Raw genomic sequence first — 133,385 nt, 5'->3', positions numbered from 1 at the left:
TATGAAGGAATGAATGTGTGTTCTGTTTTCTGGTAAACACAGTCCAAGTCGAAGGATGTCAATAATTGAGCATGTGGTGGTTTTCAGGGTGAAACCCGACGCTGCACCATCGGAGGTTGATTCCATGGTGGAGCGAGTCAACTCCTTGGTTTCACTGGAAGAACCCCTTCACCTTTCAATGGGTTCAATCGCTCGAGTTCAATCCTCGCCCACCTCCTCCTTCAATTTCACCCACATCCTCCATATCCGATTCAGCTCCAAGGAAGATCTTAACGCCTACGCGGTGCACCCCACCCACGTGGCAGCCGTCAAGGCCAACTCGCCCATTGTCGCCGACACCATGGCGCTTGACTGGGTCGCCGCCGAGGAGGAGGCTCAGGGTGGTGCTCTGGTTCCGCCGCCGGGGTCTGCCGTGAGAGTCACGTTCTTCAAGCTGAAGGAGGGTCTGGGAGATGAAGTTACAGATGAGGTCATGCGGGTTATAAAGGGACTTCAAGGTGAGTTGAAGTTGAAACAGAGTACCATTCAGTTCACTAGTGGGGAAAATTTCTCTCCTGGTAGAGCCAAAGGGTTCTCTTTTGCTTCACTTGCTGTTTTTCCTGGTTTAGCTGAATTGGAGGTAGTAGATTCTGATGGGGAAGTAGGGAAATATCATGAGAATGATAAGATTAAGGACCATCTGGATTGTGTGTTGGTCCTTGATTTTGTGGTACCATCACCCAAAGTGGAGTAGAAAGCAACTGAGTGAGGTTATGTAACATTTTTATGTAATCTGTTTCTGTTGGAAAACTTGTGCAGTTATTAGCTTAATAAGTGTATATATATGAAATACACAGCTTTGGTTGACAATTTTATAGTTGGTTTCAACTTGGGGGTTTTGATTGTTTTCCTTCGTTCTATTTGCTGTATATAGTGTTAGATTGTTAGCAAACTTTGTGGTGCTTTGAGTTCAAATCTGAACTTTTAGAAGCCTCTAGTCTAGAGTTAAATGATGTTGGACATGTGAGACATGGAACGAAGCAGCAGAGGAGTAAGATAAACCATTGAAATAAGTTTTGTTCATGAAGTGTAATAAGCAGAGACAAAGATCAGGACAATGGAAGGAGCTTAAACTTAATCTATGAATCAGTATAGAACTGAACACCCGTCCTCTCTTCAGGGGGACTTGAGCTTAATATCACTAAGTAGGGAACATTGCCTCACCCAGTAGCAACTTGGTTCTCCCCTTATGGCTAACATAGCCGCATCCTAATCTAACTCTACTACGTGTTGCCTATATTAGTCTCAGATTCATTCACACTTCATTAAAATTGAAATTGAGAAAAAAGAGAAATAAAAAGAAAAAAGAGAAAAAAGTAAGAGATATGATTAATGATATCATATTTGATTGAAAATGAATGTGGAAGTGAAGTATAAAATAAAATTATTGTGAATGAATCATAGGTCTAAACCATTACGCTCTCAATATCCTCCTCTTTTCATTCATGAGATAATGACATGATACCTCGTTAGATTCTCCTATTGTGGGGAGTATTGAAGAATCTAGTATAAGAGAAATTATATCTTTACCCTGATATGCTTAAAAAGTCTGAAAACTATATATTATGATTGAGATAATATAATCTTAATTAGATAGACATTGTATATTGATTACATATCTCTCATATATTTCATAATTTGATGTGAGAATTGTGTATGTGAGCAATTTGTAAGCACTTCTATAAACGACTTATGGTCCTGAAGTCCTGCCTTGCTGAGTGACTGAAGCTGAATCCACCCAAACATTTATTCAAATTTGAAGTTGTATGCTCAGTTAATAATTTGGTTTGTGCCAATGTTCTGTGGTGCTCGTCCTCTATATTCCCTACCATCTTTTGGGCCGGCCTACATATATTATTAATGGGCCTCAGATCCTACCTACGAAAAAAACGTGCGAAAGAAAGAAAGAAAAGATACAATTAGATTCGAATGAAGACAATTTCATATTCACCAGTCGCATTCCTGTGGTAAACGATGCAGTGTTTAAGACTGAAACCGCCGCTATCGTTTCCAGTCACATTCTCACCTTCCAAACACCTCCGACGAAATCACCTACCGGCGTGGTCCTCAACCCGATCTCCGATCAAGAGCATGTCAACCACCGTGGAGCACATCGTCCTCTTCAAGGTCAAAGACGACACCGACCCCTCCAAGGTCACCGCCATGGTCAACGGCCTCAGCTCCCTCATCTCCCTAGACCACGTCCTCCACCTCACGGTGGGCCCAATCCTCCGCAACCGCTCCACCTCCTTGACCTTCACCCACATGCTCCACAGCCGCTATAACTCCAAGGAAGATCTCGACGCCTACTCCGCTCACCCCAGCCACCTCGGCGTCGTCAGGGGGAATGTCCTCCCCATCATCGACGACCTCATGGCCGTCGATTGGGTCGCCGAAGATCTCCGCGGCGATATCGTCACGCCGCAGGGGTCGGCGATGCGACTTACCTTGTTGAAATTGAAGGAGAATGCGGATAGCGGTAAGGTTCTGGGGGTTATCAGAGAAATTCCGGAGAGCTTCAAGCAGATTAGTCAGCTGAGCTGCGGCGAGAATTTCTCCCCGGCGAGAGCTAAGGGCTTCTCGGTTGCTTCCCTGGCGGTTTTTCCTGGACAGGGGGAGTTGGAGGATGTGGATTCGAATGGGGAGGTGGTGAGTTATCATAAGGATAAGGTTAGGGATCTGCTAGAGAGTGTGGTTGTGGTTGATTATGTGGTGCCGCCGCCGCCTGCTCAGTCTGCTAGCCTTTGATAAGGTTATTGCTTCTCTTGCCATTGTAACTGTTCAATCATTGTTTTTGCTTTATCATCTTCATGTATTAAGCCTTCAATGCTTTGTTGTGATGTGCAATGTGGGGAATAAGGTTTGAGAGAGAATGCTTTCTTGTGGTGTGCAATGTGGGAAATAATGAAATGTTAATGGTTATCTTTTAGTTTCTACTTATTTGGTCTTTGGTAATTGGTGCTATTGCATCTGATTTTGGTACTTTAGTTAGTTTTATGTGTAGTAGATTCCACCTAAGGCCAGCATGGTCTATGCATGTTGTAGTTATATGATTCTTACTTTAGCAGCTCATGTAGAAGGAGCTAGTCATCCATCCTAGACATGGAATTAATCGGCACCGAACTTAAGAATGTCCATCAATGTTGATTTTAATTTATTGCTTGACTTCTTACTTCTTAGTGTGTGTTTGGATAACAGTTCGGTACGACATAAACACACTTTTAACTCAATCCATGAAAAGAGTGATGTTCACTTTTTGTATTGAAGTGTGTGCTAACATCCATTTACATTGGTGCCGAGGATATCCAAACATACTCTTAGTTAATATATAGTTGAAAACAGCATAATGATATGCTGCATACTAATTACACACTTCTTTAAACAAAATAATTTACCAGCAAAGAGCATCCTCAGTCCTCACCCATAGCTTCACACTTTACCCGCCCCCTTTCCAAAATTGCTTACACTCCTCATCATTATGGCCTCTCTTTTCTCGTTCTGTATTCAATCTGGCACATTCATTCTCCACCATTACTATCCCAAATCACCTTTGAACATTCTCTGCAACCTTAAAATACATATGTGGCCTAATTCTCATTCATACCTACACAAAAGGAAGCCTAGCGTGTTCCCACAAGAAAGCATGCATATCCTGTTGACTATTGAGAGGTTTCCGCTTCCCTTGGATGTAGGGCATTGGATCTTAGAAGCTGTTCCACCTATTTCTCTGCTTTGGATTCTTTGCTTTTTCTCTCTATAGCCCAAGGCTAGATCATCACTTATATATATGTCTCGTCGGTGTATAATAACCCACAAAATCCACTCTAAAACAGTAATTTTATATCATACTCAAGGCCAGCTTAACCCATATCGGCCTTTCTGTTCCCCAGGTGAAGATCTGGTAATACAAATCTAGAAATTCACCACTATGTGTTAGGTGACAGGTTTATATATTTTTTGGTGTATCCACTGATTACTGACCTGATGTTTTCCTTACCCAAAAGCTCATTAACCCTAGTGTCTCTCATCTTGATAACTTTAATAAATTTCTGATATCTGATAAACTTGATGCTTGCTGTATTATAGGCCCTTATATAGTTATATTGTGTGCTTGTAGCTGTTAATTTGTTTGAACTTCCCCCTTGTTTTTTTTTTATCGAAAACTGTAACTGCATATGTAAACTTTTTATCAATGTTGTCAAAATGGAGATTTTACCCTGGGTTGGGACTTGGGAGCGGGGTGAAAGATTGTAAATGGTTGGATTATAACATGGATTGTAAGTTCCTACAAAAAATGTGATATTATAATTAAACATGACAATAGCTCTTATTTTGTTGCTAAGCTCCAGATGTTGATCAGTTTTGTACATATGATGTGCTCTAGATGTTACTCATGTTTCAAACTTTAAATGCTTGTTATTGTGAGCGCGGTGAGGGTAGTTTGATAGTTAGTGTGAGTCTGAACGGGGGTGTCCAGTGTGGATGGCTGAAGTTGCAGACAATGTGACTTGAGGATGGAGTTACTGATAGTAGGAAGAGTGCTGGAGTTTGAGGTTTACAATGGAGGTTCAAGAAGATCATGAGGCCATGAGGGTAGTAAGTTTCGGTGGCTAGAAATATGGCCGTCATGGATTCTTGGTCACGAATATGTGATCGGAGCTCCAGTAACATGACAAGATAGCAGTGGGGAATGGAAAATGGTAGAGTGAGGATTAAAGATTATATGACGATTCTTGGTCGCCGTCATGGTAGTTTAAACTTTCGCTGACCCACTACGCCCAAATTATATAAGTGTGGTACTAAACCAAAAAAAAAAAACAAATGGTATGAACTAAACCAAATTTAAGTATATATTAGTAACTAAACTTGTTTTAGCCTTTATTTATTATTTCTTAATGAAATGGACGAGACATCTCAATCCTTATCATCTTTTTTTTGGGTACATCGGAATGATAAATGGTACCCGCCAGGAATCGATTCCTGGACCTCATACTACCCAACTCATATGTTCCTCAGCTCCTACCACTTGAGCTATCCTACGGGGGACCAATCCTTATCACCTGACACGAGGTAACTTATTTCAACTATAAACTTCAACTTCAAAGTATTAGGAATCATTATTAATCAGCCATTATAATCACAAGCTGCGCATATGAAGTGCACAAAATCTTTGACCAAATTGCAATGCAACAGCAAAGAATCTAACTTTCAACATCAACAATGAACGGCAGTTGATCGATGTAACTCACACTCTTTGCTTTGATTTGAGTTGGATTCAGCGGACAGAAACAGAAAGGAAACGTGGGATCCACACATTTTTTTTTAGTCTTCTCATCTAGAAATGAGAAAAGCAGGTGTCTATATAAACATATGAAAAGGAAGTGGAGGAAAAAAGTGAAGCAGCTCTCTTATTTTAATCAAGATATGAATTCAGTTCTGGCGGGTAAGGGCGTTGGCTTGACTGTGTTATTCTCTTCTGGTCGGGTTGGAGGTGAAGATTGGCAAAGTTCATCATTCAATGGTGGGAAGTGGAGGAAAAAAGTGAAGCAACTCTCTTATTTTAATCGAGATATGAATTCAATTCAGGCGGGTAAGAGCGTTGGCTTGACTTTGTGTTCTCTCTTGGTCGGGTTGGAGGTGAAGATCAGCAAAGTTCATCATTCAGTGGTGGAGTGTTTATAGAAAAGAGGGTGTCGCCCGTAGGAATAAAAATGTTTATGGTCTCTTAAAATAGTGAATTATTGATTTTAGGGGAAATTACATTCACCTCCCTTGGCTTAACATTATTCACACGTAGTTTACAAAATGCATTGATCTCCCCCCTTCATATACTACTTTGAATAATAGAGAGGTGTTGTGTGTTGTAATGATAAATTTTAGAGGAAGTCAGTCTAATAATTATAAAGCTCGGGAGAGGATAGGGCAATGTTCTCAATAAAACAAGAGTGTAAGTGTCTTGTTAAAATATAGAGGGATGTCAATGCAACACCGGTAAACATCAAAGGGAGGTGAGTGCAATTTGACATTTATTTTAATCCCCTTTAATTTTTTTTTGTTGATTTTGATCATCACAAAATAACGAATTATTAATTTTGGCCCTGTATTCATTTTTGTAGAATTTTATAGCAATTTAAAATGTCACTAAACATTTAGTGGCAGTTTGTGCATTAGCGACGGTTTTTAAACAGCCACAAATTATGTTAGTGGCGGTTTAATTAACTGCCACAAAATACTACAGAAGTGAATATTTTAAAGGGACGAAATTCATCAAAAATTAATAGGGAACCCAATTTAATAATTCGGTTTTAAGGCGAAAAAACACATTTAATCATTTAATCTATCACTAGAGCCAAATCGGAATTTAAATGAGTCTTTCCATTAATCGCATCCACTTTCCATAAGGATGCTGAGAAAGTTTTCTCCTCGTGCAAGCTTCAAACCCTTTTAGATGTCAATTACTTTTGCAAATTCAGGTCCGGATCAACTACATTTGTGGATACCGCTGCAACTACCACATCACCATCTTGATCTCTGATTAAAGCCCCATTCCCTCATCCTACACGATCCTTTACTGCATTTGTATTGAATTTCAGATATTCAGCAGCTGGAGCTTTCCACTATTTCGCCAGGTCTGGTTCTGAACGTGCAACAGCTCCATGTAACGATATACTAAACTACTCCTTTCAATATTCATTATAAAAATCAAATAAATATTTATCGTTCATAAAATATAACTTCACATTGTTACTTCAATCAAAATTACTACTATCTGATTTAATTGACTTGACTAGGTGAAAGTTTTCTTTTTGAAATGGACTAGCCAGGTGAAAGTGAGAAAAGTCTAATTTACTTTACTCCGTTGTTCCTAATTATAAGATCTTTTTAAAAAATATATTCGATGTTCCTTCATTTAATACTCTATAAGATTTTATAGGCTATATAAGACTCTAAATTTTTTTTATTATCTTTTTTCAAATATACCCGGCTGTACCTCCTATATTTGTTATACTTTTGTAATTCTAAAATTTTAATTACCATGTCAAATAATATGTTAATTAAAGGAAAATATGAAAGATTAAATAATTTTTTAAAACCAATATATTGATTAACATTATTTCAAATTTAATTGTCCCTTTTGCTCAATGTCAATGTCTATGGTTTGAAATGCAACATCATCCTTTTTAGTTTTCACTGTTCCCCTGTGAAGTCTAATCACGTGTCTTTTTCGGCACGTATGTGCGATACTATATTATATGCACCACATTTTGGATCTCTTTCCACTGAGTTTATTATTATTTTATTTTTGCTTTATGACTATGCTTTTTTTTATGAATCTTGATAACTATGCTATCTTACGTCATGTCTGACTTTTAAATTTCGATAATTTAAAATATATATGTGATTTAGCTTGCTAATTGATCATAAAAAAGAGTACTCACTCGGTCTATTATAAATTTATAATAGAAGACAGAGGGCCGTATTTAATAAAATTAGTTGTTTTTTTACGTTAATAAAATTAGTTGTTAAACAAGCTAATTTGTAAGGTGACAAAAAAAAACTTCATTATATATGAATATTCTTCCATTTAACGCTATTTTATTTACATATCATTATTATTATAATAATAATTTTAAAATAATTATCACTTTAAATATTTAAATTTATTTCAAAAATCTAACATTTCTCATCTTCTTTTCATTTTTTTAAATTTCAGTATATTAATAAAATAATAAAAATTACATTATATTTTAATCAATAAATTAATAAACATATTTGCATTTATCTAAATTAATAAAATACTTAAAATTGGTGCAGTGAGGACAACTTCATGAAAGATGAATATTATTAGTGTTTAGTATGTTTTTTTTAGATGGTGTTTAGTGTATAGTTTAAAGTATACAAGAATAATAATAAAATTTTAGTAAATGATAAAGATAAAAATAAAACAAATATGCTTTAAGTTAAAAGATACCTCAAATAGCTTATTTAAAAAAGGTATGAGTTATTGAAATAATTCATTTACCAAACACTTTTAAAATATCTTACGAGATAAAGTTAGGAAAATAAACTTTATGTTAATCAAATAATTTTTAAACTAACTGAAATATCTTACCAAATGAATTTTAGAATGCAGGCTTTTTTTTCTGAATGGCGTAAAAAAAAACTTTAATTTGAAAAAGAGAGTGAAAAAAAAAAGAATATTTAGCTGTTTGGGGTAGTTTTTGATTTGGACTTTTAGGCATTCGGAAGATTCCTTGCGAATGCTAATAAGACAAATTACTTTTCCAGTTGTTTTTTCAGGGAATAGTAGGCATTCGTAAGATTTCTTACGAATGCTAATAAGACAAGAAGGAATCTTGACTTTTTTTTCGTGTGCCATTCGCAAGCATTCCTTCTTGTCTTATTAGCATTCGCAAGGAATCTTGCGAATGACTACTGTTCATGCTGCAAAAGGTACGTTCCTGTCATTCAGTTCTGAAAAAGTCATTTGTCCTGTTACCATTCGCGTTCATGCTGCAAAAGGTACGTTCCTGTCATTCAGTTTTGAAAAAGTCATTTGTCCTATTACCATTCGCAGGGATGCTTCCGAATGCCTTAAATTCCATGTCAGAATCTACCCCAGACAACTAATTAATTTTTTTTTCACCCCATGTTCCAATTAATATTATTTTTTACGCCATTTAGAAAAAAAAGCCGCAGAACAACAAGGGCAAACAAACACAAATTTGCATGCATTCAAATTTCAAATGATTTGTTGAAGGTCATCAAGATTTAGCGACGTGCAACATAAAATGGAGTCAATCACATCAGGTGGGTTCCATCTATATATAGGTGAAGAAGTGCAGCATCAAAATTCAACATTTAATATACTATTATTATTTTTTAAACGGTTGAGTGACTTTTATAACATTTCTACACTTTTTTTTTTCAAAAGCCAATGAAAAGATGAGATACTAGGGGAGATACTAGGGTATCTCAACCCAAAGGTTCGATTTTCATGTGCACCTATTGTTATATTTTGTGCTTTCTAATTTTTGTTTCCATCATACAAATTTCTTAACCAATTGTAAGATTTAATTTAATCTTAATTTATATGTAGATCACCTGATATTTTTTAATTATTGGAGTTGAGTTGACTTTCCTTATTTCATTGCTTTTACCTTTTAATGTGATCTCATATTTAAGTATTATAAATGGAAAAACTTTCATATTCAGTGGAAATACGACTTGTTATAACGTAGTAAAAAATTGCACTCTTTAAAGTTCAACTGTATTTTGGGAAATTTTGGCACCACAAACTGAAACATAATAGATGTCACTTTAACTTATTGGGGGAAAAGATATTTAGCTGTATTAACTAAGAAACCAATTCAATCATCAATACATAATTGACGCTTGTTGATTTTGATTTCATGTCAATTTGATGTTATATATAAGAGACACTTTCTTTTCTATTTCTTTACCATACCATGTTAGCATATAGTATTTGGGATAACTTTTATATTTTTAAGATACATACTTATCATTAAGTATTTTTTACTCAGGTATCGTTTTACCCCAAAAAATTAAGATGTCCTAGTCATTAATATTTAATAATGCCAGTTTGAGTTTTTAGGCCCATCCATATATGTTCTGCAGCATTCCATAGTCTCTTTCTTTGGAATTTTGGTAAATTTTTTTATAAGTCATATGATGTATATATTAAAGTGAAGTATAATATGGGTACTTCATCCCAATACAAGTATGACAAGTGGGTAAATAAAGTAAAAAGTATTACAAGATGTCAATAACAGATCTTCTATTAATGAAAAACCCACCACCTACCACCTCCTTGGAGATAGATTAAAGAGATCATGCCTAATTAAAATTCTAATAGAAAAAACCTTTTTAGGAAAACCTGAAATTTTGGTAATTTATAAAATAAATTTAATTAATGACAACTTTTAGTCTTTACCAATGGTAATACCCCATTTTCTTGTGGTGACTGCGGGTGGGCTGAGCTGCATTGACTATTTCCTTACTCACAAACAAAAATAAAAATGAATCAAGTTAGATTTGTTCACTTTTTTCCTAACCATGATGGGTATCGCTCACCATGACAAGCAAGTATATAATTTTGCGTACAAGTTATATTTGAGATATATTTTCAACCTTTTATTTCATCTTGTACGCCTTTTAGGGATTAGGGACTAGATGCTAAAATTAATGGCTTCGTAGTTGCTGGCGGATTCAATGCCAAAACAAAAAAAAATCTTGCAAAAACAGTGAGAGGATTTTGTGTTGTAGATACAAACAATAGTAGTTAGGAATAAAAGTACGTGTCTACATGATATGTTTGAAAATGCTAGATAGAAGACAGGAACAAGGTTGGGAATCAAATTTATAGTACGAAAACTAGTAATATATCATCTGTAAAGAATAATTTCACTTTTCTCTGTTTTTATAACCATTTTCTTTTTTTCATGTTTTTTTTATTTGACCATTTGCTAGATACTGAGTGGTTTTTTGGTTTGAAAAATTTCACTCAATCAACTGGTTTTCGGTTCAAAACCAGCACAACATCAAGATGAATTACACGAATATGCGAAAGAATCAAAACTTAATTTTTTTACATAGTTATTTAATTTATTCTCACATAAAATTTATATATAATCAACACCACATTTTTTGGACTGAAATGAAACTCTCAGATTTGTTATTTGTAGATTATCTTAATAAAGGATGCCATAAAAACGTGTCTTTAATTGAGAACAGAACTTAAGTCTTTATTCTTGTGGTTATACCAAAAGAATTGAACGATTTAATATAAAAAAGAGTTGCACAAATAAGTGAAAAGATAGAAAGAAAAAAAAACATGTAGGACTAAAATGAAAAGAGAAATTGAAAATAAAAAGGTGGTCATCGTTTGAAAAGTAGACGGCTATTTTTTTTTTTTTTTTGATAATTTGGAGGGCAAAAGTATACGGCTATACACATTATGAAATTGAAAGAGCATATAGATTCTAGTACATAATTGGAAGTGGACGCCACAATAATGTGACGTGCTAAGACAAGCTAAAGAAAATAATGTCTAAAATAAATGCAAGATAAGGACGTGTTTGCTGGAAGCTCTTCTGAACCATCTTTAGTACTAACAGTATTGGAGGTTGCGGGGGATGGAAAAAATTAACTAAAAACTACACTGTTGAGAGGTCACACTTGACAGATTAGAGGAGGCTGTTGCAACCAACTTTCCAAAAAGCATTGTGGGAAAGTCAGTTTGAAAGTCAATTTGATACACTTCATTAGGTATATGGGAGACAATGGAGTTATCATATGTAATAGTGCTTTCAATTTGTCTTTTCCTTTTATCCTTCCATTTAATCCTACTGATTAGGTTGAATTAATGACTTCATTATTTTGACATGAACAAGTTGACATGTGTTCATATGTTCTTTTGGTGTAAGAGAAATATTTTTTATGAGAGACAATTTCTGTTTGAGTTTGAAATTAATATTCATATTTTTGTGAACTCTTTTAATTGAGATTTTCCAAAAACTTTGAACTTAAAACCTAATTATTGGAACATCAAACATACTACTTGAACCAACTACCTATTGATACATGTGTTGGTATGTTCATAAACACTATACACTGGCTCAAAATATTTCTCTAATTCAGCTCAAGAATATAAATGTGAGCATATAATTGTGAAATTATTCCCTCTTCTTATACAAATTATGCATTTAATGAGTAATATAATAACCACATTTTCTCTTTAGGTTATTCATAACACATCACATTATCTCTGAAATCATAAGCGTGAGACAGGTCAATCATAACTCACGCATCGACGTAGATCGATCTCAGTACCGGAACACCATGCATTTCCTAATTCTAAAACAGAAAAATATCTAGACCTTTCATAGGAAAAATATGACAAAGGCAATAAATTTAGGAAGAAACCTACTTGTGATCCATGGAACGTTTGGAAATAATGTACTTAAGCCAAAGTAATGTCTTAGCGAGAGGCCCCCACCTTAAGTAGAGCCACCAACACTAGGGAATCAGATCCGGCAAGTACTGTGCATGTCAGTTGGCAGTTTTAGTTTTGATCATTGAGCTGTGACTAGGTTTCTACTTCTCCTCGGGGTAGGAGCCTGTTCTCCTCCTGGTAGGAGCTTTTCACTCCCCCTCAATGGGTGGAGCCTGATTTACTTCACTAACGTTTGGTGGTTGAAGCATTTATTCGCCCTTGCTGTCTGTTGGAAGTTGCATTTACTTCCTTTTTGACCCCATTTGGACCCCCTTCACCCTCAAAAGAGACAACTCTTCTCTTACCTCCTTTGTCTTCTTGCCCCACCAACTACAACACCTCCCCTCCCCAACCTCCCACATTCACCACAACCCAGTCCACATCATGACCCACCAAGCTCCACCTCACACCGATGACACTACGGTTGAGCTAGATCTAGGAGAAGGATGCCCACCAGCCATGAAGGAATCTACCTTGGTTGGGAAACTACTCACCGACAAGTCCTTTAACAGAACCGTAGTAAAAGAGATGCTGGAGAAAGCATGGGGCAAGCCTGTGGGACTGAGAACCACAGACCTTGGCCCCAACCTTTACCTTTTCCAATTTCCCAGTAAGGAAGAGACCATGAGGGTACTCTTCGGAGCTCCTTGGATGGTTCTGGGCCAAATCCTCAGCCTCCAACTCTGGAACCCTGAAATATCCATCAATGAAGTCAACTTTGACCTTGTACCTTTCTGGATTCAGATACATGGAGTACAACTGGAAGCTATGAGCAGTAGCAATGCTAGGAAGATTGCTTCTAATGCTGGCGCAATAGTGGAAGTGGAAGATCCCTACCTCAATGGTCAACTAATGCGTACCTTCCTACGCGTGAAGATCCTTGTCAACACCAAACACACCCTCCTCTCAGGTGTGTGGATACCCAGGAGAAACTTACCTAAAGGATGGGTACATATCCGCTAAGAGAAGCTGCAGGACTTCTGCTACAACTGCGGACTAGTGGGGCATGATCTGAGAAAGTGCAGGCGCGAGAGAGCTGTAGCTGTGTTTGACAAAACCAACCCCAGATTTGGCCCCAATCTTTGTGTTCCACAGGAAAAACCGCTGACTGCCCTTGTCGCCGGAGATCGATCGGAAAATGTTGGCACAGGAGGAGCAGGCACCACTGACGAGGATAGTACAAGTGGCCCCCCTAGCATTAATACGGAGTGTACCTACCAACAAAATCCTAGTATGGACTCTACACTCCAAGCTGCTCTGACACGAGATCACCAATTCCCAGAGTACTTTCAACCCCTCTCGTCTGGGAATCACCAACATGTCCCTCATCAATCAAATCCGGAGCCTGTTATCCGTTTTGAAGAAAGAAATGAATGTGCCTGTCACTTTGAGAGCTCCCCACCATGCCACCCTAAAGGTACACATCATCAAATCCCCTCAGAACCCACTAGGGTGGATCTCCGCCACTTAAGAACTAGAGCTGGTTTGGGCCCAAAACACTTGGACTCACTACACCTCACCCCAGAGGATATAGGGCTATCCAGGCCCACCATCTTAATGGACTACCCCAGCCCAACATACTATGGATCGAGCCACTTTGGGGCCAACATCTCAGCAGAAGATATAAGGAAGTGCAAAATGTTCATCAACAGAGGAAGCTTCAATGAACCAAACCTTGCCCCAGCAATTGGAGTTCCCCACTTGGACCCTGTTCACTCGGGTCGCTCCTCTAACCTGGGAGACCCTACTCCGAACCACTATACGGTAGAATTTCCAGATGACCATGATGAAGATAACCACAGAGCCATCGTCAGTTTAGGGCATGAAGAAGACCAACTGGCCCTGGAGCTGAACCGGGGACTCAACCTTAAGAGGGGACTACAACATGTTTACCCCTCATCCTCTTCCAACACTATGTCTGCTAGGAAGAAAAAGAAGGAGAATCAAGACGCGCTGGACACTACCACTAATCCACCTCTGTTTTTCTCCCAAACATCCAAGTTCCCCGGAACACTTGATCTCACGGCCGAGGAGGCGGGCCTTAACTTGCCCCCTACGGGGCCATGAAAATAATAAGTTGGAACTGTCGTGGTTTGGCGGCCGCCACGACAATGAGTGAGCTTAGAGACATATCCAAGAAACAAAGACCGTCAATTGTCTTCCTCATGGAGACAAGAGCAAGGAAGAAGAAAGTGGATTACTTACGCACCAAGCTAGGTTTCAAGAACTCCTATGCAGTGGAACCTATGGGCCTCTCGGGTGGGCTATGTCTATTCTGGAATCCTGAAGTGGATATTGAGATTGTGGAGGAAAGCCAGAACTATCTACACACAATTGTCACCCCCAAGCATGTTATCGTGGGATGGCAATGCACCTTCATTTATGGAGATCCGAATCCTCAAAAGCGAGAAAGCCTTTGGAACAAAATCACCTCACTACATCTCAGGAGAACCAACCCTTGGTGTTGCATTGGGGACTTCAACGAAATTCTACATCAATATGAGAAGGAAGGCTTGCGGCCTCAAGCTACTAGGAGGATCAGAATCTTCAGGAACTTCCTAGATGACACTGAATTAATGGACATGCACCTCAAGGGTCCCAAATTCACGTGGTTCAGCAACCCCCGTGATGGGTTCATCACTAGAGAAAGAATTGACCGGGCCCTTGTCAACTGGGCATGGCGAACCAAGCATCCTCATGCCACAGCAATGGTCATTCCCACCATCAGCTCTGACCATTCAATGATAATGCTTGACCCTAAACCAAATCAACATAGTGGTAAGCCGTTCCGCTACGAGGCCTTTTGGGATGAGCACAAGGATTGTAAGAAAACTGTTTATGAAGGGTGGAATGATGCAATGAATTCTTCTGGGGGGTGGGCTGACTATGTCGTGAGGAACAAGGCGTGTAAAAGGCACCTAATATCTTGGAAACGTAAAACATTCAATGCAGCGGACAAGGAAATCCTTAAACTCAAGCAAGAGCTGGAGGCCCTCCAAGATAAACCTCATGCTGAAGTGGATTGGAACCGAGTTACCACTTTAAAGAGGAACATTAGCCAAATGTGGAAACAAGAGGAAATGTATTAGGGCATGCGCTCTCGGATCAAATGGGCCAAGTGGGGAGATAGGAATACAAGGTTCTTTCATGCAACTACCATCCAACAAAGAGACCTCAATAGACTAGAGAAACTACGGGATGACTCTGGCACCTGGGTGGAAGGGCAAGATAAAGTCATGGAGACTTTTGTCAACCATTACCAGGAAATATACACGAGTGCAACTGCCCAAGGAATAGGGGAATGCATTAGCCAAATCAATGTTACTGTACCCGACACCTTGAATGAGGACCTTTCCATGGAGGTTACAGATGAAGAAATCAAACAAGCTGTGGATTGCTTAGGAAGCCTCAAAGCCCCGGGTCCCGATGGCTTGAATTGTCTCTTCTATAAGAACCATTGGAACACAATCAAAGCTGTTTTCTGCCAGGCCATCCGAACTTTCTTCTCAACTGGGGAACTACCTCCAGAAGTTAATGAAACGGTTGTGACCTTGATTCCCAAAGTAGCTAACCCAGAGGCAACCACCCATTATCGCCCCATAAGCTGCTGCAATTTCACTTATAAGGTCATCTCAAGAATCATTGCGTCAAGGCTTAAAGGAGGACTCAACCAAATTATTACCCCCAACCAAAGTGCCTTTGTTGGGGGAAGGATGATTCAAGACAATATTATTATTGCACAAGAAGCGTTTCACAACATCCTAAAAAAAGGGAACGAAAGCAAGGAGCATGTGGCACTTAAGTTGGATATGAGCAAAGCTTATGAGAGGGTGGAATGGAACTTCCTTGAGGAAACTCTCAAGGCCTACGACTTCAACAACAGGTGGATTGAATTAGTGATGCTACTTGTGAGGGGAGTTACCTACAAGCTCAAGATCAATGGGTTTTTATCCCGGAAAATCACTCCCAAAGGGGTCTCCGTCAAGGAGACCCCCTCTCACCCTATTTATTTGTTCTATGTGCAGATGTCCTCTCCCATATGCTACGTCAAGCACAAATTTCAGGTTGCATTGGAGGCATCAAGCTAGCTCCCACAGCGCCAAACCTCACTCACCTCTTCTTTGCTGACGACTCTCTCCTCTTCCTCAAAGCCTGCCCTCGGGAAGCCTATCACCTTGCTTTCGTCCTCAACAAATTCTCTCTAGCCTCGGGCCAACGTATAAACTCTCAGAAGTCAGGCATGATTTGTAATAAGCTACAGGATATGGGCACAAGAAGACAGATAGCAAACATTCTCAAAGTCCAACTTTGGGAGTCACCGGGAGTCTACCTAGGCCTACCGGCCATATGGGGCAGAAACACGACTAACTCCCTTGGATGGCTTAAGGATCGTATCATGAGTAAGATGGCTGGATGGAAGGAAGTCTTACTCAACCAAGCCGGGAAGGAAATCCTCATCAAAGCCGTAGTGCAAGCCATACCTACTTACGCCATGGCCATCCTCAAATTCCCAAAAAGCTTTTGTAAGACCTTAAACTCTCTAGTTGCTAATTTTTGGTGGAATGGCCAGCACAATCAAAGAGGCATTCACTGGAGAAAATGGGACCTCCTCACACGTCGGAAGCTAGAAGGAGGGATTGGGTTTAGAGATTTTCAGCACCAAAATATGGCTCACTTGGCAAACCAGGCATGGAGAATTCAAAGTGATGAGGATGCCTACTGGGTGAGGATCCTAAAAGCTATCTACTATCCAAATCACTCCTTTCTCAAGGCCCCCAAACCACGGAATCCATCATGGATGTGGAATAGCATGTTAGAAGGAAGAGACTTCCTCAAAGCCAAAGGAAGATGGGCAATTGCTGGCGGGCAGAATGTAAGTGTTTGGGATGATAATTGGGTGTGGAATGGGGATTCACTACGTCAGTGGTCCAATGGCCAGAATCTAATGGTTAAAGACCTTACTGATACATCTACAAACAAATGGAATGAGTCCAGAATCAGGAGCCTTTTACCCAATACCCAGGCGGTGATGATCCTTCAGACTCCACGAGGTTTTTTTGAGGACAGGGACATATTCATGTGGCCACACCACCCCTCAGGGACCTACAGTGTCAAAACGGGGATACCACACAGCGAAGAACTGCTCTAGTTCTACTGATACCAGTGCTGGCCCCTCCTATACCATCCCAAATGAACTCTGGAACTCCATCTGGAGTAGTGAAGTCCCTCAAAAGATAAAACACTTTGTGTGGAAAGCTTGCCACAATGCACTTGCGGTTAAGGGTAACCTTTTTAAACGAAGGATCTCACCCTCCAATCTCTGCCCGGTTTGCAACACAGAGGAAGAGACCATTGAACACACACTCCTGCTATGTCCTTGGACAAGGGCAGTGTGGTTTGGATCACCACTTCAACTAGCAATCAATCCATCAATCACAAGGTTTGACCAATGGCTCTGCTCTCTCATTGAAAGATTTCAGGCTCCAGACACTAATGGCCATGAGGTTTCCCTCCTCCTTTGCACACTGTGGGGCATATGGAAGGACAGAAATAGGGCAGCTTTCAACATGGAGGAACCCGACCCCGTGCATGTCCTAAGACAAGCTTCCCTCCTACTCCATGATTGTACCATTGTGGAAGGAAATCCAGAAAATGACCCTAATACAAGGCAAGTAACTAGCAACAGACAAGGAGTGAGACACCGAACCTGCTGGCAAGCTCCGACTAGGGGAAGTCTAAAAATTAACACTGATGCTGCCTGGAGGGAAGGCCAAGATGTGTGCTCAACAGCTATCATAGTGAGAGACCATAGTGGTAATGTCTTAACTGGTACTGCCTCACAATTTTTCTGCCCGTCGCCTATAATTGCTGAGGCCCTTGCCGTTAGAGAAGCCTTGATCATGGCCTCCAATCTTGGGCTAGATAATATCTACCTGGAATCAGACTGCTTACAATTGATTGATGCCTGCAAAGGGAAAAGGACCATTGGTGATATCCAGATCATTGTTGATGACATTACAAGGCTTGGTTCGAACTTCCGCTGCCTCAACCTCAATTGGATCCCCAGGAAAATCAATGATGCAGCTCACTCTGTGGCTCAATTGCACGCGCAAAACCAACTTCCAGGCAACTGGTACCTAGCTCCTCTTGTGTGCCTGGCAGAAATTCTAAGGAGGGAGTGCAGGTCCTTTGCAGTGGAACCGGATTGAGCCCTCTGTTTTAAGGCCTTTAGGGAAGCTAACCTTGTTGTTTACGTTTGTTCCTCTCTCAGTAATCTTACTTTGGTATTAGCTCTCCCTTGGTGTTAGTGGAGTTTAAGTTGTGGTGGGCCAGGAAGTCTTAATGACCCTGTCAAGCTCTCACCACCCTTGTTTCATATTGTAATCTCCGCCAATTCTTTTGGCCTTTATCATTAATGAAATTATTTTCATTTGACCAAAAAAAAAAAAGATATTCTAGAAGCACAATATGAGAAATGATGAAGAGAGGAAATTTGAAAATTAAATATATAATAAAAGCGAGAGAAATGATAAAGAGAATTTTCTATATGTCATTGTAGCAAACAAGTTTATTATGGGAGAAGAAAAGTTAATTAAAGATGTTATATTTAAGGATGATAAATTAGGTTGAAGTTAGGGACAAGCTAAATTCCATTAAAATGGGGATCAAGTCGTCACTCGGAGTGTTGGAGGAGCTCAATAGTTCGTGGAGGTTGGAAAGCTGACATATCTCTTTGTAGCAATGAAGCGGTGAGGATCAGAGAGCTCGAAACGGAGGCGACAAAGGGAGAATCGAAGGGTGGAGAGGCCGTGGTCAAGGGAGAGCTGGGAGAGGAGGTCATAGTGAAAAAAGAACACCTTTGAGGAGAGCTGGCTCTTGTAGAGGTAGATCTCTTGTAGAGGCAGATCGTGTTGTCAAGTGGAGGTGGAGAGCTGAAGGAGAAGGGTCAATTTGTCCTTGTTTAGTGGAAGTTTTTAAACTCCTTATAATGAAATCGCTGCAAAACAGTTACATGTATGAGCGATTGTTAAAAAATGCCTTTAGATATAGTGCAACTTTTGTGTTTTTAAAAATCTCCGAAAAAGGACTCGCAGAGGTAGAAAGCGCCGCTAAAGAACTAATTTTTTGTAGTATGATATTACTCCCTCATTCCTTTAAATCTGTCGCTATTTTGTGATTTTTTTTTTCAATCAATTTGTTATTTTTATAATTTCAAGAGTTTATTAATTATATTTTATTAATTATACTCATAACTTAATAGTGATAAGAAAACTTAAAAGTTCAAATTAAGAAAAGAGATAATGTTTATGAGTTATGACCCTTTTGAATTTCTCTACTTGTATTTGTTAGGCTCGAAACCTTCACCGATTTCAGATTCTAGCTACCAGCGACGAGAGAAGGGAGGAGACATCGGGATTGTGCGACGGTGGAATGCCCGGCCATGGCCCCTGCAAGTTGCAACGGCGGCGGCAAGCCAAGGAAATTTGTGTGAGATTAATTAATATTCATGCATGGCGGCTCGTAGGTGTGGCCTATGCTACGTGAGTCACTCCTAATTCCCAAGCAATTATACATGTGTGCAGTGGCTCTGTGATTGTGAAACAGTGAGGCTATATTAGCTAGAGTCGAAAATAGTTTAACTCAAATATTAAGTAGCATTTGTTTAGATCAATATATATTAACAGAATTCATTCTTAACAAAATTTATCCAACTATATTTATGTATGATAAATATGAGTTAAAATAAATGTGATTTATGTTTGAATTTTATTATGAAAATAGTGAGTTTTGTAATGTTATGAATCTCAGGATCGATTATATTTAAGAGCATCAGCAACAAAGAAACTTTGTGAGTTTCTTTATGACATGTCATCTGAAGTAAAGTTTCTTAACTGTTACAGAAAATTAAGTTTCTCCACGTGGCAAGCAACTTTGCTCCAAAGTTTCTTGGAGAAACTTTGCTCAAAGTTTCTCTTCTAAATTTAATGATTAAAAAATAAATAAAAAATAAATAAAAAAGCAAATAAATAGGTAACTGGATTTACAAGAAAGTAGTGAGGTATATTGTGGGATCCATTTACGAAACTTTTTGGAATTTCTGGATTGGAGTAAAAAGTGAGTAGAGTTTATTAAAGTGGTTTAAATGACGTGGCATTACCAAAATTTAAATTAGAAACTCTAATGAGTTTCTTGGATAATGATGCAGAAACAAATATTTCTTATGACAAATAAAATTGATTACGTAAAATTAATTTTGCTGGTGCGCACAAACATCATTTCAACTTGTTAGGATTGATTTTAATCTAAGTAGGATTGATTCTATAGAATTGACTGAATTTTCCAAATTAACATGGTCTAGGTTTTGCTCCTTCTATTTTTAATTGTGATATATAGAGTGACCAATACATATGTTCAACTTTTGCTAAGAAAAAATTGAGGGTGAGAGGATAGTGTCATAGTTTAAGGCAAGGAAAGCTTTCTGGCTCAAAGAGCACTTATAGAAGACTTATATTTACCTCACCCCAGGGGACTAGGGGGTTTGAACCTGCTACTTATCAGGTATGAGACCATGTCATGCTCCACTATACCTACCCCTTGAGCACATTTTTCTATCTATCTTTCGCTTTTTATCCTATCACATTATATATCATATCAGTGCATTTATCTTTTTTCTATTTCTTTCTCTCTTAAAGCGTCTATACTCTATTGGTGGCCTACCAAACATTTTTCAAAAATTTAATGTATAAATATGATTAATTACTTGTTATGGAATTTTTTCATGTATGATTTCATCTTCTTGAAAATCTAATCATATCATGGGATCATATGTGGTATGGCTCATGGAACTTCTCGACATTATCCTCGACCTTAGGTTGCTTCGACACCGACTCATTTGCTAGCCGATATGCCTGACCCCTCCTTAGACTTAGGATAATTAGTATAAGTATTGAAGCCTCCTCTATCACACCTGCCTCGACATTCCAGACCTTTTATGCTTGATCCAGCTCAGCTCAAACTTTATTTGGAAACTTCACTGTATCTAGTCAATCTTCTAACTCTTTCCATTTGCAGCTTCATATCTCCCAACTAGGGATGGCAATGGGTCTCGGACCCATTGGGTACCCGCTTAAAATGCCCACAATTGGTAGGGTAAAAACCCGCTTGATGGGTATGGGTTGGGTATGGGTAGTTACCCGTAAAAATTAGTGGGTACGTGTGCGGGTATGGGTAGTATAGTACCCAACCCGCCCCATACCCGCACACACTTTATTAATTATTTTTATTATATATACACACTTTGAAATATATATATATATATAGGGGATGTAAGGGATGGCAACGGGTAGGATCGGGCACGGGTTTTACAATTACCAAACCCAAACCCAAATCCCAGAACCCAAACCCAAACCCAAGCACAAACCTTATGGGCGATAAAATGAAATCCATGCCCAAATCCATTGGGTTTCGGATTTACCCGAAACCCAAACCCATTAGTAACGTAGCAACTCAATCCAGAACTTACTTTCATATAAAAAAAAAATTGAAATTCATAGAAAGAAAAAAAAAACAAATACTATTCATCATCCTCATCCATCACTAAAGTGAGACAACAATAGTTTAGAGTTTACTTTCTCAAACATACAAAAGTACAATTAATCATCAAACACTAAGAACAAAGTTTATAAATATATATATGTATGAGGGTTTTTTTGTAATTTTATGTTTCGGGTATCTTTGGGTTCGGGTTTGGGCGGGTATGGGCACGGATTTAACTAATACCAAACCCAAACCCATAAATGGCTATAGTAACGGGCAAAACCCAAACCCAAACCCAAATCCAGTCAACTCGGATTTTGTCCGTCAAATCGGATCGGGTTCGGGTGGGTACCCATGGGTTTGGGCAAAATTGCCATCCCTCATGTATCTTATGAGAAAGGTAATCTTATGTGAGAAAATGAGAATAAATCACGACCGTTAGATCTAACAATCAACGGTTAAGATTAAAAGAATTTAATGGTCATGTGATTGTCACATTATCACTTAAAAAAGTCACATGACTTAATGTTTTAATCTTGACCGTTGATGGTTAGATCTAACGGTCGTGATTTATTCTCATTTTCTCACATAAGATTACCTTTCTCATAATATACATCCTATATATATATATATATCAACAAACTAAATTAAAGTTATAAGTTTCTAAGTTACTCTTTTAAGAATGAATGGTTTTACTTATTAAATATTTGGATAGTCTTTTGTATTTTTAATTAATGCTCTTTATTTTATTATAGTAGTTATATATTATTTTCTTTTGGAGAATGAAAATTAAATATTCGTTAACTAAATTGTGGGTAATGGGCACGGGTACGGGCATATAGGTACCCAGAGGGTACGGGGACGGGTATTCAAATTGCTACCCACGCGGGTATTGGGACGGGTACGGGTATCTTTTGAAAATGTGGGTACGGGGATGGGTACTATAGTACCCTACCCAGACCCTACCCATTGTCATCCCTACTCCCAACCTGTCTCGACGTGCATAGGAAAATATAACACCCAACATTCAATTTTCTTCCCTCGAGAAGCAGAGCTCTCTCTCTTTTGTTTGAAATCGAAATTTTACTAATAACAATTCTTCAAAATATAATTTTATCAAAATAGTTTATTTCAACTTCTCTTTTACTTTCTCTTGTATCAAACAAGCTAAAAATCATTTATTTTCCTTGAAGTTTCTTTTATCTTCGATCTCCTTTTCTCTAATTTATTTTCATTTTTTCTTTCACAAACGAAGTAAAGGAATAAGGTTGATATGAATCTAAATTTTTGTATGTTATTCAGAATAGTTTTAATTAAATTCTCTAACAATCCCTATGAAATAATAGAATGCAAGTGGGATAGACCACTCACAGCCATCCCACGTGCCGATTCACGGGTGGCGCTTCCGTTTTGCCCTAACTACTGTCGTGTTTGTCGAGGGTTATCCAGGGAACTCTGCAGCAAGGTTGCTATTTTTGCAACAGTAACGTCTTCCTGGACCTGCAATCCTTGCATCCCAATTTGTTCTAGTAACGATGGCCGACATGGCCCTTGAGGAGATGATCCCAGATTTTGAACTTGAAGGCGTTGAGAATGAGGCCCTTGATGTTGGTGAGATAGAAGTTGACCCCAGTCTGGGGGTGGACGTTTGGCTACTAGGACGTGTACTGACGGCAACAAAGGTGGAACCGCGCGTGTTTCGCAGCGTTATGCGGAGGTACTGGGAGTCCCGTAACTGTTTGGAAATCTGCAACGTGGGTGTGAACCTGTTTTCCATTAAGTTTGGATCATCAAAAGATAGAGACCTTGTCCTCAAAGGTGGACCATGGTTTTTCAGTCGGCAACTTATTGCCCTGAACACCTTTGATATCACTATGAATCCAGCCTCCATCCCCATCACGAGGGTCCCCTTCTGGGTCCAAGTGCATGGGCTGCCATATACTCTCCGCACATAGAAAATGGCACGCTCCCTTGGTGAATCATTCGGCGGTTTCCTGGACTGGGACAGGTACGAGACCAATAGATATGGTATGTGCTTGCGTATCCGTGCTTGGATTAATATTGATGGCCCTCTCCGCCGTGGGCAGTTGATTACGGCAAAAGGAAAACCTTCCACAAAGATGGCCTTCAAGTATGAAAAACTGATTAATTTCTGCTATCGTTGTGGCAAACTGGATCACGTCCTCAAGGACTGTGAGATTCAAGAGGACGGAAGACCAAACAGATTTGGAAACTGGATAAGAGCTGAAGGTGAGGGTGATCGACGCCACGGTGGAAGAAGAGAGGAAGCATTCTATGATGGAGAGGAGGAACAACAAGAGAATGTTGACTCTAAGGCTCCCACAGATACTATTACTGGTGCTGAAATTGCAGACAAGGAGGAGGTAGGTACAGGCTCACGTGTTCATGGCACCAATACCCCCAAGGTGGGAAAGTTTGTTGCGGGTGCTGTGGAGAAATTCTCCAAAGGATCAAGCACCGTGGGGACAGGTTCTAAGACTCAAAACATGAACAAGGAGATGCACTCCCGTGAAGGCAAGCAGGTGGATTTCTCATTCACGTCACCTGGACTGGGGAATAAAGTAGGAGCACGTGACAAAAGCTATAGAGCAAGAGGTGTGGTGATCCGTGAGGGAAGTGGAGCAGGAGGGGGAACCAAGCATGATCTCCCTCCAATGAAGAGGTCGAGTGTGTCATCTTCCATACTTGGGCCATCGAGCACGGGGTTCTCACCCCCCCTAAAGAAGAAAAACACTGATGATGGATTGGGAATGGCGGAGACTGCGGTTGAGCAGTCCCGCTCACCTCAATGAAGATCCTATCGTGGAACTGTCGTGGGCTTGGGAACCTACAGACAGTACGGGTTTTGAAAAAACTCATCCACTCCAAAGATCCCGACGTGGTGTTCCTTATGGAGGCTAAGTTGTATACATCAGAGGCTCTTCAACATAGAGGTATTTGTGGTTTACCTAACATTTTTCCTGTCTACTGTGCAGGGCGAGGGAATTCTAGAGCAGGTGGCTTATGCCTATGGTGGCGCAGTGATCTTCAATTGGAAATTGTTAATGCATCATTGCATCATATTTTGTGCACTATTTTGCACCCTGACGAGGCAATCCCTATGACAATGGTTGGCCTTTATGGTTATCCGGAGGAGGGTAGGAAAATAGAGACATGGAACCTTATAAAAAATTTGATGCCCCAGGACCCGAGGGCCTGTGTGGTGATCGGAGACTTTAATGATATCCTCTCCCCCTTTGATAAATTGGGTGGGGACCCTCCCGACTTGGGACATATTCAGTGGGTTAATCAGATGTGTAGAGACTGTGGCTTGTTTGAGGTGGAGTTCTCAGGGAAGCGGTTCACTTGGTCTAATAATCGAACCGCTCCGGGAACTATTGAAGAGAGGCTTGATTTAGCTTTGGTTAATGATGAATGGACTGCACTTTGGCCAGTCACATCTATTGTACATTTCCAGCGGCACCAGTCCGACCATAGCCCCATCTTATTAATGTGTGGTACCAGTAGAGGGCGAAAAGAACTCAAACGAACGCGTATGTTCCGATTTGAGGAGTTATGGCTTCAGGAGGGAGTTGAGTGTGCAGAGGTTGTAACTGAATCATGGTGCACCGGGGGAACAGATTTTCTTGCCAGAATAGCAGCTGTAAGTAGTGCTCTTGATGGTTGGGGCAGATCCAAGTTTGGAAACCTACCCAGGAAAATAGCTGGTCAGCAAGCCTTGTTGCAAAACCTTCAGGGAAAAATCCAAACAGAGCATGTGAGGTTGGCAACTAGTGAGGCATCAAAAGAGTTAGACAACTTGTTGGAGCAGGAGGAGATTTGGTGGGGTCAGAGGTCAAGAGCCACATGGCTGAAACATGGGGACAAAAACTCAAAAATTTTCCATCAGAAAGCGTCCCAAAGGCGTAAGAGGAATATGATTGAACAACTCAGAGATGACCGAGGAAGGAAATTTGAGGAGGATAAGGATATTTCTAGGGTCCTTATGGACTATTTTACTAACCTTTTTGCCACTTCACATCCTTCGGGGGTGGAGGAGGTAACTTCTTTGGTTGCAGGTCGTCTTTCTACAGCTCATTTGACCATTCTCAGTGAGCCTTTCAGTAAGGAGGAGGTAGAGGATGCGCTATTCCAGATGCACCCAACAAAAGCGCCAGGCATTGATGGGCTTCCTGCACTTTTTTATCAGAAATTCTGGACTATTATAGGGGAGGAGGTGTCAGAGTTTTGTCTTCAAATTTTGAGTGGTGGTCTATCACCAGGTATTATTAACCATACTTTGCTGGTTCTTATCCCTAAGATTAAAAAGGCTGAGCATGCGAATCAATATAGACCTATCAGTTTATGCAATGTTATTTTTAAGATTGTCACTAAGACAATTGCAAATAGGCTAAAATTGATTCTGCCGGATCTTATTAGTGAAAATCAGAGTGCGTTTGTCCCTGGGCGTTTAATAACTGATAATGCGTTGATTGCCTATGAATGTTTTCACTATATGAAGAAGAAAATTACTGGCCGCAATGGCACTATGGCGCTAAAATTGGACATGTCCAAAGCGTATGACCGCATTGAATGGTCCTTTCTTGAGGCAGTTTTAAAACAGATGGGTTTTCCTACGAGCTGGGTAAGTCTTATTATGAACTGTGTGACATCAGTGTCTTTTTCTATCATGTTAAACGGAAACCCTCAGCCCAGTTTTGAGCCACATAGGGGACTTAGACAAGGGGACCCTCTATCTCCTTATTTATTTATCCTGTGTGGGGAAGTTTTCTCTGCTCTAATTGAAAAATCTATTCTTTCATCTGACCTTACTGGCCTTAAAATTAGTAGGCATGCTCCTGCCATTTCTCATTTGCTTTTTGCAGATGACAGTGTCTTGTTTGCTCGAGCAAGAGTTGAGGAAGCCCTGTGCCTGAAAAATATCCTCACCATCTATGAGAGAGCTTCTGGCCAGATGATTAACCTTGACAAATCTATGCTTTCAGTAAGCCGAAATATACCTAATAATTGTTTTCATGAGCTTAAGCAGCTGTTGAATGTAAAGGCGGTGGAAAGCTATGACAAGTATTTGGGATTACCGACCATCATTGGTAAGTCTAAATCCCGAATCTTTCATTTTGTCAAGGATAGAGTTTGGAAAAAGCTTAAAGGATGGAAAGAGAAATTTTTATCACGAGCAGGGAGAGAAGTTTTGATTAAATCTGTAGTGCAAGCGAAACCTTCTTATGTCATGTCTTGCTTTATTTTACCTGATGGTTTATGTGCAGATATTGACCGCATGGTCTCAAAATTTTTCTGGGGCGGAGATCCGTCTAGACAAGGCCTACATTGGACTAAGTGGGAGACCCTATGCAAGAGTAAAACAGATGGTGGCTTGGGATTTAGTATAAGACCCCTATATTTATTTGATGTATTTGTGTGTGTATTGTAATGTATTTTGTAATTTACATATATGAAACCTACGACGATTGATTTCTCAGTCGGATCGTTTACCGTCAGACTGTTCGTCGTTTACCGATTTTTCAGTTTATCGGTAAACGAAAGGAAAATTATTACTATGTTAAATATTTTTGGAAATACTTTGGAAAACCTAACCATAAATACCTATATTATTTTTAGAATTTTTCTAGGGTATTTTGGTTGATTTATGATTTTTGGTTAATTTTTAATGATTTTACCTTTGGTAAATAGTTAAAAATTCAAAATAAATGGTAGATGGTAAAAGTAAATTATGGAAAAATAATTCTTAAACCCTAATTATTATTCCTGAGTGCCCTGGGCCAGATTAGGTCTTGATTGATTCGAGTTTGGCACCATTTGATCATTATTGAGTTTTAAATCAATTTATTTCATTTTCATGGCAAACATCTTGACCCTACATTCATCATCAAGTTTCTCTTTACTCATTCAGTGGATTTGGCTGATTCAAGGCTTTAATTAATCCTTCCCACTTCCTCTATCTTACCCAACAAGTTTCACGTTCAGATCATCTCCCAATCTCTCTAACCAATCTCACTAAGTTGCCTACTTGATCATGTTATAGAAAGTTCACCTAAAACACAAATTTATTTTTCTAGCCTTCAAATTCAAAATTGGGCTTCGATGTTGTGTTCATAATCATCCTAGGAGTCTCCCATAAAAATTTCAGATCAATTGGAGGTCCCTAACACAAAATCTGCTCAAAACATCAAACTGTTCTTGGTGTTCTTCAGTTTTTCCAAATTCCGGTGAGAAATCCAAACTTTTATCATGTTTTTCTCTCTAACCACTGAACCAAATTTGATGATTCTTGAACCTATGTTCATGTCTTGAAGAGCTGAATCCATTGCTGGTCTCCTCTCCCTCTCCGCCGCCAGCATCGCCGCCAGCTCCGCCGCGTGGAAGCCATCGCCGGCGAGGAGCTTCTGGAATTTCCAACTCGCGTTTTAGCGCGATTCAAGGTCGGTTTTTCATCCCTATACCTCCTAAACTCATAATCTAAGCTCCCTAACCACTAATTACACCTCAAATCAACATGAATTCACCAAATTTGAATCAAACTTTTCAAGAAACTTGAACTCTTCGAATCTGCCATTATAGAGCACTTCAGGACCTCAAACATGTTGCAATAGATTCCTTATACATCATGGAACATAACCCAATACCTTTGGTAGCTCGAATCAACCTCAAACTTGATCTTCAAATTTCAAGTTTTGGAGTTTTTGAACTTTTTCAAAGGAAGTACCATTTATACTAATCACTTGGACTTTAAACTTTTAATGTATTATCATGATGCTGTGAGATAAGTTCTGGCAAAGTTTGAGAATTTTTGGAGCACTAGATTAATTACTACAATTTTTTCATGATAACTGGACTTTTAATTGGTTAGAAAATATGGAATATGTTATAAAATTTGTTAGAGCCTGATTTAGGACATGATAATTACATAGAGCTTCAGTATAGGTCTAATATCATCCCTGGAATTTTTATAAATTATTTCACCAATTTTAGTAATTTATGTGATTTTTAGTTAATTAAATAAGTAATATATGTTTTAAAATGTTTAAAAATAGAATAATATTGTAAAATAAATTTTCCAGTGATCAAGTATGTTCATATAGTTTATGTAGGTGTTCTTAAATTTTCCAGAGACTTAACTCACTGAGTTAGTAATTTTAAGTATTTTTAGTATAATAATAGACTTTTTAGGATTATTTAATGGTTTAAAAATAGTTTAATAGTTTCAGAAAATCAATGAAAATTTTCCAGAGTCACAAAAGAGTTTATAAACAAGTTAGAGCACTGAAAATCATTTATTGATATTTTTATTTTAAATTAGCTATTTTTAGGTGTTTTTCTTTAAAATGGTTAATTAAGTTTTTACATTTAAAATTGGTAATACGTTTTAAAAATATTTCCAGAGGTTAGGAAATAGTTTTTATATTATAACTGAACTTAGGAGCATAAAGATTAATAAATTTGAACTTCATAACGTTTTTATTGTTTTAATAGCTATTTTAAGTAATTTTGTATAAATTGGTTAATTTAGTAATTAGTTAAAAATGGTTAGTTGGCTTAATAATTTTTCCAGAAAGTAGAAATTTTTTTTAATGATGTAATCTGACTTAGAAAAATTCAATTTGTCATTTTTAACATTTTTAGCATTTTTATATGTTTTTAAGTATTTATTTGCTATTTAATTTGTTAAAAAGGACAAAACGGTAATTTCACATGTCTTAAGGGTATTTCTGGAATTTTGGGCAAACTTAAGGACTCCAGATTAAAACCTATAATTAAGGACTAAAATAAATATTACCTTTATTAATTAATTTAAGTTTTAAAAGGATCATTATTTAATATTATGTAGTGCCGTTTGACGATTGATCCGTTTCCGATTATTCACGTGGTTAAAGGTTAGGGTAACTCCGTCATTTACTTTCAGATAGCATGACTTTATTCATTATCTGTTCCACCTATTATTGATGGATTGATGGAGTATTATTATCTTGGTTATCTTATTGATTATGATGAACTGAGGTTCACTTTTATCGTTGATGAATTGGAACTTTTATTGGTTATGTTGAATTGAGGTCACTCTTATTATTGTGTGGCTAACCATATCATTTCATTAGGAGTGGCGGGTTAGTGGTCTCGACCACGCGCCGTCCCGTCCTACGGGGCGTTACACTTCAAGCGGCGGTTTCTGTTTTCGTTCAGTTACTGTCCCACCTTTCGAGGTGCAATTGTTAATGTTATTATTATTATCAAGCGGCAGCCGGAGACTGTCCCACATGTGCAATTTTTTTTTAAGTGGCCCCAACGGTTATCGTTCCGTTGTTACCCATCGGGGTATTATTATTATTATTGATCGATCCATTTTGTAGAGAGCATATAGACATTTAGGAAGACTAACCCTTATTTGCGATATGCTGCTTCTTTATTTAACTTGCAATCTGATTTATGTTTAATGCATGAGTTAACCCTTTCATTGTTGCTTGTCTTGTTGTTTTTGGCGTTCGTCTGCCATTAGGTGCGGATGCGGATGAACAGAAGTGATGAATTGGTTTTCTGTTATGGCGGATTTGAATAAAGGACTTATTATTTTATTTTTTTGTTGTTGTGTAATAATTATAACTTATTCGGGATACTGGGTATGTAATATTATTATTGTATCGTGTTAAGTTTCTCGCGAGGTTTTTGAACTTATAACTGTTCGTTTTCAGAAAGAAAAAAAAAAATTCCGTGGTTCCGTGAACCTTAGTCAATCGTTAGGTTACCTAATGCGACGTCCCAGTTACCTTAATTGGGGCGTTACATTTAGAGACTTTAAATCTTTCAATTTGGCTTTGGTGGCAAAAAATTGGTGGCGTATTTACACGAAACCAGAGAGCCTTTTGGCGCGTATTTTCAAGGCGGTCTAGTGTGCAGGCGAGTAGCGTGTGCAGGCGGAGGTGCGTGTTGGTGCATCAGCTCCAGCTACGATTGAGAGAAATGTGGCTTGGCGTGGACCTGCTCGTGGCACTTATAAGTGCAATTTTGATGCTTCATTTGTCGATGGGGGAGTAGCCGGCTTGGGTATGGTGGTTCGTAATCACAGAGGTGAGGTGATGGCCTCCGCGTGCTCCTATCCAGTTTATGTTACCACTTCTCTCCTGGCTGAAGCAATGGCCATGAGGTGGTCCTTACAGCTTGCTATTGATTTGGGTTTCCGACGGATTTCTCTGGAGACAGATTGCCTGCAGTTGTTTAACCACTGGCATGCAAAGGAGGATGGTCGGTCGTATTTGAGTTCCATTATTAATGATTGTCGTTTATTGAGTCATGCTTTTGATTTAGTTTCTGTTATGTTTGTTCGCCGTACGGGCAATACTGTTGCGGATTTTTTGGCTAAGAACTCGGAAGCTTATACCGATACGGTATGGGTGGAAGAGGTTCCTTTAGCCGCCGCACCGCTTATTGATGCCGATGTAATGAACCTTTTGCCGACTGGCCTTTAATATATCTGCAGTTGAATTTCAAAAAAAAAAAAAAATAGAATGCAAGTGGTTGATGGGTGACAACACACACCGAATTGTAGATTTAGTAAACTAACCTAAGTTACCTATTTTCCAAAGTTACAAGAAATGAATCGGTATTTATTAGAAATAATAATATAAGTTATTCATGTGATCATTATTTAATAACACAAGTTCTTTGGATAATTAATTTTTAATTGGGTTCCGGGTTCGAACCCGGATTGGAGATTAATTTACTAACATTTATAAAACTAACATTTGTCTATTAAAAAAAATCCAAATTCAATCATGAATAGTTTCAAATTCAGAAGGCTTCTGGTCCGGGTTCGATCTCTCTTAGGTAAAAAATAATACATTTGTGGCCAGAGACATCATCACTGTATCCCGAGGCAGATTAATCACGTGCGACCCCTTTCCTCCGTGGAGTCTAGTGGCTAAAGAACAAAAAAAAAAAATTCAGAATTTTAATTTTTTAAAAAAAGTTCAATTCGTGTGGGAAATCTATCGGGCCAAATAGCATAGTAGTAAACTATCCACTTATAATCCATCGGGCCAAACATCAAAATTGGTTGGATGCGCACAGACAGTAGTCAGTATGTTACTACATCCGAAGTTCCGAACTATAATTATTTACCAAAAAAAGAAAAAGAAAAAAATAATTATTATTGTATTAAAAATAAATAAATAATGTCAGTGACAAATTTGAAATTTCCACCTGCTTTGTGGCAGATAGATACCATCATGTCACATGAATGAGAGTTCATGAGTTCTTTGAGAAAATTCGGACAAAACATCTGATTATACTAACTTACAATTCTAACACGTTGTTCTGATTTCCGTGACAATAATTTCATATACAACCAAAATCGTCCATAATATAAAAATTATATTGTATAATATATATTTAAATATTCTGATTGTGCTTTACCGCAGGTGGAATCAACAAGATTTAATTTCATAAACATTTAGTTTCATAGTTTTATATTTCAACAATATGTATGGAGAATAATTTGTTGAGAGAAATATGATGACAACTTAATGTGATATCCGAATCTCAAAATAAATTAAGAATTTAGTGTCATGAAACAAATAAGAAAAAAAAGTACTGGTGGACCGCACCAAAATTTATGAAGTTTGGGGGCTATATATAACTAAAGTATCCATGGTGCCAAACACTCACTCCACAGCAGAGATAGTGAGTGAGGTGAGAATCCAACCACATAATTACAAAGGAAATTAAGGTAGTCCCACACACACCCTTAGAAAAATGGGAAGAAGCCCTTGTTGTTCAAAGGAGGGTTTGAATAGAGGTGCTTGGACTGCTCATGAAGACAAAATCCTCACAGATTACATCAGGGTCCATGGTGAAGGAAAATGGAGAAACCTTCCCAAAAGAGCAGGTAGGCTCTCTCTCTTGCTTCTTCTCTATCTCTTGTGTCTTTCTGTCTCATTTTTCTTAATGAGAAATTAACCTCAAAATCATTGTTCACATTTGTGTGTGGGTGGCCATGCAGGTTTGAACAGATGTGGGAAAAGTTGCAGACTTCGTTGGTTGAATTATCTCAGACCAGATATTAAGAGAGGCAATATCTCCTCTGATGAAGAAGAGCTTATCATCAGGCTTCACAAACTTCTGGGAAACAGGTACCTTCAATTACACATTCTTCAATTCAATGTCCCAAATTGACTGGACAAGTAATTCTTTATAAAAAGTAGCAAATTTCTTACTTGTTTTTTAAAGGCAGAGTAACTATCAGTATCTTTGATCAGATTCTCTAGTGAATACCCATTTCATCTCAGAAAATGTAAGTTTATAGGCTAAGTTAATCTCTAGAAGACGGAAATGCGCTCAGACTAACTTGACTGACGTTTTATGTGACTCAATGTATGAACTAATTTGACAAATATTTGACACAATTAGAGACAGACTGCGGGAGGTATTTCATTTTTTAACGACTAACTCATCTGGCACTTACATTTTTGGAGACAAAATTAAGCATTGACACCCCGAAAATTAATTATGAAATCCAGAAGCTTCTCTGTGTAATTGGTCTGGCTTTACATACAATAACATGGCTGCTAATTGCTATTGTTTGTTTGTGTAGATGGTCTCTAATAGCAGGAAGGCTTCCCGGGCGAACAGACAATGAAATAAAGAATTACTGGAATAGCAATTTGGGAAAAAGAGTTAAAAGTCTCAACCAAACAAACACCTGTTCTACCAATTTGGCCACTCACTCCCCCTCTCTATCTCCTTCTAAGCCACAATCCCTTCTGGTCCGTACAAAAGCTACCAAGTGCTCCAAGGTGTTGTTCATAAACTCACTCCCAAACTCATCACAAACAATGAAAATGCAGAACAAGTCAGAATCAGAGGCAGAACCAGAAACAGATCAAAGGCCATTGCCTGTAGATTCTGTAGCCAGAAACTCAATTTCAAAGAGTAACAAAATGGAAACAAGTAATGGAGTTTTGGCATTTCCCAGAGAAAATCAAAAGGAACAGTCAACAGATTTGCTGATGGACTTCAACGTTGGTGATTTTTGCTTATCTGATCTTCTGAACTCTGATTTTGATGGCATGTGCAACCTAGCTAACAATGACAACAACAATGAGCCATTGTCTCCTTGTTCAGACCAACCTCCTCTGTTCTCTGATGAAATTTTCAAGGATTGGACACGATGCAGTTTCGCTGATGATGAAACAAATGTGTCCAACAATCTTCATTCTTTCACTTCATTCCTTGAGTCTGGTGAGGAGATACTAGGAGAATCCTAATGGGGTTATGTGAGTTACTTTAAGGATCAAATAATCTCATCTTAGGTAGACTTATCTACATACATTAAAATAAAAAGTTTAGTTTAGTTTCTAGTTTGTTTATTTTTAGTTACATATTGGACCATTTAGATGAGTTACTTAGCACCTTGAACTATGTTGAACAACCTACGTGGTGGTAACATAGATTCCCAATAAAGTTAACTAAATTGGTCCTTTTTTGAACAAATTGTTCTACATTTTGATTTTTACTAGCCAAACATGTGAAATGAGAGAATCGGTTGTTGGATTTTTGTTAAACTGAACGGAAATTAAGATTGCAAGTAAGCTCTTAGCATATGTTCGAGTAGCCATTTTATTAAATGGAAGTAAAATATGGAAAATGTTATTTTCACACCAAATTGAGTCATACCTCAATGAGAGAGATAGAAACAAATAAGAGAGAAGTGAGAGATGAGATAGGAAAAGAAAAAAAAAACCATATGAAAAAAGAATGAAAAAGAGCATGAGAATGAATATATCAAAATTGATGAAATAAACACTTTTTCAAGTCAATGAAGTAGTTTGTTTCGCAGACTTTTATATCATTTGCATTCATGAAACTTCGTTGGCTTAGAAGCAAACAAAAATCCAAACGTGCAATTTATTGATGCTTTTGTTATTGTTAAGGATTGTGATTGATAGATGAACCAAATAATTTAAAGTGGTTGAATTTATTTTAATAATGTCACTTTCAATTTAAGTCAAGGGTCATGTTTGATTTTTGGTTTAGAAAATAGAAAAGAGAAGATGAGTAGAGAAGAAAGGAAAACACGAGTAAATAAAAAAGAAAAAAAAATCATACTTAAAAGGATAGAAGAATCTCACAAGTGAAGGAGAAAAACCACGTAAAATGTGGGAGAAAATTTCTTGTGAGGACAGGGATCCCTCCCCACAATGGGGAAGTTATTGCTAATGTAGCGCCTTCATTGCTTCCTCGCTCGGCTAGGCCTAGGCTGTCGCTCGAACTCACTTTTCTCTCTCTTAAGTCAAGGGGTTAAGTCACTTGGTTAGACTAATAGAAGTTTGGTCTTCCTCTTGTCTTGGCTTGAAGCTTTATCATCATGTTTTGGCCTTGATCGTATTAGAACAAAAACTTATAACTTTTGGTATTTGGTCGGAACTTTGCTCAGAACAAAAACTTATAACTTCTTTCTAGTGCATTAATAAGTTTTTAATTTCTTAATGCATTAAATATTTAAATGTTTTTCACTAAACGATTTTTTAGTTTTATAGTTTTTTTACCTCATGAAAAATCTTTCATTAAATATTCTAGCATTATCTTCATTTGTCACAACGAAATAATTAGCAAGCTTGCCATTAATTGTTTCATGAAGACAGTACATCATCATCACATGGTTGCGATAGCAACGTATCACGAACAAGTGTGAAGTGTGGTGAACAAATGTCAGCACTTGTACCTAAACCAATATTATCATTATGTGTTGCTGAAAGATAAAGTTCCTATAGATCCAACTACTGACTTGGTCTGATATGGGCGAATCAATGTATCTGACAATTGGGCTGACCAAACTTATGTACCAAATGGGCCGGGTAACCCATGGTCCAACCAGACTAAAACCCAAGCTATAAATAACAGGCACCGCCCAAGCGGTGGGGGACCTATCATTTCACGCATTTTACTTGTTTGTTTACTTTGTATTGGCTCTCTAGTTTGATTAGTCCGTTCTGTGGTTCCATACCGGAACATTGGCGCCCACCGTGGGGCCGAAGGATATTTTCCTAGGCTTCATTTTTCACTGCAATGGTGACTCGATCCGGGGCGAACGGAGAGAGGAATCATGTCCAACAAAATGATGTTCCTCCCGATGTTCTTCAGCGGATCATGGATGATCTCAATGATCTCCGTCAACACAATCAACAGTTACAAAATCAACTTGCTGATCTCAATCAGATTTAGGGGTTACGGGAGGGCGATCGACGAATGACTGAGACGGTGGTGGATTTCCAACCTTTCACAGAGGAAATAGCAAACACCGCCGTCCCAGATAATTTGAAGATGGCGCCCACCGTGGGACCGAAGGATATTTTCCTAGGCTTCATTTTTCACTGCAATGGTGACTCGATCCGGGGCGAACGGAGAGAGGAATCATGTCCACCAAAATGATGTTCCTCCCGATGTTCTTCAGTGGATCATGGATGATCTCAATGATCTCCGTCAACACAATCAACAGTTACAAAATCAACTTACTGATCTCAATCAGACTCAGGGGTTACGGGAGGGCGATCGACGAATAGCTGAGACGGTGGTGGATTTCCAACCTTTCACAGAGGAAATAGCAAACACCGCCGTCCCAGATAATTTGAAGACGCTAAAGCTTGATTCTTATTATGGCGATTCAGTTCCAAAGGACCATTTAGTGTATTTTAACACAAAAATGGTTATTGTAGGCGCATCAGACGCGTTGAAGTGTAAAATGTTACCATCAACTTTCAAGAAGTCAGTAATGATTTGGTTTACAACTTTTCCTTCAAGGTCAATTGTCAATTTCACGGAGTTATCAACAAAGTTCTTGTCTCAATTTTCTACCAGTCGTGCTCAAAAGGTGACTCCGACGACATTATTCAATGTTCGTCAGGGACCAAATGAGACTTTGCAGTCTTACATGGGGCGTTTCAATCAATTATCTGTTCACTTGGAGGATAAGATGCCGGAAATCTGCATTGCAGCTTTTGAATTGGGTTTGAAGCCGGGAGGTTTAAACAGCAATTTAAGTAGAAAACCTGTGGAGACAATGGAGCATTTACGTGAAGGGTACAAGGGTACATCAGGGAGGAGCAGAGCGACCAGATCAAAAATAACAGCCCAAATGCAGCGATTACAGGGCAAAAACAGCAGTTTGAGGCGAAGAAGAGAGCGGTTACGGATCAATATTCGAAGGGATGGACTGAACGTGGAAATACAGGGTATAATAATCGCAACCGTTATGACAGTCGATTTGATAACCGTTCTAATTTCAAAAATCGTGCTCAATCGTATGAAGTGCGTGAGCCAGGACATTCGATGACGTGGACTCGGAATCAAAATGACCGTGCAGCACCTTTGGCGGTTAATTTAACCGATGCTTTGCACACGTGTTTGGAGGCGAACGTTATCCGTTTTCCTCGGCAACCAAAGCCGTCAACAGGTTATGTGGATAAGAAGAAGTGGTGTGAGTATCATAGGATTTCGGGACACAATACTGATGATTGTTTCACTTTGAAGAAAGAGATAGATAAATTGGTGAAGGCTGGATGCATGAAACAACTTGAAGGGCGAAGCAATTCAGATGAAGCAGGGACTTCAACAAAGCGAACTGAAGATGGAAAGGAAGTTGAAAGTGATGGTCAAAATAGACAATCAAAGGGGAAAGCGAAGGGGCGAATTCATTCTATCTTTGGTGGATTCCGAGGTGAAGGAGTAACTAATTCAGCTCGAAAGAGGTATGTTCATTCAATCAATGATGTTTATTCTAATGATTGGGGAAGTTGGGCAACCAACCAGCCAGATATTACTTTTACTGTGCGAGATTTTGAGGGCGTTCAGCCTCATGAAGACGATCCAATTGTGGTGATGCTGACGATCGCTGAATATGAAATTGAGAGGGTACTGTTGGATCAAGGGAGTTCAGCAGATTTAATTTATGGAGACGCTTTTGAAAAATTAGGGCTGACAGAATCTGATTTGCAACCTTATGATGGATCTTTGGTGGGTTTTTCTGGCGAAAAAGTGTTTGTCAGAGGTTACGTGGAGTTGAGTACTATTTTTGGAGAAGGAAGAAATGTGGAGACATTTGCTATTAAGTTTCTAGTGGTAAAATGTACTTCGGAGGCCTTCATTGAATAGATTGGGGGCGATCATCTCTACCAGACATTTAACAGTCAAGTATCCGTTGAGCAAGGGAGGAGTTGGAGTCTTAAAGGCTGACCAAATCGTAGCCAGAAAATGTTATTCTGAAAGCTTCAAGCAGTATGGTCATATGGGAAAGAAAGCTGTGAAAGAGGGACATCGGGTTTATGAGATTGAAATGAATCAAGGCGAAACAAGTTTGGATCCTCGTGATGGGTTTATAGAAAGCAAGATGACGTCAGAAGAGGAAACCAAAGTAGTGGCTAGGGATGGCAATGGGTAGGGTCTGGGTAGGGTACTATAGTACCCATCCCCGTACCCACATTTTCAAAAGATACCTGTACCCGTCCCAATACCCGCGTGGGTAGCAATTTGAATACCCGTCCCCGTACCCTCTGGGTACCTATATGCCCGTACCCGTGCCCATTACCCACAATTTAGTTAACGAATATTTAATTTTCATTCTCCAAAAGAAAATAATATATAACTACTATAATAAAATAAAGAGCATTAATTAAAAATACAAAAGACTATCCAAATATTTAATAAGTAAAACCATTCATTCTTAAAAGAGTAACTTAGAAACTTATAACTTTAATTTAGTTTGTTGATATATATATATATATATATATTTCAAAGTGTGTATATATAATAAAAATAATTAATAAAGTGTGTGCGGGTATGGGGCGGGTTGGGTACTATACTACCCATACCCGCACACGTACCCACTAATTTTTACGGGTAATTACCCATACCCAACCCCATACCCATCTAGCGGGTTTTTACCCTACCCATTGTGGGTATTTTAAGCGGGTACCCAATGGGTTCGAGACCCATTGCCATCCCTAGTAGTGGCAATTGGTGAAAGGAATTTGAAAGTTGGCACGAGTTTAACAGCAAGTCAGCAAGACAGGTTGATTAAACTTTTGGCTGAAAACATGGATTTATTTGCATGGAGTGCGAAAGATCTTCCTGGAATTGATCCGGAATTTATTTGTCACAAGTTAGCCTTAAATCCAGGAGCAAAGCCAATTGTTCAGCTTAAAAGAAAGATGGGCGAAGAGAAGGCAGAAGCTGTAAAGGTAGAAACTAACAAGCTGTTGGAAGCTGGATTTATCATAGAAGTAAAATATCCAACGTGGTTGGCGAATGTCGTTATGATGAAAAAGGCTAATGGAAAGTAGAGAATGTGTACTGACTATACGGATTTGAATAAACATTGCCCGAAGGACTCTTATCCTTTGCCAAATATTGATAAACTTGTGGATAGGGCGTCTGGATTTGGAATGCTCAGCCTGATGGATGCATATTCTGGATACCATCAAATCAGAATGTATGGACCGGATGAGGAGAAAACAGTTTTCATGACGCATCAGGCGAACTACTGCTATCAAACCATGCCATTTGGACTAAAAAATGCAGGAGCAACTTATCAAAGGTTGATGGACAAAGTTTTTGATAAACAAGTGGGGCGAAACATGGAAATTTATGTTGATGACATGGTGGTGAAATCAGACGAGATGTTAACGCATTGTTCAGATTTGAGAGAGGCTTTTGGGGAGCTCAGAAAGCATAATATGAGACTTAATCCAGAGAAGTGCTCATTTTGGATTCAAAGTGGAAAGTTTCTGGGTTTTATGGTTACAAGAAGGGGAATTGAAGCGAATCCTGATAAATGCAAGGCCATTATTGAAATGCAGAGTCCCACCTCAGTGAAAGATGTGCAAAAGTTGACGGGAAGAATTACAGCTCTGGCGAGATTCTTGCCATGTTATGGAAATAAATCAGCTCCATTCTTCCAGTGTTTGAGGAAAAACAAGGCGTTCCAATGGACAGAGGAGTGTGAAGCGGCGTTTCAAAGTTTGAAGGAGCACTTATCAAAACCACCAATTTTATCAAAGCCAGTGCCAGGTATTTCGCTGTCAATATTTATTTCAATATCTGATAGCGCTGTTAGTTCAGTTTTATTGCAAGAACTTAAGGATGATTTGAGAATCATATATTTTGTGAGTCATGCACTCCAAGGGGCAGAATTGAGATATCAAAAAATAGAAAAGGCTGCTTTGGCCCTGATTATATCCGTCAGGAAGTTAAGACCTTATTTTCAAGGCTTTCCAGTGGTAGTTAAAACTGACTTACCACTTCGCCAAGTGTTACAAAAGCCTGATTTAGCAGGAAGGATGGTTTCATGGGCTGTCGAATTGTCTGAGTTTGGAATCTCATTTGAGAAGAAAGGACAGGTTAAAACACAAACTTTGATTGATTTTGTTAATGAAATGTCTCCAGACGAGAAAGGTGAAGAGTCAGGTGAATGGAGTTTGTCAGTTGATGGTTCGTCCAATATTAAGGGTAGTGGAGCTGGAGTGATTTTAGAGGGACCAGGTGGCGTAACAATTGAACAGTCCTTAAAGTTCGATTTTAAAGCCAGTAATAATCAAGCAGAGTATGAGGCTATAATTGCAGGGTTGAGGTTAGCAATCGAAATGGGCGTACAAAGCATCGAGATCAAGACAGGTTCACAAATAGTGTCCAGACAAATCCAAGGAGAGTATCAGGCGAAGGATGCACAGTTAGCCAAATACTTGGTGAAAGCTCAGAATTTGATGAAGCAGGTGCTGAAAGTGCAGATCAACCATGTTCCAATGGAAGAGAACACGAGGGCTGATATCTTGTCAAAGTTAGCAAGTACCAAGAAACCAGGAAACAACAAGTCAGTGATTCAGGAAGTCTTAAACAGTCCCAGCATTGAAAATGAAGAAGTTATGGCAATTCCAATGGTGATAGATCAAGATTGGATGGGTCGAATCAAGTTGTGCTTAGAGGCAGAGGGGGCTGATTTGCTTTTATTTACTAAGGATCAGATTCGAGAAGCAAGTCATTACACCCTTTTGGGCGATCAATTGTATAGAAGGGGAGTCGGAGTTCCACTGTTGAGGTGTGTTTCCAAAGAAGAGGCTGACAGAATCATGTTTGAAGTGCATGAGGGAGTGTGTGCAAGCCACGTAGGTGGAAGATCTTTAGCAGCAAAAGTCTTAAGAGCAGGGTTTTACTGGCCAACAATGAGGTCAGATTGTATGGAATATGCAAAGAAGTGTGAAAAGTGTCAGATGTATGCAGATTTGCATAGAGCACCGTCGAAGACGTTGAGTTCAATGAGTTTATCATGGCCATTTGCAATGTGGGATGTGGATATCTTGGGGCCTTTCACTCAAACAGGTTCACAAGTTAAATTTGTCTTAGTGGCAGTGGATTATTTTACTAAATGGATTGAGGCGGAATCGATGGCGAAGATAACAGCAGAAAAAGTTAAAAAAATTTATTGGAGGAAGATAATTTGCAGGTTTGGTGTGCCGGCTACAATCATTTCAGACAATGGGACACAGTTTACTAGCAGAAGTGTGAAAGATTTTTGTGCAGAAATGGGTATTGAGATGCGTTTCGCCTCGGTGGAACATCCACAATCAAATGGACAGGTAGAGTCCGCAAATAAAGTGATATTGAATGGAGTTAAAAAGCGTTTGGGCGAAGCAAAAAGGTTATGGGTAGATGAATTGATTACCGTCATTTGGGCGTACAATACAACTCCACAGTCTACAACTGGCGAAACACCTTTCAAGTTAACTTATGGGGTTGATGCTATGATTCCAGTGGAAGTTCAGGAGGTAACGTTCAGGGTGGCAACGTATAATGAAGAACAGAACGATATGAATAGACTTGTTGATTTGAATTTGGCTGATGAGATTCAGGCAGAGGTTCGTTTGAGACAGGCAGTGGTAAAGCAAAGGTCAAAAAGGCGATACAATACAAGGGTGGTTCCAAGGCAGATGGAGGTAGGAGATTTGGTGCTGAGAAGAAAGACAAGAGGACCAGATGATTCAAAGTTGTCACCAAATTGGGAAGGACCTTACAGAATTCGAAGAGAGTTGGGACAAGGGGCGTATCATTTGGAAGAATTGTCTGGGCGAAGGGTACCAAGGGCTTGGAACGCACAACATCTTCGTTACTATTACAGTTAAAGTGCAAGACGTTTGTCCAGCTCGCTTTATGTTTGTACAGTGTTTTTCAGTTTGTGTACGTTGAAGACTATGTTAGTTGTTTCAGTTGTGTGTGCGACAGACTATGTTGGTTCTCCATGTTGTTTAGGATATGTTTGTTGTGTAAGACTAAGTTTGATGTGCTCTTTTCTCTACTTGAAAAGGAGAGTTTTTAACGAGGCATCACATATTAATGAATAAACAGGTATGCACTCTTTTCTCTACCCCAGGCGGGAGAGTTTTTAACGAGGCATAACCTTTTAAAAATGTTCAAGGGCGTAACATTTTATTTTTTTCCCATAGCGGAAACTTATCAACTAAGGTCTATCAATTGGGCGACGTCAGACAATTGAGAAAAGAGTAAGTCTCTTAAAACAAGAGCATTTGGCCACGAATTCAAAAGCTCAGCCTTAAATTGGATTTAAGCTTGTCCAAACTAAGCACAAGTCTCCACGCGAGCATATTAATGAAATCAAATATCGTGACTTTGATTTCCATGAGTAACTACGTCAAAAATGAAAAATTTGACTAAGTTATATACACGAAAGCCTTATGATTCCAAAGTAGTTGATTAAGTTTAAACCTTACAAAATTTTTGAGATTCACTCAAGAGTATTTTACTATATACAGTAAAATAAGAAAGCGATGTGCTTGAATAATGATGAAGGCGGATCAATTCTGATGAAAAGGTTAGTGAATGAAATTTCCATTAAGTTATGTTTTGAAAATATTGAAGTTATATGATAGCTTTGGTGACTGTTTAAAATAATGCCTAGTCATAGAATTAGTTATTCTTGCGATTCTTCGTGTGAATGAGGAAATAATATTATTGTGGAAGACATGAAAGTTTTAGGCGAAACAATTAGACTATGTGAAAATGTTGGAGGGCAAAGAATTTAAGGCATTCATGTAATACTGAAAGGAAATTCATAGCATTAAGGGAAAGGTTGGTTACATGAAAGCAAAGGGAATAAAGGAACGGGAAAGCTAAAAAGACCGGAGGTCTTTTACATAATTTGCTAGAAGGAAAAGGCACAAGGCTTGCAGCTAGTGGTTTTCTCCTTCTCCTTCTTTGGTGTTGACATTTTCTTCTTCATTCTTCTCTCCTTCTTTTTCTTCTTCTTCTTCTCCTTCTTCATCCGCGTTATCCGGGCTAACCAGTTTACCATCCACGATACGAGCATAGGGGTTTGAACCCTCAAAGTTGATCGCCAGGTCAGGATTGAGGAAGGAGATTTGATTCAGTGCTTTGGCGAAACCAGCCTCGAATTGATCCAGAACAGAGCATTTTAATTCAGCAATCTCTGTTTTCCTCTTAGAATTCTCGTTCAGAGTTTGGTTGTGCACAGTAGTCAGTTGAGTGAGATCAGCCTTTATTTTTTCATTCTCCCCATTTAATGCTTGAACGGAAGCATTGTTTTCTTCAGCAGTCTTCTTCAAATTGGCAACTTCCGATGCCAAATCAACAGCTTTTTTCTCATTCGCCTTGTTGGATTTGTCCAACAACTTCATTGTAGCCTTCATTTTTTCAATTTCTTTCTCCTTTTCTTCAACAAGTTTGGTGCTGGCAAGACCATCAAACCCAGCAGATTCTAAGTCAATCATTTTAGAGATAGCAGCAATCTCTAAGCCTTTAGTCATCATGGCCTGACAAGCTTCCTTCAGGCCAATCTTTCTCATCTTTTCTCGGTCCGCTTCAAAAACTAAATTTGTTTCCACCAAAGAGTTGAAGTCAATCTTAGAGTCCCACAGTGAAGTCACTTCAGTGGAGGATAATTCTTCAAATTCCTTCAATAAGTTTTTCCAGCAAGGGGGTGGGCCGCTTGACGAACAACCTTTGTTTGTCTCAAGAGCACCGCCTTTGCTCATGAATTGTTCCAGAGAAGTTTGGTTGATGATTTTGCTTTTGGAAGAAGCCGGATCTTCGTTCTTTTTCTTCTTCTTAGTGGGGCGACCCGTTTCCGTGCCGGAATGGCTAGTGTCCTGGTCAGCAAGCGATTTGGAAGGATTCCTCTTTTCACGAGCAGCTTGTTGCTCGCGGCGAAAACGAAGGATGTCTTCCTCTGACAGGCGAGCCATTTTGCCTGCAACAAGTAAGAATGTTAGAACATCAAGAAGCATAGTGTGAAATATGAAAGGAAAATGTAAATTAGGATGCCTTACCAATGTACACACCCACTTGATTTTTAGAAAGGGCGGTCATAAAATCTTTAAGGTTTAATCCTAGGTTTGACAGGAATTGGCAATCAACTAGTTCTTCAGGAGTCAAGGCATCATCAGGAATTTTGACGACTACTTCATATTGGTTCGTCCAATAAAAGGGAAATCGAGGGCTTCCGTCGTCAAAATAAAATATATCCTTACAGCGATCGGATTCGCGAAGTTTGAAAAATTTTCCTTTGAAATGTTTGTAATGACTTTTGAAGAGGGTAAATAGCCCCAAACCCCTAGCAGTAGCGAGCGAAACATATTCGCCTCTAACATTTCGCCCACATGTTTCAAAGAAGTAAAAAAAATTGTTGCTAGTGGGTTCGATGTCTAAGGTCAGGCAGAGAATTTCAAAAGCTTTCAGGTAAGCCCATGCATTACCATGAAGTTGGGTAGGAGCTACGTTTAGAAGGGTTAGAACAGAACAAGTAAAGTCAGAAAACGGGACGTTGTACTTCAAATCGGAAAATAGGCTTTCAAAGAGGTAAGTGAAGTTTCGCCCTTGGTTGTCTGGTTGTCCAAAACAACATGGTTCGTTAGGGGAACAAGGAATTATGTCTAGGTGAGCATCTAGGCCATCTTTCCTAAAGTTATATTTGGTAATTAAATCTACGACAGCTTTTGGGGTATTGATTTTAGAAAACTGTTTTTTGATTTTACTAGCAACCCATAAAGAGTCTGCAGTGGTTTGAACATTAAGCGCAGAAGTTTCCCTACGAGTTCGTTTGGCAGTCATTTTTTCAGAAGGAATCCTGAAAGTAAAATTTTAGTAAGGTAAGATGAAGGTAGAAGTTGGGTTTAAGTTGTAGGTTCGAACATGCAAAAGATTCATAACAAGTTTTTGGGTTGAGAAAAGTTTAAGTTTCTGGGTTTGAAAATGCAAAATGTTCATACAAAGTGTAGTACGAGATTAGACATGTTAAATATACAGAAGGAAAAAGGGAAGGGAGATTTACCTTGGAAAGATGAAGACTTGAATGGTTTCTGGAGATGTTGTCACTGAATGTGGGTGGAAAATGGTGGGTGTTGTGTGAACTCGGTGAGAAAGGACTAAAAGCTTGAATCTTTGTTAGCTATGGTAAAAAGAGAGAGTATGGATATGGGAAAATGAAAGTGTAGAAGAAGGGTAGGAATGTTGGACTTTATATAGAAAGAGGAGTGAAGATGAAAAGGTGAGTTAAATGGTGAGTGAACGGACGCGTGCCTTCATACGTGGGCCCGAGGCACGAGTTCTGACGATTGGATCAAAATGACACGTTGGTCTGAGAAATTTGAATTTGAAGGGATGTGATTTGTTGAAAGGATAGATTGAGGGGGTATTTCAGTCTGGGGGATGTGACGCTTCAAAATTAATTGTGTTTCAGGAAAGGGTATGACTTTTCGTTTATAAATTTAATAGCACCTTTATTACATTTACTTCTGTCTTGATGATTATGTTAGTGGAATTTTAAAATGCACGATAATATTGTAGCACCAAGTTCCCAAAAATATGCAGGATATCCACTTGATGTACTTATGGCAGGTAAAGCAATAATGACTTTGAAATTTGCCACAGTGAGGGCATATGAAGTGACAGCTGAGGGGATCTGACAAGTTCGATTCAACACGCAAAGATGATTATCATTATCTGTTTTGTCAAAATTTACAAGTATTAGAATTTACACGCCCTTTGTTGGCATTGTATGTGATTAATAGTTGAGGCTTATTAAAGACACATTCGCCTTATACCAAGTCTTAGTGTCTTGAGGGCTTGTGGTCTGATATGGGCGAATCAATCTATCTGACAATTGGGCTGACCAAACTTATGTACCAAATGGGCCGGGTAACCCATGGTCCAACCGGACTAAAACCCAAGCTATAAATAACAGGCACCGCCCAAGCGGTGGGGGACCTATCATTTCACGCATTTTACTTGTTTGTTTACTTTGTATTCGCTCTCTAGTTTGATTAGCCCGTTCTGTGGTTCCATACCGGAACATGACTCAATGAACAATGTTTTTCCTATAAATCAAACTACTGACTCAAGGGTTAAAGAAACACTTTTAACTACTGAGATGAAATCAAGGTCTATTGGGTTACCAAAACCAATATCAGCATATCATTGAACATTTTTGCACTAAAAACACTCTACTACTACTTTATATCTGATATATGCATAACTAGAAAGAATCATTTACTCCATTTGAGAGAAATTGTTAAAACTGTCACGTCTAAAGAAAATTGTTACTTCAAATCCCAGAAAATTTTCACGTGACCCACCCCTGTAGACTGTAGTCTGTAGGGTCCTCCAGGCCTTTTAGGCCTCCTTGAGTTTTGGGATCTTCTCTAAATGAGAAAACATTTTTGGTAAACTTGTCATCTGAGTGTAACTCAAGTGAAGGTGATGAACATTTAATAAGTACAGTGTAATAGCAATATGTGCCAAGTACAACTACAAACACACCAGTGGCCCTCTATTTTTAAATGCAAGTTGGCGATCCAGCATAGGACATGAGTGGTCACTTTCTTGCATATCATGCAACATTTAAAGGAAACAGCTTAACTAAGTTAGTGTGGGGGATGTATTGGAATACATGATGAATGCTCCATATAAAGAAATCTGATGGATACCTTAAGCTTGGCCATTGACCTGCCCTCCAGTTATTACCTCAAAAATTTGTTTTTTTCCCACCACAACATATATATAGTACATGTTCAGCATTCTACTTTGGATTCATTGGATCAATAATTATATCATGTTAACTTAAATGTTGCTAGTAGGGAATTCTACATATGTCAATCTATCATCCCCTAAGTATATTGTTGCACAAAATACTTGGTGCACTTGTAGAAGTTAATTAACGGGAATGCAACTTTTTGAGCGCACTTGATAGAAATGAAGGATGAACCCAATATGTGCCGGTTGCAACGGTTAAAAGTGGTTGTTTGAATCCTTGACGATGATAGTGACACACTTTTAAGGAGACCTTTAGTTTTTACTACACATGAATCGAACAAAATTGCCTCAAAGAGGATAAAAAATGAAAGATGGAGCCTCGAATGTGAGTACTTGACAAACAACTCTTCCTCCCTCCATCATTTTCAGCTTAAACAAACAAATGAAGGATCTAACCCTCCCTTCCCTACCTTTCACTCAAACAAATCTAGTGACTGGTGTGTTGCCGAGGGGAATTTTTTTTTTCAATTTTCAGTGAAGAAATTCTCGAAAATAACCCGTGGGAACAAGACTTCGATGGGAAAACTTGTTTTGATCAATTTTATGAAAAAACCGAATCCAAACTTGCACCCAACTAGGTGGGATGAGGATGAGTTTGGAAGGCAAATAGCCACTCGGCGCCCCGTACTAGCACAATTAAATAATTTGAATCAATTTTGTGCAGAGCTCATAGAAATAGCTTTTAGATACCAAAATTGATTGTGTGGATATAGAAACTAATTCAAATGTGCTAATAGTTGTGTGTCCCTTGTTTTGAATTTTGTAGCAAAGGGTGAGAGCACTTGGCCAAGGAAAAATCACTTCATTGCTGAAAAGCTACACAGGAGATGCCTTCAGCTATTTCAAATGAGCTATTTGAGTTTGAGGGTCTTGTTGTATAGGGTTGATAAGGCTGTTAAGTTTTAGGGCCATAAATCTGTTGCTTTAAATTGGTAGTGTTGGTAATTTTGAGAAGATTAAAGCAAACACGTATATTATCCAATCTAGTGGTTTTTTGTGTGCACTACTCCTGTGATTCTTTGACAAAAAACAATTTTGTAAGAACCACAAGGTGTGCTTTTAATAGGCACGTTTCCCCTTTAATAGTCATGTTTGGATATTTTGGGAATAATTCAAGAATATGAAACTAGTCATACTCATAATATGCTAGTAAGACGTGTAGCTTTAATATGGTTGCAGGTTTCCTCTGGTTTTCTCAACCATGAAGCTACTTACAGTTCTAAAGTTATACTGGCTACTTGACCTGAGAAATTAATCTAAGGTAATATAGGTAATATGAAGGAAAACTAATATATTTACTTCAACCTTACCTTAAAAAATTTCTTTATAGAAAATTAATATATTCCAAAACTGAATACTTATATTTTTCTTCTCAACACTAGTAAGACAAATAATTTTAATAATGTTATAAAAATGAATCAAACTATACTTCAAAGTAAAACAAGTTCAATTTATCATAAACCAGCAAGACTGTCGAGAAGAGAATCCACGTTCGGAGTTATAGTAGCACACTTGCTAATCTCCCCAACTGCGCAACAATCCTTTTTAGCAGTGTTGATTGTTACCAAATCTTGAGCAAATGAACAGTTCATACCAGAGGAAACCTGCAACCAAATTAAAAAACACAACACAAAAATTTAGCTAAGAAAGAAACCAACATTAACATAATCAACCTATGCATTATTAACTCATTCAAATGGGTGGGTGGATAAGATTTTCAAAAAGTGATCCACTAAAATTGGTGATGTTACTATGCATCTAACATGCTTTTCACATACAACTTTCACTTTAAACGTTCGAATTTCCATTGAATTCAATGTTAATCCACTTTTAAACGGAAAGCGAAACTTGCACTAAATAATACTCCTGAAGTTTATCTTATGTTTGCAGTACTTACATCATAAAGGGTATCACCAAGCTTCAGCTTGACTGCACCACTCTTGTAGACAACCATTTTGCCCATGTAGCCAGCTGGTAAGTTCTTCAACTTATTTTCAGGCTTCTTCTTCTCATCTTTTGAACCTTCAGGACGTTTAGTGTTGTTTCCATTATCACCTTTCCCTCCAGCAGTAGCAGATTGTTTAGGGATAGGCAAAGTTGGTAAACGCATCAAGAACATACTTGTCTCTGGGTTTTCCTCCTACCAACAATTTGCTCAAAGTAACTATTATAATAGTTGAAGCAAGTTGCAGTTAATAAATTTGATTTCTTAAATTTCAGTTTACTCACCAAAAGGCCTAGCTCCACTGCTGAATTTGCTGAATCTTCATCATAAGTTCTGGATTCTGCAGCCTCCCCAAATTCTTCCTCATCAAGATATTCTATCAGAACATCATGTGAAGTTAAAACCACTTGATATTGCATAATAGAAAGAATGCTGTTTTCAAGCAACAACTAAAGTCCAGTGAAAGGAGAAGGTTATGTGAAGTTAAAGCCACTTGACATCTTATAAAATTATTCTATCAGAACATTATGTTGATGCTATATGTTAGAAATATAATATAAAATCATTTACCAAAGAGTGTAAACTTTTGGAATAGTTGGCTCATGACATGGTATCAGACCGTATGACCAAGTGGTTTGGAATATAATATAAAAACATTCGTGTGCATTTACCCAATAGCTTACACATTTTGGATAGTTGTTTCATAACACTATATGAATGTAAGCAAGACCTCATAATTCTGTGAATGGGCAGAACCAGTATTGTTGCTCAAATTGATTAATGGACATGACTCGATTCCGGAGTTATTAGAATTTCATCAACGGTTACTAATTTCCATTCTCTTTTTATCAAAAGATGGATCCTGGAATATACCTGGGTTTCCTGAATATGGTCTCCTCAAAGGAAGAGTTGTTGGATATTCACTGTAATAGTCCTGCAGCAATATCACAACACCAATACTTCAAGATGAGACACGAATGAAAACTTACAATTCCAATAACTCATACATGAAACAAACAAAGACAGTAAATCAATGAAAAAGCATATTTATTTCACTCAGTATACTTACCCATGGTTCTTTGTACTCTTTCTGCAGCTTACCTGTGGTTAAAGAATCACCCAAGTACTGTTAATAGAAGGATGGATCATGCAGCAAAGAGCAAAACAACTTGTTGCAGTCTGTTTAAAAAAATGCTGTGATGAAACATACCATTGAATTCTGAATTTTGGCCGTCGCTGGCACTGCTCCCACCCCTGGGAAATCCATAGGATTTGATAGAAGATGCTACTCCTCCATCACCAAAAGCAATTTGTGAACCTGACACTGAAACCAAAAAATGAACAATGCAAGGTTAGAAAGCAGAAAGAATGATGCTACTCCTGCTTTAGTGAAAAGGGAATCATGTCAGGCATCAGTATGAGATCTCAACATAGACCAGATGGCAAGTATGCTAATTGCACAACTTCAACTTTGCCTTTAATTGATTAACATGCATTTACTTTCATAGGAATGGCACAAATGTTCAAGTGAGTAAATGTTAATCCCCATGTGTGTTTGGATCACGATTATCAGAATTGATTGGTAATACTTTGATGCATTTATAATAAAAGTTAGTTCTATAGGGTAATGTTACAAAATCAAATTGTGAGATCCATAATTGATTAAGTCACCACAGTAGCTAGTATTTTTAGCTTCATTAAACAATTAATCTTGCTGCTAGAATCAATGATGAAGATGAACATCTAAACATGCTCTCAGATGAAGCATGCCATGTTATCATAAAATAAAAAAGCAGAAACTATTTCCCTAAGATGAGATTTACTTTGATTCTCCATTAGTTCTGCAATGCCTGAAATATAATCTTAGTAAATATTCCCTAATTTCCCCTTTTCTATTCAACAAACACCATCAGATACAAAGATATAAATTCCTCAGCAAATCCAGTTTACTATGTCAATGACTGAAATATTTCTATGCACCTTCGCTTTCTGAGGATTTATCAGAAAAGTAGACCCTTCCCATATAAGTTATAAATTTTCCCAGATAAATTATCAAGAAATACGGCTTGAGACGATGGAAGCAAAAAGTCGCATAAAATTGGATAACAGAAATTCAATACTAAAAGGAGTAGTAACATGCTAATATACCTTTTTTCTCAACTTTGTGCCTTAATTTACCCTCCTGTAAATGAAAGAAAAATTCAGACAGAATGATAAAGAAAATTCCTAACAATGGAAAATTGAGTTAGAGAACAAGTGAATAAAACATGTATGAATCAAAAACAAATCACACATACATTAAGACGCCGGAGGAGATCCTTAGCCACATTTGCATCAGTATCCTCAACAACTTCACTGCAGAAACAAAAAAAATGGAACAACATTAATAATGAGATATAACAGCAGTAAAGCTATTACATTACACGTAGTATGAATCAAACCAAATGATTCATACGATTTAACTTCTTCTTTCTTCACTCGACGGGGCGGTGCTCTTGGTGCAAACTTCACCTGCAGTGTAATGCAGGTCATTCATCATTGGCCAGACAAAAACAGGGGAGTAAATTGATATTATGACAAAATACAAAGTATTAGCAATATTCAGAAAACAAACCTTCCTTCTTCCACCACCGCCAGGAGCATCTTTGGATGATCCTAAATCCATTAGAGTGATTTCAATCTAAGAAACAAACACAGAAAAAAAAACATGGATGATCATGAAAGTGCAGGCGATTCGAGCATTAGAGATATAGCAGTGTAAACTGTGCTGTTATATGTATTAGCATAAAAGAGAGTTGAAGTTGAATCGGTTTGATAATAAGAATGGCAAAGAGAAAGAGACAAAGTGAAAGTTGAAAGAAGCAATGAGAGTACCTGGTATTGGTAATCTGAGAGAAGGTTTGAAGGTTTGCCGTAAAATGAAAAAAGCTGAGAGTTGGTTTGTTTGAGAACAGGGTACGGTGTTTTAGGAGGAACTAATAGGCGGCAGTATCTATCTCACTCACGGCTAAAACCTAGTATCACACATTTTTTTTTTTATTAATTTTGAAATCACGCATTCTTTATTATTATTTTCAATCTGAATCATAAAAATAAGTTGTTATTAGCACAATTGTTACTAGTACCTTACAAGGCTTGTAGCCTTTTTTAAGGCAAGCCTTTTAAAAAAGTGTAGGACTTGTCCATTGGTCTAGGTGTTTGATGTAGGTTAGGTCATAAACTCCTACGAACGGTCTGATCTATTCCTACTCATAATTGATAGACAGCTAGATTCTTTTGAGTTCGATTCGTGAACAATGTGTATTGAGAAAGCTTACTCACTTAACATAATCTCATCTCAAAATATTTATCATTTCCCTAATCTAATTTTCATATGTATCTTTTATCAATTTAAAGTGTGGACCGCGATTTTATAAAATATCACAAAATATTATGATAATGTGGAGTATTCAGCTAAATTTTATAACTAAATAATACAATATGTTTTAATTATAATTTTTCGTTATCAAGTTTTATGAAAAAAATATTTCCTATTTTCATACGCCATATAATCTTCTTAAGGATATTCGATGCATTTACATTTTTTTTTTCTACTTCAGAAAATTAAACGACAAATTCAACTACTAAGTGAGGAACAACTAGACGAACAGAGCACTATGGAACTCGAGACCCAAACTTAGCCAACCAGTCAACAACCATATTAGCATCTCTAGATATCTAGTATCTACACCAATTGAACCTCCTAATTTCAGTTCATGAGAGCTAAAATCTCCTGGAAAAGATTCCCAAATCTCCCATATTCTACTTGTAGACTTCTTACTCCATCATTCATGCAGAAATGTGTGGGGTATCTTGTATGGCCTCAAGCTTGATAGACAGGATTTCTCAAAATTACTACAGAATCTGACTCCAAGTGAGCCATTGCACTTCTTGAAGGTGACTCTCATATCGTCATCAATGTACGATACAAACATAAATAATTTTCCATGAGACATAAAGAGACAACAAAATTTACTTTCCCAATCACAATGTTATACATTCGTCGTGTTCAGTAACAAAAGATGTTGCCTTTGATAACTAGAAAACATTACAAACATCAGCCCCCCAACCAACCCCTTCAAATTTTCCTTGGTGGTTCACCTCATGGGAAGTGTGTAGTCTTTTTCAAGCAAGAGGTGGGAACGGAAAACCTAGAATGGTCCTAGTTCCTTAACTGCACTGATGCAATCAGTTGGGCCAAAGCTGCAGCGTACTGAACAGCTGTATGTTGCGGAGTATAAGTGTCACCGAGCCCATATTCTTTAAAATTCGGTTCTGCACGCATGAAATGGCCGGGTAATGACTTTTTAGACAGGACTTCTCGCCATATTTCAATGAACTCTTCCATGATTGGCCTGGATTTTTCAACTGAGGAAATAGGGAGGTACTCAATCTGCCAATAAACAAACCAAACTTGAATACATTCCTACTGAAGCACAACACCTCAAAAGAAATAAAGATGTCCCGCGTAGTTTGAGCATTGCATATTTAAATTCAGCTAAAAAAGCTAATGAAAGCAAAAGTAAGCAAGCAAGATCATTCCATCAATATAGCAGCTATCAGAGACACTTATAAATTTATTTTGTGTTTAATGGAATGCATATTGTAACACGATCCATTACTAAATTTTGCTTCAAACAAGAACATTCATTTACTAAATTTTATATTTGTAATCATTGATTTGAAGCATGTATCATATAACAGAATACAGGATCTGTGGTAAAAATTTATGGCTGTGTTTCTTCTCTTTATTGATCCAAATAAAAAACAATGGCTGAACCTCTAAGGGGAGAGAACTTTAAGACAAAACTAAGCAGATCAAATATAAGGTCTTCTCATCTTTAACCAAAGAAGCCATTACCTAAAAGACTTGAAAATCTTCTACAAGAAAAGTTTAGTGTACATATTTGTATCTTCATAATATTACAAACTTCTTAATCCCACTCTCAGTCTAAAGTGCAAGTTACAGCTATTAATACATTTTTAATTAATTGCATCATGTAGAGAAACTATTACCTAATTTCTTCATTTGCACCATATAAGTTACTTACTATAGCAGCAAACCTTACAATGCACTACTCACACCATAAAAGGTGCATATTGTGAACCCCAACCCCCAGAAGTTTAAAAAATTTGTCAAGATGGACCACTCCATTTGAGTTCCAGAAGTGAACTCCATTCCAATCAAAAGTGATAAATCTTAGCCACAAATATATTGAAGGAATAATTATCAACACCAGATTACGCTAATTTGCTAGTGACATGTGAACTGTGAAGGTTGCGACTCTGCAACTGAGTGAGGAAACCAAATAACCAATGAATAAAACATCGAATTTAACTTGAAAAGTAAAGAATTCAAGAGGCATGATTATTTACAGCCCAAAGGTTTATTATTCAAAAAAGACGATTATTTGATTACATATAGGAGTAAAAAGGCTTGTTCTCAAAAGGAAACCAAAGAAAAAAATCCCTCTAATTACATACAAGTCAAATGTCGAATCACAAACTCTAGTACAAGGTAAATCTGGCTTATCATAACTAAGGATTATAGTTATACACCCTAAACAGGAAGGAGTGCACTCAGAGAAAAACATGTGTAAGGATAACCATAAGTTCAAAAATCACTGCTAGATTGTGATTCAATACATGAATATATATAAGTATATAACAAAGCTTGAAGTTGTTAAAATGTCAACAGTTGATTTTCCAATCAATACTTATAATTCCATAAATTGCACATCTCACATTAGATGAACCAAATAATTTAACCCTGCCGTAATACTTTCGGAAACTGAGTTTCCGAAATATTTCGGAAATTGAGTTCCCGCACGTTAACATCCTGGGGTGTGAAGCTTGGGGAACTCAATTCCCGAATTAATTCGGAATTGTAATTCCCGAATTACACGTTTGTGTCTCTAACTGTCCACCGCTAGCTTTGGCTCCCATTTGTGTCTCTTTCATACTTCTAATAATGAAGATCCATGGCTGACGAGTTTATGGTTTTTGGGTCTCATGGTAAACCCCCAATCTTTGAAGAATGAGGGTGGGAATGAAGTCAGATATTCAAAATTCATCAGGTCCATCAAATCTCATGCAATGGAATGTAGAATTCGGGAATTAAAATTCCGAATTAATTCGGGAATCCGAAAATATTACGAGCAACGTTAAATTAGTATTTTCGCCACTTTAAAGTGGGGTGCCAAATCTAGTCATTGGGGTATTAAATAGTAAGCTATTTCACTGCCCAGGTGATACTTAAAAACTAGCTAGACAATAACAATTGTAAGTAGCTGTTTACACAAAAGCCATAAACCCTGAAATCATTGAAGGTAGGAACAACACTAGCAATGTAATATAATCAAAACAAGATCAAATTAACTAAGAGATGGTTAGTGGTTACTAACCTCCATTAAAATCCCTCTGAGATTTTCAGCTTGATTGGGAACAACTTTAATCACTCTGAGCTGAAAGTCACCCAGTTTATACTGCACTCCCTGCATCATCATCAACACAACAATTGAGCACAACTAAACAAGGTAAACAAACAAGGGCATGTTCACAAAAGAGAGAGGAGAGTGACCTCGAAATTAAGGGCGACTTTGGATTTGTAAGACTGGAGTTTCTCCATGATAGTGAGGATTGAAGAATCAGCTTCAACAACAATCTTATGGCCGCGAATGATGAAGTAGTATTTGGTGGGCTGCTCCATAAGCGAAATCCCGAGGAAATCTCGCGGGAAATCGGTAGCAATGGACTGGTCTCGCAAATTGGGTCTGTAGAAAGTGAGGGTGGATTTCCATCTTCCATCTTTGACGCCATTGATGTTCTCCACGCACTGTGAGATTTCGTTGAGGGTGTGGCTGTTCACCACCGTTCCTTGGTGGGGTTGCCAGTGCAGAATCCATCTGATGGGCATGCTCACGGCGGCGCGACGGAGTACGATGGTGAGAGCAGAAAAAAGCACGAGAGTTGTGCGAATGCGAGAGAATTTTCGTTTGGAGAGTGTGAGCAGAACGACCGCGTATTGGCTTTATTTTCTTGATTTATTTTGACCCTTTGATGCATCTATCCATCTAACGGTTTAAGGCATTGTTTGGTTCAGTCATACAATTTTCATTGTGTCTAACAAATGACATGTCCGCAAAAGCAAACTCACAATACCACGCGTAGAGTAATTCTTGTATAGGCACAAATTTAAAACACCACTTTTAAGTACAACCACTTATAAAATTACACCTCATTAAACAATATTTTTTGATAATTTGCAATTGTTCTACTTCCCCATGTTCCTCAAGTTACGCACTTTGTGTAGACTTTATTATGAAAGTAATTCTTGCATAAGTCAAAACCTAACATATAATTCTTGCGTGGTTGTGCGTAATTTGTACTTTTATCACAAACTCTAACCATAATGCGTAATTTGGGAAACATGAGAAAAGAAGAGCATTTTCACATTAAAAAAAACTATTTTGCCACTTAGTGGTTTTAAAATTTTAAATTGTGTATTTTTTTTCATTAACTTCAATGATGTGTAATTTTATGCGTAGTTGTGCTAATGAGCGATGTGCTGGGTTTATGTCAATGCAAGAATTACTAGATAAGAAATGCGATAGGGTGAGAAAAATGAAGTGCTTGAAAGATGTATAAATGTTGGTGGAACACTTATCATAACTCATTCAAGGGCTTTGTTATTTATGAGAGATTAAGAAGAGAGATGCAAGAGAGAGTTAGGAGAGAAAGAGAAAACTAATATGATATTGCTTTTTTTTTTTCTTTTCTAATATGATATTGCTTTGGGATGAGGGCAAGGAGACAATTCATGTGGGGCCCACATTTTTTTGTGGCCTCTCCAAATTGGAGAAAATTAGTTGAGGTTTTTTTTTTAAAAATTATGGTTTTCACACATTAGTGATGATTCCAAATTACCAATAATCACTATTTGACCATCAAAAATACTTTTATATTGAATAAAATTGTTCTTAAACACAAAAAGTTGCATTCTCTCTTCTTTATTTTTGTTCTGTCTATAACATACCAAATAACCTATAAAATCTACTAAATATCTCACATCTTCCTTTATACTCATCTTCTATATTTTTTTTCTGAAACCCAATGGGGCCTTAAGGATAAAATTTTGTTGACACTGCGTGTGTGTTAGAATTTTTGTTAAACTTAACGTGGATTTTTGTTGAAATAAACTTGTCAAAAACTTACTTCTCCAATCTACATTAAACTCAACGTGATAAATTATAGTTTTTTTGTTTGTGCATTGAGATACGTAAAATTACGTTTATGTTGGCTCTAACGCTAAAATAAACATGCAATTCATTTAAAGTGTAAATAGAGATGAAAGGAATAGAGAGTTATGAAGAAGAAGCAAAAAGTAAAATATGTGATGAATATATATTTGGAAAAACAAAGTGAGATAAATTAAAACTTAAAATAAGATGTCAATGAAAGTGTAAATGAATATAGCCTAAATTTTAAAATGTGGGGTATTATGGGGTAACTGAGGCCTGAGGGAGTCAGGTGAAATGTAATAGTTGTTGAATGCAAAGGATCTTCAAGTGTACGTTTACTTCTACCCCTCCCTGCTGAGGATACTGATTAGTTGTTCAGGCCTGAGAGAGTCTGAATTTTACAGCAGGCAGTGCACTAGTTACCCTTTCTTTTGGACCAAAATAAAAAAGGTCCCACTCACTCACCGCACCTGCAGGCTTCCTGCACAATCAAAAGTGTTTTGCATTTGCTAAAGTGGACTTGGACTGTCCAAACATGTGGCTTCTCTAGGTTACTTTGCCTTTTTTTATTTTTATTGACCATGTAAGTAAACGAGGTGAGTGATGTTTCTTTATTTACTTAATTTACAATTGCATATGGCTATGTTAGTATTCTATTTAGTGGACACTTTACATAATCATGTGTTATAAAGTTTCTTTAGCCCTGTTTAAGTAAGTTTTGGTATCAATCACACAAAAAGTAAAAGGGAATCTAGGAGCTTTATAGAGTTAGCTCTTCTGGTGAAGCAGCATGTTTTTAATTTGTAAAGATGAGACACAGTCGAACCCTTAGGCCTTACCCTCTCCCCATGCTTCAGAGTCACACCTCCTTTATGACTCCATAAAATTAATCAAGAAAAAGGAAAAGTCTACATGGAAATGAGAGGTAGAATTTTTTTAGAATATTCTCCTCAAAAGACTTTTGCATATAGTGATGAGTTATCGATCATTGAGCTAATGTTAGGTGATGAAATAAAACCTGTTATGACCTTATCCTCTTTTGTATGATAAGCTCATATCAAGTCATCAGGGTTCTAGCTTAAGAAGAGGTAAATGCTGAGATAGATAGATGATACTTTATACATGAAAAACAACATGAGGAAAAAGAACCCGTTTTAGTGATTCCCACAAATCTCAAAGAATCCACCCTTGATGCCACACATAAATGTTGTTTGGTCGTATGTGTCTTAGGAAACATAGGCACATGCACCTCACTGAATCACCAAAGATCTGTGAAGCCGCATATGGCGGTTATTAAATAGTATCAAATGAATAGAATAATGATGACTGATAATAAAAAAAAATCACTTCAATTTGGACAAACACAGTTTCTTAGCAGTGATGTTTCTAGTTTGATATGCATTTAGATACAAGTTAAAAATTGATTAAGAAAGAAGAGTTTTGCTAGTTTGTATTTGAGTTTCCCTTTGAATATGATTCAATGAGTGTTCTACTTTTGGAAGGTGAGAAGTAAGTGACAAACAAGCAAAACCAGAAGCAGAGAAAAGGATGAATTAGCCAAAACGTACATGTCCTTGAATGTTAGCTCAAAGCAAAAAAATAGACATGGGGTGGAGTCACTGGAAGAGACTGAAAACTATGCTTGGCAGAAAGAACAAAATTTTGAAAGCAATAGCATACAAACACACAACTACACACATTGGATCCCTCCACGGAGACACAAATCCACTTGAACAACAATTACAAAACAGATGGGAAAAGGGGAACAACTCAAGGGAAAAAAGTCAAAAATCCTCACAGAACATGAACCCCACCATGTAAGTACATTCTTGGCCTTTGATTCAAGTTCTGGGACCAGGGACCCCCACTACTGAAAGCTGAGCTCAACCATCTGCAAAAATCAAATGCAAGTTACAGAGAAATCTTCAATTATACAGGAAGAAACAATCATGAAAAGGTGGAATCTGAGGGAGTTACTGAAGTTACCTCGTGGGGTTGAGGAACTGAAAGTTGTGAAATCATGGGAAGATGTGGGAATGGAAATTGAAAGCTGGGTGGTGGATGATTTATCATCCAAATCAAGCCATGATCCTCTGCTTTTGGGGGGCCATTCATCAAAGAAGCGATGAACTGTCTTCTGAGGTTCTTCTTTCCCAAGTTTCATGAAATTTTCAGGCTTGTTATCACTATAGAAACCATGATCTTGATGTGTTTGCTTTGAGTTGTCACTGAGGCTCTGAAGTTGCAAGTAAGAGTACTCGTTGTTGTTGTTGGTGTCATTGGAATTGGATAAACCAGAGCAGTTCCTCTGTTTTGAAGAGGATGAGGAGCTTATAGTCAGTGGTGTGAGCTGCCAAGGATCATCAATGGAGGAAGCAGAGAAGCTTCTCATGGTTCCAGAAGGTTCAGTGAAGAAAGCATGCTCATCCACCTCTTCTTTCAGTCCATAAACATACCTGCTAGAAGGAAATAAATAAGACAAAAAAATTGAAATTTGATCACAAAAACTTGAAAGAAGGAAAGTTTTAAACTATTTAATCATGTGCTGGTTTTCAGAAGAAGAACCTGCAATCAGTGTTGTTATTGTGAGAGCAAGAACCAGTGTCAAGAAACATAGGAGCACTGTTGTTGTCTTGAAAAGACAAACCAACACCAGAAGGCCTTGAAGGTGGGGAATGATGGTAGAGGAAAGGGTGCTGAAGATGGGAAGAAGATGAGCCATAGGAAGAGTTTTGAGGGTGATGGTGGTGATGGTAAGGGTCATGAGTGGTTGTTGGGGTGAGTGCAGGACTATTTTTTGTGATAGATAACATTGTTGTTGGTGCTGCTGAAGCATCTCCTGCATCTATTGCTGTTGTTGGTGTTGTTTTCAAAACTTCCACAGGCTTTCTTGAACGGTTCTTCCCTCTATGCATGTGCCTCTCACAGTACTTTGAATCTGGGTAAGCTTCTTTGGAGCACCTCCATTTCTTGCCATCAGTTCTTCTGCACCTCCCTGGCTCTGGGTCTATTTTTCTCCCCAAACCCATAGGCAAATAGTTCCAACCAACTGCATGAAGAACAAGAAAGAATCAAATCATACAAACTCAAACAAAACTAGTTCACTCAAATCAAACAAAACTGTTCCATCCAAAAACCCAAACAGTTGGCGTGGAATGGAACTTACAGTGTTGAGACTGGTGAGGCAAAAGCCTTGAAGTCAGAGGAGAGTCCAAGTAGCTTCTCTTGATGGTGAAGAGAAGATCAGGTGGAATAGAAATACCAGAAGCCATGTACTTGTAGATAAGAGCTTGATGTTCAAGCTCTTGCCACTGAGAAGAAGTAAAAGGGAACCTGTTCCTTGAACCATTCATCATCAAGCAGAGTGAAAGAGAAGAAAGAAGAAGAGAAATGAACTTGAAGGAGGCAGAGAAATGAAGTGATAGATGGTGATAGTAGTAAAATGAAACAGAGCAGGTTCAATGTTTATTATCACTTGGAAATGGGATAGAGGACTTGGAAATGGGATAGAGGAGAGGAGGAGTAGGTATATTTATTTCAGGGACCATTGTGTTGTTACAGAATCTTCTGATGAACTAATGGTTCTGATTACAGAGCTGCATGCCAATGCTCTGAAATTTTATTTTTCTCACTCTATCTCTCTATCTATCTCTGACTCTGTATCTATTATTATGACTGCACCTGCTGCTCTGGCTCTCTGTTGCTGCTGCAGCTGCTGCAGCTGCTTCTCTGGCATCTGGCGTTATCTGACATCTTTACGGAAATCCATAAACTAGAAGAGAGAGAGAAAAAAAGAGCACCTAAAGACAAAAGAGGAAATAGTTATTATTGGAATTGTTGTGTATGAAACTATTTGAGAGAGTTGGTGTCTGAATCTGAAGCCAATGCCTGTGTCTGAGAAGATTGTACGGTTTAAGGGCTTTTTTTTTTCTGAATGGCGTGAAAGAAAATATTAATTGGAGAAAGGGGGTGAAAAAAAACAAAATTAGCTGTCTGGGGTAGTTTTCTTTTAGCATTCGAGAGATTCCATGCGAATCCTAATAGGACAAACAACTTTTCCAGAACTGAATGACATGAAGTCAGGTTGACCAGGTACCATTCGTAGGAAACCTTGCGAATCCTAATAAGACAAGGAGAATCAGGTGCACCAGGAGAGATTCTCCTCCTTCCCGATGCAGTTTGACTGAGGAACAAGGGGCATTCGCAACAAAGCTCGCGAATGGCTGTCATTGGATGGGACGTAGCAGAGCTTGCAGGCATGCAGAGGCATGCAGAGGCTTTCGTAGCCTGCCACGCGAATAGCTTGTCGGCCACGATCAAAGCATGCACAGGCATTCGCACTTGACCTCGCGAATGGCTTGTTGGCTATGTTCTGCATTTCTGGCGGTCTGAAACCCCTATAAAAAGACCCCCAGAAATGTTGAAGCCTCATTTCTTTCAAGCCTCATTTCTCAACTTCACCTCTCCAACTCTCTCAATTCTCAACTTTCAAGCCTCATTTCTGAACTCTCAAGTGATAAGTTTGATACCTCTCAAGCTCTACCTACCCTCAAACTCTCTCAAGTGTAAAAGTCTCTATATTGTTGGTAATTATTTCTAACTCTATCTCTCATTCTAACCTTTCAAATATTATAGTTTATCATTTGTTTTTGAGTCTCAAACTTTCTTTGATGCCTAATTTTCGGTTGCATGTTATTACTTCATGAAGGTTTTGTAAATGGCGGATGAAGCAGTGCTAAGTCTCGGTCCAAAAAATCCGACGTTGTTGGTGAAACAAAACAAACATGTGTCGGGATATGTTTGGAACCAAACAAGTAAGAAAGTCTTGAAGCTGAGATTACCCCACATTCCTTTGGATGGTGTCCCTCCACAAATCGAACAATACGTTCGATTGGCCGGATTTTACGAGGTCGCTCTATGTGGTTCTCTCAAACAAGACAAAGTGTTGATATCCGCATTGGTGGAGCGTTGGCGGCCCGAGACGCACACCTTTCATATGCCGTTTGGAGAGTGCACCATCACTCTTCAAGATGTTGTCGTTCAGCTGGGACTAAATATTGATGGGCAACCTGTTACCGGGGTGACATGGTGTGACTGGTCTGATCTCGTTACTCGTGCGCTAGGAGTCACTCCACCGCGACGTGCTATTAGAGGAAGTTGTTTAAACATGAGATGGTTAAACCAGTGTTTTGATTTTCAAAACCTAGGTGCACTTGGGCCGGCAGAAGCTGAATTTGCTGCAAGAGCATTCATTTTGCGCTTGATTGGCACTTTCTTATTACCCGACCACTCGGGATCACATGTGCCTCTAAGATATCTACTACTAATAGAGAATTTAGCTCTGGCCTCCACGTACAGTTGGGGTTCGGCTGTGCTTGCAACTCTCTATCATGAGTTATGCCATGCAACCGGTTATGAACGACAAGAAATCGGTGGTTGTATTTATTTGCTCCAAATCTGGGCTTGGGAAAGGATTCCAATGACTGCCCCTGAAATCATACCGATATTGCAAATCGGCTGCCCCATCGCAGGAAGGTATGCACGTAATTTACAAGAAGTTATATTTATTTGTTCACATAAATGCGACAAAATAAGCCGTTAATAATTTACCCTAAATTTTATTTCAGGTGGGGAAGAAACCCAAATCGTGTTGACGTTGGTCGTCAAACGAATCAAATTGATTTGTGGCGGATCAAGCTCGACGAACTGAGAGCTGAAGACGTAAGTTAGTTATGCTAATATTATATTACGCTAATATTATATTATTTTGATATCTTGTCTCAATCATTTTATGTTTATGTTCTTAATTTTTTTCGTCTAATTTGGATGTGTAGTTTGTCTGGAGGCCATACCCAGATCATGTTATAAATTCGCTACCGGAACGGTGTTGGCAAAGTATGCACTTGTGGAGATCAGTTGTGCCAATGATATGCTACACCTTTGTTGAGTGGCACCAACCGGATAGAGTCTTGCAACAGTTTGGCATGTTTCAGGGGGTACCTGACCCACCATATCAAATTGATAAACTGCATGACATAACTTTGGCGGGGAAGGAACAGGAAGATTGGGTTACAGCCATGATGCCCTTTATACAGGTGTGGGGGCAAAGACACCAAAGGATAGTTCAGCAACCCGTGGTTAATACGTTAGCTGGCCCTAACGACCGTTACATGAAGTGGTACGCCCAACATTCCATTCGTTGGCTGACGCGTCAGAGTTCGACAACAGGGCAAATTGTAATGTTATATAACCTTTGCTTCTCTTTGTTCCTATGTTTGTAAATTTTGAAATACTAACTTTCTTATTTATTCACTAATGTAGGGTGAAAACATTCAACATGTGTGGTATGGACTTTCTGACGTCGATCGCGGTATGTATACACCTGAGGAAATGCAAAGCCAAGCCGCGCGTTGCCTTACTTTATGTCACCAGCTGGACAGGATTACTGTTCCTGCCGCGTCAGTTGAACTCATGCCTATGGACTTACCACGTCCCACAATTGAATACGTACCACATGTTGGAAGAGCAGAAGCACAGGGTTTGGGCAAGTATTGGAAAGAGGTGCATGCTCAGGATGTGACTATACATGGAGGTACTCTACCACCTCGAGAGGGCGAGTACTCGTTGTATCCCCTACATCAGGGTGATTCATACCGACAATACCACTTTGGTGGTGGGTCGAGACAGCCTGCAAATGAGTCAGGGTCATCTGGTAGTTCCCAACACTACCAAGAGCCACAGATGCAGATGCCGGAGTCACAACCATATTCTGGCTCACAGCCATACATTCCGGACATGCCGTTTGGTGAATCACAGTCACAACAATATTTTCAAGAGGAGCCTCATTCGATTTATGACCAGTTCAGGACACCGGAAATGCAGCACATTGATCCCCAAGGATGGAGCCCTGTACCTGGATGGGGAGGCGGTGGTGTAAGTGAAGTGTTGGAAATTCCCCGAGCTTCTGACGTGTTGAATCCCCGACCATCATTCTGGAATGTTGCCAACCCAGATGCGATCAGCAATGCACAGGCTAGCTTTGTGTTTGACTTGAACCAAGCATCTGGAGTAGGAGACAATGAGTCCAACATCCAACATGGACTTTCTTATGGCCAAGGTAGCCAACATGAGAACCAAGCAGAGCAGGAAGGTAGGCCATATCGAGTAGCGAGAGACACACCTTGGCCTGATTGCGGAACAGGATCCCATCGAACTCATCATTGATCTATTGTACTGTTTTTTGTTAATTAATGAATATGATGGAAAAACATTAGTTTAATTCAACAAACACACAACAAACAGGGTCAACCCAAATATAAAAACAACCCTCAAACACAAGTACATCCCTCACACACAAGAACAACATCTATCTCTGTAGCGTAACAGATCTTCGACTCGATTGAGGCTCCGTCAAGTCCATCTCATTTCTTATTCGAGTTGACCTAGGACGACCCTTCGCCCTAGCCGTGGACGGATCTGGAACAATTCGATCCCCTTCCCTTGGTGGCATGTTCAGATCATTGCCAATTGGATACCACTGTCCTTGATACGCGTCCAATATGCTCTGAAGCGTATAAACAGGGTCCACCAAACTCCAATAGTCTAAACTTTGATGCATACAGGCAGCAATTGCGTGGTCACATGGATACTTGAATGTTTGAAAGCGCCCACATTCACATGTTCTATTGTCCAACCGCAGAGACCATACATACCCATTGCGATGCCTTCGCTGGTTAAAACCTTCCTCCACCTCAAACCTTGTCCTATCGATGTTGTACGTGCGCACGATATGAGCACTTGCGAGTAGAACATTCTTTTCTATGGCTACCATGACCTTTTTACAGAATATGTGGCCAGCAGCCTTTTCACGAGCTGCTGCCTGACCTCTCTGAACAAAGTAATCCACCATCCTCCCGTACGTGCATTTCACCAATGCAGTTATAGGCATGTTTCTTGCCCCCTTCAACACTTTGTTAACGGCCTCAGATAAGTTTGTTGTCATATGGCCGTATCGACGCCCACCCTCATCGCATGCTCGACTCCATGTCTGATTGTCGATGCGGTCAATCCAATCTCTGATAGCTTGACTTATTCCTCGAAACCGGCGGAGTTGTCTCTGAAAAAGATATGGACAAGGCTCGTAACCTGCACATTTTAACACAAATACAATCAACTTGACATTTAACCAATTCAAGTTTGAATGAATGAAGATACGCATGTGGCTTACCCATATTGATCAGGTCAAGCTTGTGCTTCTGATTCTTGAATGTACGATTAAAATTGCTGGCAATGTGGCGGATGCAGTAAACATGATAAGCATTTGGTGGTTGCCACCCGTTAGCGGGATTGCGTACTGCCGCCTTGATGCCAACGTGTCTGTCAGATATCAAACATATACCCTGTTTTTGGGTGACCTTCATACGTATCAAGCGTAAAAACCATGACCAGGAGCTCAGATTTTCCCCCTCGACAATTGCAAATGCAATTGGCAAAACATTGTTGTTCCCGTCCTGTGTTGTTGCGATGAGTAAAGTTCCACTATACTTGCCGTAGAGCCATGTCCCATCAATCTGTATCACAGGCTTGCAGTACTCGAAAGCATCACAACATTGTTTGAAGGTCCAAAACACACGTTTAAATGTCTTTGAACCAACAACTACATTACCATTACAATCGATAATGTCACTTGTGGATATTGCGTAATAGGACCCAGGGGAAAACCGAAGCATATAATTCAGCCATCTAGGGAGCAAGTCATATGACTCTTCCCAGTCACCAAAGATCTGTGCCACCGCTCTCTGCTTCGCTTTCCAGGCTTTAAAGTATGATACTTTATACTTGAGCACACCAGTGATCCTCTCTTGAATAAGAGAAACAGGTACAGTAGGATGAGTACGTACCATATCTGCAGCATTAGAAGACAGTCATAAATTACTAAGTATTTTTAAGGGTAACAAAATAATAATCATGAGAAAATATTGTACCAAGAATGAATGAACAGATAAAGTCGGATGTCATCTTCTTATGGTCCTGTGACGCTATCGTATTGATGCATGTATGCTGACCGCCCCACCTAGTTACCGTCCACATTCCAGTTTTTTTAGAACACATGGCCCTCAACTTCCAAGAGCACCCATTCGGACATCTTGCCACAAAGTATGTGGGTTTGGATTCAGCCACAATATAAGTTATATTTAGCTTAAAACAATAATGCTTGAGGGACATCTGGACATCTTTCTTGGTCTCAAAACACTGGTTTATATATAATTCATCGCCTAGCTGCCACGATGTCTGATCATCCCCTCCAGTATAGAAATCTGTCTCTTCATCGCGGTGTTCCCAGTTAATATATGAATAGTGTGGAGACTCATTCCAAAATGGGGCTGGGACGCCTGTAACAAAGAAGATTTATACAAGACACGATATATTGATAAATACAACACCTAAAGAGTTAAAGTGACTATACATACCATGCGTTTCGGGAGAAACATTCACCGGCGTCGGTAATCCAATAGGAGGTCCAGGATTGCCGTCAAAGCCACCCTCGTCCGAGTCGGACGAGTCACCTCTTTCACCCAATCTTTCATCTTCATCATGATCATCTGAAGATACAATCTCCTCACCATCCACATTATCAGTGTCATGGTAGTCATAATCATCATCCAAATTCACTGTGTCATCACCCAAATGAACAACCTCCTCAACGCCACGGCTACCACCGGCTTCATGAGCGAATGCCTGCTGCGCACTTATCGGATTGGTTGAGGCCGGTATTGATGAACATCCAGCTTCAGCAATATCAACGTATAACTCTAGCGTTGTCATGAAAGACTGCTGACGAAATCCATCCATCATGACACTCACGTCTTGATTATCAACTAGCTCAAGAGGTGAAAAAAGGATCGGATTTGAGTTAGTCATAAATCTGCAAATGACTCTAGAAATTATTTGGTTTCTTTGGAGCTTCAACCTCTCATGGATTTTACTCTTCAAGCGGTCGAATGTGATGTTGCATTTGAGATGCATGGGCCTTGCTTGACCTTCAAATATGACACCTTGATTGCCATTGAAAACTCTACCTCTAGAATACACAAGAGCAATGACCTTATCCATCTTTGGTGATTTTTGAGCTATTAAAACGTAGGAAGTTTTGGAGAAAATTTGCAAATGGTGCTGAGAAGAAATCTGATTCAGAGAGCTTGGTTTTATAACTGGGATTCGGAAAAAATTATATTTTTAATGCATTCGCAATAAAGCATTTGAAGGCCTGTGGACAAAGCATTCGCGAGCCTGCAAACGAATCCCTTGTCTCCCACATGCACTTCTAAAACTCTAAATTCCATCTTGTCTTATTCGGTTTCGCGAGCCTTCAAACGAATCCCTTGTCTCTCCGTGCAGATTCCATGTCACAACATTGAAAAAGCACCATATTCCATCTTGTCTTATTAGGATTCGCAAGAATCCTTGCGAATGCCTACTGTACAACCTGACAAAGCTTCAATCATGTCATTCAGTTCTGGAAAAGTTGTTTGTCCTATTAGGATTCGCATGGAATCTCTCGAATGCTAAAAGAAAACTACCCCAGACAGCTAATTTTGTTTTTTTTCACCCCCTTTCTCCAATTAATATTTTCTTTCACGCCATTCAGAAAAAAAAAGCCCGGTTTAAGCTTTTACTGCTACTAAACTCATTTACTTTTTTGCTGCTACTTTACTTCAGACTCAGACCCCAGCAGGACAGCACCTTCTCACACCCCCACTTACAATGGCATGTTGAATGCCATGTTGAAACATGTTGAGAGTTGTTGAAACCATGCAATGGTTGGTTGAAAGCTGTTGAAAGTGGGAAAATGTTGAACCGGTTCAACAAAGTTGAGAGGAGCATCCGGAGCCACGTGGCAGCTCCGGATTGGAGAACGCTAGGCGCGTGCAGGACACGCGCCGACAACGCGCGTGGCGTGTCAGTGGGAGAGGAGAGAGAAGACCGAGTGGGTGAGGATGGGACGCGTGGCAGCGTCCCATTGGCCAGCCGGATTTTTTTTTTAAAAAACTTTAAACTGAATTATCTTGTTGAAATTTTTTTTTTTTTTTTTTTTACCAAAATTCATAACTTTTTTTTCTCTATAAATAGAGACTTGGTTTGATAGATTTGGACACAGAAAAAAAAAACCAAGTTTTTCCCCATCTTTATTATCTCTCTCACCATCTTATTATCCTTCTATTAGCATTTGTTTTGAAATGGATCCCAACAATCACCATTACAACACCCAGAATTCTTCAAGCTACCCAATTTCCAACCAAAATCCCAACAACTATGAAGATCCAAATCAATTTTCTTACCCACGTCCTCAAAATCCCACCAATTATCAAGTCCCACATCAATTCTCCAACCAACGTCCTCAAAATCCAAACTATTTTCAAGTCCCACATCAATTCTCCAACCAACATCCTCAAAATCCAAACTATTATCCAGATCCAAATCAGTATTCGAACCAGTCATCATTTGTTCCAAACTTTCATCCATCTTATGGATCTGTGAGATATCTATCTCAAACACCCCAGTCTAGTGGTTATATGCCAATGGTTCGTGCAAATTTTCCTAGTGTTGATGGACCGGAATTTCCGGAATTTTCAACACAAGTCAATCTTGGTGACGGGTCAGCTGATAATGAAGTCAATGAAGTCACTCCTAAGAGCAAAAAAACGCATGCACCCGCATGGAACACTGCACAAAATATGGTGCTAATTAGTGGGTGGATTAACTGTGGAACAAGCAGTGTTGTGGGGAAAAACCAGAAAGGAGAAACATTTTGGAGAGATATTGCTGAGTATTGTAATGAGCATTGCTCATTCGATCCTCCGCGTGATGGAATTGCATGTCGAAACCGTTGGAATTATATGAACAAAATACTGGGTAAATGGATTGGCGCTTATGATGCCGCTAAGCGTCAACAAGGAAGCGGTTGGTCGGATAATGATGTTTTGGCAAAAGCGCAGGAATTATTCGCATGTGGGAAGAATGTTCAATTTACTTTGATGGAAGAATGGATCGCTCTCCGTGATCTACCACGTTTTTGTAGTCAAGTAGGAGGAAATGGTGGCTCAGCAAGTAGTGGATCTAAGAGATCTCACGACAGTGATGCATGTGGCTCAACCACTATAGGATCAATTCCTCGTCCAATGGGTAGGGAGACAGCTAAAAGAAAGAATAAAAAGAAAAGTAAAGAACCTGTCGTTGAGGAGAAGGGGAAAGTTTGGGTTGAATACAAAGATTTGAAGGCTCAAGAGATTGCACGAATTGATAAGCTAACAATGGTGCAAGAACAAACTAACCAATTGATGAAAACCAATTTGTATCTCAAGCTAAGTTCTGAAGAGGATCTCGATGACCGTAAGAAAGAGCTGTTGAGTAAGTTGGCCCAAGACCTATTTGGTAATTAATTTCAATCGAGTATTTGTCTGTATTCGGTCAAACCCGCCAGTGGTGTCAAGTCTGTGGTGTTTGCTTTAACCATTTGTCAGTGTTGTCGTCAAGTATGTTGTGTTTGCTTTAATAATTTGTCAGTGATGGCAAGTTTGTAATGTTCGGCTTTAATGTATGAGTTATTGTGTTTGAATATGTTCCACTCAATTCGAATCTACTCCTTTTCCGATTATTAACTCTAGTGGGTAACTTGTTTCGAATCTGTCAGTGGTGTCAAGTCGGTGGGGTTTGCTTTAATAATTTGCCAGTGGTGTCAAGTCGGTGGGGTTTGCTTTAATAATTTGCCAGTGGTGTCAAGTCTGCAGTGTTCGGCTTTAGTGTATGGGTTATTGGGTTTGAATATGCTCCACTCAATTCGAATCTACTCCTTTTCCGATTATTAACTCTAGTGGGTAACTTGTTTCGAATCTGTCAGTGGTGTCAAGTCGGTGGGGTTTGCTTTAATAATTTGCCAGTGGTGTCAAGTCGGTGGGGTTTGCTTTAATAATTTGCCAGTGGTGTCAAGTCTGCAGTGTTCGGCTTTAGTGTATGGGTTATTGGGTTTGAATATGCTCCACTCAATTCGAATCTAGTCCTTTTCCGATTATTAACTCTAGTGGGTAACTTGTTTTGAATCCGTCAGTGTCCACCATTCAATTTACTTATATATATGGATTCATAGATCAATTTATGTACCAATATCCAAAACCTCTTACTTTCTACTTCGAATTTCACAACAAATGGATCCTTTTGATCCTTTTGAGAATCCTTGTGAAAATCCTTTTGATATTGCAACATACCTTCAAAATTCTCAACTTGAAGAAGCTTTTATACTCAACCAATTAGGGTTGGGTCCAAACCAAAATTTGGAAGATAGTGCACCTCGTAGAAAGTATGTCCGTAGAGATCATGCAGCAGCAAACCGAAGGCTAATTGACGACTACTTTGCCAATGAGCCTACATATGACGATTCAATGTTTCGTCGTCGGTACCGGATGCAAAAACACGTTTTCCTTCGAATCGTTGGGGACCTTTCAAGTAGTGATAACTACTTCACCCAGCGAGTTGATGCAGCCAAGAAAGAAGGTATATCACCCTTAGCAAAATGTACCACAGCAATGCGAATGTTAGCATATGGTGTGGCAGCAGATGCAGTCGATGAGTACATCAAAATAGGAGGTACTACAGCACTGGAGTGTTTACGTAGATTCTGTAATGGAATCATACGATTGTATGAGCACGAGTACTTGAGAGCACCAACTCAAGAGGACCTGCAAAGAATACTACAGGTTAGTGAACAAAGGGGGTTCCCAGGCATGATCGGGAGTATTGACTGCATGCACTGGGAGTGGAAAAATTGTCCTAAAGCATGGGAAGGTCAATTTACTAGAGGGGATAAGGGAACCACTACAGTTATTCTTGAAGCAGTTGCATCTCATGATCTATGGATCTGGCATGCCTTTTTTGGATGTCCGGGAACGTTGAACGACATAAACGTTCTAGATCGATCACCAGTGTTTGATGATGTGGAACAGGGAAAGGCTCCAACTGTGAGTTTCATTGTGAATCAACGTCCCTATAATATGGCATACTATCTAGCTGATGGTATCTACCCTTCTTATCCAACTTTCGTCAAATCGATCAGACTTCCTCAAAGTGAACCGGATAAGTTGTTTGCACAAGTTCAGGAGAGATGTCGGAAGGACATCGAACGTGCATTTGGAGTTCTTCAAGCTCGTTTTAAAATCATCCGTGAACCAGCTCGTTTGTGGGACATAGCTGATTTGGGTATCATTATGAGGTCATGCATCATATTACATAATATGATTGTTGAGGATGAACGAGATACATTTGCTCAACGTTGGACCGATTTTGAGCAATCTGGGGAAGGTGGATCTAGTACACCGCAACCATACTCGACCGAGGTGTTACCCGCTTTTGCAAATCATGTGCGTGCTAGATCCGAGTTGCGTGATTCGAACGTTCATCACGAACTGCAAGCAGATCTAGTGAAGCACATATGGACAAAGTTTGCAAATGCTTCGTGATGGAAGATGATTTGTATCGTACTAATTACGTTATTTGTGTGTTGTGTGCTTAGTTTGTTGTCTTGCATTTTAAGTTAAGAAAATAAAATAAATTATTGTGTGCTTCGTTTATCGTCTTCCATTTTTTAGTTAAGGAAATAAAATAAATTATTATCTATATTAAAAAAAATTAATTCGTTAAGTGTTTATTATTTAATTTAATTTAAAATAATAATTGTAATTTTATGTAAATAAAAAAACAAAAACATAAAATTAAATAAAAATATGAAATAAAAAGTGGTGGGGTAGGGTGAGTGGTGGGGTAGGGTGTTGAGAGAGAAAACCATTGGTGTGGGTATTTGTTGAAAGTGTGTTGAATTGGAGAGAGAAGATGATGTGGAGTGTTGGGAAGATAAAAAGTGGTGTTGAATGGGAAAAACTTGTTTACACCATTATACATGGTCTTACAATTTCACCTTTTCTTTATCTGACAACTATAGTAAAATTGTATTTTTTTGGTCAAAATTAGGATAACATGTTTTATATATGATTAGTTTTTTAAGTTTATTAAATATAAACAAAAACTGTTAGTTTGACACAAATTTTCGTGAGCACCTAGGGCTTGTTTGATAGCAGTTTTAGTTTTCAGTTTTTAAAATAGTTTTCAGAAACAATTCTTAAAAACAGTTTTCAGAAAAAGAAAACAGTTTGAATGACATGTTTTCGAACATTTAGAAAACTGATATCTAAAAACTAAAAACTGAAACTGAAAACATCTTTTACCTATTTTGATTTTTTAGTTTTAAAAACTAAAAATGATAACTGTTTTCAAAAACAGTTTTTGAAAACAGTTCTTACCAAACAAGTTTTCATTTTTTAAAAACTGAAAACTGTTTTGAAAACAGTTATCAAACAGGCCCCTAGTCTCTTAAAATGTTGGATTCCAACTCATGTGAATGGAAGCAATGATAGTGACATATCTTAAACTTTTGAGTGGTGGGGCAATTTTTTTTTATCATAACCAAACTATTTTCATACTGGTAATGAGATACTAATTTCTAATTTTGGGATTCAAGTAATAGCAATATAGGCTGATTAATGATTATTTTCATTTTAATTGCTTGTTTAAGAGATGAAAGGTTGAATTACTACGCTAACTCACTTAATTTTTTGGAGGCAATTTACATACACATAGAAGTAACACCTTGGGCAGCTTTACAATTTAGTGCATTGATTGAGACTAAACTACGAGATATGAGAATAGCTTGATTGACTATTGAGCGTTTAATCCTTCAATAATGCTTCATCCGATCTTTTTTATTAAGACCTCCTAGAGGCATATTTGGTGTTTTTTAACATAAAACCCTACTAAATTTTAGAAAAAATTATTATGCTTTTCATATATACCTTTGTATTAATTGTTTTTTAATTTCCAAATTTTGATTGTCATCTACCATTAATTCCCTTTCTCTCATGCTACCCAATCAAGTTTTTTATTATAGTCAGAAACAACTAATATAATGATAAATTGTAAATATGGAAGATTGTAAGGATTTATTAAAAATCAATACATTAATTAGACTTATTACATATTTTTTTTAATAAGCAAGATCTTATAAAAAAGGAGGAAATACTGAATATTTATTGGAGAGCTGCATGGAGCCTGGAATCCTCTTTCAGTAAAATCATTTTTTAAGAAACAAAAAACTCATTGTTGCAGGTGTGTGATTTACCTGGGGTTATTTATTTTGCATTGTCCTTTTGCTAGTTCCATTGAAACAAGATGGGCCTTCTGTTAAAGCAGGGGCTACTTAGGCAATCCAATCCAAAGTACTAATTCAAATATTATTGTACTTGTAGTGGTTAGTGCTCAGACAGTGACCTTTATTGGTATTACAATCCACCGTTTACCCTGGAGGTTCAACACCATTCCTATAGAAACCGAACTTTATCTGGATTCGTACAAAAAATGGAACAGTCATTGCATGCTTAAATATACAGCTTTTTTCTGTACAATGAAAGACAAGAAAATGGCAGAGTAGGATAATTTGATACCATAGTTTAGGTTTGCTGTGAAAAGTCTCATATTCACTTGTGTATATAAAATGTATTTTTTTGACGTTAATGTGATTATGTATCACCAAATATCCAAACATGCTATGACTTTCACAACTGATATAAATTAATCAAGGGGAAATTGTAGGAAGCATGTGACACATAATGCTCTGTTTGGATGAAGAAGGGAAAACAAACGGAAGGAATATGATGAAACTCAACCAAGAAAGATACAGAAACTGTGATAATATGGAATATGAACCCTAATTCCCAAATAGGAATTAGAGAGAATGTACAAAGTTGCAGAGCATTCGAGAGGCTCTACTCTCTCCTAAGTCCCAATTTTCCCAAATGATCCCAAAGATACTAAACCCTCTTCACACTCCCTTATTAATAGGCTAAGCCTTAACAAACTAACTAACTCTATGGTAACTAACTAACTGACTCCAACTTCCAAGTACTCATCAATACTTGCCCCTAAACATCCACCTTGTCCTCAAGGTGGGGTAAAAAACAAGCTCCTTGAAACAAAAACAGAAAAGTAAACATAGCAGAAAACATGCAAAATTGGGCCAATGCTGCATTCTTAGGCCCACTCGCAGTCCTTGGCCAGGTTGTTTTTTTTTTTTGTGCCACCTCCTGCCAGGCTCCAACTCTTTCCATGAATGGATTGGGCTTGGCCCATTCGAATTGGAGAGGGGTTCAACTGGAGCCTTCTCACTCGGGCCCACTTCCCTCACGTGCCGAGCTTGAACCTCGCAAGGAGCCAACGGCAGATACCCAAACCCGTATCTTCCCCACTTCAATTTCCTTTCTTCCACCGCCGTAACTGCAAGGTCCGGTGGCTTCGCCGGCGGCCGTAAGGTGGTTACCGACGTGCAACGTCTCTCCTCCTCGCGAATCACAGGGCCTTGCCGAAGATGATATGTGAACCACCGCCACGGTGGTTTGGCGATTCCGCCACCGTTCGATTGGCGACCTCCGATGAACAAAGAATTGAGGTTCCGCGGTCGATTGACGGTTACCGCCTTGCGACGCCGTGAATCAGGTGGTTTCCGCGGCTGCCTTCTCTTCCAATCGAACCCTAGTTCAGTAATTTGGGGAAAAACGGTTGATTGAACCCTCTTCCTCCCTTGAAGGTTGCGAGTCTGCGATTTCTCCCTTAGCGCACCTTCCTTCAACCTCTTGATGAAGATTTCCCCCTCGGCGTCGATCTTCTCCCCTTTCGCCGTCAACGTGCAATCGATGAAATCAACCACGGTGACCGGTTGACATCGTGACTCCTCCGCTGTTTGCTCCGTCTCAGAATTCTCCGGCGAATATGGCTTGATCTCTGATTTCGCCAACAGCACTGAATTGGCCTCAGGTTTGGCTTCCACCACAACAGTTCTTCGTTCTGCCTCCAAGACTTCTTGCTTCCTAGGGATTTCTTCCTCCTCTGAATCGTGGACTGGTTCTGGCATGTACGGTTCCAATTCTGGTTCGAATCTCCTCAACAGAGCCTCCACAAATTCCCACCATGTTGCCTTCTGATTGCGTCTTCTCCAGCAAAACCACCACATGAAAGCTTCACCAGTCAAAGCCTTCTCTGCCTCTAAGAATTTCTCCTCTGCGGATACTCCCTTGGACTCACAGTGTTGCTCCACCATGATGAGCCATCCGTAGGCCTCCCTTCCATCAAATTCTGGAAACATCTTCACGAATTGATGGCAATCACAGCACCTAGATCGGTGCTCTGATACCAATTGATGAAACTCAACCAAGAAAGATACAGAAACTGTGATAATATGGAATATGAACCCTAATTCCCAAATAGGAATTAGAGAGAATGTACAAAGTTGCAGAGCATTCGAGAGGCTCTACTCTCTCCTAAGTCCCAATTTTCCCAAATGATCCCAAAGATACTAAACCCTCTTCACACTCCCTTATTTATAGGCTAAGCCTTAACAAACTAACTAACTCTATGGTAACTAACTAACTGACTCCAACTTCCAAGTACTCATCAGAATATAAGAGAAAAGAGTATATGAGGAAGGAATATAAGTGAAAAATAAGGTGATTTTAAAGATGTTTGGATTGAGGGAAAAAGAAAGAAGAAAGAAAGGAAAAGTGAGAGCAATGTTTACACAATTAAATGTATACTCACGACATTAACTAATTAATTTATTTTTAAAGTAAACTAAATAAAAAAAATTATAACTGCACTAGTCAAGTTATTTAAATGGAATTGAAAAGGTATGAAAAACAATAAACGAGTTGAGTAAACATATAAAAATAATGCTATGAAAAAATAATAGATGTGAGAAAGAACACCATTTCAAGAAAAAGAGAAAGAACACGTACAGGTACAACAATGATGAGTGTTCATAAGAGTATTGGTGTCTTTTAAATAAATCCTCTTGTCTCCTTCTAGTTTTCCGTCCAGATGTGGGAGGAAAATAAATTTGACACTGTTCATTCACTGTTCAACCTCCCCCTTCCTTTTCCTCTCTCTTCCAAACACTTCAAGATTCCCTTTTTCTTCATCTTTCCCTCCCATCTTTATTCCTTCCTAAGTTTTCCATAGAAACAAACACAGTGTTAAGGTTATGTTTGAATATACATTCATATAGTTAAGGTAAATCCACGTTATCACTCGTTTTAAAGTAAAAAGAAACAGAATTGTTCTTAAGAATTGAAGAACAAGTAAAAAGAAACAAAATTGTTCTTAAGAATTGAAGAACTTAGTGCGCCTTATCACTTTTATGTAGCATTTAACTAATATCTAAACACACACTTAGGGCTTGTTTGGTGTGACGTGTAGTATAAGGCCTGATAGTATTAGGCCTGATAGTATAAGCCCTAATAAATTTCTTATACTATACAACGTTTGGTCATACACTGTATACTATATCGTTTAAGTTCATACAATCTTATATTTAGTGAAGTATCCAATAATGATATATAATAAATGTGGTTATACAATAGTGGCATTGATAGTACTGAATGTTGGGGTAGTAGTGGTGGTGTCAACTGTATGGTGGCGGCGGCAGCTGTAGGGTGGCGGTAGTGATGGTAGTGGAGGAGGACGGTGGTTGTAGGGTTTAGTGTCAGTGGGGTGGTGGTGGTGGAGGAGGAGAACAATGGTTGTGGTGGATATAGGGTGGTGGTGGCGGCGGCGGCGGTAGGGTGGTTATGGTGATGATAGTGGAGGAGGATAGTGATTGTGGTGGCGGTAGGGTGGTGGTGGTGGTGTTGGTGGCGGTGGAGGAGAACACTGTGGTGGCGATAGGGTGGTGATGGTCGCGGTGGTGGTGATGGTCGCGGTGATGGTGGCGATTGGGTGGTGACGTCGGTGTAGGTGGTGGCGTCGGCGATGGTAGTGGTGGTGGAGGGTGGCGATGGTGGTGGTGGTGGTGGATGGTGGAGATCAGTGGTTGTGGTGGTCGTAGGGTGGTGGCGGCGACAGTGGAGGATCGTGGCGGTCGCGGTAGTAGTGGTGGAGGGTGAATGGTGATGATGTCTTATACGTCAAATCTTATTACGCCTTATCCATCACCTACATGGTGATTTAATAATACATCATTTTGATGTATAAGGATGGGTTGATGGATAAGTTTATACTATACAATGTTAGCACCAAATAATGGATAAACCCATAATGTATTGTATAAGCTTATACAATTATACTTAATACGACGTACCAAACGAGCCTTAATAAAATAATGGAACATTGCATTCTAAATGATATATAGATCGCAAATACAAACCGGTCAGCGAGACCAAACAACTGGGCCCAAGTCAGAAAATTTAAAGAAACAAAACCAAATCAACCAAAAGAGAACACGCAAATAAATGAGAGCCTAAGATTGGCATAACTATTTATGCTGTTTGGCTGCATTGAAACCTTTGGAACTATTCATTTCATGTGTTGCAAGTTTGACAGCACAATTTTTATCCGCTTAGCAAAGCTGACCCAGATGCCTAATCACGTACACTTCTCTACCTTTGTACCACGGCACAACTTCAACCGACTAAAATAAATATCTATATCCGTTTTCGTCTTCTATTGCTCCACTTCATCTTAATTTGATGGATACAAGTCTAGAGAATTTACATTTTTACTGAGCAAGTTCATTAACTTTTTTTTGGAGAATGAGAAAACAAATGAAAACAACAAAATAACAAGCTTAGAATGTTTATGGTAAGACTATAACTTAGGGATGACAACGGGTAGGATCGGGCACGGGTTTTACAATTACCAAACCCAAATCCAAATCCCAGACACAAACCTTATGGGCGATAAAATGAAATTCATGCCTAAATCCATTGGGTTTTGGATTTACCCGAAACTCAAACCCAAACCCATTAGTTACGTAGCAACTCAATCCAGAAAAAAGTGAAATTCATAGAAAGAAAAAAAACAAATACTATTCATCATCCTCATCCATCACTAAAGTGAGACAACAATAGTTTAGAGTTTACTTTCTCAAACATACAAAAGTACAATTAATCATCAAACACTAAGAACAAAGTTTATAAATATATATATATATATATATATATATATATATATATGAGGGTTTTTTTTGTAATTTTATGTTTCGGGTATCTTTGGGTTCGGGTTTGGGCGGGTATGGGCACGAATTTAACTAATACCAAACCCAAACCCATAAATGGCTATAGTAACGGGCAAAACTCAAACCCAAACCCAAATCCAGTCAACTTGGATTTTGCCCGTCAAATCGGATCGAGTTCGAGCGGGTACCCATGGGTTTGGGCAAAATTGCCATCCCTAACTATAAGGAAGAACTCAACTCTATTAGGAGGAGAATCCATAAGATTAATGTGATATTAAAGAGTCACACCAATTCCAATCAAGTAATCAGCTCGAGCATTAGATTCACGGCGAACATGGCAAAGACGAACATCTCAATTGTATACGGTCTAGAATCTTAAGAATGTCACGGAGATCTCTTACGTACATTTGGAACCTGCACTTTCCTTGTTTAAAGACTCAATAGTCTCTAAACAACCTATTTCGCAAACGACTTTCCTGATATCCATGCTCCAAATCAAATCAAGACATGCTTCAGAGTGCCAATCTGTGCACGTACAACACCGCCACGAGTAGAGGTTGCATAAAAACCGTAAATCCATGTTCCAAAGCTATCACGAATCAACCCTCCCATGCCCATTCTAAGGCGCCATCAATATTTAAAGTGGCGCAACCCAGAGACGGTGCTAACCACCAAGGGAAGACAAGAGTGGTGACAACATGATCTTGATGTTGTTGGTATAGAAATTTTAGATAATCAACATGCTACTGATCCACTTACAAATTAAGTCAATTGTTTATTTATTTTTCCTCAAAACCATCTCATTCCTCCCACTCAAACGCCACACTTAAATGAGGGAAGGTGGGTGCAAGAAACATACGTACAAGTTCCATTATTTGATCCACTTTATGAAAACACAGCCTGTGGCACTTAGGTCTTAGCATGCTAATGGATTAAAGTACTACAAATGTTAAACCAAAGCTCCACCAAACAAGACTACCAAGTTACTGAAAAGAGTGGCACATTTAAGAGGTAAAAGGCCCCAAGCAGGAAGGGACACATCAAATGTTTCCACTAATGTAACAGCTATGAAGGCAAATCCCGATATCTTTGCTGTCGCATTCTGATTTTGAATCAATGTCATTGTGAACTGCCACATCTTCAACTTGGACCACAACCTTTGCATCCACACAACCCACGCTTACTGAATACTTGTTCATATCTTCAACAATTTCGAAGTGCAATGACAAGTAGACATTAGAAGTTAAAACAAGCTCCTAGTGTTTGTACCTTTGTTTAATACCAATTGGGACCCCAAAATCCTAGGACAAGTGGAAGATCTTTCAGGCTTTGTTTGGTCGTTGTAGATAATATGGTAGGGCAAAAATGTTTTTTAGAATTTGAATTAGGTTTAACACTATCCCAAAATTTAACTTGAGGCGATGGTTGTTTAACTATATATAAACACTTATTAAACAATTCTAATTAATATAAGACTTTTCAACACACTTTTCATGCTTAAAGCTAGACATTTGAAACATAGAATTTGCAAGATTGTAAATTTAGGAGGTAACTCAAATATGGATGGTCATCAATAATATAATCTTAGAATTCGGGTTGTGGCAAACTCTCCCCAAAAGCTAGCTTATGAATGATGATTGTTCTATTTTGTATAAACGTTTATTATATCATATTTCTAGTTAATGTGAGACTTCTTAACAAATTTATTACGGTTGACATGAGAGAGGTAATAAAAAAAATTGCTTTCTGCTTATTTCTGTATACGGATACAAATGTCATTATATGTAGAAAAAAATCCTAATGTCTGGTAAATAAACCTATTAGCCATTCTAAGAGGTAAGATGTCATTAATTTTTTCCCATATAATTATTTATAAATATCTATGACTCTTGTGAAAGAAAAAAGACAATTGCATAGAATGAAACACTAAATAAATTTTAGGACATTTTTTGTCCATATAAAAATATGTAATTTAAATAATTATAATTAATTACAGGTGCCCCATCCAAAGAGCCTAAAGGGACAAAAAAGGGGCCGGTAAACATGTAAAAGGAGAAAAATTTAAATCAAAATAAAAAATTACACAACACTGAACATGCATTCAAGCCTGAAAAACGACAACAATGTTCCCAGAATGTTTTGAATGGCAGTCCTATAATCCTATTCCTTTTGTAAGAAAGAGAGAACAAGGTCTGTATGTACTGAAAAAAGCTGTGTATCCACGAAAAGCTGTTTAGCACAAGCCAACAAAATGGGGAAAAAAATCTGCATTAGTAGTCTGAATACAATAAATGACACCAATCAGACAAACAAAGTTAAGCTGATTTGAGCATGCTATCATGAGCAAAAAAAAAGATTGTGTGCATGTTCAATTGTCTTTGAAATCATTGCTTCTCATTAAATACATTTACTTGTTTTCTCACAAATTTATGGGTTGATGCACCTAAAAAGGACACAATCAGGTTTATCATTGCTTGAGAATAGCACATGCCAATCCCCCTAATAACTCCTATATGAGGAGGGCAATTGAGAAGCAAACTTGAGCAAAAAAAACACTTGATAAAATATGAAAGTGTGATAATATTCACATGCTAAATGCAGATTCTGGAGTTGGACTCAACTACTAGAAATCAGATATAGTTTGTAAGTTGACTCTGATCATTTACAACTTACTAGCAAATGTGAGTAAACATTTGTTAACATAGTTAGCATAAGGTGTGATGTAAGCTCAAGAAATAACCTTCATAAAAGCTCGATCACGGTAAGGGAATGAGTCAATGAAACTCTCCTTCAAAAGCAAAGATACCTGAAGGTACAAAGTATTAACCATCTAAGATGTAAAAGACTGCATTTACCAATTAACAACTCCATAACAAGGATTAACCATACAACATGTAATTGGTCCTTTTTTTTGCCAAATTTAAGTCCAAGCTGGTTCTAGATTACAATTCAATCAAATCCTTAATTTTGGAGAGGTAAAAGAAATAGACAAATATCAAAGTTTCTTGAACTTAATTTACTGTTGAAACTAAAGTACCAACCTTATCATCATTGGATTGTACATTAGTAATCGTGTGGGAACGGATGTTATAGCAAAGAGAATCCAAGTAAGACCTTAACACCGAAAGGAACCCCTTTGCAGCTTCAATCTGTGGGGGCACTAACACACATGAGAGAAGACTAAAATATTGAAACATGTTTATTAAAAGTTTGACAAGGAAACAACTGTGAATAATCAGAAATACTACTTGAGGTGAATTTTTAATGAGATGAAGATTAAAATATCTGGAGTTACTAGGAAACTGAACAACTGCTCCTTACAAATGTCTATTAAATCACTTGATATAATACACGCAAGGATGACTATCTTCTATAATAATCAAGATAGCAAAAATGACAGAAAGCGTAGAGAGAGAGAGAGAGGAAAACAGGACGGGTAATGGATATTCATGAATCGATTATGAAGGGCACACCTGCACTTCTGTGCACTCATACACTGGCCTTCTCCTCCCCAAGTAACTTTCGCCTACAAGAGTTGCATGATAGGAACGTAAAGAAGAGACTAGCTCTTTCTGTCTTGGAAGTTGTGGTATTGTTGGTGACTTCACCTATTACAGTTTCATAAGAAACCATCTGAGTCAATTTACAACTCTAAGATACAATTTAGACATCCAAAAAACAAGTTAACAGATAAGCAAATGAAAATAATATAATTGTAGAAGCTTAGCCCCATTCCTTTTCCTTTTCTGGGAAGGATTAAAGAAGCATCTGGATTGACGCGAACCCACAATGTATAACAAATATCTAACAGCTGTACAGTGTAAAACTAAATAGCTAGTCTCCTAAGAATCATAGATACAAATAACATAGCAATTAGAAGGGAGCTCTTCCTGTGTTTTGTGGTAATGCAACAAATCATTATGAACTTAGGATATATAATCTTTAACCTGTCTCGTTACCTTAATCTTAAGCTTTAACCCTAGCCTCCAAAATCTTAATTCTTTTGCTCTCACGTGTCCGCAGTTAGCATATGAGGTGGCATTTGACAGATAAATCAAACTTAACGGATCAAATTATCAAATCAGTAAAACTTAATATTGGCTCTAACAAATCAGATCAACCTACCTCCCACTCTACATGGTCAGAGAAAAATGTGCTGTTGATCTACATTTAATATCCATCAACTTAACTATAAAGTTATAAATCTAAAATGCATTACCTTTCTTAACAAAAAGCAAAAATAATATCTCACTAAAGAAGGTAATTTGATAAGATTTATTATTAGGAACCAAAATATGAAACTTGAATGCATTTCACAAGCAAATGGGAAAAAGAATACATTATGGTAGTCAGTATTACAAAATCAATGATATGTAGAATAATGCTTTCCTTCATTTGAAGCCATAACTTTTCAATCATAAAAGAAAAGAAACGGTTACACATACTAATGTTCAGTAAGTCGTTGGGGTAAAAGGATTTGACTTTTATTAGCACTAAAGCTGTGAAAATTCACAAACCTGGTTTCTATCAGCATCAACCAGTATAACGTTGGCAAACTTTGACTGAACTTCACTGTTCTTATTCGTGATACCAACCTATAGAATTGATTCCGACATTCAGAAATGGTATTATCAATTGAAGGGTTAAGTTAAAAACAGTTGAACATGAAATCAAATGTAAAATTACACACTCCAGTTGCAAATCTAACATTATCTCCAAAGTATGAAAGGGAATATTAAAAGTTCGACCAGACCCAAAGAAATATATCCAATATCAATATCCAAGTAATAACTGGGCTTGTGCAAGGCCAAGCACTGATAAGGTTTCTAAAAGAACAAACGAAATCCAATACGCAAAAACAACCTAATGGCGTGAATTCAAGCAGATAATATTCTTATAGTAAAAGCAATATGGATCAAATACTCACCACATAAGGGACAGGTGCATCTAAAAACTCATGCATGTCACTTGGTAAAACCTGGAGATCATATTCTTATTAAACACCATAAGGTAGTAAATATAAATGAATCACATGTAAAAACTCATTCAATTCAATAGTGAAAAGAGAAAGAAAACAAACTGGCATTAGTAGGCTTTGCCATCGGTAAGGCTGGATTAGTGGAATAACTGATAAAACTGAAGCAGATAGGATTCCCTGGTCATCAAAGAGATTTTAAGAACTTCTAAAAAATCAAGCCAGCAAAGTTATTTCTAACATGGAGTAAGATAAAATATTGATGAATTTTCAGTTAAATTCTTCAAACTTTCGTGTGTGTACATATTTCAAATTTTCAATATGAGAGTGACTAAGTTTTAAAACTAGAGCATAAGAATGCTGTGGCAAGATGTCCAAACCATGATCATGACAGTAAAACAACTGATTACATATGCATAACGACATGAACTAGGCCAGGACAACAATGAGAAGAAACCAAAACAAAATAAAATTGTCATAGACTCGTAGTTCCTAATTGAGGATGGAAGGGAACAATAATGTTTCCGAAGGACAACAAAATATGTAACCAGTGACTCACTCACATAACTTCACAGAAAATCATCATATCATCATCATTATTATTAGTAATTTCATATTAGTAAAAGTAAAATAGTATTATCATAAAAAATCAGGACATATTAATCACTATCACAATATCATTACAACTAATTTCAGGCACACTACATACCAAATTCGAAGAGAGAACAACTATCTGCTTCTCTAGCAGAACTGCGGCAAAGAATGTTAACACCTGCAGAGTGCAGAACGGACACACAATCAGTTAAACCAATCCAGTTGTAAAACTGTTATGCACAATTTATGAAATTGTTACACTTGGATCAACACTGCATTTGAACTTAGGAGAAAACTACCATGCTAAACTCATGACCAAAATGCATAATTTTCATCTAATTTGGTTACAGTTGAAGGAATCAAATGAGTATTTATATCTGATCTTCATTTTTAACACAGAAGCAACAATAGCTATTAATAAAGAAATATATCAACAAATAACAGATCTCACTTCCATAAATGCTGAAGTCAATAGAGAATCCCCCCCCCCAAGTAAAAACCGAAAGAAAAGAAAACATTCTCCTATAAAACAGTAATAACTCCACCAGAACATAAGCTCAGTCTCAAATTAAAACAGCCTTAAATTTTCCATAGAAAAAAATCCACACAATTTGGAGATCAAGCATTATATAAATAATAACAATATATGGAGAGAAAAAAAAAACAGTTTATAATTTAGATCAAAGCATTAAACATACATTTTCAAGTCTCAAGATACCGCATATGCAAGCTACAGTCCATATCGATAATGCAGTTGCGTCTTCCACCAGAAGAGAATTATGGGCCTGAGAGGAACAAACAACCATGAAGAGTAGTGTTTACTAAGAGCATATGATTAATGCTGCCCAGACGGTTGAAATCTTAAAGCTAAAGAAGCACGCAAGCAAGCTGATCTATTCATAAGTTACTATGACAGCATACATTAGCTAACTCCTGCCCAGCATTGCAAGCTTTCAAATCAACAGTTGAACCAACCAGATGTGGAACTGTCCCTGCTGGTCTATGATACTCCAAGGGATGCAAGTGTTCCAAAGGATGAAACGTAAGTGTTGAGCCCCTGGCTGGGCAACTTAAGCGATAATACTCACTTATAATTTGTAGAGGTCCATGGTTATGTTCCTAAGAATTGGTAAAATACCATTAGCTATAAATATCATCAAAAGACCAGGTGAAAACAGCTATAGGTTCTTGTTATGCTACAAACCTTAGCCCATTGAAGAATATCATTCAAGTCATTTATATCCTCTTGGCCAGAGAAAGATGCATCTTCTGTCTCATTATCATCAATTTCACTCCTAAAATTTTTGTCTTCACAAGGTGATCCTTGAATGCTGCATAAAGAAAATCAGATATTTAAGATGCATCACTTAGAAGGAAGGAGCAACAATTTAATTGAGGATGAAAAGTCACCCTATAAAATATACATGTTAAATAACATAATATTTTTGTTTAAAATTTAAAAAAATATTTGAAGGAAATAAATAAGGAATGCAAAGGAAAATGGATAATAAGTTATTCTCTACAGACAAAACAACCAAATGACAGGAAAGGAACACGTACAAAGCAAAGACATCAATAAGAGAGGGCACTCAAATCCTTCTGCATATCTATCAAATAGACTCACAGAAATAATAGGAAGCCCAAAGAGGAGGGGGGTATGAAAGCAAAGCCTTGGGTTCAAATATTTTCCTTTTAAAAAAAATACGAGCATTTCACTCCAATAAAAAAAAGAAACATTATATCCTTAGCGGGGGGGGGGGGGAGAGTAACACACCATAATAAAAACAACATATATTTCTTGATAAAACAACTAAACTAAGCTTAAGAGCCATGAACCTGCAGGAAGATTCAGAGCTTTCATACTGGCAATTGCGTAGAAGGGGCAAAATAGCATGAGGCAAATGACTATCTTTTGACTTTTTGTTGGTTTCTAAAGCATCTCCATACTGATCACTATCTCTAGAATTTGAAGGGCTAGACTCTTCTTTGACTGCTGTTCTACTCCTATCAGTTTCAGGCTCAGCGGGTACAACATTATCATAGTTGATTCTCTCATTATATGTTTGCACCTCCCCACTAACCATTAGGTTCTCTGGAAAACCATCACTCACATTGTTTTCAGGTGCAGAATTTTCGCCTCTTGATTGAGAAATTATTGAATTTCCATCAAATCTGTCTTCTATGGGTCCATCTTCATACTCATCACTATCTCTAGAATTTGAAGGGCTAGACTCTTCTTTGACTGCGGTCCTACTCCTATCAGTTTCAGGCTCGGCGGGCACAACATTATCATAACTCTCATTATATGTTTGCACCTCCCCACTAGCCATTAGGTTCTCTGGATAACCATCACTCACATTGTTTTCAGGTGCAGAATTTTCTCCTCTTGATTGAGAAATTATTGAATTTCCATCAAATCTGTCTTCAATGGGTCCATCACCCACCACCACACTCTCGGGATCACTATCTGAGTTTTCATCCTCATAGTTACCTTCAAAAACTTCTAAATTTAAATCTCCAACACTTTTTGTCAACCACTCAAGCCTTTCTTGTGTGAAGATGCTGCACAAATATTGGCACAAAAAATGAGCAAAAGTCATAAAACCATATCATAATCTAGCATACCAGAAAGTACACAATTATAAGACTCATGATAAGAATACAATGTGTGAGTATATATTATCCATCATTCAAATTATTTCAACCAAATAGAAAGTTAATAAATATCATGTCATCTACCCAAAAGAAAATGTCAATGGAGAAAAGTATTTCACTTCTACTTCAACAATATATAGAACTTAATCTTCAAATGTAGAAACCTACTTCAACTGAGAACCCCCCCTGCCCACCCCTCGAAAAAGAAAAAAAAAATACAGCTCCCCTGTCTTATAATTTGACTCCTCATTGAAAAAGATCATATCTTGTTACAGCAAACTACATCATAGAATCTTTAGACAACAATCAACCAGTTTTTAGTCTTTTAGGCACTAACCTATGTTGGGAATTGTGCGAATGTGCATGTGTGTATTGCCCAAGTAGGCAAGTACATAGCTTCCGGTTAGAACCTTTAGGAGAACCACACCACAAAAACTAGTCTTGGTAATTGGAGAGTCCAAGGCAATATAGACCTCCCACCAGAATCCCTAATACACCACGACGCTCTGCAGTCCTAGTGCTTGCGCGAGCTGGCTGTGCACTAGCCCTTTACCCCAGGCAAACACTGCAATGTCAATTTTACCACCCAGGCCACTCTTTTACAGAGTTGAGAGATATGATGGAAGGCTCTGATACCAACTTATAAGAATCTTTGGGAGAACCCCACCACAAAACCTAGCCATTATAGTTGGAGAGCCTAAGGTCTTCTAAACTCCAGACCATAACCTCATACTTCCAATGTGAAACTCAAATCCAATGCCTTGTAATTGGATCAAACATGCTCTCTTTAACTTGCTTTTCAACCCCACCTAGTCTTATAAGGCCTTAATTTGATCAAAGGCATATATTCCTTCTATCTGTCTCGATTTTAAACAGAAATATATCCATATCAGTATGCTTGGTTGATCACAATTACTATTCAATTTCACAAAATATTCAAGATACTATCATACATATTCAATTTCCCATTGAAACCTCTGTATCACAAATAATTACTTTGACACTTTCTCATTGTTTGGATGCATACAAGGTGAACAGAACAGAACTACTGTTTAGTTACCATCCGTTCAAAATTGGATACATTAAGTGAACAAAGAACTTGCAAATATCTTCTACACCCCACTTTCTATCAGATGACTCCCGGTTACAAATGCCTACCTATTTAATACACCAAAGTGCAATTCAAAAAATGGAAGTCTTGAAAGAATGCAGTAGCATCTCTGAGTGATTAATGCATGACGTCTCAAAGAAGGGTAAGATGGCTGCTTATCAGGAATCAGAGAGAGCAATCCAGAGGGCTTTTGCACTAGTTCTTCAACTAGGACACAACACCCATATAGTATTGAGTTGTCAGCACCCTATGATGCAAAAAATACATAAACAAACCTTGTGAGTACAGGAACCAGCACAATCTAAATATTAAAAAATAAATAAGCCATTGTCTGGTAGGGAAGATTTGGAAGGAAAATAAAGGAAATGGTTGATGCATATAAAGTAGACTAGGATTTAGCTCATGAGCCACAGCTCAACTGACAAAAAGTGTCTTTGGGAACTACTTGATCCTAGGAATCACATAAAATACTTTATTGGCCGGAACTTTAGCATACCCTACCTTTCCCACACCGGGTCTTCAACTTTCAATGCTAAAAAAATGGGGATAGAGTCAAAACACATGAACCACATCCTTTCTTTTCTTTCCAAATCCACCATACCAATGATACATATTGTAATATTTAGATCCCTTGGGACTTAAATGAAAGAAAACCAACAAGTAATTACATTTGTAGCAAGAAAATTGTCTTCTTGCACTAGAGTTTAATTTTTATTTCTAGAATAGGGCAATAAAAACAATATAGCATTAGACAATGTGAAGCAGGTTTTGCAGCACAGAGAAGGTAGATTTCATAAACATTAGTATTTGCTTATGGTAATAAGGAAAGGTACATATGAGGGGGAATAAAAGAAAACTCTTTAGAATTCAGGAAAGATAAGGAAAGGTACATATGAATAAAGGTCCAAAATAATGATGAAAGAATCCAGGCTAACATTGGTCCAGCCAGAAAACTCTTTAGAAGGTTAACTATAATAAAATAGAATTCATAAGAAAATAATATGGTAATAAGAGAAGATACATATGAGAGGGAATAAAAGAAAAGGCACGCGAAGAGTGCATTCCACACATAGTTATAGAACCCAGTTTCAAAAAGTTGATTGTATTCCAAGTATTATACTATAATGTTTTGATATTAAAAACAAATAGCAAAAGCAAACATAGTATAGTCATCAGAGTGCCTGGAATAGCAACAACCAAAAGAAGAAAATGTATGAAAGTGGTAGAAGTAGAACCAAAGTAACAGTAAGATTGCTTCAAATACCTGTAACCTGAATACAAATGAAAGATCCCTTTGTTTAAGGTGTTCCTACAATATACAGAACAGACCTTTAGTAGTCAGTATTTAACAAGTTAGATATCCTGCAACTTTATCAGATAAAAAGGTAGACTGTCAACACTGGTAAACAAAAATTTGATGATAAAGATTTGGCATAATTATGTAAGATACACGTATGTCAATAACAACCCCAAAAATGTTTTTATCAACGAACACCGAAAGTAATAAGGCCCGTAGAAGACAAACTCTCCTGAATTAAAGCATATATGGCCCAGGAAGGCCGGAACCAGAGTCTGAAACATGAGCCTATAGACTAAGGGAATCCACAAAAGTCATGATAACTATATTGGGGAAACATGGGTCTGAAAGACCAAATAATAACTTTATAGCTCTTCTAATTTCAAATAACTGCAATATGTTATGTCATATTGTCATGGAAACATGACATATCTTCCAGAAAGAAGCACTCTGCTGGAACTAAACTTTCATTAGGTGTCTGAGTTTCCAACATGAATTAGACCAGATCTATGAAAAATGAAGTTGTGGATACAGGATAACCAGATTGACAAAGATGGACATATCAATCCAAACAGCATGTTAATAATCAGTCAACCGCTTAAGAGAAGGAAGAATATAATCATACCATAATCAAATATTAATTAACTAGATAATTGGCATAAATTAATATTGATGGACATATAACGTACTATGAAAATACCTGCCCAAAGATGATTTCCTTCAACTCACTCATGGAAGGGGTTCTCTCAACGGCACGGACCTAAAATTATATCAGAGATAAATTATAACCTAATTGAAATCGCCACATAAGTTAAACACATATGAAGTTAAATAAATGTAAGACAGGGACAAGTATATGACTGACTCTACAAGATTTTAAATATGAGCAATATTCACTATTGATCCCTCTGATTTTTCAGTTACAACATTTTATCAACAGTTGATACAAACTCTAGGCACTGGATAAAACTGAATGTAGTATTCAAACACAAAATGATGCTCTCTTACTATCAAACATCACACCCTAGTCTTACTCTTGACAATGGAGGCATTGCCAATTGAGCTACAAGATAATTGGAATCTGTTCCCCCCCCCCCCCTTCAGCTTTTTCTCTTGAAAACCATGTAAAAGGACTTTCCTATCTTCATCTAACTGAATAATATTGATGATGATGTAAAAATGATGGGAGGAAAAGATTAAAGTTCATTTAGCATACTCATACCTCCAAGCCACCAGGGAAACAGAAAGAAAGAAGATCCTTGCATTTAAGAGGCAGCTGTTTTTCTGGAGGGTAAACAAATAAGACCTGGAAAAAAATGAAGGAAATGTTAAAAATACAGATATATAGAGACAAACTAATATTTAAGACAGTAATCAGTAAAAGTCCCAGTGGTCAATTGGTCATTGTAGTAAAACTGTATTGTAATACAATTAGTACTAGGACTTGTACCATTGGCAATAAGAATAATAATTACAATAGTTCAGTCTCTGCTACAAAGGATCACAACCTGAGGTTCAATATTGGGTTCAACGCGAGATTGATTCTGATAACTAAGTACACTCCTCAATTTACCAGATCCTTCAAACTCTCTGTCAACATATTGCCTTTGCAGTGCCTGAACATCACTATTAGGATGAAGTCCAACAACCACCATGCTCTCAAACAGTCGTGAGGGCTCCTTCCAAGACTGATTGTCCTGTGAACTCAAATAAGAGGGAGTGTAAGAGAACAATCAAGGGACAATATAGTTCATGACCCATGCCCTGAGGCAAGAAGGAAACTTATAGGTCCTAAAACTAAAAACTGAAGATGGCACGCTTCACGAAGAAATGTGAACACAGATATAATGCTTAAAGGGAAAGAGATGAAAGATCAAATAAGCAACTGATGTCCGGACAAAACTTTTAAAGGAATTTCAAGGAAGAGGAGCATTCAAAACCAAGTGCAGATGATCCTACACTAGAAAGCAGCTTAAGCTTTTCTCATAGTTCATAGTTCACAGCTCATATTCAAAAGGCTAAAAGAAATGTATAATCTCAGTACATTGAAGCACAATAATGTACCATACCATATGTTGCAACTGGAAGTTAGCCGCCCATTGACGCTTCAGACTAGTAAGAATTTCAGGGTTGTAATTTGTGGTTTCAACATCAGGAGGGCGTGAAAAGCCCTTTAACATTTTTGTTACTTGATACTGCAGTCTTTGAAGTTTGCTACCATTAGTATCATCTTTTGATGAATGCACCCCTGCCGATATTGGAGAACTAACAGCAGCAGCAGCAGCAGAAACTCTAGCCACATTTCCTGTCGTCTGCGTGAAAAAAGAAGCAGCCCAACTAGGACTACCTGCCTCTTCTTCCTTTGCCATTCCCGTAGTTAGTTCCTTCCTAGACAAGAATGTCATGAAAGCAACATTATTTCAAACACAGTACATGTCACTGATGTCAGAATTAGAGATACATTAAAACTCAAATCTTTCCTACTAGTGAAAATGGAGCAAAATTACAGCTATGAACAAGTATGGTGACAAGTGACAGACCACCAAACAATGAAACTCTTGCGAGCAAGAACCGATTATACTATGTTTTTTTTTATAAACACCAATTATACTATGTTAACAAACAAGACATTTTGCGGTAGAACTTCAAATTTATTTGGTATTCGTTCCAATCCACTCTAAAAAAGAATTGACAGTGAATTGATTAAAACTTAAAAGTGTCATTTGTCCCTAGTAATTCCACCAAATGAATTACACAAGCAAATCAACAAATAAAGTAGACTGAGTGTAGTAGGAACAACTAACAAGTCCACTCATTTTCACATCCCATTTACCCCATTTCATATTCTGCTCTGTTTATCACATGAACTGAAAAACATGATGCACCAGCTGAATGAAGAACAACAGCCAATGGAAAAAACAGCAACAACCCAGATAAAAAAATTTGATTTTGATATGAAAAATACATATACAGCTGCAATTGGAACATTAAAATTTCACATTCAAAGAAAAAAAAAAAAGGGAAGCAACCTCACCTCAAAGTAGCTGAGAAAAGTAAAGGCACAAAATTTCAGTGAGAGGGAGTTGAAGCTGCCATTAACAAAGCTTGTGGGTGGATTAATCGATCAAGTTCTAGCTTCAGGTAATTTTATTTTGTTTATATGGGAATTGAAAATGATGGATGGAAGAGAATAATGATAATAATATTGGGAAAGTGGTAGAAGATTGAAACGAAAGGACAAAATGAATTGAAGTGTTGTCATGAAAGAAAGAAAGGTTTCTTATTGAATACGCCTTTGGCTTTGATCCTTCTGTTTTGGCCGCTGCTGCTTCTTCTTCTTCCTGTCTGCCTCCCTCCAGTCTTCACTGCCTGCCAAGATTCTCTTTTACTCTTTTGTTTGGTAACAACTAACACTTCTATCCAATCAATGTGTCTTTCTCTTTTTTAAATTAAAAACAAAAAAACTGTTTATTTTATTTAATCTATTATTTTAGAGATCGAAGTTGGTCGAATGGTAAGCAAATTATTGGCTGAGAACATAAATTTGTATCCGATCAATTGTTGGTTGGAAAAGATTTCTTGAATGGTTTGGTACGTGAGCACATATAGAGTTCGACAATTTGACCCAATTTTTCTTTACTAAAAGAATTTACTCATTTGAGGCTTATTCGAGTTTAAAACATTCACATTAAAATGAGATTAATTCTACACAATACTCAAATTTGAGATTTTCACTGTGTTAGATTTAGTGGAGAGGAGGGCTGAGATTTTACCCGGTGTTTATTGGATAAGAGGAGATGAGTTTTTTTTATTGATCTTGTTTATGCCACTTTTTAGGATGAGAGATGAGAGGATGGAGGCGGCTAAAATCTTTCAAAACTCAAGTTTATTCTTAGTAACCAAAAATTTTTTTTTTTAGTGAAACTCTCGACACCTGTTATGGGGACCGACGAGATCGGCCACCCCCTTTCTCGATCAGGGTAGGACGATCACACCACCTGATCGAACATGACTACCTCAAGGAGTCTTACCGGGAAATGAATATCTCAAAGGTCGGGACGATCGACCACATCTTCACCCGGACATCCCTCTCGCCCGAACAACCCCCTCGCCCGACCAGCCTCAGTGGACAACCACACGACGACAGACTCGAGAAGATCGAGAACACCGCGAACCAGAGTTGACAACCAGAGATTGGATGCGGGTCACCTCAACCATCCCATCACTGACTCTACACCTCTGCATAGAAGTCTAAGAACGAGACTCGAGGCCTAGCTGCGGGTTACTAGGAAACCCTGGCCCTAGGATCTCTGAGAGCAGCAGTGGCCTAAAAAAGATCCAACGGTAATAAACCTAACTAGGGTCTAGGATTTCATGACCCCCCTAGTGACCATCCTAGTCCCACAAATAGGTATAAAAGGTCTCCTCCACGGGAGCCAAATATAGGTTATTCAATATTCAAGTATTCTACACTTAGGGTTTTTTCTCTCTACTTCACTGCTAACTTCGGCATCGGAGTGGCCTTGCAGGATCCCCTCCTTGGCATTTTCACATCACCTTGTCCGTGCACACCCCCCATCTCTGCTCCACGTCTAGAAGCACAGTTCTCAACCCGTCCAACCCGACTTCTGCAGTTCCCTTCTCTTATACCCCTTAATGGGCAGTCTTGATCGGTTACCCCCGATCAACACCCATCATAGTTAGTGATGTTGCATGGTTGCGCTTGCACTACACATCACCTGTTCCTCGAAACCTGGTGGAGAAAAATTTATCTCAGTATCGAACATAGTTTGTTGTGACATCAAGTTACAGGTTATTAAAGATAAAAGTTGTGCTTGGAAGGATGTTTGTTTGCAATGAGTGAGAATGATTAAATAGAACCAAAGAACGAGATAAATGTCACCACTTGGATGAGACTTTCATGTATGTTATGACTAGTCTTTAGCACAGAATTTAAACCATTAATCTATTTTAAATATTTTCTTATCTTATACATACCACTCAAATAAAAAATCTATACATACCACTCAAATAAAAAATCTTTGTAGTAAAAGTATAATAAGTGCATTTTCCGAGGTATAAAAAAATGTAATAAGTGAAACAATATTTCCTTCTACAAAATGAGAGAGTTTTTATCGGCAAGGGAAACAAAGAAGGGAGTACCTTTTTTTTATCACAAGAAGGGTACTTTTTTTAAAAGCAATTGTATATATTAAACAGAAACAACATGGCTTTAAAAAAAAACATGGGCTATTTTTTTTGGGAAACATGCAGTCGTTTGTTTAAGGGATGACAAATATTGGAAAAAATACTTAGGACTTTTCAGCATTATTTTATCAACTTAGTAATAAAACATATTTTGTTTTTATTGTAGCAATGGAGAAAAATCCTGCAATTTCCCTAGCATTTGATGGCATCACCCATGACTCAAATATCAGTCAAAAGGCAAACAAATTCCGATTCTTTTTTCTTTTTGAGGTTCAAAATTCCAATTCTTTGGAAATGAGCAAAGCCAGAAGAAAATGGTGTGAAAAAAAGAAAAAATATGACAATTCACACGCACATCATGGCTGCTTAGAGAGAATACATGGAATCCTGAAAAAAAAAATTGAAAAAAAGAGGAGAGAATGTAACCAATGGTGTTGTTTCCTTATAGTCACCGACCAAAACCCAAGCCAGCCGTGTGTTTCCATACTACCGTCCAACCATGACCGATGACTTGCCTTTCTTTTGATTGTACCATGTTCTTATTTTGGTCAAATTTATGTATTTATTTTGACCACGACACACATGCACCATAGTATATATATAACTATGTCTACCCTTCAATGGTTATTGTATACCAGTTCCTCCTTCTTCTTCATAAGTTGCATTCTTTTACATTACATCTCACAATGGCAGAGATTTCCAACTTAGCACAAGGAGGCCTCACCCTCTTTGCTCCTTACAAGATGGCAAATTTCAACCTCTCTCATAGGTCACACTTCATCCCAAATTTTCTTATACCCCCATTTACCAATTTGATCAATTTTGTTTTCCATGCACGTTCAATATATGGCTTCTTCAGCGATTGCTGCTTTTATTTTGTTACATATTTTCTTAATTAGATTGGTTTACCCTACCAAAAGATCAAAATATAATTTTTGTCCATGAGTTTAATATGTGGGTGGTGTTTTCAGGGTGGTGCTGGCACCAATGACAAGATGCAGAGGATTGAACGGGATTCCAAACTCAGGGCTTGTTGAGTACTACGCTCAGAGATCAACTCCAGGTGGATTGCTCATCACTGAAGGAACCTTGATCTCTCCCACTGCTGCTGGGTATTCTATTTTCCCCTGTTTTCCTCTGTTTTCATATATAATTGACATAAATTTCATCCATCTAAATGAAAATTTACATTGTTTGATGCAGGTTTGCCAATGTTCCTGGAATATATTCAGAAGAGCAAGTTGAGGCATGGAGGAATGTAGTGGATGCAGTGCATGCTAAAGGAGCTATTATCTTTTGTCAATTGTGGCATGTTGGTCGTGCATCTCATGCAGGTAACATCCCCTCTTCCAAAACTTCAATTCTTGACAACACACAATTTCAAGTATCATTAGCAGGGTTTTAAATTGTGGTTGTGATTGTTGCTGCTTCGTGGAATTGTGAACAAATGCCGAGTGATGTGGTCGCAACTGTGATCGCAAAGGACTGCAATTTAAAACCCTAATCATGAGTATATATCTTCAGAGAAGTGCTAGCAACATATTTTTATAAGAAGTAAAAACAAGCTCCAATGCACTTTGTGATTGTTTTATTTTTTGAAAAAGTCAACACATTTCTCTAAGTCTTAAAAAATGTGATGACTTTTCAATAAATAAATCAATCACAATGAGTGTGTTGAAGTGTGTTCTTAAAAAAGTGTGTTGCGGAGATTTCTCCCATCCTTAACTAACTACATGTAAAACTCTATTTTGTTAATTTGCTTCATGTTTGTTTACATTTACTTGTTAGATTTTGCATAATTCATTGTCATTTGACAATTACTTGTGTTGGTGAAACAGTGTACCAGCCTGGTGGGTTTGCACCCATTTCCTCCACAAGCAAACCTTTATCATCAAGGTGGAAAATTCTCATGCCTGATGGGTCCCATGATGTTTACCCAGAGCCTCGTGCACTCAGCATTTCTGGGATTCAAGAAGTAGTGCAGGACTATAGGCAATCAGCAATCAATGCAATTCGAGCAGGTTGGATTTTAATTTCTTCATCATATAAACAAATTTGTAGTAATCTTTTATTGTATCATTGCTCACAAGGTGTTTTATGAAATTCAGGTTTTGATGGAATTGAGATTCATAGTGCACACGGGTATCTCATTGACCAATTCCTGAAGGATGGAATCAATGATCGAACAGATAAATATGGTGGATCACTTGAGAATCGGTTGAGGTTCTTAACTGAGGTGGTTCAAGCTGCTGTTTCTGGTATTGGAGCAGAAAGAGTTGCTGTGAGAATCTCACCAGCAATTGATCATCTTGATGCAACCGATTCTGACCCTCTTGGACTAGGCTTAGCAGTGGTTGAGAGACTCAACAATCTCCAGAAAGAGCTTGGCAGAAAACTCAGCTATCTTCATGTAACTCAACCTCGATTTTCAGCTTACGAACGAAAAGCACCAAGCGATGAAGAAGAAGAAGCTAATATGTTGCGGAAGCTGAGGAAAGCTTATGAGGGAACATTCATGAGCAGTGGTGGATACACTAGGGAGTTAGGAATGGAAGCTGTAGAACAAGGGGATGCTGATTTGGTTGCATATGGTCGTCTTTTCATCTCCAATCCAGACTTGGTGTTAAGGTTGAAGCTTAATGCACCTTTGAACAAATATGACAGGATGACTTTTTATACTAGTGATCCTGTCATAGGCTATACTGATTACCCTTTCCTCAAGGAAGAAAATTAGATTAAGGAGCCAAGTGCATACCTTTGATTTGTTATGTGTTTTTGGTCTTTTTGAAGTTTGGTAGTGTTACATGAGTGCAATTGGAGTCTCAAGGCTCATGTGAATGCTTTTATTGTGGAGATTTGTCTTAGATAATAATACCTGGACACAAATTGTTTGCCCTTTATATTCATCTATAATGTCTTCATGCTGCAGCAATGTTATTATTTTTTTATTGCTTTGTCACTTTCTGTGGAGTTTTTGTTATAATCTAACGTTTACCACTCCCTTGAGCAGTAAGCTATCTTTTTTCTTTTCCTTTTTGCCGGTAGGGGCTGGACTATTTTATAATGTTTTATCAATTCTGATCTTTTAACACTAAAACGAGCAACTTGATGTATTAGTTCATTGATAACCTTTTCACTACTACCAAAAAACAACAATCTCTTTTAAGCAACAAGTAATTTTGAGTTCTTTAAACAAATTACTACGGTGTATTTGTTTAGAGGTATTTTAAACGTTCACGAGAAAGTACACATAAATCGCATTTGTTATAAATTATGTAAAGATATTCTAAGTAATAATTTATTCCCAAGAAAGTTTAATAACACTATTTCTCACGTGTAATTTAACAATAAGGTTAAATACGTTTTTTTAAGTTCAACAAGCGAGATTTGACTTTTGTTCATAATAGAGTAAAGTTGCAAAAACATGCGTGCGCTTAGAGAAATACCTCATTTTTAGTCCTCAATGTGAGAATAAGCTCCGGTAACCTTGTCATGCGTCCGACAAGGTGATGTGGCATGCTAACATGGTGGGTGACGTATCAATTGAGAGATTAAAAATTTATTTAACCTATAAAATTGGATTTTCTCCTCCATTCAAAAATCACTAATTCCTAATTTCATAAAATACTCATATCACCAAGACAATCATCCAAAAGCTTGAAGGGTTGTCTCAATTGTCAGTCAGGACTCTCAATTTCGCTCTATGACCTATTTCTAATCCTAATTTCAAAACTCAGATTTCTATTTTTCTCTCTCTTTATCATCCCTCCTCTGACCCTAACAATCCTTCCCCATTCCCAACCCAACTTAGTAACCGCACCCCTCCATTTCTTCCCCTCCACCTTCGAGGGCCTACCGGAGAAGACACCAATGGTATGTTAGCGATTAGGGAGACCAACAAATGTTTACTTCAAGTATAATTGAGCTGCTACTATTGCAAGCAGGTTCGTTAAGCCCCGCTACTCAACTAGCCTTAGAGTGTCAAAGGATCTCTCTTAGGAGAGTTATGTACCAACTTGAGATTTTAAAGATCAAAGGAGGAGTCAAACTCACCCATTGGAAAGGTGAGACCGGTCAACTCAGGTTCTTCCACCAATTGTGATAATGTTGACAACAAGATTAATTTGAATAATCTAAAGTGGGATAAGGAAACCTAACCATTTATTTGAAAAATATAGGCTTAAATACTCTCGAGGTCCCTGAAATTGTATGGAATATGAAAATAAGTCCCTGAAATTTTTTTTTCCGATTTGGGATCCCTGGGATTTTTTTTTTAATCTAAAAGGGTCCCTACTCGTATTTCAGACTTATGTGGCTCAATTTTTACACAATCAGCATTTCCACGTGGTTTTTTATTTTCCATGTCAGATAATAATTAAATAATTATTTTAATTACAACTCAGGGACTTAATTACTCAATCCAATTTCCTTCTGGTTCTTCTTTCTCAGCAGGGAGTGAGAAAATCATCATCTTCTTCCTCCAGAACCCTAGCCACCAAACCTTCTTCCTCTTCCTCCCAGCCAACCCCCACCTCCTACCTCTTCTTTTCCCAGCCACAAACCTTCACATAAAGGAGATCTGCCGCACTTGAGGAGAAGAGGCAGAGCTTCCTCCTCTTCTTTTTCTTCTTCTTCTTCTTCTGGGTTTTGGGTTTTTCTTCTCGTTCTCTAGAAGCTTCTTCTTCTTTCCCAACCCCAGCAAACCCAAGGGACCCTAAATCGACCTGCTACTCCAAATACCTCTTTTTCTCTTCAAACCCAGCACCACCGATCTCTTTGAGGTGAATTCAGTTTCTGAGTTTTCAGATCTGAGAAAGAAAATCTGAGTTTTGAGTAATTGGGTGTTACCCAAGTGCACGCATCTGAGTCTGGTCTCGCTTTGTTTCAGTGCAGAGGAGGAGGGTTCCAGACCATTCATCCATCAACAATTCCACCACTGTTTTCCTTCTAGGTCGTTTCCCCACTGTAATTGCTTTGGAGCTTCCCCCATTACTTTTTTTTTTAGTATATGGGTTTTGGGGTTAAAGGATGAAAAGCCGTATTCATTTTCATTTTTCCGGTGATCAATTTGAAGTGTTTCTCAAAGTTTGAAGCTTCACATGTTACTCACATGTGCATTATATATAATTATGTTACAAATTGTGTTGCTTGAATTTGTTCCTCTAGTATTTTATTGATGGACAGAGCTAGCACAGATAAGTGAAGAAAGAGGTTGGAGTTGAGGTTTTGGGTATGTTTACAAGTGATGATGGTAGAAGAGTATGAATGAGAAGATGATAAAGAAATTTGATGAAGTCTTTGATGAAGATGAAGAAATGTATTTCTGGAAGTTTGATGAAGTTGAAGATGAAAAGTCTAATTTGTTTTAAAGTAGTTTAATTAGGATTTAAGAGATTTAATTAATAATTTAAAGATATAATAAGGAAAATTTTTAATTAATAATTTAGTATTATTTATTAATTACACACATGTAATAAATATATTAATTTAAAATTTCACCTAAGCATTATAAATAAAAAAGAAATCCACGTGGAAATGCTGATTGTGTAAAAATTGAGCCACATAAGCCTGAAACACGGGTAGGGACTCAATTTGATTAAAAAAATATATTTTCAGGGATCCCAAATCGGAAAAATATTTTTAAGGGACTTATTTTCATACGTCATACAATTTCAGGGACCTCAAGAGTATTTAAGCCAAAAATATAAGACTGTAATTTATTTCAACTTGTAAAGTAAATAGCCTAGGATTTGACATGAACCAAGACTCAAATAGAGGTAAATACCGATTCTAGGCAATGAACAAGTAAACAAGAATGAGTCCATTTAGCAACCAAAAATCATCTGTGACTGCTCTCCATTTCAATCCAATGTGATTTATTCTGAACACCGTCCAAACCAAGGTGTGATAATCTCAATTCTCAAGCACTGTTTGACTGACCCAAAAAGAAAAAAAAATCTAGTATAGCATTGACTCACGTGGTGTACTCAGTACTCACCCCACTAAGAAAATATTTATCACATGGAGAAAGCAAACAGCAAAAACAGAGAGTAGTGAGTGAGGTCACAGGACAGCCCACTAGCACTAGCAAACAAGCAGCACCATACAACATAATCGATAGGTACAGTATACTATACTATAGAATATAGATCTCTTCTCTTCAATAATTCTTCAATATTAAACACTACTTGTTCTTCTTCACTAAGTTGTTCTGCTCTGCTTGCTCGCTGTTACTACTTCTCATAGATTCTGGGAATTGAATACACCACGATCAAGATGGCAGAGGATTCGAATTCAGCTCAAGGAGGCATCACGCTATTTTCTCCTTACAAGATGCCAAACTTCAACCTCTCTCACAGGTGAACTCTCTCTTCACTTCCATCCTTCTCTGTCTTTTGTTTCTTTTCTACACCTTTGATCAGTTAACAAAAAAAATTAGTGATGAATTTGTGGGTGGTGATTTGATCTGAGTACTGACTGCAGGGTTGTGCTGGCGCCGATGACGAGATGCAGAGCTTTGAAGGGAGTTCCAAACGCGGCACTAGCAGAGTACTATGCTCAGAGATCAACTCCTGGTGGATTTCTCATCAGTGAAGGAACTCTGATCTCTCCTTCTGCTCCTGGGTACTCTACTTGTCTCTTCCTATTCTTCATCTTTTATATTTTTTTATTTTATTTTTATGATAGTTTATTTTATTGATTATAAAGCATAATAATTCTCCGATTTTCAAGGTGTGAAATGTGAATGTTTGTACGATTTAAAGGGTCAAACAAGGTGTCTATGGTCATTGACTTGCCACGTGGACTCCACTAGTATTTAGTGGGAATCTTTTCCGCTTTAAAAATCAAAATATGGAAAAATAATCAATAAAATAATTTAATTAATGGTTTACAATAATTATAAATAAAATCTAATGATGTTACTCAGCCATCCTAATTTTTCATATGAAATCTTGTAGTATTTTGGTGGGATGCAGAGCTAATATTATGTTAGTGGTGGTTTGATTGATGCAGGTTTCCCCATGTACCTGGAATATATTCAGAAGAACAAGTTGAGGCATGGAGGAATGTAGTGGATGCAGTGCATGCCAAAGGTGCCATTATCTTTTGTCAACTCTGGCATGTTGGCCGTGCATCTCATGCAGGTAACATTAATTCCCCTATATTTCAAACCTACCAATTCTTCTGAATTTTCTACATGCACAACTAAATGCATCATGATCTCACTTCATCCTTATCTAAAAACTTTGATTTGTTATCTTCCTTGAAGTTAGGGCCTAAGGCCTTCAATGATTTTGCTCTTCATTTTCATTGAGTCCATTCCTTGTGAACCAGTGTATCAGCCTGGTGGGGCTGCACCCATTTCCTCCACCAACAAACCAATCTCAGCCAGGTGGAGAATTCTCATGCCTGATGGATCCTATGGCGTATATCCAGAGCCTCAACCACTCACCACTTCTGAAATACCAGAAATAGTACAGCATTATAGGCAGTCAGCAATCAATGCAATTCGAGCAGGTTAGTTCATCTTTTCAGTTCTTGATTAAAAAAGATCTCTTGCTGTGGAATATGGATTTGATTAGAACATTAGATTGTGCTTCTTGATTGTTGAATGGAACTTAGTCCAAACTTGTTGATCAAGGCATGTGATGAAATTAATGTGTCATTCAGGTTTTGATGGAATCGAGATTCATGGTGCACACGGGTATCTCATTGATCAATTCTTGAAGGATGGGATCAATGATCGAACAGATGAATACGGCGGATCACTTGAGAATCGCTGCAGGTTCTTAATTCAGGTGGTTCAAGCTGTTGTTTCTGCTATTGGAGCAGAAAGGGTTGCTGTGAGAGTTTCACCAGCAATTGATCACCTTGATGCCATTGACTCTGACCCCCTTCGGTTAGGCTTAGCAGTGGTGGAGAGGCTCAACAATCTCCAGAAAAGGCTTGGCAGAAAACTCAGCTACCTTCATGTTACTCAACCTCGGTATACAGCTTATGGCCAAACCGAGTCAGGCAGACCTGGTAGTGAAGAAGAAGAAACTCAATTGATGCGGAACCTGAGAAAAGCGTATCAAGGAACATTCATGTGCAGTGGTGGATTCACTAGGAAGTTAGGAATGGAAGCAGTAGCTCAAGGTGATGCTGACTTGGTATCTTATGGTCGTCTTTTCATCTCCAATCCAGACTTGGTCTTAAGGTTCAAGCTTAATGCCCCTCTAACCAAGTATAACAGAAAAACTTTTTACACCCAGGATCCTGTTAAAGGCTACACAGATTACCCTTTCCTGAACAAAGGAGATATGAGTAAGGAGCCAAGGGCAAGCCTTTGATTGTAATGTTATTATCTCTTTTTGAATGTTGATTCTATGTAAAATTGGAGTCTCTGTTACATTAAGAGAATGCTTTCATTATGAAAATTCACCAGATATAATAACTCCTACTGCATGCCTTAATATTCTGTGTTTCAATTCCTTCCTTCCAAAATCTGAATGTCAGATACAAGAATTTGGAAGCAACTTCACTGATGCTATCTTTTTTCTATTTTCCTGCTTTTACAGAACATTGCCTAAATGACAAATCTCTATCTTGGTTTAGTATTTGTCTCTCCATCCTTGTGATGGATGCTCAATATTCATTTTAACAAGCAAAAACTTCACTATCCAGTAAGCAAAACGAACAAATGAAATTGCACTGCACATAACAGATTTCAACTTTTGATTTTTGCAAATTCCGTTGATTTAGCTGAAGTAATATAATCCGATCAGAAACCTGCTTAGTAAACAAGCTGTATCTGAAAAATAACTGACGAACATAAAGGATCATCCATTGTAAGTAACCTGCTTCCATCACTATGCAGCATTTGAAAATAAAATCTAGTTTTGATGCACCTAAAAAGGACAAATTCCTTTTCTTAGGAATAAGAATACAACTAATTCAGTCCCACCCCATTTTCTTGATATTATTACAAGTATTGGATAAAGCAAAATCTAGAAAGGAGCAAAAAATGAATGCTGAAAAAACGTATGGTTAGGGATGAGGTTTGCTTAGTAAGGTATGGTGTTTAATTTCTATTGCGTGTATTGACAGTGGTATACTTTGACCTACCCGTGCTTGATCCTTATTTTAAAAGTGCAGCTGGGTAGCTCAGTTTCTTACCCCCACCTTGGCCCCTTGTAATCTTTACTATCTTACTAGATAGCCAAGCTTTGGCACATTCACATTGCCATGTCCTTAAGAATGTAGTATTGAAACTCATCACACTATAGCCAAAACGCCTTCCTGATTGCGGCTCTCGTCATACCATCCTAAGAAAGATAACCTTCAGCCAAGTGTCTACTTCTTTCGTGTTTCACAAATACATCCTGGCAGAGGATTTGCATAAAAACTTTCCTCCAGCTTTGGAAATTCCCCTACTTCCCTTGGATATGGAGCGCCGATTCGGTCTTGGTGAAGCTTTTTTACCTTGGAGCTGAACTTTTTCCAGGAAATTTTTCCTTCATCCAAATGATCAACTAGTTTAACAAAATTCATCCTGCATCAGCCATTGAAATCAGCTATACTTAGAATGGACAAGAAACAAAGTTTCACATGAATAAAAAATGCATGTCAACATATCATCATGTTTGAAGTAATACAGAAGAAATAGGATACGGATATATTACTTGTCTGGATTGATGGTCTTCTTGAAGTTTTCAAAGCGCCTATGACCTTGTACAGCCTTCGCCATATTTCCATCATAAGTGTAAAGAAAAACATCACTCTTAAGGGCAACAACGTAGTCTATACCAGCCAACATGTTCTGATGACTCTTGAAAGGAATCAGCTCTTCTTCAGAAGACAAAGAGGAATGAGAGAAAATGTTGGGGAAATCATCCTCAAGGTATTTCATACTTCCTCTTCCATATGCTTCTCCAGCTACCAGATAAATCCTGGTATGTGATGGGAAACCTAGTGCTCTAAGCAATAGGGAAGTTTCCCTTGGAGTTAACGGACAACCTCCAAGCAATCTCCTTTCAGTCCCATTAATCTCTTTCTCCTTCCAGTGACCGACTTCATATCGCATCTGTCTTAATTCTTCATCTTCTTCTGCAGTCAAATTGTGACTGCAACCCGTAAATGCAAGCATATCCTTCTCATATCTATAACAACGAGGAGATCGAGTAAGTTATTTGATGCAACATATTTATTTGAAGTTCTTGAAAGGAATTGAAATATTTTCTATAGGTTGAGAACTTGAGAGCACCAAAGGAGTCCAAAACTTGGGACTCTTAGTCCATGGGACAACTTCATATGGAATATGATTCAACCTAACATTACTTAAACTATGAGTGCATATCTTGTGCAAAAATGTTAGGTGAAATAGAGAATGTTGACAGTTTAATCAAACAGCCAAAAAGCAGCAAAAGTACGGTAGGATCCAAATAGTTTTGACTTTCAATAAAAAAAAATTCAATATGTAGTTCAGGGCTTACATAGAGTCAGGCAGTTTCAAAACTTCTCATAATCAAATGAGGTGAACTTTCATGCCAGCTGGTCTTTCATGAAGAAACATGTCATTTTACTTTGAACTTTTATAAATTTACGCAAATTCAAGTGAGGCATCACTTTTAAAGGAAAAAAATATATTCAATATGCTCTTATAAGTGGATGATGATGTCCAACTACTCCCACTCCACCTTGTTTTTCTAGCTCAGATTAACTCAAGACACATCGACATGTATGCAATACAATAAAAAAGAAGAGAGAGAGATCCAGCCTTAATAATTGTATTGAAATAATGAACTCACCTCAAATGAAGGGCAAGGTAAGGATTTCCATTCTGCTGCATTCTAGATACCAATGTGTTTCCAAATTCTTCAATTGGAGCTGAATATTTCAGTGCTCTGTAATTTGCACGACATCTTAGCTTCTGGATGTAATTTGGAATGCCGTTGTTAGCAAGCCGGGAATCAGTATGAGTGAAATACATCACTTTGTGATAATTTAGGAGGGGAAGAACCTCAGTCTTGTAATAAGTAACCTGTAAATAAGCACTATGTATATTCAGCGATGATTATTTGAAACATTGTGATAAAGGGATGCAATGCAATCATATGAAGTTCATAAAATTTCAGCATTGACACAAAGCAACTCAATGAATATGACACACATAAGGCCATCATTAGATAGTGGTACTTTCAATTTCTTAAAAACTTAACTGGATACATGAAAGACCAGATGCAAAGATTACTAACTTCAACAATAATGCAGTAAATCAATTAATCAAATATATCCTTCCAGATTTGAAAAAGTAATTTTAGAAGACCAGTTATGCTGACCTTAGACCAAGATATTGGAGTTTTTGAGAAAGGCTCAATGCCTGCATAGGCAGGTGGTAATTTCTCAACTATGTGGATATCATCCTTCAGTGTATTAATAAAATGCTTCCAGTCAAACAAATCCTTGAAGCCACTGCAAATATATTCAAACAAAATTCATAGACCACAAAAAGCATTCAACGAGAGAATTATCGAGCTGGATGCCCATCACTTGATAGAAAAAAGGAAAGGACGTATATGAGACAGATTAGGAAAACCAGTTGGGTCTTTGTGGCATCTTCACACTTTCCGTTACACGAAGAGTTGTGATAATTGTCTAGAAAAAGGTTTTGATTGTAGGATCATTTATGGCATACTTGAATACTTCTAAAACACGTGTTGGAAAACCACAGCAGCAACAGATTAAACCAATAATCCAATGACATTTTATTTTTATTTCTTGCATGTATCTAATCATCTCTAGTTCTGTGCTACTCCATGTTTTGAACAATTACAGTGCTACAACTTTTATATCAACTCACATTTGCAAAGAGATCCAATCATCTAATCCCACAGTAGGAGCCTAGGAGGTTAAGAAAATAAACAAACCTCGCATCAGCCCAGTAGGAGGTATGATCAAGAGAAGGAAGAACAAATGTTGCCTTCATTATCTTAGCAACAGCAACCATATCACATATCTGCAATCAAAATATATTGAGACATTACATTCTGCTTGCTGCTTAACATTATATAATATGCCATCAGAAATCAACACAGCCAGACCCCAAATCTCATCTGATTCAGGCCACCGTTAGCATTTAAAAGAATGTAGCCATTGGTCTTTGCTTCTAGCTCTGCCAAAAAATGTAGAAAATGAGGGGATTTAGAATAAAACACTGCATAATGGTAGAAAGGAGTAAAAATAATAAAATTCCATACTTTTATGATTTCTTGGCAGATCTATGCATTGGGTGAAATTGTCACTGTTGGATTTAGACCAGATATCTGATTCCTGAACAAAAGGCAAACTTCAATGAATGAAAAGGCAAAGACATATTTATAAATAAGCCTATATTGAGAACAAACAGTCCACAAACTTGAGATATAGATTTGAGACTTACTTCAGTCATGGTAGTATGGCTGCCAACAACTCCTGTTTCTACCATCTTCAGAGTCCGTTCAACATCACCAGCTCCATCCTTATATGCATAAGGAAGGGAGTTTTGGTCCATTAGATTTAAGCTAGATATGCCAATGGAGTCAGGCAGTTCCTGATTAACAAGCAAAAATAATTTACCAAGTAAGATAAGAGATGCAACAACCATCCCACCCCCAACACGCGCCATAAAAGAAAGTAACGCAAGGAGCTGCGCAAATAGTGTCAATCAGATAATGAGCTCTATACTTCTTAATCAACCCCAACTCCCAAACATTGGGCACTTTCAAAGTCTGGTGAAATATGATCAGTTAACAGCAGGTTGTAAAAAATGAAAACCTAAAACTCTCAATTGCTTTTTTCAGCACATTGAACTAGGTATACTAATGCTATAGTTGCTATAGGATACACAGGATACAATATTCTGCACCATTTTAGAAATTGAAGCAATACCTGCATCGTCCCAAACAGCCCAATTTCCTCACATAAAAGCAGATAATTCCAACCAAAACACTCACAAAAAGACACAAATAAAAGGCACTGTTGTCCGCATTTAGAAGAATGTATTAGTACTAGCATGTTCAACTCACAAGTTAAAAGCTGAATAAGAAATTTTACATTTCTAAAGAGGCGAAATTCGACCTTTGTATGCATTAAGAACTAGAAGTTACATAATTTGCACCTGAAAGAGGAAAGTTTCTTAATCAGAATATCCAAATTCCAAAATCCAAAAACAGCAAACAGATGTCTAGATCAGATTGAACTAATCAAGGAACTAATACAAACTTCAAGCACCTAGATCCAACAAAAAGCAAAAACTTCCACTATAGGCAAAATGATATATACTAAGTACTAAATTTATCTCCTACCAAGATTAGATTATAAACATGAGTCTATCAAAAACTTGATCAATCAATCTTCAAGCATCATCAGAAAGCAGAATCAGCATCATCAATATGATGCTAAAGCTAACCTGATTATTGAATTGAGCTTTATCTAAAGCAGATCCAAGCCAGCCAGTAGCACAAATCTTAAGAACACCCATGAACAAGCACACCCCACAGAACACAAGAAACATCCAATGGCCAAGCTTCTTCTTCTCCCTTGACCCCAAGTCAACAACAATGGATTCAATCCGTTTCTTGAGCAAGCTCTTCACATGAACTCTCTGGGTCACATGATGGTGGTGATGACCGCCGTGCTTCCTCTCCAGCACCGGCTCCAACCCTTCCTCCGATCTGGGCGAGTTGATTTGAAGCTCAACTTCATTGTGGGTACTCAGAGAGTTGCTGTTGCTGCTATTGCCGCTGTTGTTACCGTTGTTGTTGTTGTTGTTACGCTTGAAGGAGTGTGCACGGCGAGTCATCGGACCTGAGAAACGCGGGCTGTTGACTCTCTGAGCAACGCCATCGGAAGTGTTGTGGTGGTGATTCGAATCAGAGAATGACGCCATTAGAGATGAATGCTTCAGAGATTGCTTCGGTGATGGTGGTTCTTCTTCATATTCTTGATGAATGTGATGGTGATAGTTTTAGAGATACAGTGTGGTGTTTGTTTTGACAAAAATGGTAGTGAAATTTTGTCTTCACTCTTGTTCAAGTAAAAAGTGATTGTGTGATAAATTTACTGTGATTCTTTAAAAACATTCTAAATGAGTCTGAGTTTTTAAAGGTGATGGATATAAATGGAGGAGGTTGGTGAAGTGTAATATTACAGCTAATATGTAGGATATCATGAAATTTCCATAAAAACTGCAGAATATTGTGGTGTGATGTAAATTTATAGCTCTTATGTAGCATCATGAAATTTCCATAAGAACTATATAAGGTATTATTAGATAAGGCTTTGTTACAATTCATTAGGGATTGCTGATCATGGTGCATCCCGCAAGCGATGATGACTCAGTTAAGGGTGGAAATATGCAGACGGCTCGTCAAAGACTTGATCTGGTTTGGTCGCGACTTTTTAAAAAAATATGATTAACTACAAAAATTCGGCTTAACCTATTAGGCTACATAATCATATTATTATTAATAATATAAATAAATATAGTGTATTATTTAAATTAATTTTTTAAAACATTTTTTTAAAAGGTAATTGTGTGTAGAAATGCTTATTAGCTCGTGACGTATTAGCTCGCTCGCCTATTAGCTTTTTTAAGATGTCATTTTTTGTTAAGTATACTTGGAAACAGATTAGTAAACCGAGTTTTTTTTTTTTTGAATTTAGTAGTAAACCAAGTTAAGTGGCCTAAAATGTCAGGTCAAACCTTAAAATTTAGCCTATAACTTGACACAAATTAGGCTTGGGCTACAAAATTAGAATACAGACCAAGTTTGGACCGTGCATAGCCTAACCTAACATATTTTCACTCCTATTTGTATTCTATAATGCACCTAGAAAAAACTTGGACCTCGGTTTGAGATTTGTCTCCTAAGTAAGTTGTTGATTTAATTTCTAATTCTCGTGAATGAAAAAAATTATTAATCATTCTCCTATCACTTAATGTACTGACTATAGAATAAGAGATTAGTCACACGGACAACTATGAAGATACGTTAGTTAAACAAAAAAATGTCTCATATCTTGTGACTTACTCCCTCCGTTCCTTATTAACTGTCCACTTTGAAGATGTTTTTTTGTTCCTATATATCTGTCCACTTAGAGTTTCAAGAGAGCATTAAATGATGTTTTTTCAAGAAATGCTCTTGCAAGAACAATAAATGAAGAAAGATAATATACATTTTAAAGGGTGAAATAGAAAATCAAATAATATTTTTATGAAAAGTAACAAAATTAATTGCACTCCTTAATATGTGTGTTTCTTCTCTTCCTGGACAGTTAAATAGGAACCGAGAGAGTATTAAAATTATTTATTTTTGAATATAATGTTTATCTCTTTAATTTGTTAACTTTTCATAATTTATTCATCAATTGGTTTCCTTAAAATAAAAATATATAATTAATAAAGTACTTAATAGTTAACAATATGTTAATTTTAAATCAATCAATAAAAAAATAAAAACTTTTGAGGCTAACAAGTAACAACCTTGTATATGCTCATGATTATTGATTAGAAACTAGGAGTAGTATCCATAATTGACCATTCAAAGGTATTTTTAATCTAAAATCATTGACACTACTGGTGGGTGAGGTGTGAATGATGAAGTATGCACACGGCACACGGCACACGCCGTCTCCAATGTGTGTTCAATCTGTGTGCAAATTAGCTGGATTTTTGTTAAGCTTTCACGCGCATATTATTGCATTTTCAGAAAGACAGAATAGCTTCACTGTTTTTTGAAGATTTTAGGGCACATGGAATCATGGACCTAACCCCAAATCACAGCACAATATTAGCCTGTATTTCATATGCAAATTTTGTGGTGATTTGACACGGTCAAAAATGTGTGTATGTATGTTGATTGTGTGTCGTTATTCGCTAATTACTAGCTAGGGTTCATCTTTACAATAATCATAGTATATACTAATTCATAGATTTTAAGTGGACGCATTAAAATTTGCATTACTATGTATATATCTTATAAAATTATAGCTTTCATTTTCACTAAACTCAATATGTGGGGGCAAAAGGCCAACTATAGTAGACATCGATGCTTTTTAAAGAGATTCATGGTCATAAAATATTCACATAATCCACCTTTTAAAACATATTTATAATACGAATGAGTTGTTGATTCAAGTGGTATAAATTTAATTCTCATAAAATAAAGTCATGGATTTAACTCTTGTATAGAAAAGAAATTTGTACTGAAAAGTTAATCTCATCATAATGTGAAGGTTAGCTCAAACAAGATTATCATGCAGTAAAACAAACATATGACTAATTGACTATACTCACCAAAGCTGCTCAATAAAAAATTACAGCTGGGGTCAAAATATTCTCCCCCAACACTTTTAATATAGTGAACATATTAAAACACCTTTCACATGGGATCAATAACAAGTGTCCTACCAAAGCCTTTTCCGGCCAAGCACTTGCGTACATCTAGTTACTTAAATTAATACTAATTCCTGATGTGTCCAAAAAAATGTAACATCAACTCCTTAAAAAACAATGATCGGCAGAAACTTAAACTATATCATATTAATATACAGTTGAAGGATAACAAATTAAATTACACATGCTTTTTGGACTTTGTTGCATGTGACTACCAATATTATATATGGTATGAGAGAATCTTACTGCCTCCAAACAATCAAATTAGAATTTGAGATACAACTTCACTAGAGATGCCGGGTTAAATATATTTTAATACAGTTCATTATGTTGAGTGGCATATATGAAGTTTATGCAGAATTGACTTTACAGGGATGAAGGGAGCTAAAACATCTACTACATACTATACTATGATATGAAGTCTCCGAGGGTTAGCTTAAATGGTAAGAGCTATGAGACATAAAGGTTGGGGAGGGGAAGACCCAGGATTCGAATTCTGTAAGGGAAATGTAAAGAAATTTTCTAACTTACTAACAACTAACCATTAACATTTAGCTATTAAAAAAACGTACTTTGATATGAACAAAAAAAAAAAGGTTGCTGTTTTAAGAAGGGTCAAAAGAGAAATATGAAATTTTATGGAGACATCCCATAACATTGCACAAAGGGTATATTACTCTCTATCTTGCCTATCAAAAAAAAACTCTCTATCTTCTTGTGTATGTGAATGACATCATTCTTACTGGTAGTGATCTCTCTTCTAACTCAGTTTATTGCTCGTCTTAATGCTGAGTTTGCCATTTATATTTAGGTAAGCATGACTACTTCCTTGGCCTTAAGATCACTTATACGGTTGATGACTTGCTCTTAGTACAAGTCGATTGTGCTCATGATTTGCTTTCCCCGTGCTATGATACTTGAGACCAGTCATGTTTCGACACCCTTGATTGCCGGTTCTCATCTTATCACTTCCGGTGATGCTTACTCAGATCCTACGCACTACCATCGCTCTTTGGTTGGAGCCTTGCAATACTTGACTATTTCTCGTCCTAATTTGTCATATGTTGCTAACACGGTTAGTCAGTTCCTTCAGGCCCTGACTGTGGATCATTTTCAGGCTGTCAAACGAATTACTCGTTATATATGTGGCATGCAACACTTCGGTCTTACGTTTCGTCGTGCATCTTCCCCCATTATTCTTGGTTATAGTGATGTTGCTCATTCTAGTTGTGAATCTGATTACCGGGCTATGGCTAATACTGCTTATGAGCTAGTTTGGTTGCTTAATCTTCTTCATGAGCTTCGTGTTCAGTTATTACCGACTCTTCTTCTTCTTAGTCACAACCAGAGTGCTTTGTTTACGACTCTGAATCTTGTTGCTCATAAGCATGTCAAACACATTGACTTGAATTGCCACTTCGTTCGTGTGTTGGTTTCCTCTGGTCGATTAGTTGTTCGTCGTGTGCCTACTTCTCTCCATCTTACTGATATTTTCACTAAAGTGTTGCCTCGTCTGTTGATTTACATTTTTAGATCTAAGCTTTGAGTCGATCTTAATCTAACGTTAAGTTTGACGGAGCGTGTTACAGATAAATAGGCATAATATTCTACAAGGTATTTCTTTATTATTATTTGATATATTTTGTAATATGCCTCAGAATATTCCTTAGCATATTCTGTACTTTTCTTATTATAAATAACATTGCCTACCTCACATACAATTTGTAGTGAGAGTTATCCAATCTTACACCCAACTTGAACTTGAAATCCTTACACAAAAGCTCTTCCTTGAACCTTTCATACCTAATCTTGGTTCCACAATATTCTTCACCAATAGAGGGATAACTTACTAGCTTATCATTGTTATACTCCTCCACCATGATATGTTGGGTTGCAGCTTCGGGTGCAAATTCTACATCAACATGTTGGATCCTTTCACCCTCTTGAGTCTGAGTATACAGTTCCATTGTGCCCTCATGTTCCTCATTGTAGGCAATTTCATCATTCTTCCTAGCATACCTTTACCCTCATAACTTTTGTTTCATTCTCCTCTTCAAACTTATCATCAGGTAAGTCTCTGCACCTCTCATCTCACTGTCATAAAAATCAATGTCATATTTCACTATCATTCACATCACTGTCATCACTTTCACTTTCATTAGTGTCACTCCTATCAATTTGAACTCCCTTTCCTTTATTAACTTTGTTCCATTTCCTTCAGTGATGTCAATTGTTCCTTCCTTTTCCTTCGTGTTTTTCAATGGTGTCAAATGTTTTTGGTGTTTGCTGTGGTACCTTAAACCAAATCAAGGTACGGTACCTAAAATGATGTACGTGTACAAATGACATACATGTTTTGATTGAATCATACATACTCTTTTTTTTTTGATACATCGGAAGTGAATCATACATACTCTAAATGATGTGTACCAAGAAAAAAAACATGCTCTAAATTTTAAATGTTAAATATTTTTATCATTATTTGCAAAGTAATTCTCCAGACAGTCCTCAACCTTTCTTCTTCCTTGCATTGCAAAAAATTTGTTTCGAAACAGAGGTGTCGGGCACCATCGTTCACCGGTCACGATCTTCAGATGTCGCCCTCTCTATCATCAATAAACCTTGACGGATAAAACAATATTTCACATAACAAAAATCTACTAAATCACTCATTGCGGGTATCGTACCCAAAATAATTTTTGGGTACACATAATTCACCAATGTTTTTTCTTCCCGTCCGTGTTAAAAGTATGTAAAATTTAGGTACAGTTTAGTTTTCTTATAATTAAATGTGTTTAATGATTTTTTTAACTGAAATGTAAGGTAATCAATATCGAAATTAATATTTTCTATATAAATCATTACAAGTCAGACTTATCAATATGATAATTTAATATTTTTAATGTATATAAATTATATATTATTCTTTTCAAAAAAAAATATATTATTCTCAGTAACTATTTATTTATTTCTTTTAAAAAAAAACTTTTTTTTTTAAATTCTCAGTAACTATTTATTAAGAAACCATTAAATATGGTTTCAAAATAACCATTAAATGTATTTAATACTTTTGACTTAATTAATATTATTATTATTATTAATTATATTTAACAATATAAATATTAAATACCAAGAATATATAAAGTTCAAGTTTTTAACTTGAAATTTAGGAGTGTAATTAATTAAGTCAAAAGAATAATATATATAAATATATTAGTTATATATATATATTTAAATTAGATAATAATGATAATATTTATTATTGGGTGGGGTAGAGTACCATTATCTATATATATTAAAAATTAATATTATCACATATATATATATATATTAATTAAACAATTAAATTAATTGTATTTAAAATCTTGAGTGGAATAATAACTAGTTGTGTGTCAATAAATAACATAAATGATTTACTTATTTTAAAATTATTTATTAACAAATATCAATATTTGTAAATATTTAAAAAGTTAATAATACTAAAATTATAATATTTTTTGGTTTCCCAAAATATTTTCACAGGACCACAGCCAATGCCCAATAGCCATTAAACCTGTCCATCAAGACTGGTAGATCACATTAATATTTTTACTATTAATATTTATAAGTATATATTTATTTTTATTAATAATTTATAATAAACTTTTTGTACAATCAGTTTTAATTAAGTAAATGTGAATTAGGAAATATTTCCATTGATAAATATAGTGCTTAATTAGTTAACATTTAATGAGTAATTTAAATAAAAATTAATGAAAATAATAAAATATTTATAATATATATATTAATTTGCTAAAATTACTATAATTATAAAATGAATGGTAGTAAATGTAGAAATTAACATTTCAGTCAAAATAAATTTAATGTAATTATTTTTGTCAACTCATAGTTAATATCACTTTTGCAAGATAATATTCTCCCAGTAAGAAACATGATAGTGCATGAAACAACCACTCATTATTTTAACCAATAAACATGATAAGAACAAATTTGTATTGAATTTCATTAATTAAAATTAATTTTTATTTTATAAAATAATTAATTAATTTTAATTTTAATAAATACTTGAATCTTATATTAAATGAAAGTTACAAATGTTTTTAAAAACATTTAATGTGCAATAGTTATAACACTTTTTACCTATTAAATCCTTTAAATAAGAGTTTAAAATACTCAATCCGTTCCTAAATAACTCACATTATTTCTAACTAAATTTTATTCCTAATTATCTGTCACTTTATAAAGTTCAAGAGAGCATTAATTATACTTTACCAACTGTACCCTTCATTTATTGGTGGTAGGAAAATTGAAAAGTTAGAATTAATAAGTGAGATAAAGGGTATAGTAGGAAGTTAGATTGTAATTTTAATAAAACAACAACATTAATTGTTATTTCTTAATACTTGTGCAACAACCTTAAAGTGTCAGTTATATAGGTACGGAGGGAGTACATTTGTATTTCAACTTATCCAACTTACTCATGAATTTTGAAGTCTTTTCTCTCTATCTCCGTTCCTATGTAACTGTCCATTTTGAGTGGAGACACACATATTAAGAGTGTGATTAATTTTGGTGGTTTTTAGAAAAAGTGAGAGTTATTTTTCTATTTTACCCTTTAAAGTATGTGCTATCTCTCATCATTTATTGTACTGACAAGGACATTTGTTGTAAAAACATCATTTAATGCTCTTTTGAAATGTTAAGTGGACAGTTAAATAGGAACAAATTTTTTTTTTCCAAAGCGGACAGTTAAATAGTAACGAGAGAGTATTTATTATTTAATTACATATTTAATTTTAAAAAAATAATGAGGCGGGAAAAATGATGAGAGCAGGGCATTGTACTAAGTGCAGACAAGAAGTTTCCATTCTCTCACAAAATCCAAACATTCCCAATAACTAAATAACCTTCTCTCCGGGTATGATCCAGTGTAGTTGCTACCACCAGTAGCTACCGTACACCACCCAAAAACCTTTATATACCCCCGCACACTCTCTTCTTCTCCTCTTCTGCTCTTCACCGGAAAACAGAGCAGAGCCACAATGGACCTAAATCAAAACCCAGAACCACCACCTCCTCCGCCGTCTCCGCCGCCGGACACTAATTCCCCAGACCGCCACAACGCTGCTGAATTCGTCGAATATCTTACCCCTGACACCGCCGTTGAAAAAATTGCCTTAGCTCTCATGGAACTCAAGAATGCCAATTGCTGAGTGACTCCAGAAGAATTAACAGCAGATTCTTGGAGCTTCTTGTTAGGGGGTCTCCCTCGGAGATTCGCATTCGAGATTGCTCGTGGTTGTCAGAGGAGGAATTCACAAAATGTTTTCAATCTTGTGACCTTGGCCATTTGGAGGTGTGTGACTGTGTTTTGTTCTTTCAATTATTTGATAGCTGCTGCCTGCTGCTGGTGTTTCTTGTCATTTTGGTTCAATTGGATTTCTACCATTTATCCTTATTCATTTTTTTATTGCATGGATCAGTGGACTTTTTTTGTGTTGAATGTTGAATGTTGAATTTCTTGTAGCATCTGAATTTCATGTTGCTTTTTTTCCATTTACATTATGTTTGCAATGTGAGCAAGTTTGACATGGATGTAGAACCAAAAGGAAAGTGAGAATAGGGGTGGGGTTTCTGTTAATTACTAGTTGTTTTTTGTTGCCTTGGAAAAGATCAATTTGTGTGCTTTGTTTGCTTTTTGAATACTTGCTTAGAAGCTTCTTTCCACGTTTTAGTTTTAAAATACTTCACAATCTGAATTCAGGTTATACATTTGCTTGTGGAATAGGTGCTACAACTTGACCAGTGTGGACGATGTATATCTGATTATGCATTACCTGCTACTCTGGCAAAATCACCAAGGTGTCTGCCTAGATTAATTAGTCTATCCTTCAGTGGTGCATGCCGTCATACAGATAGAGGATTGCGTCAACTAGTTTCCTCTGCTCCTGCACTTAGATCCATAAATCTAAGCAAATGCGCCCTTCTCACACCTGCCAGTCTTAATATTTTGGCTGATTCATTAGGGTCACTTCTAAAAGAGTTGTATCTTGAGAACTTCCAACTCACTGATCCAGAACAAATTTTGCCAGCATTGAAGAAACTTAAGCAGTTAGAAGTGTTATCACTGGCTGGCATTCAAGAAGTGAGTGATCAATTTATCAAAGATTACATCATTGCACAGGGTCACAACATGAAGGAGCTTGTGTTAAAGGACTGTATGTAAGTACTATTTAACCAGTCTGATTCTTGCCTTGTATCTGCTTTAGAGGTGATGCTTCCACTTGAAGTATTTTTTTCGGAGATTTCCTATTAAGGATGCCTCAGTGAAGAACTTTCCAATCAGGGGAAAAATCAACCGAAGGTGATATTGATGGTTAATACAATTAGAGTTTTGTTGACTGATAATCACTCTTTGAGCATGGATTAACCTTTGGTTCTAACTTTGGTCAATTCATCCGTACTTGGAATTATGTTTGCTAGGACACAATTATTTTCCCTACTAAATTATTTTTAAATTTAGCTTATTGATTCATATTTCTCAATGAACAGAAATTTGACTAATGCCTCAGTGCAAGCCATTGCTGAACAATGCCCCGGGTTGCAGGCACTTGATCTTACGAACTTGTGCAAGTTGACAGATTTATCTATAGAATATCTTACAAATAGTTGTCAAGAACTGCGTACATTGAAGCTAGGCCGCAATCCATTCAGGTGTTTTCTTGTTTTCTGTTACTTTCTCTCTGTTACTTTGTACTGCATATATTGCTTTTGCTAGATGCTTGTCTTCAATTACTCTGCTCTTTGCAAGAGACGATGACATGTTACTCTGCTCTTTGCAAGAGATGATGACATATTTATGGGAGTTTCTAGGTTTTTTAACAGGATGGTTATAATACTTGCTTCTGTGATAATATATATTCACTGTATGAGGGTTTATGATTATTTGTAAATCCTCCTTGAGCTGTTTTCTGATGGCTTCAAAGTTCCAATTATATTTCTGTTCTCCATCTTCCTTAAGATCCATCAGATTCTGTACTGTAACCCTAACTAGAGATAGGGGACATTCCGCATAACTTACTGGTGTTATTAGTTGTGCGGAATGGTATTGATTTTCTAGCATTTGGATTGTGTGGAGTAATTTTCTTTTTCTTTTTCATATGGATCTGATTGGGCTTCCTTTCTTCAAGTCTTGGGCTGCAAGTGCAAACTATCAAATAGAACATCTTTCCATTTATCTTATTACCTAGTACATTTATGCATATATTCATTCATATGTCCTTGGATGGTGTTTCAGAGAAGTATTCTGAATTCTAATTGATTAACCAATTAACTTTTTCTCCATTACAGCGACGAAGCAATTGCTTCATTTTTGGAGATCATTGGAGGGTCTTTGGAAGAACTTTCACTCAATAACATTAAGAAGGTACATCACTACATTGTTGTAGTTATACTGTCTTGCTGACCTCAACTGACACACAATTTGTGGCTGTAAATGGTAACTGCAGACACATTTCAAAGTGTAAAAACATGGACAAGCTGGAAAGGCTTTTCTGTGTTTGTAAAAGGACTAAAGCAATATGTTTTTCAACTTAGCCTTAAAAAATATTATGTGCTCAGAGCCTCAAAGGTCAACTGCTTCTCTAATAATACCTATTCTCTGCTTGGTCATAATTTACTCAAGCAGAAACTTCTGCATGTCCTGTATCCTGCAATCTATTTTCATTATTATCTAAAAACCGAATTCATAGTTGACATGTATGTAAATGTGTGTTAGGGGATGCTAGTATGTTTTTTGTATAGTTCTTCTATGGAATTTCATGAAACAAAGCTCTGAACTGACCCTAAATTATAAACCTTTAACTGTTGTTAATCGTTTTTTCTGCTATCTGTCTTTTACTTGGAGTTTTTAGGCATTTAGCTGTAGTGCCTAGCTAAATCTTATTTATATTTCATTTGGTTCAATGCAGGTTGGCCAACACACAGCCGTATCACTTGCATGGCATGCCAGAAATTTGCATACTCTAGATCTTTCATGGTGTCGAAATGTGAGTGATGAAGAGTTAGGTTTAATAGTAGACAGCTGCTTCTCGCTCAAGTTACTTAAACTTTTTGGATGCTCACAGGTATTTCATTTAACCCACTTGAAAGGCATTTCTGGTGATGAATTTTTTGTGGTCATAGAAAAATATATAAAAACGTCAAAGATTTTAAATGTTACCTATTTTTGTAGGTAACAAGCATTTTTCTGAATGGGTACTCAAACCCAAAGATCCAAATCATTGGGGTGAAGCTTACTCTTTTATTCCAACATATCGAAGTGCTTGAACGTCCTCAAGGTGCTTTGCGTTATTCATCAGTCTCATTCAATGATTGAAAACAGAATCAGAAATGAAATATATAGATGGGGACAATTGGCATAACTAGTGATATTTCTACCAGTGACATAGTGTTTTTTGATTTAGTCTAATTGTAAGTGAAGACTGGAGAGTACATTTTTCCCTCTTGAAACATTCAAAGTCAAACATACCGAATTACATACTAGATTACTAGTCAATGATAGCAGAGTATTTTTTCTATTCCAGCTCTAGTCAAATTATTAATTTTGTCTGCAAAAGTAATTACTGGAGGGATAAAAAAGAATCATTAAATTTGTGTTCATTCTCTATAAAGATTTTCATATCATTTTATATTTTTAATAAAAAAATTATTTTGTATCTTATTTTGAAGTGTTTTTCATTTTCAATAGTTTATACTACTTTGAAAATTGACAAATGATATTTTTAAAATTAATAATATATTAGGAATACAATAATCAAATTATTGATGTAACCAACGAACGAACTTAAGCTTTTAGGATAATAAGTTTGTATCATTGTACAAAGTGTTGTGCTTTACCGTTCGGTTTTGGTTGCTTAAATATTCTAATAAAAAATTGAATTTCAACACATGATAAGTGGTATGTGCATTGTTCACACTTTGAGCTAAGCGGATTCTTGTGTTAATATGGACTAATTTCACAATTAACCCTAAAAATAAAATGAGTTTACAAATAGACTTGAATTTGTAAAAAAAACTGTGATTAGCCTTTAAAGTTTTTTTTTTTTTGAAAGGCTTGAAAGTTGAATCTTAGTGTACCAATGATTATAAAATTCTTACTTATGTTTTTATAAGTGTTATATTAAGGCCCAGTTTGGAAGAGCTTATTTGAGCTTATCTGACAGCATAAGCTCTTATGTCAGTGTTTGGGAGGGCTTATGCAAACAGCTTATGACATGCCATAAGCTATTTTCAGCTTATTTTCATAAGCTACTCAGGATAGCTTATGAAAAACAGCTTATGCTTATATACAGCTTATTTTTAATTTATTTCAATAAATTTTTAAAAATAGCTTATGAATAAGCGCTTATGTCATAAGCGCTTATGACCATAAGTGCTTAATTAAGCTGTTTTTCCAAACGGGGCCTAAAAGAATTTCTCTTTTTAAGCCGCCCTTAATCCTTCTGAAACTTATATTAATTATTATTTTATTTTTATTTTACATAATTAATTAGTAATAGAGAATTATTCAGAGATAATATATTTAAAAAATATGATATATTAGAGAATTAAATAATTCAACATGTATGAAAATAGTAGTTATTTATAGGCTATAGTGTTAAATGGGCCGGGAGTGTTGTATATTTGGTGTTTGGACTCTGGAATTAGGCATCCGATTAGAGTTTGTAATAAAAGTAGCATCTTATTTTTATTTTTTTGAAACTGATAATAAAAGTAGCCTCTTAATTTTGACTTTTATGTTTTTTTTTAAGGGAGGAACTTAGATCAAGTTCCTTAAATCCATTTTCATCAAGTTTATCAATCATGTGATGACCCATGTGCAACTATTTCTAAAAATAAATGTCATTTATTAAGAATTTATTGTCAAAATTTGAAAAATTACACATAAATTTGATGGAATGGAGGTAAGGAACTTGATCTAAGTTTTATCCTTTTTTTAAACTAATTTTGTCTTTTATGTTTGATTTCAAATAAATGGCTTAAATATGGTTGTAGTCCTGATATTTAAAGGAAAAACCTAAATTGGTCCCATTAGTGTCAGCCTAGAATACTAGGCTACGTTCATCTTTGTATGATCGCATTCTCTCACTTTCACTCTTTGGAGTAAGGTTTTTTTTTATAGGCAGTTAAAATTATATTGAAAAGAAGTACAAGGGTGTACTTCAATCTAATACAAACAAAGAAAGAGAGAAAATAAAGTTGTTTACACTAACATCTATAAATGCAAGCAATACTTCTGCAACAATTATAGGGCCGGCCCAAGGGCCAAGCCACCCAAGCAAGGGTTTTAGGCCTCCAATTTTATATTTATTTTACCAAGTAAAAAAAGGCCTCCAATGGTTTTTACTAAGTAAAAAAGGCCCCAAAAGTTTTAATAAATAAATATTTCTTTAGGTAAAAAGGCCCCACTTATAAAATTTGCTTTAGGCCCCGTTTAGTGTTGGGTCGGCCCTGAACAATTAACCCACCCCCTCCTTGAAGGAAGACTCTAGAGAAAAGAACTCATTAAAACCTTACTAGGAAAAAACAAATGAAGGAAAAATGGTTTTGGCTCTAGTGAATTGGTACTCTTTGGAGTAAGTGGTTTGTGATTGTGGGTTTGGTGATATGTTGTGTTGAAATTTATTGATAAGTCATTTGGTTTCTATAGATGCTTATAAAAATAAAATGGTTTCTATAGATGCGAGTTATTGTCTTGCTGTAAATTAAGAATAATATTTTGAGAAATGCTAGCAACACACTTTTAACAGCGTTTGGTTGCTTGAGGGTGCCTAAGTTGGCGACTATCGTACTTGTTTAGCATTACTCCTAGCATTGTTTGCTAAGCAGTTTAGGATGGATCATAAAATGATTAATCCCAAAATGCATAGCAAAACGATGCACCTGATATTGCTCTGTTGACATGATACCCATCTGGTTGAAAAACCTCGAGTAACAAACAAATGACCTTAACTCATCATCTAATTTGCAATGTCAACTAACACTTGTGTCGCCCTAAAATTGTGAGAGAAAATTATTTCATTAATTAGTGTATGCTTATCCAATGCTAAAGCTCATAACCTTGTGTTGACCCCAACGACCGACGCTATAGAAAGGACAATATTGTCTCTTATCTTTCAAGTGTTTATTGATGACTTAATCAATGCTAAGGTACAAACTTCAAACAAGTTAACGTGAGTCTTGATGGTGATGCTAAATCGATGCTAATTAAGTTTTAGCGTCTGCCTTTTTCCGAGTGACGCTAATAAGTGTTGCACTTATCTAAGATCATTAAAGGTTCATTTAATTTAGACACTAAGTAGTGGGGCTTAGTAAATTGTTTGCTTGGTGAGGGGTGCAGTGTCATGGGGTTGGCCGGGTGAGGTTATATTAAGGGTGATTGTGGTTGTGTGGGTGGAGCGTGTGTAAGGGTGAAACGATTGCACTGGCATCTTGACCAATCACGACGTGAAATAATTTCCATCCCTATGCGTGAAATTATTGTCACTTTATTACATTACCAGGATCCCATCACTATGCGTGAAATAATTTCTACTTTATTGACTTTTTTTCAGTCACATTTTTTTACTGAGTTGTTGTTCAAATTTTGAAAAAATATTTCTCTTTAAAGATTTAACGTCATTAGCGTTACGCTTGTAAGTGTTAAGATCCTTACGAGTTCATTTAATTTAGACACTGGCTGAGTGGGATTGGTAAATTGTTGGCTTGGTGAGGGGTGAAGTGTTATATTAAGGGTGACAGTGGTTGTGTGGGTGTAGTGCGTGTAAGGGTGAAACAATTGCATTGACATCTTGGCCAATCACGAGCGTCCACACTTGAAAGAGTTACACAAATAGTACAAGCATTATTCAATGCGCGCTAGATCCTTGCGCAACTTTGTCTGAAACTACTGCTACCTTATTGATTTTTTGGAACGAAGCTATTGTCACATTATTACTTTATCAAGATTCCATCACTTTGCGCAAAATAATTTCTACTTTATTGACCATTTGTTCTCGAAAGTAGCTTTTACACTAAAGGCGTGGCCCCATCCGCAAGATTCAACTTTATTGCCTTAAAAAAGAAATTTTAAAATAAAGTTGCATAAAAGTATATCATACAAGTTATCACTAAAATGGTTTTCTATCAATAAAATTAAATGAACTTTAAAATTCTCAGAATTTTGTTTTGAATAAATTTGTTATTTATGTTTTAATTCCATGAATAATAAAATAAAAATATATAATATAATATAACATGCATTTCTAAATATTATATTGTATTATAATATAATAATAGTTTTGAGAATTCAATAAGATAAGTCAGTCCAAATCCAACTAGTTTAACGAAGAATTAAAGATATTTGAGGTTTCATCAAGCTTGTGAAATCATTGAACTAAAAATCAAAAAAGGTGTAACTGAAGCTAGAGCTGGGTAAGCGGGCCAAAGTCTGCGGGCCAACCCGCGTAACTCGCGATCCGCATGGCCAATATCCCGGTGTATTGTGGTTCGCTTAAATGCGGGCCTATTTGGGCTGGCTCGTTTAGCCCGCGGTTTAAATGAGTTGAACTCGCGGTTTTGCGGGCTGGTCCACGAGCCATATAATTACATAAAAAAATAATCTTCATAGTCCATGAACTACTTTACTTGATCTTGAATTCTTGATAGAGTGGCAAAAAAAAAAAAATACCAACCCAAGAGAACCAAGTGAAGTAAGACACTCATCACTTACCAGACAAGTTACCTTACGTACCCTACTTCTCTTCTCGTACTCTCTTTCTTTTCTGGTTTCTGTCTCTCTCAAGTCTCCCACCGCCACCATGAAATCTTCTTGCTTGGGATTTGTGGAACATTTTAGAGTTTGATTATGTAATGTGGAATTTGGAGAATTGTTTTGGCAATCGGTTTTTTTCTCTATTTTTTTTAGGTTTTTTTTTGCTTGTTTTTATTTTAAAATGTAATAGTGGCCCGCGGGCCAGTTCGTTTATCCGTGGTTTAAGCGGGACAGACGTGGGCTAACTTAAATACATACTCATTTATTTGCGGGCCTACACGGGCAAGCCCGTTTAACATGTGGGCCTATGCGGAGCGGGCTAGACCGCATACCCAGCTCTAATTGAAGCTTGTAAACCAAAAACCAATATTTCTGAAATGCAATAAATAATGTAATATTCTTTCATTACACTGTATTATTCTATTTGATCTTATTTTAATTATCTACCAAAAGCTACCTAACACTGTATTTTATATCAAAATCTATTTGCCTATATTTATGTTGAACAAACACAACTAAATTATATAAATTTAACCATTTATAAAACCAAATCAAGCTATGTTAATAGAACAATACCATTTTTAAAAAATAACCAAACCATACTATATTTTTATAAACTATGGTTTAGTTATTCCAATGCAGTAATAAAAAACTATGGTTTAATGGGCCGCTTCTTATAAATGGTTCAACCCACTGTATTCATATATAAAATTTAAAATTGTGATATCACTGGTTCACTCTCTCATTTCATTCGCTCGAATAGCTCATACCATTTACCTCTAGTTTTCGATTCGAGCCTCAAACCCTAGGTTTCATCTACAAATCCCTCTTTGAACTCAATCAATCCCTCTGTGATATGGTAAGGCGACTGTCCTTGGTAGATCCTTCTCTATTTACAATAGTAATGTATCAATCTGTTCTTATCGTTATCGGTTTTTATGTTGTGTTCTTATGATTGTTTTGTGATTCCCCATCCATTACCTAATGATGAGTCTTCTGTTTTTCAATACCGATCTAGTTTTTGGTACTTTTACTTCACTTCTGCGCTGAATCTGTGTTCTTCATTTTCAGGCAGTGAATCTGTGTTGATCAATTAAGGATCTCTCCCATTCATAAAGGATCTCGCTCATAAAGGTTCATTTTATTTTCCCCTTATTTTTCCCCAAATGAAATAATCAGCTGAACTTGACACAACTTTTTAGTCCCACTATTTTTATATATGTTATGATGTTATTGATTAAAGGTGAGTTGTTAATAGCTTTGCATTACATAATTTTTAGATCAATCTGTCCAACGTCACCCTTAGGATTCATGGGCTCAACATCCTCACCCATGGCACCTGTAATGGGCGCAACCTCTTGAGTTTGATGCAACTCTGTGTACTATAAGGAAATTTGGTTGCAGCCCAACAATTACAGTTTTTGGTCAAGTGGTGGACGTTTGCTCTAATAAATGGTATCAGTGTGAGGTCGTGAGTTCAAATCCCCCGGCTAACAATGGTGGGAGATTGTTGGACACATTTTTCCAGCGTCACCCTTTGAACCGGACCAGTTTTGAATCCTTTGAATCATCCCAGTAAAAGCTCTGTTGGTGGGTAACCCCTCCTCAGGGAGATCCCATAATTCTCATACTCAGGAGTGAACCTAACCCCTCCTTAGGGAGATTGTTGGATGTATTTTTCCAGCGTCACCCTTTAAACCAGTCCAGCTCTGAACTCTTTGAATCAGCCCAGTAAAAGCTCACTTGGTGGGTAACCACTCTTCAGGGAGATCCCATAATTCTCTTACTCTGGAGTGGACCTAACCCATCCTTAGGGAGATTGTTGGATATATTTTTCCAGAGTAACCATTTGAAACAGTCCAGCTCTGACCCTTTGAATCAACCCAATAAAAGCCCAGTTGATGGGTAACCCCTCCATAGGGAAATTCCAAAATTCTCCCACCCAGGAGTAGATCTAACCCTCCTTAGGGAGATCCCAAAATTGTCTTACTCGGGAGTGGACATTCGCCGGTCTGTTCAACGTGTCACTAGCTTCTTACCCGCTAATATGAAAGTGTTTTCTTTGTATCCTAATTTTCTTTAATTCCAAAAACAAAAAAATCTCATTCATTTCATTCTTTTTTTTATATTTATTCATTTATCAACATCTCTTGATTGACAAGGGGGAGTGGAAAAGACACGAGCTCTCTGAAACAGTGATTGAAATATTTGAAATTTGGCTCCATTTCACAGAAATATAATATACATTTTTTTTCTCCTCTGCCACTTCTCTACTCACTCTCTACTCACTGTGAAGAACAAAGGAGACAACCATGGTAGAAGCTGTACTTAAGACACCCAGCGACAGGGAAAACCCTTCAAAGGTTTCATTTTTACCTCGTTTTTTGCACTATCTCTTTCTGTTACTGTTTGCTTAGTTCTGTATTTTGCATTTAACATCGTAAATTTCTTCTCTTTTACCATCAAATGTTTCATTTGTTTGTGTGTTGAACAGGGTACCAGTCGCAATGCGCAGAAAAAGTAAGTAAAGTTTCTTCCTTTCTTATTTGATTTCATCATGAATAGTAGAAAACAGTGACTCACTCAATGTTTTTACTTTCCTCTGCTATGCACAGGCGCAAGAGTGGGGGCGAAAGCAGTATATGCAGTAGAAGCACTTTCAACAATGAAGCTCAGTTGGCTGCTGTGGAACGAGCAAAAGAGATTCAAGCTAGCTTATCTCCTGAATTCCCCAGCATTGTTAAGCACATGCTCCCATCTCATGTAACTGGAGGGTTTTGGCTTGTAAGATTATCTCACTTTCTTCATGCTTTTCCCTTTTTAGGGACAACCACCGTGAGCCAAAATCACCATAGACAGAAGCAACTTTTCTTAACTTAACTTTTGTGTCTATTCACTCTGATTTTAGCTTCATTGTGATTTTGCATTGTGCATTTAAGTATGCAGATATATCACACTTTATGATTGATATGTATTTTAAGGGCTTATTTGGTTTTCAGTTTGAATGTATTTTCAACCAACGGAGTCCAAAGCCCCTTTCACGTTTGAGGCATTGGAATGTGTGATATCAAATTCCAATGCCTCAAAGCCTATAAGTACTAAGCAATTTTAGTCATTTGGGTAACTTTTAAAAAAATGTATTTATATTATCTTGCTAGCATTTTTATTGTTTATATTATTACTATTATTCACTGTGTTTTATGATGTCAGGGTCTTCCAAAAAAATTCTGTGAGTTGTATTTGCCTAAGGCTGATACTTTCATTGCTTTGGAAGATGAAAGTAGGGAGCTATACCAAGCCAAATACCTTGCTGAAAAGGTGGGCTTGAGTGGTGGATGGAGGGGGTTTTCCATAGCTCACAACTTACTTGAGATGGATGTTCTTGTTTTCCATTTGATCCAACCTCACAAGTTTAAGGTAAATGTTTGATCTTTCAATTAAAGTTAATTATATGTATTTTATTTTGTCTAAATACATTAATATATGATCTCCTAGTTCTGCACATTTATAATAATTGTTTTGGAAGTTGCAATCTTCAATATCTTGGATCTCCACAGGTGTACATTGTAAGGTCACAGAAGCCAGATGAGGTGGATGGTGCTCTTGGCCTGCTCAAGCTGGATAAGTGTGAAAAAGCACCAAAGAATGAACTGGATATGGAAAGTATTGCTGGTAAGTGTGGCATAGTCCTCCTTGCTTATGTAACTTGTCTGCATTTTGAAGCAAATCAAGTAGGATAGTCATTGAGGCTCTTAAAAGAACAAATTATCTGTTTAAAATTGATGGTGGGCTACACTTTCAGCATATTTGGATCAGCTTCTCTTTCTTTATAATCAATTTTATGCCCAGAAGCTGCTGTTCTCTCCATAATTGATTTGACTTGAGAATCATAAATCATTAGTAGAAAGATTTCCAAGCATTTTAATAGTTTTGCCTCATAAGTGATTGTGGTGCTTCCAATTGTAGAACCAATTAACCAAACACTACTAACATGTTTGGTTTACCATGCGGAATGCTGTAGAGTCAATTCTGCTTAACTGCTGACTAAATCGTGAAACCAAATATGCACTGAAAATTGTATAGATTTGCTATCTCATTTTTCAGGCGCTATTCAAGGAAGTGATCCAGAGAATAGGAGGGAGGTTTTGGTTTCTAACTCAACTCAAACTGAACAGCTTGACCAGGAAAGTGGAGATTTAAGCCTTGCAGGGATCAGATTAGCAGAATTTCCTATCAGGTTTGAAGAAGTGACTGGCATTGAGAATTTCAGCATCATACTAGATCGCTGGGTTATGGATTCAAAATTCACTGAAGACCATCGGGCCAAGTATTATGAGCTCTGTCGCAGCCAGAGATGTTTTCTTCATGAGAACCTTCTTGGGGGTCTTAACTTCAACCTGATGGTTGGAATGATTCAGGAGACTATTGTCATTGCTGAGGCCATTGAAGTTAGCAAGATCACAACCCCTATGGATGATTTAGTTGTATGGGACAAAACATTGAAAGGCTTAGAAATCATGGGGATGAATGTGAGATTTTTGCTGACTAGGCTCGACAAGCTGATGAAACTAGCCTTGAAACTGAAGAGGTACAAAGATGCAAGGCTTGAACGTCTCCAAGCTAAGGAGGAGCTGGAAGCAATAGAAGAGATTGCTTCGGAAGTGAAAAAGACCATAAAGAAACTTGATGAAGAGATTGCAATGCAGGAGAGCCCTGAGAAGGTGGAGGCTATGTTTGAAGAACTGGCTAATGCTCCTTGGTGATGTTGTGTTGTGTCCTAGTACATTGCTGCTTCTCTTCTCAGCTTGGACATAAGTTTCAATTTATGATATTATAGACAAAGAAAAAGAAATAGTTTTGTGTTTTGGATTGGGAACATGAAAGAGCTTTGAACTTCCTTTACAACTAGACAATCGTTCTGTTATTTTGTGAAGCTATGACTTCTAAGTATCTTTCTGTATATTTTGTTACATCAGTGTGCTGATGTGGATTTCAGGATTTTGGATTGTGACTATTAATTATAAGTAGGGAAACTTTTCCTTGTTACATATTTTGAACTACATAAATATGTGGAACTCGTTTCATTCGAGATTCGAGGTGTCTTCCACACATATCACCTGATATCAGTATCCCATATGGCCAAAACTAGGGGTGTACAAGACCCGACCCTACCCGCCAACCCGTCCTGACTCAAGCCTTTCGGGCCGGGTTCAACCCGGCCCGATCATTAAAAGATGTCGGGTTATGGTTGATCATTGAGTTATCTGGCTTCGGGTCGGGTCGGGTTCGGGTTGACATTCGGGCCACCCGACCCGTCCTACATATATATTTTATAAAATTTTAATTTGTTATAATGGTCAAAATGTGATAGATGGTGCTCAAGTTTATCTTACCATGTGGATGATATGAAAATGTTTAACATTTATCTTACTAATTAAATAAACGTTGGTTAAAAGATGAACACTTTCATGCTTTAACAAGAGAAAATCATGTAATTCACATGTGAGACAAGTGAAGAGAGATCAAACAAAATGAGTGACACGTGCATATAGATCAAATAAAATGTAAACCTCTCAAGTGCAATAGATTATGACATAGATTATGCAAGAATTGGATCATTTCAAGCTCTTTGTTCTAAAAAATAGTTCTAACTTGTAACCCTTTTAGTATGTTATTGTCTTTAAATTTTATAATTAGTATTAAATAGTCTTAGATTTATTGTCCCTCGGGTCAACCCGGTCCCGTCCTACATAGACCCGTCCTAAATTGGACCCGCATATTGTCGGGTTTCTTCGGGTCTAGGGGCGGGTTAGGGTCTAAGAATTGGCCCGATCAATATTTAGGGCCGGGTTAGGGTTAACCAAAACCCGTCCCAACCCGTCCCTTGTACACCCCTAGCCAAAACCATCCCATTCGAGGAGTATTTTTATTTATATTATTTTAAAAAACCACAATCCATTTTTTTTATTTGGCATATGGGAAAGTGGAAATATGATATCAGACCATGAAATGTGTGAAGGATTACATATGTAAAATTAATACTTTCTCTATTCTTCCTATTAAATGTGTGGAGTATCTGTCTGATTTTTTTTTTCATATTTATTTGTCATATTAGCAATTTCAAACGGGCCAGTATGAGATACTGGGGAGGCGGCATGTGGTGGTGTGCTTCGGGATAGCTCTGGTCATTGGCTTCAAGGTTTCTACAGGCGTTTAGATACCTCGAATCCTTTGTTGGCGGAGCTTTGGGCCATTCGCACTGCAATGGAGGTAGTTGCTAGAGGGTCGTTTCCTAAGGTAGTCGTTGAGAGTGACTCGATGGAGGCGGTAGTTGATCGGCGCTTCTGGCCAATCCGTACATGGAGATGGTTGGGGCTATTCGTTGTGTTGTCCCGCATGGAGTAGAGATTCAGTTCCATCATGTCCTTCGGGAGGCCAACTCTGTGACAGATAGTTTTGCTAAGACTGCTCATGTTATTGGCTTTGGGACTCAGGTCTGCAATTTCCGTTAGTGGAATGTCACCATCTTCTGTGCCAGAATGCGGATGAGGCTCTAGCTTCCCTTCACGCTCATGTAGCTTAGCGTTGTTCACTTCTGGGACCATGCCAGTCCATGTTACTAATGGAAAAATGTATATACATCATGGAGGGGCATAGAGTATACTTTATCAATTGTACATTAACTAAATGGCGATAGGAAATTTAATGAGATAGATTAAATGGTATGTTGGAAAGTTGAGTAAAAGGAGTAATTTTAATAGAAATAAGAACACTAATACTATTCTTTAATAAAATAAAATAAAATAAATTACATGTATCAAAACTTTAAAGTCATAGATACTAATAAACAGATGAAGTACTACCTTGTTGTTTAATATTATGGCATAAAAGTGAGATAAGAATTATTAATATTATAATTAACTAAAATATATTCTTGTTTAAGTAAAAATAAATAATAAATATTATCGAAATAATGTATAAAGAAGAGTTGTGATATAAGAGGTGACCGTTGAGATAAAATTTATTAAATTAAGGTATAAATGAAAAAAAGTCTTGATTTTGTAAAATAACACACATTTTAAAAAAAATTAAGAGAGGATAAAACAAACAAAACTTTGTAAAGTGGAGGGGCTTGACTAAATGACCTAATTTTTTCCTTGGGTCATATTTTTTTTACTTAACCCAAATTTTCTTTGGGTAAAAGAAAATGATCCAAGGAAAAAATTGGGTTAAGACATCCTAGTTCTAGGTGGACCAATGATATTTAAGATAGGTGAAATTTCTAGTTGACTTATCTTAAATATTAATTATAGGTCAATTTAGGATTATGGTGACTTAATATGAGTTTTTTAGAGTAATTTAGACTACTTCAAAAACAGTACTAATAAGTTGAGGGGTTGTAACCCACCCGAAGTTTAATGTGATGGATTATTGAGTTAAGTTGTAACATGCATAAAGATAAAATGATGAACAATCTTCAACTACTGTGAAAAATCCAGAAGAATTCCAAAATTAGCATACAAAGTGGACAGAGAATGCATTAAATCTAAGGAAGGCACGTGACAAAACGTTACTCCCTCCGGTCCTATTTATAAGCAACAAAAAAAAATCACATAGTTTAAGAAATGCAGTTAAACTAGATAAAATGCATTAAATATGTCTAGAATCAAAATAAACTCCCAAAATTACCCTTTGTTATTAGTGTTGGAAAGTGAGAAAGAGAGAGAATAATTAATGAGACACATTTTACAAGTTTGAATTAATAAGGGCATCATTGGAAAAAAATAATTAATTTAGCTCAAACTTTCATTTGGTTCTTATAAAAAAAATCAAAATTTTTCTTCTCTTTCATGCTTATAAATAAGACCGGAGGGAGTACTTAAGAAGCAAATTTTAGACATAATGAACACTTTTATCTCCTCGGTCAGTCATGCTCAATTGTGAAGAGCTGAAGAAAGAGTGAGCCTTGCCTTCTTCTTTGGGTCGGAGGACACAAGACAAGATTGATGTCGGTATAGACTTGTTTTTCTACAATTATTAAGAAACATAGTTTGTTCATTTTACATTGAACATGTAAATTTGAAAATTTCTTGTACCATCAAATGTCTCATTTGTTCGATGAATGTTGAACATGCTATCAATCCTAATCCACAAAAAAAGTAATGTTGAACAGGCTATCAATCGTACTGATTTGTCATATGCTATTAATATGGTTAGTCAATTCCTTCATGCCTCGACTGTGGATCATTTTCAGGCTGTCAAACGAATTATTCGTTATGTTTGTGGCACACAACACTTCGGTCTTACGTTTCGTCGTACCTCTCTTCCCCGCTATTCTTGGTTATAGTGATGTTGATTGGGGTCGCAGCACGGAAACTCACCGCTCTACTTATTGCTACGCTATTTTTCTTAGTGATAATCTCTTGCCTTAGAGTACCAAGAAACAACATATTGTTGCTCGCTCTAGCTGTGAATCTGAGTACCGAAAAGCTATGGCTAATACTGCTTCTGAGCTAGTTTGGTTGCTTAATCTTCTTCATGAGCTTCGTGTTCGGTTATTAGCGACTCCTCTTCTCTTCTCAATGATAACCAGAGTGCTTTGTTTACGGCTCAGAATCCTATTGCCATAAGCATGTCAAACACATTGACTTGGATTGCCACTTCGTTCGTGTGTTGGTTTCCCCTGGTCGATTAGTTGTTCGTCGTGTGCCTACTTCTCTCCAACTTACTGATATTTTCACTAAGACTTTGCCTTGGCTGTTGTTTGACATTTTTAGATCTAAGCTTCGAGTTGATCTTAATTCAATGCTAAGTTTGACGGAGTGGGGAAGGGTGTTAGAGATAAATAGACATAATATCCTACGAGATATTTCTTTATTATTATTTGATATATTTTGTAATATGCCTTGGAATATTCCTTAGCATATTCTGTACTTTTCTTATTATAAATAACATTGCCTACCTCATATACAATTTGTGGTGAGAGTTATCCAATCTTACACCCAACTTGAACTTGAAATCCTTACCCATAAGCTCTTCCTTGCACCTTTCATACCTAATCTTGGTTCCACAATATTCTTCACCAATAGAGGGATCTTACTAGCTCATCATTGTTATACTCCCCCTCCATGATATGTTGGGTTGCAGCAGGTGCAATTTCTACATCAACATGTTGGATCCTTTCACCCTCTTGAGTATGAGTATATAGTTCCGGTGTGCTCTCATGTTCCTCATTGTAGGCAATTTCATCCTTCTTCTTGACATACCGTTACCCTCATAACTTATGTTTTATTCTCCTCTTCAAACTTATCATCAGGTAAGTCTCCGCACCTCTCATCTCACTGTCATCAAAATCAAAATCACTATCTCTGAAAAGTTATATTTCACTATCGGCTTAATTCTCAAATTAGTCCCTGTTTTTGTCTCGCCGTTTGAACTAGGTCCCTCACCGGAAAAATTTGTGCACAAGGTCCTCTTAGATGTAAAACGTCTGAAGCAGGTCCTCGTCGGAGCTGAGTGATGATTTGGCCTGCTAACCGTATTAATGAGGCACATGTGGATGCTTACCTGGATTTAAAAAAATAAAAAATTAACACATCAAAAAAATTAAATTAAATTAAGAAAAAAAAAACAAATTAACAAAATTAACCCTAACCTAATTAACAAACCCAAAACACTTTCATTATCACCATCATCCACTGGTCCATGTTCATCATTTTCATCATTCTAACCAAGAAAAATGCAAGTCCAGAATTCTTGTTCCTTGACTTGTGCTTCTTCTCTTTCTTTAATCTCTTAGACCTGTAACCCACCCTCATACAAACCCACTGGAGCTTCATCACTCACCGGAGCAAATAAACCCACCCCCACTCTCAACAGAAACAGAGAGGACCATAGAGGAGTGTTGCTTTTTAACCCAGATCGTGCCTCCATTAACCTAAATCGCGCCTCCTCAACCCAGATCGCGCCTCCCTCAGCCCTGATTCGTGGTGGCCAACTTGGCTTGAAACTCAGCAGCAACAACCGAGTTCAGATCCTGCTCATCGTTGAAGAACCCAGGAGGTGGAGGCACGTGGTCGAACAGAGAGAGTGAAGAAGAAGAACCTTGCACTTCGCCTTGGTGGCTCTCGAAGAAATCTTCCAGTTTTGGCACCACCGCCATTGGTGGCTGACTTTCAATCTGTGGCGGTGTATCACCCATCAAGCTTATGAGAATCGAACCTCAAACAGGTTAAGAGATTCATGTGTATTATGGGTT

At 37.4% G+C, this 133,385-nt stretch overlaps 16 protein-coding genes and 1 long non-coding RNA gene across 19 annotated transcripts; 11 read left to right on the top strand and 6 right to left on the bottom strand.

Annotated features, from left to right (window-relative positions):
* The first annotated feature begins 55 nt into the window (after positions 1-55).
* On the top strand, positions 56-733 carry LOC130713273 (stress-response A/B barrel domain-containing protein DABB1-like). The gene has a single exon (XM_057563055.1). The coding sequence runs from the start codon at positions 56-58 to the stop codon at positions 731-733; it is 678 nt and encodes a 225-aa protein (XP_057419038.1).
* A 1,241-nt stretch (positions 734-1,974) lies between these two features.
* LOC130711926 (stress-response A/B barrel domain-containing protein UP3-like) lies at positions 1,975-2,975 on the top strand. The gene has a single exon (XM_057561715.1). The coding sequence runs from the start codon at positions 2,014-2,016 to the stop codon at positions 2,785-2,787; it is 774 nt and encodes a 257-aa protein (XP_057417698.1). The 5' UTR covers positions 1,975-2,013; the 3' UTR covers positions 2,788-2,975.
* Positions 2,976-27,109: 24,134 nt separating this feature from the next.
* LOC130711235 (uncharacterized) lies at positions 27,110-30,301 on the top strand. Its single transcript, XR_009010608.1, has 3 exons — positions 27,110-27,840; positions 27,928-28,053; positions 30,123-30,301. It is a non-coding gene; the product is annotated as an uncharacterized LOC130711235 (long non-coding RNA).
* A 1,867-nt stretch (positions 30,302-32,168) lies between these two features.
* Positions 32,169-34,294, top strand: LOC130709889 (transcription factor MYB1-like). Its single transcript, XM_057559020.1, has 3 exons — positions 32,169-32,507; positions 32,622-32,751; positions 33,213-34,294. Exons 1-3 carry the CDS (start codon positions 32,375-32,377, stop codon positions 33,883-33,885), a joined length of 936 nt encoding a protein of 311 aa, XP_057415003.1. The 5' UTR covers positions 32,169-32,374; the 3' UTR covers positions 33,886-34,294.
* A 4,664-nt stretch (positions 34,295-38,958) lies between these two features.
* Positions 38,959-41,787, top strand: LOC130713272 (uncharacterized). Its single transcript, XM_057563054.1, has 2 exons — positions 38,959-40,987; positions 41,141-41,787. Exons 1-2 carry the CDS (start codon positions 38,959-38,961, stop codon positions 41,785-41,787), a joined length of 2,676 nt encoding a protein of 891 aa, XP_057419037.1.
* Positions 41,788-48,035: 6,248 nt separating this feature from the next.
* On the bottom strand, positions 48,036-51,697 carry LOC130713616 (uncharacterized). Its single transcript, XM_057563395.1, has 11 exons — positions 51,549-51,697; positions 51,289-51,354; positions 51,130-51,185; positions 50,972-51,029; positions 50,823-50,856; positions 49,885-49,998; positions 49,744-49,775; positions 49,548-49,608; positions 48,959-49,050; positions 48,627-48,869; positions 48,036-48,333 (listed from the first exon to the last, which is right to left on the bottom strand). Exons 2-11 carry the CDS (start codon positions 51,337-51,339, stop codon positions 48,184-48,186), a joined length of 891 nt encoding a protein of 296 aa, XP_057419378.1. The 5' UTR covers positions 51,340-51,354; positions 51,549-51,697; the 3' UTR covers positions 48,036-48,183.
* A 971-nt stretch (positions 51,698-52,668) lies between these two features.
* On the bottom strand, positions 52,669-55,862 carry LOC130713618 (mediator of RNA polymerase II transcription subunit 20a-like). The gene is made up of 3 exons (XM_057563396.1): positions 55,294-55,862; positions 55,118-55,207; positions 52,669-53,106 (listed from the first exon to the last, which is right to left on the bottom strand). Exons 1-3 carry the CDS (start codon positions 55,627-55,629, stop codon positions 52,876-52,878), a joined length of 657 nt encoding a protein of 218 aa, XP_057419379.1. The 5' UTR covers positions 55,630-55,862; the 3' UTR covers positions 52,669-52,875.
* A 2,715-nt stretch (positions 55,863-58,577) lies between these two features.
* LOC130715778 (growth-regulating factor 5-like) lies at positions 58,578-60,785 on the bottom strand. Of its 2 annotated transcripts, none has more exons than XM_057565894.1 (4): positions 60,120-60,785; positions 59,519-60,002; positions 58,940-59,412; positions 58,578-58,844 (listed from the first exon to the last, which is right to left on the bottom strand). In XM_057565894.1, exons 1-4 carry the CDS (start codon positions 60,307-60,309, stop codon positions 58,837-58,839), a joined length of 1,155 nt encoding a protein of 384 aa, XP_057421877.1. In that variant the 5' UTR covers positions 60,310-60,785; the 3' UTR covers positions 58,578-58,836. The 2 variants fall into 2 exon arrangements, with proteins under 2 accessions (XP_057421877.1, XP_057421878.1); XM_057565895.1 differs by having other exon boundaries at positions 58,940-59,409; positions 60,120-60,782.
* A 146-nt stretch (positions 60,786-60,931) lies between these two features.
* LOC130713271 (serine/threonine-protein phosphatase 7 long form homolog) lies at positions 60,932-64,177 on the top strand. The gene is made up of 4 exons (XM_057563053.1): positions 60,932-62,488; positions 62,581-62,674; positions 62,788-63,189; positions 63,275-64,177. The coding sequence occupies exons 1-4, from the start codon at positions 61,671-61,673 to the stop codon at positions 64,175-64,177; spliced, it is 2,217 nt and encodes a 738-aa protein (XP_057419036.1). The 5' UTR covers positions 60,932-61,670.
* Positions 64,178-64,319: 142 nt separating this feature from the next.
* On the bottom strand, positions 64,320-64,955 carry LOC130713270 (uncharacterized). The gene has a single exon (XM_057563052.1). It carries the CDS (start codon positions 64,953-64,955, stop codon positions 64,320-64,322), a length of 636 nt encoding a protein of 211 aa, XP_057419035.1.
* Positions 64,956-68,143: 3,188 nt separating this feature from the next.
* LOC130715861 (uncharacterized) lies at positions 68,144-71,498 on the top strand. The gene is made up of 4 exons (XM_057566010.1): positions 68,144-69,172; positions 69,275-69,373; positions 70,211-70,845; positions 70,951-71,498. Exons 1-4 carry the CDS (start codon positions 68,191-68,193, stop codon positions 71,461-71,463), a joined length of 2,229 nt encoding a protein of 742 aa, XP_057421993.1. The 5' UTR covers positions 68,144-68,190; the 3' UTR covers positions 71,464-71,498.
* Positions 71,499-79,953: 8,455 nt separating this feature from the next.
* On the bottom strand, positions 79,954-92,090 carry LOC130710441 (uncharacterized). The gene is made up of 19 exons (XM_057559720.1): positions 91,723-92,090; positions 90,758-91,076; positions 90,197-90,385; positions 89,911-89,994; positions 89,389-89,448; positions 88,656-88,700; positions 87,439-87,638; positions 85,462-86,187; positions 84,830-84,956; positions 84,547-84,744; positions 84,324-84,410; positions 83,741-83,803; positions 83,137-83,211; positions 82,984-83,034; positions 82,574-82,651; positions 81,530-81,664; positions 81,098-81,205; positions 80,797-80,862; positions 79,954-80,285 (listed from the first exon to the last, which is right to left on the bottom strand). The coding sequence occupies exons 2-19, from the start codon at positions 91,055-91,057 to the stop codon at positions 80,217-80,219; spliced, it is 2,661 nt and encodes an 886-aa protein (XP_057415703.1). The 5' UTR covers positions 91,058-91,076; positions 91,723-92,090; the 3' UTR covers positions 79,954-80,216.
* Positions 92,091-94,507: 2,417 nt separating this feature from the next.
* LOC130710442 (12-oxophytodienoate reductase 3-like) lies at positions 94,508-96,855 on the top strand. Its single transcript, XM_057559722.1, has 5 exons — positions 94,508-94,665; positions 94,868-95,008; positions 95,100-95,230; positions 95,735-95,917; positions 96,005-96,855. The coding sequence occupies exons 1-5, from the start codon at positions 94,517-94,519 to the stop codon at positions 96,628-96,630; spliced, it is 1,230 nt and encodes a 409-aa protein (XP_057415705.1). The 5' UTR covers positions 94,508-94,516; the 3' UTR covers positions 96,631-96,855.
* A 3,012-nt stretch (positions 96,856-99,867) lies between these two features.
* On the top strand, positions 99,868-102,352 carry LOC130716093 (12-oxophytodienoate reductase 3-like). The gene is made up of 6 exons (XM_057566286.1): positions 99,868-100,017; positions 100,143-100,255; positions 100,380-100,520; positions 100,911-101,041; positions 101,232-101,414; positions 101,568-102,352. The coding sequence occupies exons 2-6, from the start codon at positions 100,173-100,175 to the stop codon at positions 102,227-102,229; spliced, it is 1,200 nt and encodes a 399-aa protein (XP_057422269.1). The 5' UTR covers positions 99,868-100,017; positions 100,143-100,172; the 3' UTR covers positions 102,230-102,352.
* A 250-nt stretch (positions 102,353-102,602) lies between these two features.
* LOC130716092 (O-fucosyltransferase 35) lies at positions 102,603-107,997 on the bottom strand. Its single transcript, XM_057566285.1, has 9 exons — positions 107,326-107,997; positions 106,318-106,467; positions 106,136-106,208; positions 105,980-106,050; positions 105,806-105,894; positions 105,218-105,350; positions 104,687-104,919; positions 103,562-104,038; positions 102,603-103,431 (listed from the first exon to the last, which is right to left on the bottom strand). The coding sequence occupies exons 1-9, from the start codon at positions 107,803-107,805 to the stop codon at positions 103,233-103,235; spliced, it is 1,905 nt and encodes a 634-aa protein (XP_057422268.1). The 5' UTR covers positions 107,806-107,997; the 3' UTR covers positions 102,603-103,232.
* Positions 107,998-112,422: 4,425 nt separating this feature from the next.
* LOC130713269 (uncharacterized) lies at positions 112,423-118,789 on the top strand. Its single transcript, XM_057563051.1, has 7 exons — positions 112,423-112,604; positions 115,495-115,669; positions 116,102-116,535; positions 116,866-117,027; positions 117,664-117,739; positions 118,284-118,439; positions 118,547-118,789. Exons 1-7 carry the CDS (start codon positions 112,423-112,425, stop codon positions 118,688-118,690), a joined length of 1,329 nt encoding a protein of 442 aa, XP_057419034.1. The 3' UTR covers positions 118,691-118,789.
* A 6,515-nt stretch (positions 118,790-125,304) lies between these two features.
* On the top strand, positions 125,305-128,151 carry LOC130713640 (B3 domain-containing protein Os01g0234100-like). Of its 2 annotated transcripts, none has more exons than XM_057563421.1 (6): positions 125,305-125,490; positions 125,622-125,647; positions 125,743-125,911; positions 126,338-126,544; positions 126,685-126,799; positions 127,211-128,151. In XM_057563421.1, exons 1-6 carry the CDS (start codon positions 125,440-125,442, stop codon positions 127,888-127,890), a joined length of 1,248 nt encoding a protein of 415 aa, XP_057419404.1. In that variant the 5' UTR covers positions 125,305-125,439; the 3' UTR covers positions 127,891-128,151. The 2 variants fall into 2 exon arrangements, with proteins under 2 accessions (XP_057419404.1, XP_057419405.1); XM_057563422.1 differs by having other exon boundaries at positions 125,306-125,490; positions 127,232-128,151.
* Positions 128,152-133,385: the final 5,234 nt, after the last annotated feature.

The sequence above is a fragment of the Lotus japonicus genome, chromosome 4 (assembly GCF_012489685.1).
Source record: "Lotus japonicus ecotype B-129 chromosome 4, LjGifu_v1.2".
In the NCBI taxonomy this organism is placed as follows: domain Eukaryota; kingdom Viridiplantae; phylum Streptophyta; class Magnoliopsida; order Fabales; family Fabaceae; genus Lotus; species Lotus japonicus.
The sequence above is the reverse complement of the archived record's forward strand: the minus strand, read 5'-3'. Positions and strand labels throughout refer to the sequence as shown.

Coding starts and splice junctions, on each gene's coding strand:
- LOC130713640 (XM_057563421.1), top strand. CDS start 125,440: ATGGTAGAAGCTGTACTTAAGACACCCAGCGACAGGGAAAACCCTTCA. Junction 126,545..126,684: donor TCCAACCTCACAAGTTTAAG/GTAAATGTTTGA, acceptor GGATCTCCACAG/GTGTACATTGTAAGGTCACA. Junction 126,800..127,210: donor GGATATGGAAAGTATTGCTG/GTAAGTGTGGCA, acceptor AAAATTGTATAG/ATTTGCTATCTCATTTTTCA.
- LOC130711926 (XM_057561715.1), top strand. CDS start 2,014: ATGCAGTGTTTAAGACTGAAACCGCCGCTATCGTTTCCAGTCACATTC.
- LOC130715778 (XM_057565894.1), bottom strand. CDS start 60,309: ATGATGAATGGTTCAAGGAACAGGTTCCCTTTTACTTCTTCTCAGTGG. Junction 60,003..60,119: donor GCCTCACCAGTCTCAACACT/GTAAGTTCCATT, acceptor TTCTTCATGCAG/TTGGTTGGAACTATTTGCCT. Junction 59,413..59,518: donor AATAACAACACTGATTGCAG/GTTCTTCTTCTG, acceptor ATTTCCTTCTAG/CAGGTATGTTTATGGACTGA.
- LOC130713269 (XM_057563051.1), top strand. CDS start 112,423: ATGTCATATTTCACTATCATTCACATCACTGTCATCACTTTCACTTTC. Junction 112,605..115,494: donor TGTTTTTGGTGTTTGCTGTG/GTACCTTAAACC, acceptor AAATTGCCTTAG/CTCTCATGGAACTCAAGAAT. Junction 117,740..118,283: donor CACTCAATAACATTAAGAAG/GTACATCACTAC, acceptor GGTTCAATGCAG/GTTGGCCAACACACAGCCGT.
- LOC130715861 (XM_057566010.1), top strand. CDS start 68,191: ATGGATCCCAACAATCACCATTACAACACCCAGAATTCTTCAAGCTAC. Junction 69,173..69,274: donor AAGAAAGAATAAAAAGAAAA/GTAAAGAACCTG, acceptor CAATGGTGCAAG/AACAAACTAACCAATTGATG. Junction 70,846..70,950: donor CAGTTATTCTTGAAGCAGTT/GCATCTCATGAT, acceptor GATGTGGAACAG/GGAAAGGCTCCAACTGTGAG.
- LOC130713616 (XM_057563395.1), bottom strand. CDS start 51,339: ATGGATTTAGGATCATCCAAAGATGCTCCTGGCGGTGGTGGAAGAAGG. Junction 49,999..50,822: donor GCACAAAGTTGAGAAAAAAG/GTATATTAGCAT, acceptor TTTTGGTTTCAG/TGTCAGGTTCACAAATTGCT. Junction 49,776..49,884: donor CCAAAATTCAGAATTCAATG/GTATGTTTCATC, acceptor CTTTAACCACAG/GTAAGCTGCAGAAAGAGTAC.
- LOC130709889 (XM_057559020.1), top strand. CDS start 32,375: ATGGGAAGAAGCCCTTGTTGTTCAAAGGAGGGTTTGAATAGAGGTGCT. Junction 32,508..32,621: donor AAACCTTCCCAAAAGAGCAG/GTAGGCTCTCTC, acceptor GTGGCCATGCAG/GTTTGAACAGATGTGGGAAA. Junction 32,752..33,212: donor CACAAACTTCTGGGAAACAG/GTACCTTCAATT, acceptor TTGTTTGTGTAG/ATGGTCTCTAATAGCAGGAA.
- LOC130716092 (XM_057566285.1), bottom strand. CDS start 107,805: ATGGCGTCATTCTCTGATTCGAATCACCACCACAACACTTCCGATGGC. Junction 106,209..106,317: donor GCCATACTACCATGACTGAA/GTAAGTCTCAAA, acceptor CCTTTTGTTCAG/GAATCAGATATCTGGTCTAA. Junction 105,351..105,805: donor TCCTACTGGGCTGATGCGAG/GTTTGTTTATTT, acceptor ATATATTTGCAG/TGGCTTCAAGGATTTGTTTG.
- LOC130713272 (XM_057563054.1), top strand. CDS start 38,959: ATGTGTACTGACTATACGGATTTGAATAAACATTGCCCGAAGGACTCT. Junction 40,988..41,140: donor GGGGCCTTTCACTCAAACAG/GTTCACAAGTTA, acceptor CAATCATTTCAG/ACAATGGGACACAGTTTACT.
- LOC130713271 (XM_057563053.1), top strand. CDS start 61,671: ATGGCGGATGAAGCAGTGCTAAGTCTCGGTCCAAAAAATCCGACGTTG. Junction 62,489..62,580: donor GGCTGCCCCATCGCAGGAAG/GTATGCACGTAA, acceptor ATTTTATTTCAG/GTGGGGAAGAAACCCAAATC. Junction 63,190..63,274: donor GTTCGACAACAGGGCAAATT/GTAATGTTATAT, acceptor TCACTAATGTAG/GGTGAAAACATTCAACATGT.
- LOC130710441 (XM_057559720.1), bottom strand. CDS start 91,057: ATGGCAAAGGAAGAAGAGGCAGGTAGTCCTAGTTGGGCTGCTTCTTTT. Junction 83,804..84,323: donor GTATCTTGAGACTTGAAAAT/GTATGTTTAATG, acceptor TGCACTCTGCAG/GTGTTAACATTCTTTGCCGC. Junction 83,212..83,740: donor TTGTTCTCTCTTCGAATTTG/GTATGTAGTGTG, acceptor TTTGATGACCAG/GGAATCCTATCTGCTTCAGT.
- LOC130713618 (XM_057563396.1), bottom strand. CDS start 55,629: ATGCCCATCAGATGGATTCTGCACTGGCAACCCCACCAAGGAACGGTG. Junction 55,208..55,293: donor AAGTCGCCCTTAATTTCGAG/GTCACTCTCCTC, acceptor ATGATGATGCAG/GGAGTGCAGTATAAACTGGG. Junction 53,107..55,117: donor TCAGAGGGATTTTAATGGAG/GTTAGTAACCAC, acceptor GTTTATTGGCAG/ATTGAGTACCTCCCTATTTC.
- LOC130713270 (XM_057563052.1), bottom strand. CDS start 64,955: ATGACAACAAACTTATCTGAGGCCGTTAACAAAGTGTTGAAGGGGGCA.
- LOC130713273 (XM_057563055.1), top strand. CDS start 56: ATGTCAATAATTGAGCATGTGGTGGTTTTCAGGGTGAAACCCGACGCT.
- LOC130710442 (XM_057559722.1), top strand. CDS start 94,517: ATGGTTATTGTATACCAGTTCCTCCTTCTTCTTCATAAGTTGCATTCT. Junction 94,666..94,867: donor AATTTCAACCTCTCTCATAG/GTCACACTTCAT, acceptor TGGTGTTTTCAG/GGTGGTGCTGGCACCAATGA. Junction 95,231..95,734: donor TGGTCGTGCATCTCATGCAG/GTAACATCCCCT, acceptor TTGGTGAAACAG/TGTACCAGCCTGGTGGGTTT.
- LOC130716093 (XM_057566286.1), top strand. CDS start 100,173: ATGGCAGAGGATTCGAATTCAGCTCAAGGAGGCATCACGCTATTTTCT. Junction 100,521..100,910: donor ATCTCTCCTTCTGCTCCTGG/GTACTCTACTTG, acceptor TGATTGATGCAG/GTTTCCCCATGTACCTGGAA. Junction 101,042..101,231: donor TGGCCGTGCATCTCATGCAG/GTAACATTAATT, acceptor CTTGTGAACCAG/TGTATCAGCCTGGTGGGGCT.